The following is a 135,691-nucleotide window of genomic DNA, read 5'->3' as shown; positions in this document are numbered from 1 at the left end:
TCTTACATATGTTAATATGGATGCAGATTACTTATGATCTGGCTGTTGGAAATGGCAACGCTTAGTCGGTGTTGTTGACAGAAATCGATTAGTCGCAGACCAATGCAATTGTGAGTTGCATCGACACACTGCTGAACAACGTCATATTTTGTACGGAGTGAGACATCTCACGTTCTACCTATCTCTGCTGGGAGTCACACGGCGAAGAGTGAAGGTTCTCTAGATGGTTTTCAGCAACATTTAGTCATCTTCTACCGCTTTATCCTCCACATGAGTGTCGTGGGGGGGGGGGGGGGGGGGGACGCTGGTGCCAATCCCAGCTGACGTAGTGCGAAAGGCAAGTTCATTGCTGAATCAAGCACTTTTATTGTCTTAATTGTTGGTTAGCACAGAGCCACTGAGCAATTGTGCGATGTATAATCCGATCAGCCACTGTGCGCACAGAGCGTCCACAGAGGCGTACTATTAATACGTCATATCTTAATACACAAACCAAATGTTTAGACTATAAATGGCTAATTTCTCGCCTCAAATGATCTTAACAGGGACAGAAAAATATTTATTTCAGGGTCACTGTTTCAATGTTATTCAGCTGCAACAACAACAACAACAACAGTCTTTCTCTCTCGGACGCCATTGCTCACTGTAGCCACAAAGCACAACAACCTTGCGTAGCGACCCCTACTGATCGGGCAGGAAAATTGCAGTGCGTATCCGGCACCACGACGGAGAACTATGAAGGCTGGAGGGGTCTTGATGGAAAACATGGATTTTCAAGCATTTTTAGACACACTGCATTAAATATGGCCTCTTTCTCTCTTTAACCAGTCCTTCCTAATCTTGTCTCTCTCTCTCTCACTTTTGTCCCTTGTTCACTCGCAGTGACACATCAGAAAAATTGTTGTGCAGACACTTGATCAGTGGCGAGTGCAAAACTAAGAAATCCTTCCTCTGTGCTCTGTAAAACAGGCTGACGATAGCCTGAGGACAGAAGATGGTTTTTAAAAAAAAAAAAGAAGAAAGATGCTGAGTTCTTTTGTTTTTTTTTCTTAACCAGAGCTGGGAACAAGGGAGGAAATCACACAGGGGGGGGGGGGGAAAGGGAAAAGCAGCAGAGAAAGAAGGAGGGAAGGAATCTAAATTCTTTCCCCAGATGTGGTTTACGAGCTGGTCTGGAAAAACCAGAGTCTGAACTGTTTTACACACGCATGCAGTGGCATCGCTCCACACATGCATGCTCGCTCTGCACATAACTACACACACACGCACGCTTTCTACAAAGAAATGTTGCTGTCACAGAAATTCACTCCTTCACCCCGCGCTGCTAGTCCATCACTCTCTGCAGGAGCGGCAGCCATTTCTCAGAGGATTTCGGGATCTGGAGTTTTGGTTTGACGCAGACCCAGAAGCATATTACACACACATACACACACACACACACACAGACGTAGACATGCACTTACACACAGGTGTACAAGCAGGAAGCAACCAAAACAAACATTGGACTACACTTCTCACTATAGCTCCAGGGAATCCCATCAGTCAATATGACATGAGGCATGACTGAGCTGGAAGTGGGGAATGCTGCCTCACACACTGGGCTCAGACTGACACCACTTACACTGATGTGAACCCAGACTACCCGCACGGGCACATGACTCCAGTGAACACTTACGACTCGCTGCAGACCTATAGTGAACAGTTTAGGGTCTCCTATACCATTTTTTTTGTGTGTTTTTCAAACTTTGCTTTCCTCAAAGAACCAGCAAAACCGTTTTCAGCTGTGCTAACATCATTGCAGAAGGGTTTTCTAATCATCCAATAGCCTTCTTACGCGATTAGCAAACACAATGTACCATTAGAACACTGGAGAGATGGTTGCTGGAAATGGGCTATACACCTATGTATAAGGATGTGAATCTTTGGGTGGCTCACGATTCGATTCAAAATCGATTCTCGCTTCAAAAAAACTGATGCAATGCATAGTGAGTTAAGGCAAATTATGGCATCAAAACAATACCGTTTGTATAAGATAATGTGATCACACAAAGGCAAACTTAAGACAAAAGTAAACATTTATTCATTGAAAAACAAATAAAAACTTACTTACTATACAAAAAAATAACTTGCATAGCATAAATAAAAGCTTAGGCTAGCTGCCTTTTTCTCCCAGAAGTTACAAAAACATAAACTGTACACAAATAACACAAACTGGTGTTTTGTGTGGTTTTTCAACATAGAAACGTAAAAAAAATTGGATTTTTGCATCGATTCAGAATCGCGAAAACCAGACGTTTGCAGCTAGAATAGTCGTATAGAGTGTATTTTTGATTAATTTAATGTTATATCCATTGAAAAAAAAAAGGTGCTTTTCCTTCAAAAGGGCCCCCACACTAGTGTAAGTGAACAAAAGTTAGAAAAGCATACGCTGAATATTACCCACTTCAATCTGACATGGCTACGATATATAAGCACTTTACGCTATCTACAGTGCGTGTTTTCCTCTGTGTGCACTGCTGTACCAGCCCATGCTACTGTACTCACAGCTGATCCCCATCTTAATACCCAGCAGGCCCCGCACCACACATGCTTACAGTGTGATTGAATTATCATAATCCACAGAGGTATTTCAACAAACCTGTCTGTGTAAAGACTGCACACAAACGGTGTTCAACCCCCGAGGTCAGAGTCAATGTTTCCTTTGTTGGATTTATAGATTAAGTAGAAATGAAAATTCTCTATGAATCATAGCGTGTGTTCTAAACCTTTAGTTTTGTTGAAAAAGGAGCTGGTTTTTTTTCAGTCTGGTAGCTTCACTGTGGTAAAGTTGGCGACGAGAAACAAGACTTAAATAACCAGTAATAACTTCTTGATTAATTTCCCCACCTCCCTGGAAGTCATTGATTTTTGTCATTGATTAATTCATTAAGCTCAGGAGGAAAAGAAACCAAACGGAACGGAACAAAAGCTACCCGAGGAAAGTCATTTATTAGTACTCTGAACGTTCTGTGTCATCATTACAATCTACCGCATCTCTGAGGAGGAGCCTGCTTTCAAGAATTATTACAAAGACGATCATTTAGAAATTATCGTCCAGCAGCTACATGCACTCACCCCTCACTTAATTACACCTGTTCAGCTGCTTTTCAACGCTTCTATCTAATCAACCAGACAGACGGCAACAGCTCAATGCATTTAGAGGCATGTAGACGCGGTCAAGGCGACCTGCTGAAATTCACATCGAGTGTTATTGAACGCTGCTTTTGGTGCCAGACAGACTGGTCCAATTCAAAAACTGCTGATGTACAGGGATTCAAACATATAGCCATATCTAAGGTTTGCAGAGGACGGTCCAAATAAGAGAATATATCAGCAGTTTTCTGCCTCATGCTGTGTTTCCATCATGGTACGGATTGGTTTGGTTACAATGCGGTACAGTCTGGAGAATGGTAAAATCCTGCGATATATGACGTCATACCGGTACGACAACAACAAATGACGTGACACAACTGAAACGAACAACAAAGGAGGACATCCAGCAGCTCTATTTTTTCCGTGCTCGCTTAGCAGCTGTTTGTCTCAACAAGCCGTGAAGATTTGTATGAGAATAGACTGCAGGCGTTTACTCTAGTACCCGATTGGTAGCGTACCAAAGACTGGAAAGTTTGGGGCCAGTTTTTAATGGAAATGCAAAAAAAAAATACGTACAGCACAGTACCAAATGGAACTGTTCCACTCGATGGAAACTTTATTGATGCTAGTCTGAGGGGAATGGCCAGACTGGGTTTGAAATGACAGAATGGTAATAATAACTCGTATAACCACTTGTTACAACAAAGGTTTGCACAAGTGCATGTTTAAATCCACAAGACCTTGAATCAGATCACACCAGGTGTCATTCCTGCTACTTTCTTTGGTTTCCAATCCCAACCGTGTGCCTGCAAATTCTAGGCAATCTGACATCTACACAATTAAGCCGTCTTAATTGAATACTTGCAATGAAAAGAGTCCTCACAGCTGATGCTATAAGACAGCGTTGAGAGATATATTGATAAGTACGACTGACACAAAAGCAATTCAGAAACGAGAGAAAGCACCCCGAGAACACAAAACCATCATTCAGTTTCCCCACAATGACAATACATCTCCCCCATATTGCAATTATTTGTAAAATAAATCCTGAATCCAGATATGTATCGCGACCTAACTCTGATAATTTATTTCTTGAGTCGTAAACTTCCACCTCTTGAAGGTTTTATCCAAATCTGTCTGTTACTTTTTGAGTTATACTGCTGACAGACGGACAGACAAACGCAGACAAAAACATCAACCATCCGGGTGAAAGTAAAAATTGATCATCTCAGGAAAGTCTCTGAAAGATGATTTAACACCCCATTAACATGAATAATTCCCCGCGGCTTCCTGGAAGTTAAGAAATCAGTCCAAAAACTTAAGGTATGCTTTGGAAAGTGGTCAGCAGTATTGTACAGCAAAGACAATTTGCATTTAATGGACTGAAACGTGCAGAACCGCCGCTGCATGCAGTCCTTGAATAACTTAAGTTTTATGGGGATAAACGAAGGACTCGCTGTCAGTCTGTACTGTCCACATGACCCTGTTTGGTCCTCCCAGTCTCTAATGTCAGCTTCATGACTCGCCCTGATGGCATGTGTGAAAGCCACCCTGTCTGCCATGTGACTGAGGACAATGACAGGAAAAAGAGGCAGTTGCCAACCACAACATCACACGAACGGCCACATCCAAAAGAAACCTATCCACTTGGGTGGCGCCCTTAAGACTCGCTCTGTAATGACGTTAGAAAGAAAAACGAATTATCGCGTTAGTCCGACTAAAACTGGACTTTTACAGTACATGGAAACATGTTAGTGCAACTGAAATTGTACTAAATCAAATTTCTCAAAGAACACTAACACACCCAGATTGGGAGGCGAATTACTTTTGCATGTATGCGTTCAGTCAAGCTGAAACTGGCCTGGGTGCTATGTACTGTTCCAGTTCCCACCCCCGGACTTTGACCCCAAAACAGTAGCAAGAATAATACAATGGCAAGAAAACCTTTATCAGCTTAATCAATGACATTTTCAACCCAGTTAATGGGTGGTAGAAAGACACAAAATGGCACTGAACAGGATAACAACTACTTGCCGGCTAAAGTTGTTGGTCAGATGATGGGTCAACCAGAAAACACCCAATATTAATGTTGTTTTTCCATCATGGTACAGTTCGGGTTGGGTAAGGTATGGTATGTTTTGGAACGGTAAAGCCCTAGGTCAGGCTATTGCGTTTCGACTGAGTACCTTTACTTGCCCGATGGCCAAGTCAGGTGCAACGACAACTAACGTGACACAGCAGACTACAAAGGAGGACACCCAGCAGCTCTGTTTTTGTGCTCGGTTTGTGGCTCAACAAGATGCAAAGATTTGGATGAGAATAGACAGCGGACGTTGAATAACGCCGTTTTTTCTGTCGCACAATCAGCCAGATTGTACCGTACCGACAGTTGTTTTGCTACTAATCCGAATGGAAACGCGAAAACAAATACATACTGTACCAAAACGAACCATTCCACCAAGTCCCCACTAGTGTTTGTAAGGTGCGGGTGGGGCCAAACAGTCGATTCAACGGCATAGTCGGGCTCCAACCGTAGCTCAACTTAACTGTACACGTACAAACGTCCCGAGTGCCTCCCATAACAACCACTGTACGACCCAGTACGACAACAAAATGGTGTCGTGCATCAGTAGAACCTTCACTGTGGGCTATTGCTGTGTAAACTATTTAGCTGGGTCAAGACTATTCTTCCTCGCTCCCTGCTTGGTGCCATAAGCTGTGTTAGTTCTTCGTTATTGGCAGAGAGGCTGAGAGTTTATGTAAGACTGACCCCTCCTCGGGCCTCTCTTGCCGAGCTAGCCTGAGCCTCGCTGTCCCTCTCTTTTTCTCTTCTATCACACTCTTTACACACACACACACACACACACACACACACACACCTCGAACCAGCCTCAGACAGCAGGGTGATTGTGAGCGGCACAGACTCGCTGCATAAATAGCTTTATTATGTTCTCAAAAAACTGCCAGCTCTAACCAGCTTCCCTCTCGAATAGCATAAGGTGCCTGTGCTGGATGCGAACGAGACACTCCTCCAGCATTCTGCCTCGTCCTTTTGAAAAACAATTACGATAAAGCTTTGATAATGGAGTACAGATGGACAGAAGAGAGATGGTGAGTGATACAGACGCACAGACATAACAGAGGGAGAGAGCGAGTCTGAGCCAGAGAGAGAGAGCGAGATGGCAGCAGAAACACAACCTTTTAAGGCTGCATACCCAGCAGCCCAATGCCTGAGGTGGACTCACAAATAGCACACACACATGCACCAGCACACCAAACACCCATGTGATTACACAAGGTAAAGTCTGTTTTTTTCTCTTTCTTCATTTCTTTGATGTGAGCGAAGTGGAGGCTCAGAACATCCCTGGCTCCAGATAAGTATCTCAGAGGGATGATGAACATTGTCTTGTTTGCCATTTTCAGTTTTCATTTATCTCCTCCTCCTCTTTTATCCCATGCCCCGGAGTGAGGGGGGCAATCGAATAAACCCGTGTTTTTCGGGAAAGATCCAAACTTTTGGGAGGAGGAAAAATCAAAAAACAACGACCCCAGCTTTTTTACCACCTGCAAATCAAGAGGGCACGGGCGTGATTTTTTTTAAAGCTGACATATTATACCCTATTTCTACAAGTGAACCTAGTTCCCTGGTGTCCTAATGAACATGTCTGTGACATGCTTTGGTCAAAATACCTTAAGGATGAAGCACCACAGCAGTTCAATCACCCTGCCAAAACAGCCCTGTTCAGAACGCTCGCTTTTGAGTGCCTGTCTCTTTAAATACAGTCAATATCAGCGTCAATGAGGCTTCCGGAAGCTAACAGCAGTTAGCGTTTGGAAAAGCCATCATTTGCCAACTCTAGCCGGCACATTGCCGTCATATGTGAAATGTAAATCCTCTAAGGCTGGAAGTTTGTGTAGAACTCTGTGCTGCACCGTGCAGCCAAGAATAGAACACTTCACCGACTTCCGCTCTTCCGTATACTATTGCCCTAACCTGAACTCTCGCGTTTTTTTTAGCCACAGAGCAGAGCTCAACGAGACAACTTTCCAGGAATGTCTCATTGTGACGTAGCAAAGAATGCGGAAGTCAACATCGCGTGTTTTATCTCCTGTACTTAGACTGAGACGGACCACAAAAAGAAGTCATATTTTTTCACACTTTGCCTGCTCAAGTCTTAAAATGATTAAAAAGTTGATTTTGCATAATATGTCCTCCTTTAAATATACTGGCGTCTTCTTTCGGTTTGCCGGTTGCAGACAACCTGGAAGTAAGAATCTATTGAATAGCCATCAGGGGGCGACTGCTAGTTAAAAAAAAGATGTCGGATTGAATGGGAAAATGAGCCTACAACTCAAATTATTTATAATATCAGTAAATACTTCCCTGAGAGTTAATAGCCCAAAACGTTGGCTTCAATTGAAAATGTCAGTTTTCAAATTATGTTCCCATTTAGGTGAAAACGGACAATAAAGCACGGCACATATGAGTGAACACCAGTGTGATCGACAGCTGGTATCTTGCAGGTGACGTCTGAATTACCAGTTGCAAAATCTCAAATTCAGATTTTTACGGGGGGGATGTCGCTACCGATTGCCACTTGAATATGAAACGCAAAACACAAGCCCCTTAGTTCAGCAAACCCAGTTGTTTGGCAAAATGGGACGAGAAGTAGTCGAGAAGTACTGCGCGTAAGGCGGCCATAATAGAAAACGATGGCTTTGCAGTCGTAGCTATGTGCAGCCCTGCACGCACACACTCCTCTGGAGGAGCCATATGCCAGGTAGCACTAAAACCATCCTCACCTAACTACTCTGCAGACGCAGATGAATGTTAAACCATTTTAACTGCAGCAGAAGCCACAAAATGGCTGTCAGCAAAAAAAAAAAAAAAAAAAAAAAAACACCTCCCCTACTCCCCAACTATTTTCCTCACCCTCCCACCCAACCTCTGTTTTCTCCCCTCTTCTGTGTGTGTGCGTGCTTCCTCTTTCATTTACCCACCTACCTCTCCCTCCTCTCGTACTCTGTGTGCTCTGCCAAAAGGTACTCCAGAGCTGAATTTCTGCTAAGAGCGGCTGCCAACGGTACGATTTGTCCTTGGATCCCATTTACATTCCCCCCCCACCGTCTCTTGTGATCTTATTTCGACCCGAGGAATCCAGCTGAGAAGGGGGGATACACCTACTCCATTTCTCATGCTTTAATTTGAAAGTGGCATGGGCTTCTCATTACCCCAGGAGGAAGTTTAATAGCCTGATTCATAGTTTTTACGCCGCGAGAACACTAGCCGGAGTTTTAACTCCCCCCCCAAATCCTGTTAAAGAGACAAGATCGATGGTTCCCCATCTCAGTCTGAATCCATCCCTTAACCCCATTTCCCTTCAAGTGCCTCTGCTCTCATGCCATGTTCCTCTTTTTCTGCATATTCCTGAGACCTGACCTCTTTGTTATTTCCATGCTCATCTTGACTCACTGAACTTTCTATCCTCTAGAGAGGTCTCTGGACGCCCTGGTTAAAGCACGGCCATCACTCCTGTCCATGCTAACTCTGACCTAATCTACCTGCGAGCCACAGAAACAGCATTTTTTTTCCCATGTCACCAAATGAGAAAGATGCAAGTCAATAAGATCCAGCCAGGCCAAAACATCTTTTAAATCAAGTGTATACAACCCCACTTTCAAATGACCCGAGCAAGATCTGATAAGATGTATCAGATACCGGTCAATTTCTAACCAAACAACACCGGCATCCGTTTTCTGTAATTGGCAACAAAGGATTTGGGAAGGTTAGCAAACATGCTAGAGCCAAAGTACATAATCCCATCACAGACGTACCTTAAATCCACCCCACACTAGAGGATAATTGGCCAGATTTTGACCCCAATCTGGCCTTTCCAACAATCGTGGGTACCTCCCCAATTTGGGGCTGATTTGAACAGATTATCCGGCCAAATTATCCGACAGTGTGAGGGGTTTACAGATGTCATCAGAGTCTTTCCGATTTCAAATCGTAAGTATTAATCATGTTTGATGTTTACTACTTGAACAGCGATTGGGGGCGTGAGCAGAGCCCCGCATTAACCACTGAGAGAGAGTTGAAGTTGCGTACTTTTGTTGAGAACCATAACTTGTACAAGCCATGTTGATACTGTCGTCTCAGCCAGGATTTCATCCACATTTTTTTGTTTTGGAGGGAGGGAGGGGGGATTTTTCGCAATTCTCAGCATTATCAGATCCCAAATCCATGCAATCTCCACCCTGAAACTGTTTGATTAAACATCAAGTGTGCGGTCCTGTGCTTTCTCGGGATTAAAACATTCGACGTCGGGTTAGGAACGTTTGTTTTGTCTGTGGTCTCCCATGTTTTTTTAAAATCAAGTCGGATCTGAAAAAAAATCCTCTACAGTGTAAGGCGGGCGTTTGAAAACTCAACATACTCGAGAGGTATATTACTATCAAAATGAATACCACACACCGTGGACGCCGCAGTGTTTTCTCCACATTATGTAGCAGCGTGTGCGCCGCTGCGAGACTATTAAACACCGCTGCTGAGATTTTCACACGGTAATTAATAAAAATGCAACTAAATGATTATCACTCAAAAACTGTGCTGTACTTACTCGCGAGCACGCAAAAGCTGCAAATTGAGAGACAAATATAAAACGCCGACTTTGGCGAATGTGGGCCACAACTGCTAAAAATAATACTAGGGGGAAACACTGTAACTATAACAATATCTAGAACAGAATTTGAGCAGTGGGTAGCACTTAACTGTGCACAGGGAGCAAGGCAACCAATCCCCCCCCCCCATTGCTCCCATCACCAGGGGCATCCCAGTCCTTGACCCATCCATCCATTATCTACCGCTTTATCCTCCACCACAGGGTCGCTGGGAGTGCTGTGCCTATCTCAGCTGACATAGGGCGATAGGCGGGGTACACCCCTGGACAGCTCACCAGGGCCACATATAGAGACAATTCACCTAATCCCCAAATCTGCATGTTTGGAGAACCCGGAGAAAACCATCGCACACACGTGGAGAACACGCAAACTCCTTGCAGAAAGGCCCTTGTTCCAACCGGGGCTCGAACCCCGGGAACCCGGGTCTTCTTGCTGCAAAGGCGAGAGCGCTAACCACTACACCAACCACGGGGGCCCCACAGTCCTTGACCCACCATACCAACACAATATTTTAACTACCGCATGGTGGACTTGTCGTATTGTGAGATTTGTGATATCCCCACATCCGTGCAAATGGCTCATCACACTCTTAGAAATAAAAGTGCTAAGTAGAACCATATAAGGTTCTTCGGCTTGTCCTCATAGTAAAACCCTTTTTGACTCCAGGTAGGACCTTTTTTATAAAGGTTCCACCTGGAACCCTTTTAAACCCTTTATTCAGGAAAGGGGTTTTAAAGGGTTCTCTGGCTCAAAATGGTTCTTACTGGTTCTTTCGTGTTACCAAGAACCCTTGAAAAACCCTTTCTTCGAGGAAAGTGTTTTTTAGAAGCAAAAGGTTCCAGGTAGAACCTCAGCCCTTGTAGAAGGACCCTTTTGGAACCCTTATTTCTAAGAGTGTAGTGTTTGCTTCTTCAACTTGAAAGCACAACAGGCTTCACCCAGAACAAGCAGAGAAAGAGAGAGACCACATCCAAAGAGATCTTACAAGACTCCTCACAGATTAAGTGTGTGTGACATTTAAGGGCAAACACCTGTGTGTGTCACACACACACGCACACACTGTGATGCTGTGACAGACTTATCAATGTCAGAGAAGGAGGCAGGAGGTCCAGCACAGCAGCAGCAGCAGAGCAGGAGGAGGAGGAGGAGGAGGAAACATGTGAAGTGAGAGTGTGAACAGGCAGTGCTGAGCTGCTCCTTCATCGCTGTAGTACTGGACACTTCATCCCATTGACCTAATTGGCTGTTTTATCTTACTGCCGCCCAATTACCAGGCATGAAGCAGTCACAGGGAGCTGCGGATGAGTGGGAACAGCATTGCATGAGGTGCTGCGTGCGCGTGTAAGCGTCCACGCATGCATGTGCTTAGACGATTTTTTTTTTTTTTTTTTTTTTTTTTTTGGAATGTGCCCGCAAGCAATTTTCACACATTTAACAAATAAACAAATAAATAATAATATCAAAGGCTAAATGAACAACATGAGAAACAAGAAGCATTATTATCATCACTTTATAATCTATAATAACATCATAATAATAATAATAACATGGGGGTGAATTCAGGTGTGGAATGCGGCCAGTCAGCCCGGCGCGTACTTACCCATGTCCGAATGTTGTCACGGTCTCAGCTCGAACGTGTAAATATTTCATCAAGATCATTTACAATCCATTTGGACACATTTTTACGCAAGCGACGGATGCGATGACAGCCTCCCGGGGAGCTGTCACACGGTGCAGGGGGGGAGGAGAGGGAAAAAAAACCGTGCGGGTGTATTTTTGAAAAGAAAAACCCGGAGGAAAATGGCGTCAACGGTGCTTTGGAGAGAGAGAGAGAGAGAGAGAGAGGGAGAGAGGAAAGGGAAGGAAGGGGGGAAAAAAGGCGAATATTTTTTTTTTTCTTTTGCAGTCGATCTGATGACAGAGGAAGGTAGAAAAACAGGAGGAGGAGAGAGAGAGAGAGAGAGAGGAGGGAGAGAAAAAAAAAACCCAATCGGAAACTTGGCGCTTGTGTCCAATTCCTCAGAGAAATCAGATCTGTCCAGTGCTTCCTGCGGACTGACGCGCGCGCGTGTGTGTGTGTGAGCGGTGCGTCTGCGGAGCCGCGCAGGATCGCTGGAGCTCAGATCCCTCGCAAATCCGCTACTCGGTTAGGCAGGAGGGAAGGAGGAAGAGGTGGTGGTGGTGGGGGGGGTGAGTAGCACTGTTACTGCAGTCAAAACAAGCCCGCATCCGACTACAAGAAAAAAAAATCCAGCGGGGAAATGTCAGCGGCGAGAGCGCGCTTTTTACGCGTCAGCAGCGCGGAGGACAGGACGCGGTGCTGCGGGTCGATGTTTGTCGGATCACCGGTTCCCTCTTCTCCTTCTCCTTCTTCTTCTTTCTCCGTCTTCTTCTCGCGCTCCTTTTCTCTCTCTCTCTGCGTTCCCACTGAATGTCAGGTCCCGGAGCCTCAGCCTGGTTGTCTTGTAATGATCTCACCCCAGCAGACTGAGAGAAAAGCGCCTGAGCGGAGAGGAAAGGAGGAGGAGGAGGAGGAGGAGGAGGAGGAGACGAGAGAGGAGGAGCGACATCGCCTCCACCTGGCAGCAGCAGCACACACACACACACACACACAGAGCGTCTCCTTCTGTAACCTCCCCGCTCTTTTCCACGTCCCCTCCGTGTCCTGTGGGACAAACTCTTACAGGAGAAACATCTGGCTGCAGAGGCCTGTTGTTTTGACTGAGTCTCCTCTTGTGAGGACAAACATGTTTTATAATGACTTTATTCACGCATGAGCGTTCACTGATTTGCATATTTCAAATAGGAACACAGGGGGGGAAAAAAATGTATATAATTATCTTTATATATGTAGAAAAATCTAAGTCAAATTAAGTCGAACGCTACTAACTACACTAAATTGCATGTGTTGTAGTTGTGTGATTAACATACATGGTTCTCAAACTGTGGTGCGCAAGGTCTCAAAAAAAAATCAGAAATACTATTCTACTGCGTATACCAGGGTATGGTATGGTATCAAGTGTGTAGAAAAATAACCCATTATCTAATTTCCATAATAAATAACTTAAAGGTGCATTATGTAATAAATCTAAAGCAACTGGCCATAAAATCCTCCTAATATGTCACAGAGACTCAGGAATAATGTTCATATAACAAACTGAACTCACCAACAACAACAGTACAGACAAAATATTTGCATTAAAAAAATATATTTTGCAGACTGCAAATCATGTTTTTGTTTTGAAAAAATCATGTTTTGGCATGTGGCGCCACCTACCGCCGTCTACCAATCATTGCAGTCAGTAGAGTCTCAGCTGCCGAGCAACCACGGGTTGCCAGTTACTTCAGAAAACGAAAACCGAAAAGACCTCGGTATTTTAAGTTTGAATGTAGTAACAGTTTTTGGCCACATTCTTACATATGGCACCTTTAAGCTGAACACTATTTAGATAGCTAAATATATTAAAATGTTTTTTTTGGGGGGGGGGGGGTTTCTCCACACATATAGTAGTATTTTGCTCAGTGACAGCCCTGATGCAGGCAACGACAACATTGCGCGACTAAAGCGAGCCGTCTACAAACAAACAGGTTAAAGTGTGACGGAAAAGTTTCAGAAGTAAATTCTACTGCGCAAAAAAAACAAAAAACGATGCAATGTTTTTGTTCACAGTAAACAAAAATCAACAACAGCAACAACAAAATACCAAAAGTTACACACTGCGGCTTTACTGGATATAATTCAGTCAATAAATAATCCCATAATAACAATCGTATGCTCTAGAAAGCAGATAAAAAGTTTAAATGTAGTAGAATTAGCACCAGAACTATATAATTAAGATTAAACACTCTTAAGTACACTCTTAAATAAAAGTGCTAAGTAGAACCATATAAGGTTCTTGGGCTTGTCCCCATAGGAGAACCCTTTTTGGCTACAGGTAGAACCTTTTTTATCAAGGTTCCACCTGAAACCCTTTTGGACATTTATTCAGGAAAGGGGTTTTAAAGGGTTCTCTGTGTCAAAATGGTTCTTACTAGAACCAGTAGTGTTACCTAGAACCCTTGAAAAACCCTTTCTTCAGGAAAGGGTTTTTCATGACAAATGGTTCCAGGTAGAACCTCAGCGCTGGTAGAAGGACCCTTTTGGAACCCTTATTTCTAAGAGTGTACGTGGACTCAGAACTCGAACAGCTTAAAAATGCTGATCACCAAAGTTCAAAGTTCTTTGTTATCGTCCAGGTGGATTGCGATTAATACAGTTAAAATGACTGAAAACGTACTGTTCTGTTGGAACCTGGCGGGTTCTTCAGATCTTTCCAGATCTTTCCAGATCTGTCCGTCTGTCTAATATATTATCATATTATCTAATGAGCGATCCATCTGTCTCTCTCTGTCTATCTCATCGATCTGCCCGATTGTTATTGGAGGTCATAAAGACGTCACGTGGACCAGTTAAATTCTAAAAGTGAGCTGATAATCGCGTTATAAGTCCATCCTGTGCCAAATAATCCGAAACAAATCGTCGCAAAGATTGACTCGGACTGGCGCTTCAACGAGATTAGAGAGAGGGACAGAGATTAGATAGAGAGACTATGATCACACGGGTCCACTCTCCTCCTCCTCCTCCTCCTCCTCCTCCTCTGCAACAGACGGTGATGTAAACGTCTGAGTCAGAACTAAACACATGCATAAATCTTATCTGATGTCGTGTAAATGCACGGCGTTTGAAACCCGTGGGCGTGTCTATAAATACACTTTATCACTTCTGTCTTAATAGGAACTGGGTTTGCTCATGAACCGCGAAAAGTACTGGACTGACTTTTCTGTGAAATTAAGAGGAAGACGACTGTGGAAGTGCACAAGTGTCGGTGAATAATGCTCTATTAGGGTATAGGTCAGTGTGTGTGTGTGTGTGTGATGGTGGTTTCCCTTTAATATGTCACTTAACATCAGAGTGGAAAAGCCTCATCTTTTGTCAGAAGTTGTGTTTATTTCGCGTCCCCATGCAAAACTTGACCTTCCTCGTATGGAAAACGCGTTTTTTTTTAGCACAAACAAGTGTAATGCACATGATGTCAGGTGACCTTTTCTCTCTGTGCTGCCCCCACAGTTTACTCATCCCTGGCATGAGTGTGTGTGTGTGTGTGTGTGTGTGTGTGTGTGGGGGTGTGGATCACCTACTGTGAGAGATACGGTGGTTAATTAAGCTCAGTAGGGGTGTAAGAAACTATCGATGCACTAATATTTCATGGTGTATTGAATCTCTAAAACAATTTTATTAATGCATTTTGTCGATTGTTTGTGCATGTAACATTGTAATTTTTTTATTATTTTTTTTAAAAGGCTTTTCTTATAGATCTCATAGATCCGTGGTTCTCAAACTGTGGTACGCGAGCTTCGCCTTGTGGTACTTTTCTTTTCTTGTGTAAAATCAGATATACTGTTCTACGATGATATCAGCCTGATTACAGTCTTGTATAAAGTACATTAAGTGGATACTTGAGTTACCTAGAAAATGACTTTGGTAGAAGTTGAAGTCACTTTTTTTTTTTGTCATATTACTTAAAGGTGCCATATGTAAGAATGTATCCAAAACAAAAAAACGGTTACTACATTCAAATTCATAATACCGAGGTCTTCTAGGTTTCGTTTCTAGACGTAACTGGCAACCCATGGTTGCTCGGCAGCTGAGACTCTACTAGGTGGCGCCAGATGCCAAAACATGATTTGCAGTCTGCAAAATATTTTTTTTTCATGCAAATATTTTGTCTGTACTGTTGTTGTTGGTGAGTTCAGTTTGTTATATGAACATTATTCCTGAGTCTCTGTGACATATTAGGAGGATTTTATGGCCAGTTGTTTTAGATTTATTACATAATGCACCTTTAAGTAAAAGTCTTGTAGTATAGTATATGATATTTACTGTACTTAATTATCAAAAGTCATTTTCTGATAAAAAAAAAACTTTTACTGGAGTAAAAGTAAAAGTTGCTCGAAATATAAATAACAAAGTAATTAAGTACACAGTAACTAAATATGTGTACTTTACATATTACACTACATTCTGTACATATAACAGTCAGCACACTTTGGGTGTTGTTGCCTTTCACTTCCCTTTCTGTGCTGCTTTGACTAAATACACAAAAAGTTATACGTACGGATATGCCAAAGAGTTGCCAGTTTCACTGGGTGTGTTTTTTGAAAACAACACCACGGTGACCTTTTCGTCACCCGTTTGCTGATTTCACCGCTTGTTATACAGTGTTATAGAGTGTGTTTGTGTACATTATTATGCTCCATCTCTGCAGTGTTTTTACTCCACTACATTTCCTCCAACTATCTTTGTTACTCACTACCAAATCAAACCAGAAGAAGAAGAGTTGGTTAGTCTTGATGTTCTATATCCATTCACACGCTTAAACATGGGCTTAAGTGTCTTTGCTCAAGGACACATATACATAAGACTTTTGACACTGAAGTTTACTCGTAGTATCCCTTTAACCCTTTAAGGTACTACTCAACCATTTGGTCGACCACACTTTAAAGGGGAAATAAGTAGTTTATAGTGCCATCTAGAGGAGAGGCTGAAATTTACAACAAAGACCTGCTGCTCTGCTCACCCCCTCCCTTCCCGGAGCGCTACGGTATCCTCAGCAGGTCAAATGTCGTCCTCGCCGTCTTTCTCCGTGTCAGCAGATGAGGTTCGTGAGGTGAGGGAGAGGGCGAGCTACCGCGGCCGTAGCAGACGAAGCAGAGAGAGAGGAGGCGGGACTTCTGCTACAAGTAAAGAGACGCTTGATTTGTTCTCTCGCGTTTGTCCTTACAGGCTCCGGTAGAAACATGGCGTCTCTCTGCTAACAGTGGCTATGCAACCGCGGCCCGCGACCATGTTATTTTACATAACTTTTTGAAACACTACGAAAATGAAACAACAACTATTATACAGCGACTAGACAATGCAGGAGCACATAATATGTATAAAAAAGTGGATTTTGGGTTATATAAACCCATAAATACTACATATTGTCCCTTTAAGTCACTATATCTCATTGAAAAATGCATCAATGCTGAACTCACTAACACTAAAGTAAAGTGACTTGTTCTGAATGTTGTACTTTATGAATTATGTAAACCGGGTTTATTATGAACAGACGTCTCAACCGTTTGGTAGAGGCCTGTATCTGAAATACTGTAAAAAAAATAAAAAAAATAAATAGTGATTGTCGTTATTGTTATCATAAGTAAATAAAATAAAATAACAAAAAAATGCAAAGAAATAATTTTTCCTTTGCTTGTTTCTTGGTGCGTACCTTAAAGACTGATACAGTGACAGTGAGTCTACTTTCTCACTTTGATTTCCATATTGTGTTATTTCAGGACACATGTGGTTGATGTAGTAGTTGGCACTCTTGACCCAGGATTACTCTCCGGTTTCCTCCCACAGGATTAGGCCAATTGGACGCTCTAAATTGACCGTAGGTGTGAGCGTGAATGGTTATTTTGTGATGGACTGGCGACCTGTCGAGGGTGTATGGCCCCCCCCTGCCTTTCGCCCTGTGTCAGCCCGGATTGACGCACATTATGGCCGAAATGAAGGCCTCGTGTTATGAATGGATGCAAGATTACGCAGCAAGTTTAGGGTTTCAGAGAAGACAGAGCTAAACCTGAAATGTCATTTGTAAGACGTCACACACAAATGTAGTGTGTGCGTGTGTGTGTCTGTGTGTGTGTGTGTGTGTGTTCACACATTATTGATTTGGAATGTGTGCAAAAATACAAAGAGACCCCTGAGAGTGAAGGGTCAACAGCTGCTCCCCGACAACCAATCAATTGCAGTGTATCAGTAAACATAACACACACACACACACACACACAGAGAGAGAGGGAGAGACAGGCACGTACAGAAGGCACTCTGTTCACTCTCTTGAATCTGTTGCTATGGATACCAGATACAGGCAGCCAAGAGGGAGCAGTTTTCCAGCTTAAACTGTAAATATTGAATTATGATGGGGAGGAAAAGAGACAGCAGTGCAGGGCAGCGTTCTTCTCGTCTGAATGATCTAAATATCTACATAATCCTTTCATCTCTATTCACTGCTACAGAAGAAGAAAAAAAACTGGAGCATCATTCGTGTTCATCAAGTACAACATAAAAAGATCAATCTGTCGTCCTGATCCAGCCATTTATCTAACTCTGACTGAGAGGCTTCTTCCATTCCTTCATCTCCTTCTGCCTGGTTTTGTTTTTTTTTTTTTTTTGTCTGGTAGATCTCCGCTCTCTCTCTCTCGAGTGACTGCAAAGTTAATAAAGCTCTCCTATGGCAACGTATGAAAGAGGATTTTTTATTCACGCCACTTTAGCAAACACTGGAGGCTCCGTGTGGCAACAGCACATCTGTGGTTTCATCAGTGGTGAGAGAGAAGATTTGGCCAAATGAGACTCTACAGCACATATACGGACATTTAAAGATGTATTGAGTTATAATAGAATATTTACTGTCTATGGTAAAACGCATCTGAATAGTATGAGGGTTTTTTTTTGTGTATAATAAACAGTCAATACAACCTGAGACCGAAGTCTCAAACTCGGGGCTCGTGGACCATATGTGGCCCCCTGATTGATTCTATGTGGCCCGTTATTTAATATCACGTCTCAATAAAAACATTAATGACACAAGAATATAAACAGCTTGTACACAATGTATTATAATATTATATACAAATGTATTACATTTATTATAAAAGTATATATATAAGCATGTTTAGTGTTTGTTTTTGGATTCATTATATATCTTGTGCATCATATATAGGTGTTTTTATTATAACAAAAAGACTTTTACTTTAAAGTTTTGTGAAATATCATTATAATACTACTTAAGTTTATCGCAATATCATGTTGGGATATCATTATCATTTTAACCACCCCCTACTGAACAGGTGTATATATATATATATGTATATATATATATGTGTGTGTATATATATACATATATCTATATGTATATATATACATATATATATAATATGTAATATGTATATGTATATATACACATATATATGTATATGCATATATACATGTATATGTATATATGTTTATGTATATATATGTATATACATATATATTTGTATATGTGTATATATTTATATACATATATATGTATATGTATATATATACATATATACGTATATATGTGTATACATATATGTGTATATGTATATATGTGTATATATGTATATACATATATATGTATATGTATATATACATATACACATATATATCTATATACATATGTATGTGTATATGTATATATGTGTATATATTTATATACATTTATATGTATATATACAGGTATATATGTATATACATATATACGTGTATATGTATATATGTATATACATATATATGTGTATATGTATATATTTGTATATATTTATATACATATATACGTATATGTATATATACGTATATATGTGTATACATATATATAATACGGGCGAATGAGCATCTAGTCTATTTATATATACACATATATACATATATATAGACATATATACATATTATTTTGTAAATCAACTGAAATAAATGAATTACCATGCAGTAGAAGGACTATATAACTACATGGGAGAAGGCGCACAGAGAGAGAGAGTGTGAGGGTGGATGTCAGTACTGTCAGGGGTTTGTCATCTTTATGAATAATATAAGCAGCGGTGGAGTCAGCAGAGCTAAAATAACAATAACACACTGCTGCTGCTGCTGCTGCTGCTTCGTACGCCACTCGCCTGCGTCTGTCTGTGTGTGTGTGTGTGTGTGTGTGTGTGTGTGGGAGAGAGAGAGAGAGAAAAAAGATAGTCAGTGTCCTAACCTTGAGCTGACATTGTGAGCATGAGAGCCTCACATTCAATCAATGAAGGGCTTTTCTCAGGGAGTCCACTAATCTCACAGGAGCAGCAGAGGGTTCATCAGAGCTGAGAGACCCCAGGGACTGACGGAGGTAATGGTGTTAGCTCAGTATGTGTGTGTGTGTCTATGTGTGTGTGTGCTTGTATTTGTTACCTCTTGTTATCTCTCGGTAGCCCCTAATGGAGATCAAAAATCTTGTTCTAATGAGGCAGAACCTCGTTTCTGAGGCACTAGTTAAGTATGGAGCTAAGATTTGAATTGTGGTTAGGGTTAGATCAACTTAGATTAACTAGTTATGCTTAAGGTTAGCGGTAATGCTTATTTAGACCAGGGGTTGTCCAATAATGTGAAGATTCCTGGAGGCCAATGGTCCCGTCAGACCTTTTTGCAAATGCACTGTTTTATAATATCCGCCTTTCTATCACATCTGGAGTCATATAACTGATGGTGATCACATGTGACCGAAGCCCGTTGTCTGTTTTGACTCCGTCCCGGGGCCATAAATAATTCTTTATAAAACCAAATCTGACCAAGGGCCGTGATTGGCCAGCGGGACAGATTTTTGAACATGCCCGATTTGGACTGTTCAAATGATTAAAAGTGAACAAACTGTCTCTGAACAGTAACCTAATTGTAACCCTAACCCCTAAAAACAGAGGAATGTCATAGTCACAATGACCTCAGAAGGTCGATAAGAGGTCCTCACAAACATAGGTTTTTTCCTTATGTTGTGGGGACCTAAATTTGATAACACACTCACGTTATGGGGACCTCTCTTCCTTTTGGGGACAAAACACCCCAAAAGACATGTTGTATGGTTAGGATTAGGGTTAGGGTTGGGCCAGTAGTAGTAGTAGTAGTATTCTGAATGTAAGTCAATGTAATGTCCTCTGAAGTCACGGAAACCAGACTGCGTGTGTGTGTGTGAATACATAACAGTATATTGACATTATACATGTAGCTTTAAAAAAATATTTTGCAGACTGCAAATCATGTTTATGTTTTGAAATCATGTTTTTGCATGTGGCGCCACCTACCGCCGTCTACCAATCATTGCAGTCAGTAGAGTCTCAGCTGCCGAGCAACTACGGGTTGCCAGTTACGTCAGAAAACGAAACCGAAAAGACCTCGGTATTTTGAATTTGAATGTAGTAACTGTTTTTGGCCACATTCTTACATATGGCGCCTTTAATTTAGGGTTAAGGTTAGGCCAGTAGTAGTAGTAGTAGTCTGAATGTAAGTCAGTGTAATGTCCTCTGAAGTCACGGAAACCAGACTGTGTGTGTGTGTGTGTGTGTGAATACATAACAGTATATTGACATTATACATGTAGCTGTGGACGATAGTGTGTGCTGTCGATATATATGTGTCAGCGTGGTAAATGTGTGTGCACGTGCGTGTGCATGTGCGCGTGCACGCCAGGAGGGGAGCAAGAGAGAGTGAGAAGTTAATGGGACGTGTGACAAGGTTGATTACTGAGGCCTCAGTGATCTGGCTGGGTTAATGAAGTAAATGACTCCTTGGAAAACACACCACTGGGTTTATCTTCAGCTCCTGATACCCTCAGATAAAAACACGACGGCCTCCTCTTCTCCCTCATTACCTTTTACAGGCAATTGGCTCGGACACCCTGCTGCCGCCGTCGCACAAGACACAGCGAGCAAACTCGGGGCAAATTGGGCATCGTGGTTTTTCCTTCTCATACGGTCAGTGCCTGCGATCTGTGGGGTTTTCTGTATTACTTAGGCCACATAGAGCAGATGTGGACTGAAATATCCTACTTAAGTTAAAGTACCACTATTTTGATAAAGATTTTACTTAAGAACATATAAAAATACTGCTCTAAAACTCAAAAAGTTACTTTAAAGGTGCATTATGTAATAAATCTAAAGCAACTGGCCATAAAATCCTCCTAATATGTCACAGAGACTCAGGAATAATGTTCATGTAACAAACTGAACTCACCAACAACATCAGTACAGACAAAAATATTTGCATTAAAAAAAATATTTTGCAGACTGCAAATCATCTTTATGTTTTGAAATCATGTTTTGGCATGTGGCGCCACCTACCGCCTTCTAGCAATCATTGCAGTCAGTAGAGTCTCAGCTGCCGAGCAACCACGGGTTGCCAGTTACGTCAGAAAACGAAACCGAAAAGACCTCTGTATTTTGAATTTGAATGTAGTAAATGTTTTTGGCCACATTCTTACATATGGCACCTTTAATTACTTTTTGAGCAAGGTTGGGGTTGTTGTGCAAAAACAAACAAGGGGACACAAATCTCATGTAAAATCTCATGTAAACACATAATGTATCAGTCAAAATGGGGAATATTTCCTGTGTAACTCTTTCATAAATACCTCAACACATCACTTCCCATTGAAAATATTACTAATAATTTACTAATAACTATTTTATTTTAATATAAGATCATTGAATTGAATTGAATTGAAAAACAAATGGGGGTGAATCAGTTGTAAACCAGTTGTATTAATGAAAGAAACACCTTGATGTTGCACTGCTACAGAAAATCGAAAAATCGCTCACAATCGGGGGGGAAAAAAATAACGGTCACATGTTCAAAAAATCATTTCAAACATGATGATAATTTGCACCAAAGAAAAAACACGTCCGGTTTCGCAAGAGGCCTTTTGCGATTGCAACCAATTTCATTCATTCAATGTGAATGTGCACGGACAATGAAGGGCTTTCATTGTATTGTAAAACATGTCAACACATGACATTTCAGCATTAAGGGCAGTATAATGTGTCATTTCGGTGCAGACCATCCTATCCCAGTTTTTTAACAATGAAGCCATTCAAGGTGGCATAAATTAGATTCTGCACGTGTGGACCTTCTTTTCTTCTTCCACCAACAAACACCAACAACAATCAAGGAGGCACTTTCCCCACATTATTGTAATTCTGTGATTTATTTTTATTTTTTGATGCCTTGCATATAGGATAGCCAAGGTTAATTTAAAGGTCTATTGTGTGAGATGTTGGACCCCCAAAAGTATTTTAAAGCAAATTTATACTCGTACAAACATACTTTTGAGTAGTATTTTCAAAATCCACCAAGAAACCCAACTGAATGTTCCACACTGGACCACTAAAATGTAGCCCAGTACAATTATAAACAAAACAGAGTGAAAGTATGGGGCCGTCCACACGGAAACAGGTTTAATACGGTGAAATACGCATATTTTGAAAACACCTCCCAAAATGGGAAAATCTCAAAACGTCGGCCTCGCGTTTCCGTGTAGACGGCGAATACGCTACTTTAGGAAAAAGATGGCATCATCATCAAAATTGCAGTAGGCCGCATTGCGATTTCGATTAATTGTTCAGCCCTATTACCAACTACTGTCAATGAAAAGTAACTTAAGGCCACATTATACTTACTCCGACTGCGTAATGGGTTATCCGACTGCGTAACCACGGCGACTCCTCGAGCCTTCATAATTCTCCGTCATGGTGCCGGATACGCACTGCAATTTTTCCCGCCTGATCAGTAGGGGTCGCTACGCAAGGTTGTTGTGCTTCTGGCTATAGTGAGCAATGGCGTCCGAGAGAGAAAAACTGTTGTTTTTGTTGTTGTTGCAGCTGAATAACATTGAAACAGTGGCCGTTTTTCACCTGAAATAAATATTTTTTCTGTCCCGGAACGCAGTTTTAAGATCATTTGAGGCGAGAAATTAGCCATTTAGAGTCTAAACATGTGGTTTGTGTATTAAAATATGACGTATTTATAGTTCGGTGGTGATCAGCTCCACCTCTGTGGACACTCGGTGCTCACTGTGAGCCGGCACAGAGCAGCGTTATCTCGGCCTGTCCTGAGGACCAATCGCAGCCCTTGCCATCTCCATTGCCCCTTGACGGAGTGACGGACACTTTTTCAATAAAATATATATTTTCTATTATATAATAAATATATATAAATATATAAAATACTTTTTCAATGGAATATTTCATGCAGTCGGAGACGACGCAGAGGCTCTCCGACAGCCTCTCCGTCGACGCAGAGGGCTCTGCGTAACCTACGTAGAGCACTTTACGCATATAAATTTGGCTTAAATGTGTACCTTCTTCTTCTCTGTTTTTGGTGTAGAGTTACAGCGCAACTTACAGTCCTGGCATATGTACTACAGCGTGTTGAATCGTGTCAGGGGGGTTCCGCGTGGACGTAGATATTTCCTGAAACGAAGCCGCATCTTTACGGGCGGAAGAAAAAGTACGTGTTTCCATAAGTGTAAAATTCCAGGTTTTAAAAACTACTTTTTAAAAAGTTAAGTAAAAAAACTACTCCGTCTCGGAAACACACACATTCATTTCGTTCATTACTTTGTTCCTCATCTGGTTAAGAGTGCACCGTCTCTGTTGAAGACACATTTCCACGAGCACACAGAAACAATACTTTGTTCTCCATTTGGGGACCGAGATAGAAATTCTCCCTAATGAGAGCGATAATGATGATGTCGGCGAGAGCGGAACAAAACATCAACAACAAAGACTAACCTTAATGCATTTGACAGCGGACTCCCCGCTGCTTCTGTCTGTGTGAGGAGATGACACCGTGCCCATCCCCCGCTGCTACTTATAGACACATTATCATAATGTTGTCTTCTGTGCGAGCTCGGCTATCAAGTGAGGCTCATCTTGAAGTCCTCCGCGAGGCCCGGTGTCTGCTGGCACCTCACACGCTGAGGGAAGTAAACAACAAATAAATAAAAAAAATATACTCTGCATTTATTCAAACTGACAGCTCTGGTATCTAACGATGCAGCAACAGGACTGACGGCGCCCATCCGACGCATCTCCGCCATTGGTTGTAAACAAACGGCGGCAAGAGCGATAATGGCAGTCCTTCTGTTTGTCCTTCTGCTTATGCAGCGCCTTGTCACCGCAGACATCTGTGAAAAATAAACACGGAGCGGGCAAATGAATCACGTTGTGGACGGACGAGTGTGCGCGTGTGTGTGTGTCTGTGTGTGAGTGTACGTCTGATTTCTTTCAAGTGAGAAAATCGAAATCCAAGTTAAAAAAAACAAGCCACAAGTCACGCCGTATTAGATTATTAAAATTATTTCCCCGAAGAAGATATTGTTTGTCACGACTTGTGTGAACCTTCACACCTCAAACATCCACCCTACAACATCCTGTTGTGTTACAGGGCCTGGTGTGCATGTGGTCAGATACAGCTGCACACACACACACACACACACACACACACACACACACACACACACATTCTTGCACTTGTGGCATACTGAGGACCAGGTTGCTGACAACGTGAGGACCAGCATTTTCCTCTTTATAAATCAATACAATTACAAATATCTACTTCATGAATGAATGAATGAATGAATGAATCTACAAAGAACTACTGGTTGCAGTACCATAAAATGTCTGCAGGAGGAGCCCCAGAGCAAAAAGGGCGGAAAAACTTTTTCTTTTTTTTTATTATTATTTTTGGTCCAAAATTTGACAAAAAAAATGTTGGTCCAAAATTTGACAAAAAAAATGTTGGTCCAAAATTTGACAAAAAAAATGTTGGTCCAAAATTTGACAAAAAAAATGTTGGTCCAAAATTTTACAAAAAAAATGTTGGTCCAAAATTTTACAAAAAAAAATTGGTCCAAAATTTTACAAAAAAGTCATACTATACTATGTCGTCCAAAATTTGATAGAAAAAATGCACCCACAATTTTTGGTCCAAAATTTGACAAAAACGTCATACTATACTATGTCGTCCAAAATTTGAAAACAAATTTGACAAAAAAAATGTTGGTCCAAAATTTTACAAAAAAAATTTGGTCTAAAATTTTACAAAAAAAATTTGGTCTAAAATTTTACAAAAAAAATTTGGTCTAAAATTTTACAAAAAAAATTTGGTCTAAAATTTTACAAAAAAAAGTTGGTCTAAAATTTTACAAATCAAATTTGGTCTAAAATTTTACAAAACAAATTTGGTCCAAAATTTGACAAAAAAAATTTGGTCCAAAATTTGACAAAAAAGTCATACTATACTGTCGTCAAAAATTTGAAAAACAAATTGACGAAACAATTTTGGTCCAAAATTTGACAAAAAAGTCATACTATACTATGTTGTTTTTTTTGACAAATTTAGTATAACATGTTATAGCAACCTAAGGAAGTGATTTCAATGAAAACAAAGTGAGGACCTGCCAAAATGTCCTCACTCCGTAAAAATGACTTGAAATGGTTAAAAACCCTCACTCGTCCTCAGTATGCCGCAAGTACAAGAACACCCCCCCCCACACACACACACACACACACCAGAACATCGCCACTTCCCTTGAGACTCTCTGAGTAAAATGAAGACAAAGGCACAGCCGCAGGTGTGTGTGTGTGATACAGCTCTATCACAGCCTAAGGTAGTGCTGAATCATTCACTCACTCACTGCATCAAAAGTTCCTTTGCTAAAACCTTATCCTTGTGATGTAACGTAAGGTCTAATGGTGGTGGTGGGGACGCGAAAGACGAATGAAATGTCTCACTAAAGCAGGAGCAAGTGTTTATTTGCGACGTGCGCAGTCGTAACTTAACATTCGTGAAGCGAAAGTACAAAGTGCAGATGTCATAGCGGTGGCTTTATGTAAGAGGCGAGGTGATTGTTGTTGTGTGTGTCACACTGAGTGTTGGTGCAAATATTCAACAATATAATGTGAAATGTGTACACGGCAGCAGTCTTGTATAAAGTACATTAAAGGGATACTTGAGTAAAAGTACAAGTATCTGACCAGAAAATGACTTTGGTAGAAGTTGAAGTCACTTTTTCTTATAATATTACTAAAGTAAAAGTCTTAAAGTACATGTCATTTACTGTACTTAAGTATCAAAAGTCATTTTATCTATCTATCTATCTATCTATCTATCTATCTATCTATCTATCTATCTATCTATCTATCTATCTATCTATCTATCTATCTATCTATCTATCTATCCTTTAGCCAGCAAACTTCCATTTTAGCTAGCTAGCTATCATCTATTTATCTTTTAGCTAGCTAGCTATCATCTATCTTTTAGCTTGCAAATTTCCCGTTTATCTATCTATCTGTCTTTCTATCTATCCTTTAGCTAGCAAACTTCCATTTTAGCTAGCTAGCTATCATCTAGGCCTATGTATTTTTTAGCTAGCTAGCTATCATCTATCTATCTATCTATCTATCTATCTATCTATCTATCTATCTATCTATCTATCTATCTATCTATCTATCTATCTATCTATCTATCTATCTATCTATCTATCTATCTATCTATCTATCTATCTATCTATCTATCCTTTAGCCAGCAAACTTCCATTTTAGCTAGCTAGCTATCATCTATTTATCTTTTAGCTAGCTAGCTATCATCTATCTTTTAGCTTGCAAATTTCCCGTTTATCTATCTATCTGTCTTTCTATCTATCCTTTAGCAGCAAACTTCCATTTTAGCTAGCTAGCTATCATCTAGGCCTATGTATTTTTTAGCTATCTATCTATCTATCTATCTATCTATCTATCTATCTATCTATCTATCTATCTATCTATCTATCTATCTATCTATCTATCTATCTATCTATCTATCTATCTATCTATCTATCTATCCTTTAGCCAGCAAACTTCCATTTTAGCTAGCTAGCTATCATCTATTTATCTTTTAGCTAGCTAGCTATCATCTATCTTTTAGCTTGCAAATTTCCCGTTTATCTATCTATCTGTCTTTCTATCTATCCTTTAGCAGCAAACTTCCATTTTAGCTAGCTAGCTATCATCTAGGCCTATGTATTTTTTAGCTAGCTATCTATCTATCTATCTATCTATCTATCTATCTATCTATCTATCTATCTATCTATCTATCTATCTATCTATCTATCTATCTATCTATCTATCTATCTATCTATCTATCTACACAAGGAGTAAGCATATGCATATTATTATTATTATATTATTTATTATAGTTATATGCATAATAACCTCAAATAAAGATGATTTAGTGAGGGTGAGTGGTTGTGGGTAACACAACAGACCGCAACATAAACAAAACCAATACATAAACAGACTTTTATGGCCCTCAAATGAATATTTACATTTTGAATATACTGGCTGCACCATTGTCATCAATAAATGTAACATATTTTCTTCATCTCTGATGACATATCATATATATAATTCAACAAATTTCTACAAACAAAAACCTGCACGTATTATCAAAGGTGTACAATCAGTGTTACAGTGTTTAAAGGGAAGAACAAAGTGGCCGCAAATGCACCACATTTCACACGCGCGCGTCAAACGCACGCACACACACACACACACAGAGAGAAAAGAAAAGACACCTGGTCTGCATTTGTTGTTTACAGTACGTCAAGTAAAAAAAAACGTCAGTCCCAACTTCAGCTCGTCTCCCAGCAGCAGGATGTGGTGATGTGACATGTCCTCGCTCAACAACACCCAAACACCCACTTCCTATGAGCTTGATAAACAGCTCTGTGGTTTCAATCACCTCCTGCCTGTCACACACACACACACACACACACACACACACACACACACACACACACACACACACACACACACACACACACAGCAGCTCAACAGCATCACCATCTGCTCATTTGACATTCAACCTAAAGTGACTTATTGTGCGTGATCATGTGAGCAGAGTCTTTTCTTCTGTTTCAGTGGCAGCTTCACGTCAGACGACGACATCAATAATAATTATGTCACAGTCGACTTCTGAGAGCTTGTGATAGAAGTTATGTCCATCTGTGCAGCCAGGGCCGGCCCAAGGCATAAGTGAACTAAGCGCCCGTGACCACCAGGGGGCCCCCTAGAGCATTTCATTATCTTATCACAATAACAGTGAGTCTTTACATAATTTTCAGACAAATGTTGTTGTTCTTAGACCATTTTATTATCTTTTTACAGTTCTGTGTTATTGTAGTGTTGCTTTAATATTTAACCCTTAAACATACAGTATATACAGAGAATATAAGAATGTGCATTATATTGTCTGATATCCTTTTTTTTTTCAGCACAACCAATACAATATGATGAAAAAAATATAAATTTTTCACCAACTATATAAACACACCCGAGCAAAAAGTACTAAAAAAAAATTTAAATCGGAAAAGAAAAGATTAAACTAAAAATGTGATATAAAAGGAATCATAAGTTTGACTGAACAACACGTAAGAAGATGAAGAAAAATATCATTTTTTTAAAAGCCTGAATGTATGACCTATAAACACACACGCCCAGGATGTCCATATAAGGAGTTGTGTATTATTCCCACAGCAATTTACCATGGGTGCAGTGTGCCGCTTGAGCTCTAAGGGTTAATGATAATATAATATAATTATACATATATACGTATAATGTATATGTATATGTATATATGTGTGTATATTGAGAGGCTTTCTCCATATTTGCCTCGTAGAATTGTAGCCATTTTGAAAACCATTCTTCTTTCTTTATTATTATTATTGTTGTTATTATTATTATTATTATGTAACCATTTTAAGATTAAAGCCAATAAAAGGGTAACAATATGCCGGGTAGCAACAACAGCTACAACTGTGCAGAATTCCCCCAGAAGCCTCCCCTCATGTCATTTACTGCTTTATTATTGGCGTTAAAAAGGACCCCCCAAAATCTAATTCTGCTTAGGGCCTTGTGAAGTTTAGGGCCCTGTGTGCACCATCATACAAAACCAGTACACTTTCTTTTTCTTTCTTTTCTTTTCTTGACTTTTCTCTCCACTGCATGCTTGCATGGGCACATACGATCCTGTCAGTCACATCTGTGAGCTGTCAGGATATGAATGTGCATGTGTCGGAGAGAAGAAGAGGCTGTATTAGGCCTGCTGATCCTTCACACTTCTCTTGTCAAACTTAACATGAAAAACGAAAAACTCTGTCTCTGTGTGTGTGTGTGTGTGTGTGTGTGTGTGTGTCTGTGTGTGTGTGTGTGTGTGTGTGTGTGTGTGTGTGTGTGTGTGTGTGTGTGTGTGTGTGTCTGTGTCTGTGTGAGAGAGAGGCAGGAAGGAGACAGGGAGGGTCAAAGGAGAGGAGCCATGCCTAATCCTGTGGGATGTGAGTGTATCTACTGTGTATGGAGATGGGATGTAGAGATGTGTTCAGTGGTGCATGGATCACAAAACCTTCCTAACTGACAGAAGAGACTCTCGGGGGACCAATGTCAAACTGGTAACTGCAAAAAAAAATACAAAAAAATACCCCAAAAATATAAGCGGCAAACTGTGGACCTTAAAACAGTATAGTTTCATTATCAACATATTTTTCTTTTGCATAATTGTTGAATGACGTCATATGACATGAAAATTATAGCTGTACTGAATTAGTATTATTTTGTAGTGATTGTTCTATTCTATTATTTTTCTGTATATGTTTTAAAAATCATGCACTATGTGAAATAAATTATGTGTTTAACACCTCTGGGACACAGGAATAGAATAGAATATTGATGAATCAATGTGAAATATTGCACATGAACTATTAAATCAAGTGTTTGTCTTGGGAATGATTATATTATATTACTATTTTTTTTTTCATAGAATGACTTTGTGAGAGCGACTTTGTGGAATAGCATGCCATTATTTATGTTTTTATGGTTTGTTTGTCCTTAGTTTCCAGAGCTGTACTACCTTGCCCGCAGCCTGCTGCTATTGTGTCGTGTACCGGCAGGTGGCGGTGTTGGCCTGAAGAAAAAGCTCCTTTGACCCGGAAATAGTCGCCGCGGACCTTTAACTGGGCAGGAAGTGTGTGTTTGTGTGCTTTAATGAAGTGACAGTTGCCGCTGCCGCTGCCATGGCGCTCGATGTGAAGTCCAGAGCCAAACGATATGAGAAGCTGGATTTCCTCGGAGAGGGTCAGGTAGGCAGAGAAACGAGTCCGCGAGTTTGTGTCGTTATTTTGTCGGTCACTCTCCGCTCCGCAGCAGGTTGTTGTGGACACCGTGATGCTAAGCTAACGGTTGTTAGCAGGTTGTCAGTGTCAACAAAGCCCCGGCAGGTCCACAATGTGTCTCCACAGCAGCAGTGTCTTCTGTGTCTCATTGTTTTTATCTCTGTGTGTGTTTCTCTTCTTCAGTTCGCCACAGTTTACAAAGCCAGGGACAAAACGGACGAAACTATAGTCGCTATTAAAAAGGTACAAGGACGTCAACTTCAGGCTGAACCTCTTGTTAGCTTTTGTTAGCTGTGCTCATGTTTAATCTGTGCTGTTTTGTGTGTTTTCTTGTAGATTAAAGTTGGTCACAGAACTGAGGCTAAAGATGGTGAGTGCTACACTTACTTATTTTTTTATTTTTTTATTTATTTAATATCATCTAGTGATGGTCAGAGGAAGCTTCTAGAAACTTTCCAGCCAACCGGTTCATAACAAGTTAATTTCTCGAGGCTTCGTGTGCTCTCAAACCCCCCTGCTGGTCAAACACTGTTTTACAGCCAGATATACAAAATTATGGTTAGTTTTTATTAATTTATCAGTTTTTAATACACTTAAGTCTGTCCTGCAACCGTGCAGCCATGGGGGTGACTGCCAAATAAAATACATTAAATTATCTTAACCCTTTGATCACAACATTTAGGCAGCTTTTTTCCATTATTATGTTAAAACATATGGAGAGGCTATAAGAATGTGCAATATACTGTAGGTGTCTCCTTTTTCCATTTTCCCCAACTATATAAACACACCTGAGCAATGTTGGTTCCCATGTAAACAGGTATAAACAGGACGGCTCTGAGAGAGATCAAGCTGCTGCAGGAGCTTCATCATCCAAATATCATTGGGGTAAGTGAACATTCAGTCTGTCTGCATTTGTTTTTACCTTTGTAGCCATATACTTTATACTTGAATTGACTTTATTGATCTAATTGAGTTCATATGTGTTTTTGTGTAGCTCCTGGATGCCTTTGGACACAAATCTAACATCAGTCTGGTGTTTGACTTCATGGAAACGGATCTAGAGGTGAGACAGTTAAGGTTTTCTGTCCATCTTCATTCATCCATTTGTATATATTTTCTTTTTTTACATTTTGAAAACACTGCATCGTCTTGTTTCTGGGTCAAATGGTCAGAGCCATTGTTGACCATGTCAGTAACATCTGCTTTGCTGCTGTGATGAGTTTTCAGAGTTATCTTTATTATCATAATAATTGAATAATAAACAATTATTATGCTGTTTCATGTTAGCCCACTAATGATCATGGGTTTTCTCTCAGGATAATTAATATGTTGTTTCCTGGGACTCTAAATACGACTAACACTAATTGTGTTTCCTAATTAACAGGCCTGTTTAAGGAAATTTTCAACCAATAACCTGATTTTCCTTTAATTCTATTCATTGTAACATAGTCATATTCTAAATTATACTAGAATTCCTTTCAGTATAGACAAGAATCATTCACTGTTGAGTCGTACTTTACAGATATTTGCGTGTCTGGTCTATGACTGTCTCTGTATGAAGATTTGCTCATTCATTCATGCTAATGAATGAAGTAAATTAAGTTGCATTTCACTGCTGGGCCATTACATCTAGAGCTCAAAGGCAGATCGTTTTAGATTTAATCAAACAGATCCACATCTTTAAAGTATGTGGCAACTATAATTTTTAACACCGTCAGTGATAATTGTCAGGTGAGTGCGTTACGAGCACTTTAAATACGAGCAGGATGATGACGGTGCAGCGTGATTGTTTTCATTGACCACAGTAAGTGGTTCACCAAGGTCACGAAGGCTTTTATGATTTATTCCATCTCCTCCTCTGGATTGTTTTAGCATACAAGGCTCCAGATGGGCGCCTGCCACTGAAATGCAAACAAATAACTATACTTTAAAAATAATCAATATCACTCTGCTCTTGACTTTCACTTTGAATTGATGCCATTAGCCTCTCACAGGCAGCAGATAGGAGGTGAAATATGATGCTCATCTTATTAGCGGTGCTGAAAGCCTATTTAAGGCCACATGTTTGGATATGAATGCATTAATTGTAACTAATGTGTAGACGGGATACTGGAGCTGGTGGAAGAATGGAGGTTTTTCTTCACCAAGATTAATCCCAGTCTTCTTAAATCCTCTCATTTACTGACAGTAATTTGTAAGAACATTAAGCTATGAACAGAGATGATTAGTTACAAAATGTCTGGTTTTACTTAAGCCTCTGTCTTGTTTTCTAAGGTGATCATCAAAGACACCAGCCTGGTCCTCACTCCAGCCAACATCAAGGCCTACATCCTCATGACTTTACAGGGATTAGAGTATATGCACCTGCACTGGGTCCTTCACAGGGTAAGAGCTCTTAAACTTGGTTTATACCTCAGAAATGATACATATACAGATATACATATATGTGTATATATTTATTTATATATATTAATATGTATGTTTATATAACCAGAGAGACAATTACATGCAGGGTTCCCATAGGTCCTTGATATCTTTGAAAGTTTGTAAATCACCCTAAATAGACATGGGTAATTGAAAGTGCTTGAATTTTGTTCAAGAAAGAAGTTAAGTTGATATTTAGGTAAATGTCTCCCTTGTTTGTTACGACGCCACCTACTGTTTCATGCCCTGCATTTTTTTTTTTGCTTCTTTTTACGTCAGGATCTAAAGCCCAATAATCTGCTGTTGGATGGCAACGGGGTGCTGAAGTTGGCCGATTTCGGTTTAGCCAAATCCTTTGGCAGCCCCAACAGAGTCTACACCCACCAAGTCGTTACCAGGTCTGTGCTGACGCAAAGAGACAGAATTTAAACTCCTCACTTCTCCTGTTCTGCACTCAGCAGCTCGGGCTGAATCACATGCGTCAGGAGGAGAGTGAGGAGATGTGACGGTTTGCGTTCTACGAAGTTATTGTGAAGGCCACTGAGTAACAGTGACGTTTATAGGTGTTTTACCCGTTTAATTTACTCGAGCGTCTCGCTCTATTATGGTGTAATTGGCCGACAGCTGTTAAACGCTCTCTTTCATAGGTGGTACCGCTCTCCTGAGCTCCTGTTTGGTGCGAGGATGTACGGAGTGGGAGTGGACATGTGGGCGGTGGGATGCATCCTGGCTGAGTTACTCCTTCGGGTACACACACCTCGCTTCAAAGAGATATTCATACAGTAACAACAGGAACTGTTATTTTATCTAATATGTGTGTGTGTTTATTTATGCTGTAGATACCATTCCTTGCTGGAGACTCAGATCTTGACCAACTGACTAAGATCTTTGAGGCCCTTGGGACGGCAACAGAAGAGACGTGGCCTGTTAGTATCTGTTTTTAATGTCTTTAATTGTATTTGATTCAGTTGAAAATGATTTTATGCACTTATTTTGTTAAATGTCTCCTCAGGGAATGAGTAGTCTTCCAGATTACGTGTCCTTCAAAATCTTCCCCGGCACACCTTTGGAACACATATTCAGTGCAGCGGGAGACGACTTATTAGAGCTTCTTCAAGGCCTCTTCACCTTTAACCCGTCGACCAGACTCACAGCTACACAGGTGATGAGCGCTCTGAAGAGCCGTCCACATGCTGCGTGACACAAAAACATTGTTTTGACACAAAGCAAAAGCACTTTTTTAACAGATCTTTTGATACTCGGGGCCAAATAAGTAGGTCAAACTGGTCTTTGTCCAGTCTGAAATGAGCACTTAACTTGAGTGGTTGCTCCCCTCCCCATGCATTGATGAGGAAAAATCAGTACGTCTTTTTCTTAGTTTAACCTGTTAATCCAACAGAAATTGTTGAAAAATGTCCATCAGTCTTTCCCTAGCCTGGAAATAACAATGTTCTCAAATGTCTTGTTTTGTCCACAAAGCAAAATTACTACATTTTTAATGATTTCTCCGTTAAATGGAACAAAGAAACCAGAAAATATTCACATTTAAGAAGCTGGACAATCAGAAAACTTGTATTAATTATTAAAAATGTATGTAGGATACAGCATATTGGCTTCTTCATGCTTTTAAAGTGTTAAATCGATGCTAAGAACGACCCCTAAAGCATTGTAAGCAATAGAATGGACTATATGAATTATTTATATTGTTGTTTCCTAGAGCTCTTTGCTATTACACTACAATGGTGACACATTGTACTAGATATGAAGTTGTTGACTAAGGTACAACTGCAACATCTGAGGTGATGACACTTAAAGGTGCATTATGTAATAAATATAAAGCAACTGGACATAAACTCCTCTAAATATGTCACAGAGACTCAGGAATAATGTTAATATAACAAACTGAACTCACCAACAACAACAACAGTAAAGAAAAAATATTTGCATTAAAACAAATCTTTTACAGACTGCAAATCATGTTTATGTTTTGAAATCATGTTTTGACATGTGGCGCCACCTACCGCCGTCTACCAATCATTGCAGTCAGTAGAGTCTCAGCTGCCGAGCAACCACGGGTTGCCAGTTACGTCAGAAAACGAAACCTAAAAGACCTCTGTATTTTGAATTTGAATGTAGTAACCGTTTTTGGCCACATTCTTACATATGGCACCTTTAACACCTACGTTACTGTTCCTGTGCAGGCGCTGAAAATGAAGTACTTCAGTAATCGACCTGGTCCCACGCCTGGGCCTCAGCTCCCTCGACCCAACTGCTCAGCTGAGGCTCTGAGGGAGAAGGAACCGTTTGGGCTTAAGAGGAAAATAGAAGGACTGGAGACAAGTGAGGAACACACACACACACAATCCAAGCTTGTATATAGCACTATAAGTATATAGCACTGTGTCACAATATTTTAAGATGTTGAGGATAAACACACATCATAATACATCATTCGCCATGTGAATATACACGGCTCACTTAAAAATAAGACTGTAATATTTAGTGCCTACCAAACAAGTCTGTAGAGATGTGTGTTATGATCTGGAGTTGCCTCAACTTCAGTAATGTTACATGCCTCCAAAATATGAGGTCAGCTCATGATCTAAATATAATGAAAGAGCAGGATTTTCTGGCCACCACAGAGTCCACTGAGAATCTTTGGGATGTGCTGGAGAAGACTTTCACTGGAAAAAACAGCTTCTAAAAGTTAAATTCTACAACTATTTAGTGTGACCTACCTTTCTAAAAACATTTAATTTTACTCCGCTACATATCTTTGTGACTTCTTACTACCAAATAAAATCAGAAGAAGAAGAAGGAACATATCTGTGCATATATGTACTGTTTTTTCTTAGTCTTTATGACCACTCTATTATGCTTTTTGCCATTCACTCACACATTTATATAGCACATTCTCCCTATAAGCTAGTGGAGCTGGGAATCAAACCCACAACTTTCCAGTTGAAAGACAACAGGCTCTACCACTGAGCTACAGTCACTCAATTCTAACTCGTCACTCCTGAAACTTCATTTTCTATCAGAAAATGAGTTTTTAAACTGAAGTTCAGTATATGACAGTATACTTTTAAGGCTTTTTTACGTAATATTGTTAAAGAAGAGACGTCAACATCGTTTTCTGGTAAAATATTTATACTTTTACTCAAGTATCCCACATCATTTGTTCATTCTCACACTGTATTTGCTATTTATAAAATATCTCTTCCAGTATGAGTATGATGGTATAAATGTTAAATTGTGGTTTGAACAGGGAGAGGTGTGTCTGAACAAGTGTTTCAGACCAGTTTTTAAAGCACTAGACATTTCAGAAGGTCTCAGTCAGGCCCAAAGTCATGTGTACAATGTTTGTGGAGTTCAGTAGTCAGTAAAAGTGTTCATGCGTCGGCGACCGAGCTCCATAAATCTGCGCTGAACCTACCAATTCAGAGGGTGTTGGCTGCACATTTTAACTGCAGTGAAATCCTCCGAACACACGTGTCGAGCTCGGTCTTTTAATAACTTTCCTGTTAAAACAGAGGTTGAAAGCGACTAATCGTATGGTTTGTGAAATAACCGGGGCCGACTGTACGCTCCGTGCTCCAGAATATTACAGGGTGAATTTCCAAACACTTGCAGTGGATGGAAACTTCGGTGGTTTCGCAGACTGTTCATTATAGGCTTGTTTTACTCACGTATGTCGTGTAGCTGCACAGTATCTGCCTCTATTGTTCTAAACATAGACTCAAGTATAACATGAATGTCTTTGTTCGTTTTATTTTCAGCTGTGATGAAGAAGAAGCTCATTTTCTGACCTGGGGGTGGTGTCTGATGATGCATCTTCACACGATCTGTGGTTCCTCTCGCCACACACACCCCCCCCCCCCCCCCCACACTCAGGATTGTCCACTGGAAAGGAAATGTAGAGAAACTGGCACAGACGTGGTGGACTTCAGGACATTTTAAAGGTTTACTACAGCTGTTGAGATGTGAGTGGGATGCAGCGCTCTGAGTTTAGCTCCACTTACCCGGACAGAGACTGAGACTGTGAACGCTCGCCACTGATCCACCTCTTATTTATGTGACTGAGAACAACCAAACTAGCAGACTTATTTCATGTAGATGTATTTTTATTTTTTTTGTACGTAAAAAGGCCAATAAATGGTGCATAAGCTTTTGTTTACCAGTTTTGTTTCGCCGTGATTATGATAAATAGAAAGTGTGACTGAATGTATTTGTTCTCTGAGAGTATGCACAATATAGTTAAGATTTTGATTTAATGAAGATGTGTTGACAGAAATGTACTCAGTGTGAGAGTGACCGTCTGTCTGTTGATGAGACATCACTCTGCCTCCAGGGAGACTCCATGCCTGACAGTAAGTCACGCAACAGTGTCGGCCATTAAACGTCTTCCCTCCCTTGTCCCTTTCTCTTCAGTTTTACTGTGATCTAATGCAGTCTGACACGCCACCAGTAGACCGTCTGTTGCCCTTTTTTGCTTCTGCTGTCAGACGGGAGCACATCACAGCCCTCATGTTAACTTAAATCGATTTCTTATTCTGCAACAAAAGCAGACGTTTGTGTTTTCCGTGAAGTGCCTCCTGCTGTTGTTTGCAGCTATTTTGATAATCAATCGATCAGTTTTTGAGTGTTTTTTCTGATATTTCAGCTTCTTATATGTGAATATTTTCTTGTTTCTTTGCTCCATATAACAAAGAAATCATTAAAAACGGATTTAGTTTGTGGACAAAACAAGACATTTGAGAGCATCATTTTCTGACATTTTATAGACCAAACAAGTACGGAAGAAATTAAGGCACAGATTAATCGATAATGTAAATAATCCCTAGTTGTGTCCATTGTTACTAAACACCCAAAACCTGGGAGCTGCTGAGATGACTGAAGTCGCTGCAGTTCCACTGGATTAACACATTCAATTAGATTACCAGCACTGATTTCCCCTCGTTCCCACCTTTGCTGAACAGCATTATCTGACGATTTATTGCGAAAATAGACCGATTATTTCCAAAAATAACCCTAAATTGCAGCGCTAAATTTCTCATGAGCTCGATTAGATGAATGTGTGTCATTCATAAATGACCGCAGTACAACACTGAGCGGCGACACAATGACTTTGTGGCGGTGGTGATGGTGGGTGACGGGGTCATATGACAGGTTTGGTTCATAGCAGCACACTCAGAGAGAGTTACAGTGGCAGCGTTATCAGCTCGAGGTCACACGACCACGACTTCACTGGTCAACATGAGGAAAAAGTGACGCTTACTCATATTGTACGTCACATGGTGATGATTTAAAGGTTACATTTATGAGTAAAGTGACCTTGAATTACATCTCGGTTGATTGATAATAAGGAGCTCATAGTGTTTGTGGTGGATAATAGCGTTCATCGACATTCTTCTTCGTCTCTCAGGGTATTTTCTTCACAAATCAAGTCTCCTTAGTGCAACTAATGGAGCAACAACTGTCTGGTATGTTGATTTAAAAAAAAAAAAAAAACCTCAGGAGAAACAGAAATTAATTGTTAGAGCGTTTGCCTCTCTAATCGCCCACAGATGTCTCCTCCTATTTTGGACGTCACCCAAATCCCCCCAGCAGTTCACTCTTGGCAGACTGATGTGATGTCTTTCCTCCAGCTGGAAAAATTCTCACTAAAAGTTTTTTTTTTCTTACTCAAGGACTCCCTACAAGATAAAAAAAAAAAAAAAAAACATTCCAAGAACCTTTATTCATTCATTATCCACTGCTTATCTTATTTGACGTTAGCGGGGAGCTGAAGCTAATGTAGCTACCCTTCTGTAAATTCTCCTTTCCTAGCTTAATTCAAGTTCATTATCACCACAATTAGTTCTTCACTTTGAGTTAAAGAGTGATAATTAACACTTGAGACATTTTGTGATTTTACTGCCTGCTAAGGTTACAAAAAAACAAGTTAGTAAGCCTTGAGATAGTAACACTTATGGCTGTTAATGATGTACGCTAGCTCTGGTTATAAGAATAATACAGGGTTCTAGCTAGCTCATTTTAGCGCAAAGGCCTGTTTCGGTATAACTTGCTGGTGTTGCGCTAAATGGAAAATGAAAAAAATAGCGTAACAACCTCAATTTTGCTTGTCAGTGTCGATACTAATAGGAGTCGCTTGAATTGTTCATAAACTCAATAACCAAACGTCAATAAACGGGACGAGATGAGTTAAGCGCTTCAGCTAGCCACTGCTTCTTCATTATCAGTGTAGAACAAGAACAGCGTAAGTTATAACAAACGCACGCGTAGTTTTCTCGCACCGAGAAGTGATAGTAATTAAACGTAAAGTTGGCTGAAGATTGGCAGTGTAAAAACACATTCAAACCACATACTTTTGTCTTTTAGCTGTTTGCACAAGCTAAAAAATCAAGCTAGCTACAATATGGATATGCTTTAAACTCAGTGGGAGGGAAAGAAAAAATCTCATATTGTGACTTTATCGCGGTAACGTGAACGTCGTTTGTCGTTGTGTTCAGGCTTTTTTTCTTCCTCCCTCTCGGTGATGTGCAGTGGGAGGAGAGACGAGGAGGAGGAGAGACAGCGGTGGACAAGCTGGCAGGGAGGAGGAAGAGGAGGAGGAGGAGGACAGGGAGGAGGAGGAGGAGGTGGAGGACACACGCGTTTGTTTCCCCGGCCGTGTGGTGGTGATTTCATGCGGAGGTAGAAGAAGAAGAAAGAAAGAAAGAAAGAGACAGAGGAAAAAAGCAGCGAGCTCGTCTTCTCTGGAGGTGGATTTTATTTATTGTCCTCCGGCAGAATGTGTACACCGTGCTGTGTCTCACAGGTGAGCAACAATAACCACACTTAGCAGGCTGTTTTTTTTTGGTTGTTATTACTGCTGTTGTGTTGTTGTTGTTGGTGGTGAAGAGTTGACGGCTTTTGCACGCGACGTCGACCGTTGGCTTGTTTCGGTTGTTCCGTGTGTGTGAGACTCGGCGTCGTCTCTTTCGTTTCTTTTGTCTCGGTTCTTTTTCCCTGTTGTCAGTTTACTTCACTTTGTCAGGACCACGAAGACAAAGAGACAAAAACGAGCCGTAAAAAAAACACAATACGAAGCGGCGGGTTTTTATCTCACTAACCGGTGACGTTTGTCTGAATGTATGGAACATAAACACACACACACACACACTGACCGGATGCGACATTAATATATTTTGTCATTTGCTCTTTTTCTACCAAATATAAAACAACTGCTCAGCTAAAACCACCAAATTATTCTATCAATGTCACCGTTTCATTGTTAAAGACGTTCAGTTGCTGAATTATTTGAATGCTAAAGGCAGCTAATGTCTTAAGGAACTCGACTTTATGTCCAATTTAAACATAGAAACATGTATTATTATGAGTGGGGGTGTGACAAAGACTATTATAGAGCTGCAACCACCAAACAGTTGGTCCATAAAGTGTCACAAATGTCTTGTTTGGTCCACAAACCAAAATGTGATTTAAATAGCAAAAATAACGAAAATAATCGGCCGATTCAGTCGATTAATCGAGTACTTGGTCTATAAAATGTTACAGTAATCACATTTAAGGAGCTGAAGAAAAAAAATCAGAGAACTCGTTTCGATCATTTTAATGGACACTCAGACCAATTAATCGAGATAGTTGTTGAATAATTTATTCGTCAATTATTAATGGTTTGCAGCTGTACACAATTATATGACACAGTAAGCTGATTGTGGTGAATTTCCATTATCGGGGAAACTTATGAATAGAGAAAATCGTTCACGTTTCACACAAATGCATGGAAATACTGGTTAGCTCGCCAAGCTACAGGCCTAGTGATTTATTTTGAAGTGCCACAAGGGGCACTGCATCATTACTGTTAATTCAGGACCGAGTGATTTATGATTTTTCACGTAACAGCATGTTTTGTTTGTTTTTTAGTAGCACAAGTAATTGTTTTTATTTCTAATATCAGTAACATTACACTGTAAAAACACAATTAAACATAATTTGTTTGGGACTTTACAACGTTTTGCAACACTTTTCGTTAACGTCCGCAATATTTTCTGTCACATAATTGAATCTCTTTCCTCTGTAATGGATGCAAACCAGATTATGGTAAAGATAATACATTATAATTGATCATTTAGTTTTGCCTAATGTGGAATTACACCCTGAGAAGTGCCCTCACTTATTCATGGGGTTCTAAACGTCATGAATACAATTTAAACAACTTTATGCAAAACTATTCCAAAGGTTATAAAGGATTTTTGACACAGGATAATACACATTTAACATATTTTTTTAAAGTATTATGACAATATGGTTGTAGGTCATTGTCAAATTTAAAATGAGGATTTCATATGTTTAAGATGGGTCAAAACATGGGGAATCTGTGGCGGCGTGTTTGTAAAGGGATTGTGCTGTGTCTTCTTTTCAGCTCACAGATTGTTTTTGACCCCACGGTCACCAGCACGGAGTCGGTCTGCTCTGGAATTTAATTACTTTGGACACATCCTTCATGAAAGGAGACCTCCCCTCTGTTTCCTGTTCTTTTCAAAGACGGGGAGAAGGATGTAAAATGGGAAGGATTAAGAGGAAATTGAAGGGTATAAAGCAGGCTCGCCGTTGTGTCGGTGTGCCGGTGAAGAGCTAATCATGGTCCATGTCTATTTATGCATTTACTTGTAATTAACTTCTTTGCCAGTGCATATGGGCACGAGGTTTAGAGGGGTCCGGGTTCATGTGTGGTCTGTTATTATTTCCTCTTTGGCGTTGGAGGTGGAAATTAAAGGAGAGCTGAGTGTTGTTTGGGTTAGATTTAGAGAGAAGACCAAGCACAGTGTGGGAGCAGCTCGCATATAATTTCTCCGTGTGAATAGGGATGTATGCCATGTTGTGATGGGACAGGGGGTGGAGGCTCCATCTCAGTGTTGAATGTTGTCCAAAAGCACAGTAAGTGTTGGCTGTAATGAGTATGGGACAGGGCTGAATGTGTGTTGCAGCACAGCAAAGGTACAGGCAATGTTGGCGGGGTATGAGTCAGGACAGAGGATAACTAGCTGTCTTACTGTGCGTGTTGCTTTGAAGACAGATATAGAAACAAACACAGATATCAAACAATGGGCACAACAAATACTGTCATCTACACCAGAGCTGAACAATCATTTTCTCACTTAATTGACAACTTTTTTGTCTAGAAAATATCAGAAAATGTTTATAGTGTTGAAATGATGATATTCGCAAATGTCAAAATTGCTCTTTTTTTCATAATTTCTTTATTATGTAGCAAAGAAACCAGAACATATTCAAATTTAAGATTAATTTAGTAGTTGTTGAGTACATTATACAAGTTAGTAAGTGTATCTCATGTGACAACGCTCCCATCTTGTTTCGTACTAAACAACACAGTAAATATTGAAGTGAAACCCGACTTCCAAGTTAAATATAGAAAATGTCTCAAAAATTCCAATTTTATATTTTTTCTGCACTCACTAGCAATATCTGTCAGGTATGTACGATATTATCGGCATATTGGCTTCAAATGATGATGAATGATAATGATTACAAGCATTCTGCATCTTGACTTAATTATATTTTTTAACGTTTATTTATTCTGCTCAATGAAGAAAATCTGCTGTGACACGACTGCGAGTAGGCAAAATATTTTGGTAATTTCATCATATCTGGTGGTGTTTTGCAGCCTGATATTTTACTTGACAGAACTCAACAAGGGGAAAGAAACAAAAACACAACAGTAAGCACTGAGCAGTTGAGTGATTTTTTTTCACATTAAAAAAAAAAAAAAAACTAAAATAAATATTGTGAAATACCAGATAATCCCTGAACTTTCACCTCAGCTCTGCAACACCCATGTAAACACAGCTGCTGTGGCTGAGGTCTGTAATGTGGGACAGGTGACCCCTTGTCAATGTCTCGAGTGGTAAAAACTACTACAGGCAAAGTGAAAAAGACTGTGAAACCTCTGCTGCAGCGCCCGGGGATCATGTGATGTGGATTTACCGTGGCCAACTGTGTCCATGTGAGACAGACATGTCTGCTATTTTCAGCTTGGTCTCAGGAATTTTGCTTTGGTCAGCAGAAGCAGCAGCAGCAGGAGTTAGTTTTCCCACAGGGACATGATCATTGGCCGTCATCCATCTCCTTTTGTCTCCCTCTTTACTGTCATACAGTCATACAGGGATTATGTTGCAGTCCACCGCATCTCCTCCACATCTTTCCATGTCTTGCCTGTAATTATTTTTTGCCGACGTAAGCGTGTGAAATGCCCGCTAGCTTTTTTCTAAATGCAGCCTGAACTGTCGGTCAAAAATATGGCTGCAGCTAGCGATTATTTTCTCGATTAATCGAGTCCTTGTTTGGCCAATTCAAACCAGGATATTGTGGCACACTGAAACTGATTAATTGATGCGCAAAATCGTAATCATCGATGTTTTCACGCATAAAAGTGCAACTTTCCCAGTGTAAGGTCCTTTTTGTTTGTGTTCTAGGTGTCCACGATGTCTTTGTTGTCATATTAATTTTCCGTTTGCTTTTTTGTCTCGACAATCAAACGAAGACTTGACGAGCAGCTGACACAAAACGGTCAAAAACCACGTTGATTTGACATCAGTTATTTTGTGAAGTCCCATTCAACAGTAACAACTCAGTGAGGAGTTTCAATTCTGTGTAACTGAACTCTTAAATCAACACTAAGTAAACCAGATCTCTGGGTAAATACACACACAATGTGATGTTGGATAAACTTCCACCTGGTGATCTCTGACTCAGACTTTCTTCTATTTTGACTGCTGCCTTCCTGTCCTTGTTTGCTCCGTTTCCTGCTGTTTCTACTGTATTTGTGACACACCCATTGTCTGCATGGAAGTGTTCATGTCCTGCCTTCTGTCATCAGCTCTTCTCCGTCCCCTTGCTGCTTCTTCTTCTTCTTCTTCTTCTTGGTGGTTTCTGTTTCTGTTGACTCAAGTTTCTCTCTTTTGTCAGTTGTATCCAGGGCCTGTATTTGTTGAGAGAGAAGCAAAGGCCTCTCTTCTTTGTGTCGGGTCACCAGAGCAATGATACATTTTTGCTGTGTGTATACAGCTGCCTAGCTGGACTCACAATAGTGGAGCGATCAGTCCTCTGTGTAACTGGAGTAGACCTTGATCTGGATCTTGGCACGACAGAAACTTATGTGCGACTCTGCCTCCAATCTTATCGCTTTCTAACTATTTCGTTTGGCCTTTTTCCCCCCACTTTTTCCTCTGCTGGTTTCTCAACATAAAGCATTGTTGTAATATGAGAAGAGAGGGTGTGTAGTTTCGCCTGAGCTCTTTCGCTGTGGTTAACTTTATCCACTGGCCAATTTATCACTGAGCTCAGACTAACGGGGAGTTCCCTAAAGCAAATAACCAGAGGACAAAAATGATTACCAGAGTATGGTATGCAGATAAATGTATTCATTAAGTCTCTAATGGTCTGAATCAACCTGAAGATTCTCCTACTGATGTAATTGTTCATTATTGTAGATCTTCATTTATTCTTGTTTATACCAACCGTTTAGGCTTGAAACCAATGCCAAAACCATGACACAAATAAACACCAAATAACTGAAATCATTTATATGACTATAAGTGTAATATCCAAATTAAAACACATTATAGTTATTAAACTAGGTGACCAAACGGCGTTATGATAAAACTACTGCTTTTGCCAAAATATCTTGCTTTTCACATAATAATAGTGAGTTTTTTGACTCAATTTTGGTGTCCAGATTTTGTCAGATCATAATATCCTGACTTCCCCGGCTCGTGTGAGTGTCACTGGTTGACTTGTTGCCGTAGGAAATCCCAAAACCTGTCTATGTAACAGTCTTCCCTGTCCTCGTTCTCATTTGCTGTGCTTACTGTGATACAGTGGAATGACCTATTTTCTTTTTGCAAACGATCCTGTTGCGTAAACAGTTGTCTGCGCTGTGTCGTCAGAGTTTACCCCCGGTGCATTTCATGTAGTTTGTTTCCTATTGGTCCAGAATCTCCCACAATTCGTCGCTGATGTTTTGAGGCTAAGGGTAATTAGTTTTAGATTTTTAGGTTTTTAGTATTGTCCTCATAAGAGGCATTTTTGTGCTTAGAGGTGCTATTAGAGGCAGTATTATCTTCTCTCCTGACCCTGTGAACAGCTGGGAGGTGGTAGCATGCTGAGTTCAGGGTAAAGGGCAGCTCAAATAACAAAGGAAGGGTAAACGGAGAGAATACTGGAGGAAAGAGGACAACATATGATGATGGTGGTAACACCAGGGGTGGGGGGAGGATGAAGTGAAATGAAATGTAGAGTGAAACGGCTTCAGGCTTAGTCTCTTTGTGGTTTCCCACACTCTCAGTGGAAGTGTTGGTGCCTTCAGTGGAAAGTTGTGAGGACCAAAGTCTTAACTCACTACTAGCTTTTATCAATCTACAGTAGCCTGATGACCGTTGGAGCGGTGGGGCCCCCCGAGCTGTTAATATTGAAGTAGGGGTGTGATCTGCAGACACGGTTGCCACCTGCTGAGTAGCTGGTGGGCCGGGGCGAGCGGTGGAGGAGGAGGAGGAGGAGGACGACGACGACCCATGAAGTGGGTAGGGTCAGGGTTTGTTACCATGGATATTCTCTTTGTATTGTACGTGCGTGTGGAGGAATTCCTCAAGACATTTTCTCCCTCGTCTCCATCAGTATGCGGCTTAGCCCCCCCCCCACCCCTCCCTCACTGTGTGCTGTCCTCTGGTGAAACACCCCCTAACTAATGAAATCTAAACACCCACTCACCGTTTAAATCGTCTCTGTTTTCTCTTCTTCTCTTGCTTACTTTCAGTCTGCTGTGGTTAATTAATTAATCGCCCATTGAGGAAAGACATGCGGGTGCAGCAGAGACAAAGAGAAACGGCTTATCCTGTTGAGCTGTGTGTCATGAAATAAAGGCACAGGGGTCAAATAAATAACAAAAAAAACTTCAAGATTTGAAGTCTATATGTGAACAAAAGCTGGAATATTCACATGTGGCCTTGGAGCCCGAATGTCAGACCTATTAATACTCCCACAGCTTCTCAAGTGCTAGTAAATTGCGTGCACGTGTTTGAGCTTGAGCCGCATATTCCCACAAATCTCCTCGAGTAGATATTAAACACGCCTCTTTGGATTAGCTCTAAGTCTGTATTTGATCATCCATCAAAGCATCCAAAAAGTCTTTGTACTGCTGCGTAAAATGTTACCCAGAAAGCAGAATGACGTCATATTTGTCTGCTGTCCTTTTTTTTGCATTTCCATGTGGATAAAAGAATTGCATGTATTATCTTAGCCCTTTTACCACAGCTTGCATTAACTAATCGAGTTAGGATTGATTATATGTCTTATGGAGACGACAAAGCAAGACAGATGATGCCTTCAAACTGGGCCTGTGTCATATTTAATGTGTCTGAATCCTGCAGTTTCCTGCTAGCATCACACTTTCCTCTTCAGCTGGTTGCATGAAATTGCTTTGAACAAAGAAGACAATAACCATGCAAACGTGCCTATGCTTATGCGAGGTCATCTGCCTTTATTCACTCATGTAGACGTACAAAAGAGGAGCAATTTCCTGGTGAGGAATCGCAGCTCGTTGAATGGAATCTCAATATGATCTTGAGTTTGAATGCATGCACATTAGACTAAACCAGGCGCATGTGCAACATGCAGAAGTGCAAAGAGGATGTGGGACATGGTAAATGTGATCTGGCCCTTGGCTTTCACATGGTGAAGTCAACGTGTTGCTAGGCAATTGCAATAGAATCTGATCATGAAAGAGAGGATGAAATAGTAAGTGGGGAAACATTTCTGAGACGAATGACTGAAATTACACTGTATGAACATGCCTTCACTGAAGAGTGAACCTCTGAAGTTTCTGAAACTTTCCACTACGCAAATAGCATGACACAAAGTTTTAAGATTTGTATTCTTTGTTGGTCACACAGTGTGGTAAAATGACTCGGTTTCATGATTTCATACCAGCGTTCTTGTTTCACCTTCCTAAATGTGAATATTTGCTGGTTTCCATGAAGGTAAACGACTAATATCACAGGTAACTTGGGCTTTATTTGAGGAAATAATCGATAGATTACTCAAATGTGAAAGTAATCGTTTGTGTGCAGCCTTGGATTTAAGTCATCAATCGGTGTGTGCCCTCTAAGAGATGCTGCATGAAGGAGATGATTGTTGCAGTCATTTCTCTGATTTAATAATTCAGTATCTCACAATTATCCTTTTATGAAATAGGAGCTGCAGGCACAAATGTCCTAGTTACTCTACAGAGAACTCTGTGGCTGGACTAATATGGGAAAACAACACCACAGAGTGTCTGTGAAGGTTCTCAGATGTTCACATCATCTGCAGGAGTTGGTTGTAAGCAGTGGAACAGTCTTCAGCTTTAAGAAAACAAGCAGCCCCTCTTGTTCATACATGGCCAAGGATCCATTCATCCAAGAACTGATTCTGCATCAGTCTAGCTTCATTCATACGCACTTAATCTCACATTTCCTTCCAGCAGCAGCTGGAGTTATTTGTGGTCTTCAAGCTCTGTGTTGCACGAGTGTGAATTGTGGTGGACCTCCTCCAAAACAGGACATTTGAGAAGATCATCATTTTCAAGTATGGCAAACACTGACCAATCGTTTCTCGATAATTGATTATGAAAATAATCATTAGTTGCAGCCCTACTGGAAAGTGTTGTGCTCTGTAGGAATCCAGCTAAGTGGACCATCGAGAAGAGACCGGCCAAGAAGCTGGTGAGGCGTGTGGCCTGGAGAAGCTGCTTGATCCTGACCATGTGTCTGTGTGGGATCCAGTTGTCTGCAGCATACCTCCATATAAGCAGCATCTGGAGCGGAACGCTGCACATCAGACAATGTTGCACGCTGGCTTTACGACTTCACAACGCTCAGATAGTGGCTTAGGACACACACACACACACACACTCAGCCAAGGGATACGATTACTGTTGTGACTGAAAGGTAAATTGAACTGATATTAGCAGAATGAACTCCGGCGGAGCTGCACTATAAAATAGGAAGCTTCCACTCCCACTAAGGCACATAATGATCGGTTTGTTTTGTTATTATTCTTGAATTCTTGATCATTTGTATGCAATATCCTCATTTCAAGTGCAGCACATCATTGTTTCTGTATCTCAGTGCCATTTTACTCTCTGTTGTTAATGTAACCTAGTTAACAAAGGTTACAAACCCCAATGTATAATTTAAGATCATTTAAGTTTAAAGAAGCATACAGGAAATATACAGTAAAGAGAGGATTTTATTTAGCCAGGAAGGTCCCACTGTGATAGAAGATATCTTCAACAATCATGTTGCATGCTCTGGTGTGATTCCAAACTTACATTTGAACACAAAAGACACAAATGTGACCCAGGGCTTTATCGTTCCAAACTGTACCAACCCGTACCGTGATGGAAACACAGCATGAGAGTTCACCCTCACTTCTATGTCCTTTGATCTTTGAATGTCCTTTGAAGGGTGGACTTCCTCGTATAACCCCAATCAAGTTTCCGTGGGTGCCGTGTTCTTTGTTGTCTCTCTTGACCAAAAAGCAAGTGCAGTCAATGTGCTTCGTCTGCAAACTGGTGGAGGTGTGTGTGTGTGTGGATTCATCCATGACACCGTCCAATTATTAGGTCGTCCTCCACACCTAATACGATCATCATGGTAGATAAACTGTTTGTCTGTAGTTTACAATTCAGCCATATCTGTATTGGACCGATACTGATTCTGACCGATACTAACCCAGCACCGTAGTTCGCACTTGCTAAACCTGTATCCCATAATCTTCTTCTGCACACAAAAAGAAAACAAGGCATTTATAGTTGAGTCCAGCAGTGAAGCGTTGATGTAGCCCCATAGTTGCGCCACACCTTTTTACCATAGCAGTGAAGGTCTGCTCAAACAGGGTGGGGAGGCTACAGGGAGATCTTATACCTCATAATTATAGAGCTTCCCCCCTTTTTCCTAAATAGAACAAAGTCTTTATGGGATGGCCTGTCAGGAGAAACAGAGTCGGCCTGTGTGTGAAAGTGTGTGATAGTTCAGACAAGAGACCTCACTGTCCGTTCTGATCAAGACTTGCCTCTGTGGAGCAGTGGGAGGAATTTCTCATGATTGAAACCATGAATGAGCAAATGGACAGACAGTCAAGCCGTTGCTATTTTTTTTTCTTCTTGCTCAAACCTGTGATTTGCTGAGTGAGGGATTGTTGAGACTGAAGCTCAGAAAGAACTAGACACTCCCAAGCAGGAGTAAAGTGCTACAATGGCTTCAACATCCTGATCCTAAATGGTATTGGTGGTCTACGTGCTAACCCTAACCCTAACCACAAGTGCTGTTTACCGTAATTGTAGTTTTTTGAGTATTGGCTATTTGTTATTCACATTATTTGTGTGTGTCGCACGGGGAAAAGCTTAAAAAAAAGACTATAATTCTCATGTTCTTTGCATATTTTCTCGTCCTGTGTCAACTACTCCCATAATCCACCCTTTCACTAATCCAATTAGTGAATCTTGAATTACAACCACAATCATTTTGACCATTCATACTTGGTTAAAGTGTAGGCAGATCTGCAGCTGACTGAGACAGCTGCAAAAAGAACACTTAACCCCCGCCTTAAATACATTATGTCTGTATCAGATGACTTATGATGGTGTGGAAAACTGTGAAACTAATATGATAATACCTTTCTCTCTCTCTCGCTCTCTGTGTGCAGCTGGCCTGCTGCTGTGGATCAGCGGCCTGCTCGTGCTGCTGTAACTGCTGCCCCAAGATAAAGCAGTCCAGAAGCACCCGGGTCATGTACGCTCTTTACTTCCTGTTGGTCACGGTCATCTGCGTCGTCATGATGTCCCCCACTGTGGAGGAAGCGATGAAAGAACACGTGAGTACATCACTTGTACACACATGCAATGCACTACTCTCTAACACTGGGGATATTTAGCTGTCCGTCACGTTGACTGACGGGATTGTAATTCCGTCTTTTTTTATCAGGAGGAAACATACAGAGAGTGCAGGAGTCGGTGACTCAGTACATGCATTCCTTCACGTACAAATATGTGAGGTTTATATGGTACAAACATTGCTCATACAAAGCCTTTCTCCCATCTGTTGTCCCCCCCCCCTTCACATTAAAATGAACAAAATAAGAACAAGTGAAGAAAAGACTACACTACCACATCTCCTCAGTTCTGTAATTGTATGCATTTCAAGTGGTAAAAGTGATAAAAGTCTGGTCTCCATTTCTTAAATTTCACTGAGTCCAGTTGTGGTAAATGTAGATTTCAGCTATGTAGACTGCATCATGGTAGATGACCTCTTAGATTCTTGTGAAATGATACAGAGCACTTTTTCGGCTGATTATAGAATTGATTTAGGCATAAACAAATGGATAAGGGATAAAGAAGTCTTTAAAAGTCTAATTTTTACACTGTTTGACCTTCTGCTGTGCCTCTACTTCACACGAGCTAACAACTGTAAACTACATCACTCTCCAAGCACTGCACAGACACACTTACACATGTGTGAAGCTCTGTTTTCTCTGCCTCGAGACAAGTATTCATGAGCACTGTTAAATCTCACTCAGACAGCATGCTGCGTCCTTATTGGCCTCCTGAAGTATTTTCCTGAGTTTATATTGATGGCTCAATTCTATGTCTCGGTACAATACAGTGTGTAACATACATAAAACACTTTAGTCACCACAGCTGTCCTCTTCTGTTACACCAACTGTCCTCTTTCACAACATCCATGAACCTTCTCTCTTTCCCTTTCTCCTGCCCGGCAACATCCACCTTGAATAGAATCACTTACTCAACCTACGCTGTCCTTCAAATATGCTCATTCAAATCCTGAATTCTGAACCACAGAAAGCACAACAAATAAAAGTATTAGTGCTACTACAATCGGCTGACTGTGTTAGCATGGCAGTGACTGCAGACCCCTCAACTGAAAGCACATCTAATATTTTGTTCCACAGTCTCTGCCAGTGTCTACAGTACAATATTGAAATTACTTCCAACTGTGTCGCTCCTTGAAAGAGCAGAACCCTGTAAACGGAGCCTATCCAGGCACAAAATGGCTTCTGATAGCCCCACGCAGAGCCCGCTGAGTTGCGCACACACATGCGTACACGTCTACACACTCGGTGTCAGTGACACACTGGGCACAGTGGGAAGTCCCAGCTAAGAGAGCAGCCATTGTGCGTACGAGAGTGCCGGGCCTTTTTTTCCGAGAGATTTACATCAGTCTGAACCAGCCGGCCCCTTTCCCTCTTAATCTCACCACCATGGACATGCTAATATGGTCCTCAACGTGAGACAAAAGCTCCAAACTCGAGGCTTTTTACTCCGTGTTGTGATCAGGGTCTAGACTGGGCTACACAGTCAGGAAATGACGACTCAATCCTCCGACATCTCACTCTTTTGTACTACAAACTAAACTTTTAAAGACCAAAGCGTTTGTCCTCTTTAATGCAATAAACAGGATGCTTTAAAATCATCTCTGTTGTCCTTGGCTTTGTTGAGATCATCAGAGTCTCCAGTCTGTGCATGTCATTTCCAGAGTTTGCTCTGTTGGCACTGAGCCTTTGAAAGTCTTCCAATTTTCTGGGCAAGGCCAAAGCAAAGTCCTTATCTAAATAACTCGCTCACTTTTTTCCATTGTAGTTCAAAATAACATTTGAAACTTAACATGAAGACAGATTTCTTACACTTTTTCCTGTCTCACTCATGCCTCTTCCTGCTTTTCCATGCCTCCCCGTTCCTTTGACTTGCTGACAGAAGGTGGTTAATTTATTCATCTGTGTCTTTTGTTTGTGTACACTGACAGTTAGTTGTAAGGCCTCCTCTAACAGCCTGTGGAGGACGAGGGATGAAAGAGGGCTTCATGGAGAGAATGAGGGCTTGTTGTCGCTGCCTGTTCTCTCTTTCTGCTCCTTTAGAGGCATGACGCTCAGAATAGACACTTTTTCTGAGGCCGTGTACTAGACAAACATGAGAAGAGGTTCGGGGTTTTCTCTTCAACACTATAATGACCTAATTTAAGTATTTTCCCCTGTCAATCAGATCCCCTTCTACAGCGAGTTGTGCAAGAAGATGAACGCAGGAGAAAACTGCAAAACTCTGGTGGGCTACTCCGCCGTCTACAAGGTGTGCTTCGGCATGGCCGTCTTCTTCCTGTTCTTCTCTCTCTTCACCATACGAGTCAACAACAGCACCGGCTGCAGGGCGGCCGTGCACAACGGGTAAGACGATCATCATACTGTCTATAAACTCTATGACAGTGGTCAGCAACTGGTTTGGTTATGTTTTACTCATGGCCCCCACAGTCTCACATTTGGTTATGTTTTACTCATGGCCCCCACAGACTCATGTTTGGTTATGTTTTACTCATGGCCCCCACAGACTCATCTTTGGTTATGTTTTACTCATGGCCCCCACAGACTATGTTTTACTCATGGCCCCCACAGACTCTTCTCTATTCTATCTCTGCGTGTTCTCTGAGTCTTTTTTGAGGTTTTATTATGCTGACTGTTTGATGTTTTTTTCACAAACAACCTTTAAAATGATCATTACTTCCCATGACAGGTTCTGGTTATTGAAGTTTATTGTGCTGGTGGCCTGCTGCGCTGGAGGTTTCTTCCTCCCAGAAGAGGAAACCTTTCTGGAAGGTAAAAAAAAAAAGAAAAATTAAAATGAACACATTTTTGGCTGTAAATTAACAACTAGGAAGTCTGCATTGTCTGACTCCAACTCTTATACTGTGTTATTGTTCAAATAATCTCTCTGTCTGAAAGTGCTTACTTTCCCCACTTCTCTACGTCTGTTCTCTGCCACAGTGTGGCGCTACATCGGAGCCACGGGCGGCTTCTTTTTCCTGCTGATCCAGCTCATGCTGCTTGTGGAGTTTGCACACCGATGGAACACAAACTGGTAAAAGCAGCATGTCGCCTCAAAACCCGGCTCACTTAAATATGGATGCACAGTGAATAACATGCACTGCTGTGATGCTTTTTGTTCGCTCTTGAGATACTTGAGTGGGTTGGATGGATTCCACTGGTGTGTCTTTAAAAGTTTGGAAAAAGGGAGTGATGTAGCTTTGTGTTTTGATGGGTGGAGGCAGGAGACTTGGCAGCAGAGAGGATGCATATGGTGTTTATTTAGTTTCACACACATAATCATGGCTCGTTGTTTAAAAAAAGCTTTGCACTGTTCAGTAAAACCAAACTCTTTGTCTTCCTTTTAATTTCCCTTTAGGTCAAACTTACCTGTGTTCGTTCATTTAGTTTATTCCCCCCCATCCTCTCCAATTCAATTGATCTATTTTACTTCTGTAATTTGCTTTTCCCCCGTTCATATTATGTTTTCCCCGTTTTTTCTCCGTCTGTTTTCTCTCCCTCCGTCTTTCTTCCTGTCTGCAGGAGTTCAGGAGTGAAGTATAACCGGCTGTGGTACGGCGCTCTGGCCTTTGCGACTCTGGTGCTGTTCAGTATCGCGGTGGGAGCGGTGGTCTTCATGGGCCTGTTCTACACTCACCCTCACCCTGACGCCTGTGTGCTGAATAAAATCTTCCTGGGCATCAACGGGAGCCTCTGCCTCATCATCTCTCTGCTGGCCATCTCTCCATGCATACAGAAACGTGAGCACATTATCTAATTTTGGCTGCGCTATGCAAATAAGAGCACAGGCATTTGCGTTACAGCTGGTGTTTACAGGAAGCTACTTGGTTTATCACTCGGTGTGTTTACATGCATGTGTCATGGAAAATAACACTTTTTCTCATACACTACCGTTCAAAAGTTTAGTGTCACTTGGAAATGTCCTTATTTTTTAAGGAAAAACACTTTTTTTTCAATGAATATAACATTCAATGAATCAGAAATACACTCTCTACGTTGTTAATGTGGTAAACGACTATTCTAGCTGCAAATGTCTGGTTCTTAATGGAATCTGTACATAGGTCGTCATTTGGCTTTAATAACTAGCTTTTCAACACTCCGTTTTTTATTAGTTTACTTATATTTACTTTTACTCTTGTGTCCGTGCAGTGCAGCCCACGTCGGGCCTGTTGCAGCCTGGAGTCATCAGTGTCTACGTCATGTATCTGACCTTCTCAGCCTTCTCCAGCAAACCCAAAGAACGTGAGTATGAACACACACATATGAGTATCAGCTCGTACCCACAGGTTGTTGACACACAGGTCAGGCGTAAACACATCGATGTGACACATTGGGATCAATAAAAATAGTATACTGTGTATATAGTATGTGGTGATTGCATTTTAATAATACTGTACACTGTTCAAATCCTTCAGTCCCTGCTACATAACTGTACCAAAAATACACGCACATCTCTGGAAATTGTCCTTCTGGTACTCGCTTCCCCACGTCTTTAACCCATATTCATGTGTCTCTGTGCATTCTTTCCATCTAGCGCTGGAGATAGATGGTGTGAACATGACCTTGTGTGGGTCTCCCTTCCACCCCGGGAATGAGAGTGATAAGAAGATAGTCACTGCTGTGGGAACTGTTATCCTGTTTGGATGTGTCCTTTATTCTTGGTGAGACACACACATACAAGGACACCCATTGAATTAATTGTAAATGCCTAATTCTAATCCTTGTTTTATCCTTGCAAAGATATCCCAACAAGAACACACACGCATACACACTCACCCTTTTTCCTCCTTTTTCATAATTGAACTGACCACATTTAAATGCAGACCAAGTTTCCCCCCCGCGTTATGTTCCTTATTAGTGTAACAGCGATAAAATTTATAGGCTCTGCAATTATGCCAGCACTAAAAAATCCAAGCTAATTAACAGCTGTTTTGTTAAAGGCAGTGTGGAATACATATTTTATGACGGGGCCTGTATCGCGGTAGCGACAGAGACAGGGTAGCTCTGATTGGCTGTGACTTTGCCGAGGCATCCCGTGATTGGCTGTGGCTGACCACAGCGTGTGTGTGTGCGAGACGGCAGCAATGTCTTTTTTGTGTGCGTGTGTGTGTTCACATGTGTTTTCCATCAAGTGGAGGCATCGTGTCTCTTGTGGTTGTTCCTCGAGGAAGAAGGAATCGGTGGAAATGCATAGTGATGGAATAATGGACCTTCTCCCCCACTCCTTTTTCTAATCCGTCTCCCTGTTTCTTTCTCTTTCTACCAGCCTGACGTCCACCACCAGGCGAAGCTCTGCCGCGCTCAGAGTGTGCAGGAACAGTGAGCCAGAGACTGAGGTACCTGCACAAAATAGTCACATGTTAAAGAAACATCCTTATGAGGCCCCAGTGATATGAAGTGTGTGTGTCATAAATATTTAATTCCCGCTCAGTGCTAACCTCTGTTTCCTCAACCTTGCAGAGAGCACGCTGCTGTTTCTGTTTTGGCGATGACACAGGTCAGTAAAGCCAAAATCACTCCCCTCCTTCACTAATGTACATCTCCTTTTATTTCTGTGTGTATAAACACTACACACACACACACACACACACACACACACACACACACCGATGCGATGCTCATTGCTATTCCTCAGCCCCGACTGAGGATGGTGAGAAAGCATTGGTCAGCAAAAACGGATGATGTCACTGTTACTAGGAGGTTAGTGTGACACAGTTGAAGCAGGCCCAGTGAGGACTGTGAGAAGGTTCACAGCGCCACCTGCTGGGGGCAAAAAAACCAACACTGTTCTGTGTTTGAAAAATAGAGCTACAAGAAAAAAAAGACATCTGCATATTTGCTTATATTTAGGGCTGCAAATGATTAGTTTGTAATATTTAAAACAGTGTCAGCTCCTTAAATGTGAATATTTTAACAAAGAAATCATATAAACTGAATCATTTTTGGTTTGTGGACAAAATCCCTCCTGATTTGTAATGGTGTCTGTTAAAACAAATGTATTTCATGTGATCTCTTCAGACGACTACGACGAGGAGAAGACCGGAACAGGCCAGAACGTGGTGTACGATGAGAGAGAGGGAACCATCTACAGCTACACCTACTTCCACTTTGTCTTTTTTCTGGGCTCCCTCTATGTCATGATGACCGTCACCAACTGGTTTCAGTGAGTGAAACTCTTCGCTTCACATTTTAAACATTTAAATGATGCAGAAACCAGCAGAGCCTCTTTACTGTATATTTACTGTCAATATTTTTCTTTTCCCTGCTGATATTCGAATGACATTCGCTCACGTCTCTCGTGTGCTTCTTGTTGCAGTTTTAATGACCATAAGATTGAGAAGCTGTTGGACGGCAGCTGGTCAGTGTACTGGGTGAAGATGGCTTCCTGTTGGGTGTGTCTCATCCTCTACACGTGGACCCTCGTCGCTCCGATGGTCTGCCCGAAGCGCTTCGAAGCCTAGCGGCTCGAGGATTCGTGGCTCTTCCTGATTCTCGGGATGTCGGTGGGTGAAAGCGCTCTCACGCTGAGCCAGGGGACCATCACCATCATCACCACCACCACAAATCCCTCCTGTCATTGAAACACAACCCCACACTACACTCAGTGTTTGGAAAAAATGGAGGATTATCTGTTGCCTTTGTTTTATATGCTAGTGTTTTCTTTTACATTGTTTGACGATATTAAGCTGTTAATACCTTGATGGTAATTTCTTTTTTTTTATGTATACATATATATATATCTATTCTTTACTACCACGGACTTCTGGAGTTTTTCTATCACAGGTTTGAAATCACATGGAGAATAATGAGGAGGTGAGTTGTGAATCAGAAATCTCATCCGGTCCTCGTTGACTCCTCGATCATTTCAAACCTGGAAGTCTTATTTTCTACGTGTTTTTACGTGTGACGTGTTTCTAGTTTTCTTTCCATTCATTTCACTTCCGAACAGGTGGACCATAAAGTTGTAGCAGCAAGGTTTTTTTTGTTACGTGAGGAGCTGTATTTATTCAATAATCAGAGAATGATTGATTCAGATTTGGCCCTGACTTTGTTTTAAAAACTCATCTCTCAGGCTCACGTGTAAGCTGTATGTGTTCATGCTTTGTTATGTTGCCCCTCCCCCTCCTTTTGTAGTTTTCTATGCAACAGAACAAGCTTTTTTTCTCCTTTCTTTTTTCCCAGTATTCAGTACCCAATGTTGTGAAGTTTCCACTTAATGTTTTTTATTGTGGATGCTCCCTTTGAGCCTTTTCTTAAGAAAACCACTTCTCTTATGTACAACTCCAGCCGTCTTCATTGTCGTGCAGGTTTTCAGAGATCTACTCTACTGCCTCTCTGGAAGAGCTGCTGCTACTGCTGCAGAGACGCAGACGAGAGGAACTATACGTTTGCCAAAGGTAGAAGTCAGAAAACAATGTTTGGTCTGTCAGCGAGGCTCTGCGTTAAAGGTGAGTCGCTCAAAGTCAGGCGTCCTTAGTGCATTATTCAACACTGGATGTTGAGTTTACTGCCGAATCAAAACTCAAGACAAAGACATTCATCTCTTTTTAACACTTTTATTGTCCTGTAAAGTATAGTTTGTTGCCATCAGCGAGTCTCCCACTCGTCATAAAAGCAGTACGTTTTCGTTTAATCGTATCCCTAATGTTTTATTCTAACTTTAACAAACCTTTTTTGGCTTATGTTCTGCGACCTGTGGATCTGTTGTTTGACATGTTGTTTTTTGTATTTATATTTCTACATTCAGTTGAATGAATGTGAATGTAGAACTCGATTGGTGCTCACAGAAGCTTTGATGTCAAAATAAAACGACAATAAAAAAAAAATCAGACAGCTGATGCGAAGGATCTTTTAAAAAAGGAAAACAAACAAAATTGTATGTGTGGAACATGGATGTGGGTACCATGTTGTTCAAACTTTTAATAAACCATCCGTTTAACGCCATCATGGTGTCTTGACTTCCTTCCCGGAGCTAAATATTACAAAATAAAAGCGCTTGCTTTGTTTTTATTGTACAGCATTTTCCTCTTTGACTATTAAAAGCTGATAAAATTGCATAGATGCACACAGAACCTGCTGATGATTTATACAAGAATATATTGGCTTCACACTGAATTAAAGGTTTGAATATATATAATGCACAAATGTTCCCAGTTTTCTCTGCTCTTCTTCTAATGTGTGATCTCCCTCTCGTTGCCGTCAGCAGAGCAGCTCTGCTCATTTTTTGTCCCAAGTTTTCAGGAGACCTTGCATTGTTTCCCTTGATCGATCACTCCTCGTCTTCACTGTGTGTCCTGGGCGCTATGATCCTCCTGATAGTCAGCAGGAATTGTGTCTAAGGAGAAATAAAAACGTGTAAGTATGCACTGAAAATGTACTATTTTGTGTTAATCGATGAATCGGTTTGAAGCTTTTTTCATCAAAACAAGATTTCTGATTGTTTTAGTTTCTTAAATGTGAAAATTGTCTTTGTTTCATTTCCTCCACGTAACAAAGAAATCATTAAAACTGAATCATTTTGGTAGACATTGGAGAACATCGTCATTTCCAGGTCTGACAGACACTGATCAACGTGGAAAATACCGACGACCCACCGTTGCAGCGATATTTCAAATCGGACCAGATGATGTTTTCCTGGGAGAAGCAGAACACTCCCAGTCGCCCTCCTCTCATACTGGTGTCAATTATCACCCCTGTGTCCGCCACCAGTTCTGAACCCTCAAAGAAGCGAGCCCTGGTCCGCACACACACACACACACACACCCCAGGTGAACTTGACTTCACACAGAATGAGCATGTCATGAATGTCTTGAGCGATGGCCGTCTGGCCCTGATGATGTACCTGATGTATCCGACCTGAGGCCTGTGCTGCAGGAACCAGCGGTAGGACACTCTGTCCTTCCAGCCCACGTTCTTGGGGTCTTTCCACAGGAGACGGACCTGCCCGGGGATGTCTCCCGTGTGCCAGAGGGCGTTCCTCAGATACTCACCTGGACCGGTCTGAGACTTCACCATCTGGAGGTTTTAAAAACAGATGAAGAGCACAGGTGACGACAGTACACACACAAAACACACAGATGGAAAGAAAATAATTTATTTTTCTAATGTTAAAGTGTGTTATTAATAGTGACCTTCCAGAGGCCTTCCAGACTTTACACACCAGACCTTTAAGATACATTTTTGGTGGGGAAATCTGTGAAATGAATTGACTTTCTCACCTTCTGTTATCAGTATGGATTCATTTATTAGTATTTATTTGATGTTTTTATTGTCATTTATCACTGTATTTCATACAACCTTAATTACGATCTTCACCAGAGATGATGGTAGAGAAAGAGTCAAATTTGGGGATAACTTTCCAGTTATAGTAGACTTTATAAGCCCATATTTGAGTAATAATAATAAGCAATCTTAATTTTAATAGAAATGTCTTCAATATGTATTTATTTCAGGTGGTTTAATGTAGTTTATATTTATTTATATTTATATAATTTACCTTTAAATAGTAGTATTAAAACATTGACATATGACTGTTTTGCCTGCTACAATCTAAAAGTCCTATCGAAGTAAGGTTAGTTACCTCTAGATATTATGCATCAACTCTGTTAACATGTAGTTTTATGCCAAAAAACATATATATTGAAACTGAAAAACACACCCACACACACCTTGAGTTGTATTCCCGGTGAGCCCACGGCTCTAAACGGCGCAGACTGCCAGTAGGTTTGTTCCGTCTGTTTCCACATGACGACGTAGAACGACGACGAGTCCTGGAAGCCGAAGATGAAGCCGGCGTAGTCATCGTCGATCACCGTGTTCACGTGGAACGTTCCCTCAAAGTCCACCCCGTTGAACGCTACGTAGCCTGCAGACGTAGAGCGTAGATGTAGATGTAGGAGAAGATCACATCAGGGGAAATGGGAAACAAACTTTGTGACAGCCCTCTGTACGTACCTACAGCAAGGCCGGGGTCAGAGTTCATGGTCTGCACTATCTCCATGCCCTGTCGGTAAATCACACAAAATGTTACTGAAGGATTTAAACATTTGAACTTATCCAGCATAGAACAAGGACAGAAAAATCCTAGTTTCAGTAGTTTGAAGTTTTCAGAGAAACTGATCAAATAAAAAAAAACATACTAATGGAGAGTATCTTCAATTTCTGCCAATAAACCCTCTTAAATGTTACACACTGGACCTTTAAAGAAGTGTTGTACCTGGTTAAGAACCACCCAGTTGGGGTCGATCTGAGACTCCCCGTGTGGGTCCAGCACTACGGTCTGATAGGCTCTGAAGTCGGTCAGGGTGACCTCGGCGTTCTCCGGGCAGTGGTCGATTTTGTCAATGACGCTGTCCATGTCAAAGTCCCCTTCGCACGCGTCCCCAACGTTGTTGTCTGAAACGCAAGGCCACCACGGCTTAGAGACCACACAGCAGGAAACACTGCACACAGAACGCCATGCTCACCGTCAGAGTCGTTTTGGTCTGGGTTTGGAACCATCCTGCAGTTGTCCTCCTGGTCCAGCACGCCGTCGTTATCGTCGTCGTCGTCGCAGTCGTCTCCCTAACAAAATAAAATGAGACAGAGTTGTGTAAACACACATTAGCACACATACTTCACATTCACTATAATGCATTAATAAGAACAAGTTTAAAACCATTCCGTCCTTGTCGGTGTCGAGCTGAGCAGAGTTTATAATTGATGGACAGTTGTCCTTTGTGTCCTGGTGGCCGTCACCATCACTGTCAAAGAGGAAAGAGGTGAAAGGAAATTTGAAGAACATCATGGCCACTTTATTAGGTACACAGGGTCCTCTAATTAAGTGGCAGGAGTGGCACCTGGTGTGGTTTTCTACTGCTGCTGTAGACCTAATAAAGTGGCCAGTTAGTGCACACATATATATATACATATATATATATGTATATATTATAAATGTGTTTATGTATGTGTGTGTATATATGTGTGTATGTGTGTGTATATATGTATGTATGTGTGTGTGTATATATGTATGTGTATATATATATACATATAAATGTGTATATATTCATATATATGTATATATGTGTGTAGAGATACATAGATATGTATATGCGTTTATATGTATATATATATATGTATGTGTGTATACATATATGTGTGTAGAGATACATATATGTATATGTATATGTGTGTATATATACATATATCTGTATATGTGTGTAGATATATATATATATATGTATGTGTAGATATGTATATATGTGTGTGTGTATATATATGTATGTGTGTATACATATATATATATATGTGTATATACACATATATATCATATATATGTATATATGTGTATAGAGATACATAGATATGTATATGCATTTATATGTATATATATATATATGTATGTGTGTATAAATATATACGTGTGTAGAGATACATATATGTGTGTATATATGTATGTGTGTGTATATATATATGTGCATATGTGTATATATACATATATCTGTATATGTGTGTAGAGATATATATATTTATGTGTGTATATATGTATGTGTATATACATATATATGTGTGTAGAGATACATATATATGTATGTGTGTATACATATATGTGCATATATACACAGATACATATATATGTATAAGCGTATATATATGTGTATATATGTTTATATATATATATACACGTATGTATAATGTAGTGTTACCTGTCTATGTTGTCATCACAGGAGTCTCCTATCAGGTCGTTGTCTGAATCGTGCTGCAGGTGAACAGAACAGTCAGATGACAGCAGCTGAATCCATTTAAAAAACAATAATAATTGAACAGTTTGGTTTCATACCTGGTTAGGATTGGCTTTATCAGGACAGCTGTCACACACGTCTCCCACGCCGTCCCCGTCTCTGTCTCTCTGCTCCGGGTTGGAGACTCTCTGGCAGTTGTCCAGATGGTTTGGGATGCCTAAGAACATAAAATGCTTTTAAATTGTATTTAAATACAGACAAAAAAAGAACGCTGAATGAGGTGAGTTCAGTCTGTCAAAGACATCAGCAGCAGATGGCAGTGTTTGTATAAGAGGAAGGGGAAATAGTTTCCAGTGGCCTTTAAAGCCTGGCGAGGCCTCATCGTGGAAAAATGCTTTTTAGAGAGAGAGGAGACAGACATGACCAAGTGCTGAGCAATCCAGCCCCTGAGCGTTAAAGACATAACCAAACGATCAAGAGGTTGGACTGCTGCCAAACAGAGTGAAAACATGCAGCACACACACACACACAGAAGCATATAAAGGTAAACGTGCTGGGTTACAACAGAAATGTTTCCAGTGGAACGAATGAGACGTTCTATTCCGTTCTATTCCAGTTGGAACTTTTTAAACATTTCACTGAGTTTTTAACATTTTTTCATTTAATGACGCTCACATGCTCGAGTTCTTTTCCTGTAAACCAATGATCTAAGTCGCAGTGGATGTGGATGGGAAACAGACGCGCGAGGATGTTTTTAACATTTTTAACAGGCTCACTTATGCACAGTCTGCTCCACACACTTTCTGGATAACCCGGGGTAATAAAAGTAGTTAATGGTCCAGTTATCGAACCTACAAACTTCATTACCATCCAAACCACAGTGACCTCTTACAAAAGTGTCTTTCTAATGACCGACAGTGATGTAAACACACCAAAACAATGACAATGAATCCATACTTAACGTATCCCGGTAATTCCACTAACTTTTCGCGGTTTTTACATCTTTTTCTTTATTTTCTTTCACCCATCTATGCTTCTTCTCCTCGTTCACTTGCTGTTTGTTTACATCCATGGTTTACATTCGCGAAGCCATCAACATGGCCGCCACGTCCCAGAATGCAACGCGGTGCCCGAGTCCTATTAACTCCATGGATCAATGATTAACTCCTGGTAATCCCTTTTAACCCTTATTATGCTAATTTACAACAAACTTTTATGCTTCATTTTATCTCAGATTAAAGTAATTCAGACGAGATTCACGAGGACAGCGAGGGTTAGCTTCATGTTACCCTGCGCTCGTTTTTAGCCTCGGTTATGCTAACGTAGTAGCCGATGCTCACAGTAAGTTATTAACGTTATTAACAGTCACGTGACGCAGATTAACGACTAGTACTTGCATGTAATACTCGTTTGTACTTCCATGTAGTACTGGTGTATACTTGTGTGTAGTATTCGCGTGTACTTGTGTGTAGTATTTGTGTAGTATTCATATTCATACAGTAGTCATAAAGAGACAGTTTTTGACAGGAGATACTACTGTTACTACAGTAATACTAATAAATTGACAATAGTATGGTAATAAATGTGTAATAGAAAGATAAAATTAAAGTAATACTGTCTTCAATCTACTGTAGTTTCCTGTTTGGCAATAGTATAATAATGAGGAGTTAATATCACAGTGACACCACACACATTTATAATTGTTAAATTACTTATTTAAATAAGGATAATAACAACTAATCAACTTCCCTTTTACAAAATGATCATAATCTATTATCCTATCTTTATATGTTGTTTTTTGTGTCTTTAATGCATAATACACTAACCGTCTCCATCCATGTCTCTATCACAGTCGTCTCCCAGTCCGTCCTGGTCGATGTCTCCCTGCGAAGGATTGTCCACTGTCCTGCAGTTGTCACATGCGTCACCGTGGATGTCCTTATCGCTGTTCTTCTGGTTCATATTCGGACTGAACCTGCAGTTATCCTGCAGCACAAAATGTAAGTTTTCAGGCCAATTCTTCATAAAAAAAAAAAAGAAGAAGAAGAAAATGAGGTTAGCATGCGTTACAGGGGAGGCCTACATTTTCGTTAAGGATGCCGTCGTTGTCCGCGTCGTCATCGCAGGCGTCTCCGATGGCGTCGTTGTCTGCGTCCTCCTGACCAGAGTTTGGCACAAACACACAGTTGTCCTGGGGGGGAAACACACACAGTGGAAAAGTGTTAGCGTTAAGTGTTAATACTAAAAAAAAAAAGAAAAGAAGGGGGTTTGAGTGTAAGAGGAGGACGTGGGCTGTAGAAACAAGTACCTGCCTACAGTTGTTGTCTCTGCAGCCGAGCTGAGCGTCAGGATATCCGTCGATGTCTGTGTCCTTCCCACACATGTAACCGTTACCTGCCCAGCCGACACCACACTGAAGCACACACAGACACACAACACAGACACAGACACACACAGACAGACAGAGGGGAACAATGATGTGATTCACAAACGTCCAGGTGTGTGAGGCAGAGAGATGAAAATGTGAAGTATGTATCTGGATTCTTTACCACACAGCCTATGCTGCCGTCTCGCTGCACGACGCAGTCGCCGTGGGCGTCGCAGGGGCTGATCTGACCGTTGGGGCAGAGTCTGGAGCCGAGGCAACCTTTGACCTGGTCGCCTGTGAAACCGCTTCTGCACTCGCCGCAGCGGAACGAACCCTGGTGAGAACAGTGCAGCACAGAGAGTTAGACATGATCTACATCAGTGAGTGGTTCCCAACCCTATTTGTTCCTATTGTCATAGCGAATATGGATAAAAACTTCCATAAAATCAAAGACAAGGTAACTCTTGAGATATTGCCAGTGAGTCTTTGGTACATTTCTTAAACATTATTTTTTTTATTGGACAGATGCTGACATCAAGAGAACGATCAGGTATAGCTGCTAACTGACCTCATGAGACTCATGGTTACAGAGGTGTTGGTAATAAATAGCTCAATAAATTTAAAGGTGGCCCAAAAATATGGGTTTTAATTTGGGTGATCCAATATCCAATACACTCTTAGAAATAAGGGTTCCAAATGGGTCCTTCTAAAAGGGCTACAAGAGGTTCTACCTGGAACCATGTGCTTCTGAAAAACCCTTTCCTGAATAAAGGGTTTTTCTAGTGTTCTTGGTAACACTAATAGTTTCAGTAAGAACCATTTTGATCCAGAGAACCCTTTAAAACCCCTTTCCTGAATAAAGGGTTTTAAAAGGGTTCCTACCTGGAGCCAAAAAGGGTTCTCCTATGAGGACAAGCTGAAGAACCTTACATGGTTCTACTTAGCACTTTTATTTCTCAGAGTATAGAGTGTGTGATTGGGATTTTCTAAAATTAAAATGCAAAAATATCATTTTAATAACCTCAGAGCAAAGCTCTGCGTCCCCTCTCTGGCGCCCCCCTGAGGGCCCCAGGTTGGGAACCAAGGATCTAGAAGAGCACAAAACTCCACTAAGGCTGCTCAGTTTCCCATCATAGGATGTTAAAACATGAAAAAAGAAAATGACCACATTATGGAGTGTATTCCAGTGATCTTACGATAGTGTTGTAGCAGTGAGAGTTGGCCGTGCAGCCTCCGTTGTCAGGTGGTCCCTGACACTCGTCTATGTCCTTGCACACCTGACGGGGGAAACATTATCATATGAAATGTGGGTTTAATGATGATTTCTAAACAAAAAAACAAACAATCAAACAGCGTTTTCATTTTCATGTACCTGTTTGTTTGTCTTAGCGTAGGACACGCCCACTCCCCTGATTTCAGGCCCGTCGTAGCCGAGCGGGCATTTCCCACAGCGGAAACCGGGAGCGGTGTTCACGCACGGGACGCCGGGGAAACACGGCTTTAGCTGGCACTAAAACGAGACAATAAATTTGTGCTGATGCACTTTCTTTTAAACAAAAAAAACAAAAAGTATCTCGGAATGACTTGAAATGTTCTATAATAACAGTCAGCATCACCCTGAACAAGTTTATCTTTAAGTTGTTTTATTGTAAATTTCATATACTGTAACTGAGCTATTATATAGTTATAGTTTTTCAAATTTGTGAAAGTTAGCTTGTTAATCTTTAGTTGTTTTTGTTTCCTTGTTTTCCTTTTATTACTTTGTTTTTTCCTGCAGCTTCTTGCCCGCTCCTATCTTTTTTATCTTCTGGATTTTATACTATTTTAGCGCTTTTCCACGACACAGTTCCAGCACGGCTCGGCTCAGCTTGACTCTGGTTTATTTTTGCTTTTCCATCAGCGATAGTTCCTGGTATCTGGTGCTTTCGTACCTGCTCTTGAGAGGTTCCAAGCTAACTGAGCCGATACTAAAATGCGACTGAGAGTGTCGTCACTGGAAGAGTCATGAGCGCGGCATCTGACAAGAGAATCAAACCAAACAATGCCTGTCATTGTTTGGTTTGACAGTCTTTTTTAACTGTCAATCAGTTAAAAAAGACTTCAAAATCCTAAAATGTGTGTTAATCTCCAACATTTAGTAAATGAAATGTCTAAAATCTCAGTATTATGTAGAGGAGTCTGGTGTATAAAGCGACAGCACGAATCAGAGCCCAATCCGTCGTACTTCAGTTCAGTGACGGAGTCCTGAAACTGAACTGATTCTAATGATTCTAATGATTCAGTTACACCGACAACAACTGCTCTGACTGCCACTAGTTTGTGAGTTTGTGTCACAAATAAAACAACTTAACTGCACTTTCATTCACTGCCCGCGTTGAGGAGGTACCGAGCCGCACCGAGCCGAGTCGCGCTGGAACTGTATCGTGGAAAAGCACCTAAACTGAACTCATAATAACTGTATAACAACGTCCGCACCTCGTCGACGTCGTCGCAGTGCACGCCGTCTCCCGTGTAGCCGTCGGGACACGGCGCGCAGTGGATGTCACCTGACTCTGAGAGGATGCACATGTCCTGCCTGAAGCACGTTCCAGGACGACACTGAGTCTGCGGTTGACTCCGCATGACAAACTGAGCCGGAGCTGACGCTGGACGTGGGCCGGTCGGGCTTCCCCCGAGACCTGTGGACACACACACACATCTGTTAGGGACTTTGTTGAAAAGTCAGTAGAGTCTAAAGCGTGTGTTTTTTAAACCGCTTACCACATGCGAGGCACTCTGCGATGGTGTTCCTCAGGAAAGTGATTTCTTTAATCTGAACCAGAAAAGATAGGGTGAAGAGCTGTTAGCCACAGTAAACTGTGACGGTAAGAAGCAAAGAAGTGAAAGTGACGGCATCTAACGACATTGTATTTATTTTACAAAAGTATTTAAGATTTCCCTGCTGCTCTGACCTGCTGTAAACTGCTATTTACATAGTTAGTGTTGGATTTTTGTCTACTGCTGTTTTTGTTGTGTCGTGAGGAAAACGACGATTAGTCCTAATTTACTCTAATGATGCGTCTCTTACATCCAACTTCCTTCTTCTTCTTTTTTTTTTACACATGTTAATGTACTGACTTTGGAAAAACTGACTCGTGGAGCAAACTACAACATGCACTTAAATCACGTACGTCATCATCGTCGTCTTTATATCATCATTATTGTCTTTATTTTTAGGTTTTAATGTCACATTTTACCGTCTAGACGTTCAGATCTGCCAAAAATACCTTTTTTTGTCTTAATACGGCTCTCCATCCAATTTAACCAATTTTCTAATACGTGTGATCAATTCCATTACTTTTTGTGTGTTTCTCTACAGCACAGGTGCCAAACTCGAGGTCCACGGGCCAGATCCGGCCCGCCCTGCAGTTGTTTACGGCCCAAGAGTAAACATGTCAGTAACACTTTATTCACCATTAACTAGGTGCTTACTAACATGCATATAAGTCGCATACTAGCCCTTTAATAGTAAATATTAAGCACGTATTAACACCTTATGTAGGAAGAATCTTAATTCATGTCATAATAGAGGTAGAATAAGGTGTTAATACATGCTTAATGATTACTAATGAAGGGCCGGTATGCTACTTATATATGTCAGTAAGCATTTTCTACTGACTTCAGGTAAGACGGATGGAAATTCTGAGAAATTCATTCAAAGTCATTTTTTTCTGAACTTTTGACCTGATCTGGCTCTCTCTCTCTCTACAGGACACACACACACACACACACAGTTACCTGCTGGTTCAGCAGCTCCTTCATCTCAGTCACCATGTTCCTCAGCTCCTGCATGGTGGCCTCGTTCTTTGCCATCCGCGCCTCCTGCTGGGAATCTGAGGCCCGGTCGCGCGCCACGATGACAGAATCTGATGATGAAGTATGAAGTATAAGTGTGAATTAATGAAAGTGAGACAAAAACACTTTGGGTTGAAGCGGAAACATCGTCCTTTTTTCCTCACCCAGCAGCTGCACAGATTCACCCTGACCGGCACTGCAGTCCTGCAGCGTGGCCACGTTGTCGATCGTGTCCCCGGTCACCAGCTTAAAGTCTGTGAGTTCGTCCTGACAGAAGAATGAAGGTAAAATGAGCTTCACGACGTGCATTTTTGTCCGTGCAGGAAATTTGATTTTGCTATAAAAGTTTAAAGATAATGATAAATCACTTTAACCCTTTAAGGTCCTACTCAACCATTTGGTCGACCACACTTTAAGTCACTATATCTCATTGAAAAATGCATCAAGCTGAACTCACTAACACTTGATGTCACTTGTTCTGAATGTTGTACTTTATGAATTATGCAAACCAGGTTTATTATGAACCGACGTCTCAACCGTTTGGTAGAGGCCTGTATCTGTGATACTGTAGGGTCTAATTAAAAAATTTATAAATATTGATTATTGTTATTGTTATCATAAGTAAATTAAAAAAAAATGCAAAGAAATAATTTAAATACCTTAAACGGTTAAGACAGTTTATTGGATGGATTACATGGAATTCTATTGTTGGACTTATTCTTATTTTACCTGTTTATCTTCAGAAATACTGCATATTTTAAGCATATATGTTCATTCACTGTTGTGTTAGCTTTATTTATACTGTTTACATGTGTGTGACTGAAGGAAAAGCTTTACTATTATGACTATAGGGATGTCACAATACCACTTTTTCATGTCCAAAATCACATATATATCATTTTCCAACTGTGTAACAGATATTTTTCTCCCATAAAGAAGACATGAACAGCATAAAATGTACTTTCTGCACTATTATTATTCTGTATAAACACTGATCCTTCTCACCTGTTCTCTGGACTGCAGGGTCCTAAGGGCCACCTTGTTGGGTCCAGGCGGGATCGAGCCGAACACGGCGGGCAGGTCGTTCAGAGAGTGCGCCAGTCTGCAGTCTACGTAGACGTTGAGGCGTGGCGAACCGCGCGCCAGGCCGCTGGCGTGCAGCATCACGTGGTGGCTGTGGCCGTTCGCCAGGGGGGCGTGGGCGAAATTGGTCGTGGCGAATCGGCCGTCGGTCCTCAGGTAACGGATGCTTACTGAAGATGGACAGAGGTACGAATTAGTGAGATAATATAATAAAATATGTGATATTGTGTGTGTGTGTGTGTGACAGAGACACCTTTGCTGGGTTTGCCCTGCACGCTGAGGTCCAGGTACTTGCTGTTGTCTTTGGGGTTGATGACGCTGAACAGAGACGTGGGGCCTTTGTTGTGGAGCCTGAACGAAGACAGGAGGAACGCCTCGTTCTGACCTTTGGCCTTGATTTTGCCCTGCAGTAAGTCTGGCAGGCAGTCTGGAGAGTCCAACAGGTCGTAGACTAACACGGGGAGAGGGGAGACAAACGCACAGTAAGTCATGATCTCAAAGGTGCGTTTTGTAATAAATCTAAAGCAACAGGCCATAAAATAACATATTATATCCTAATATGTCACAGAGACTCGGGAATAATGTTCATATAACAAACTGAACTCACCAACAACAACAGCACAGACAAAATATTTGCATTAAAAGAAATATTTTGCAGACTGCAAATCATGTTTATGTTTTAAAATCCATGTGGCGCCATCTACCGCAATCATTGCAGTCAGTAGAGTCTCAGCTGCCACGCAACCACGGGTTGCCAGTTACGTCAGAAAACGAAACCTAAATGACCTCTGTATTTTGAATTTGAATGTAGTAACCGTTTTTGGCCACATTCTCACATATGTCTTTTATTTCAAGTGTGTGTTCATTTCCTGTTTTATTTTGACACGTCCTGTGTTCAATTTCACCTGTGTCTCGTTATCTCTGTCTTCCTTGTGTTTATATTTAAAACTCACCCTTTCTTTGTTGTCTGTCAGACTGTGTGTGTTGTTGCTCTCGGGTGCTTTCGCTTTAATGATTCTCGTGTGTTCCTCATGTCCTGTTCCTTTGTGGTTTTTGGTCTACATTTTGGTAGTTTTTCCTTAACCCCTGTGCTACTTTGTCTTTACTTCACTTGTCTTAGTTGTTTTTATTTTTGTTTAAATCTGCCTTTGTGCCTACAGTATGATATCCACTTAACCCTCCAATCAACTTCCTGTGGCCCTCCAAGACAAAAGTAATTTGTATGTTTTTTTTTTATTATTATTTAGATTATTTAAAAGTGGACCACAGTGTTGTACAGAGTAATAAACAAAATGCGGAGTAAATAGAAGACATAAAAAGCTCAAATTAGGGAAAAAATTAATTTAAAAAAGGAATATAATTAATTAAAGGACAAAATAAAGACCTGTGTTCAACTCAACAGTTGCTTTTTCCCCCCAAAAAAGTTGGACTTTTGACTCTTAATGATCAACCTAGACACTAAATTTGACTCATGTACGCTCAACAGCCACATATTAGGTACACAGGACACTGAATTAAGTGGTGTGTGGACCCGGTGTAGTCGTATAACCTTAAAGGTCTGATGTGTTTTCCTCAGAGGACAGGATGTTCTCTTTTTCAGCTCAGTTCCCTGTGAACCCTCACATAAAAACCCCAGTATGGGTCAGCACTTTCTGAAATATTTATACCAGCCGTTCTGGCAGCAGCAACCGTGCCACGTTTAAAAAAAAAAAAAAAAAAGTCACTTAAATCACCTTTTTGATGCTCAGACCGTTCTCTCACGTCGTTGCTGCTGTGACCCATGTGTTCAGCTTCCTAACCTGTGATTGGCTAATTAACGTAATGTAGTTGAGCATGTGTACCTAATAAAGTGGATGTCCGTGTTTGTACCCTGCTGTGATTCACTCACACACACACACACACACACACACACACACACACACACACACACACACAGTGGTAGAGTGAAGTTGCAGACATGAGCCGCAGTAAACTCTTTTCCACTGGATCAATCCCAACACTTTCACGCTCTGACACACTTTTACACATTTTTTGCACATTTAGCGCGCTTCAATTAAGTGGTTTTTGAAATTGGACAATGGAAAGTTGTGCGTGTATTTTCCAGACTAATTCACTCAGAAGTTAGTGTTAGCCTCATATGTAGGTCAACGTGACAGAATTGTCTTAAAGAATGTGTGAATGAAATACAGCAGGTGCTAAACAAGTTTTATGGAGTTTTTTTTTTACTCCAGATAATGTCTTCCAGAGAGAAGAGGAGATGAGGCATGGATGGTGAGGAGCCAGGACTTACCAGTGCCTTCAGCTGTGACTGTGAGCACCAGCTGTTGCAGCAGCAGCAGAGACAGAGCTGCAGCTCTGGTCCACAGAGACATCATATGTGGTGCGGAACGGGAGGGACACACCTCAAGAAGAAGAAGAAGACGCCGTCTCTCTCTCTCTCTTTGAAGAAAGAATTCAATTTCCTTCTGTGGATCAATAAACGTGTCCCAGGCTGATCACAAGCAGAGTGATGGACAAGTCCCAGGTCTTGAAATATCAGCAGAGGTGAGTGTTTCTTTTTTTGTTTTTTTATGTCCAGAGGCAAAAGTGGGAGGGGAGCGTTCTCCTACGCTACTGTTGTGAGAGTGGCAAAGTGTGGGAGTGTCCTTTCAAACCGCTCATGTGTGATTAAATGATGAGTTGTATTTTTGTAAAAGTGAGTTAACCCTTGAAAAAAAGGCATTTTTTTATTTATTTATTTACTTATAATAACAATAACGACAATCAATATTTATTTTTAATTAGACGCTTCACTATTACAGGTACAGGCCTCTACCAAACGGTTGAGACGTCTGTTCATAATAAACCTGGTTTGCATAAGTCATAAAGTACAACAGTCACAACAAGTGACATTAAAGGTGCCATATGTAAGAATGTGGCCAAAAACGGTTACAACATTCAAATTCAAAAATACCGAGGTCTTTTAGGTTTTCATTTTCTGACGTAACCGGCAACCCGTGGTTGCTCGGCACCTGAGACTCTACTGACTGCAACGATTGGTAGACGGCGGTAGGTGGCGCCACATGCCGAAACATGATTTCAAAACATAAACATGATTTGCAGTCTGCGAAAAAATTTTTTTTAATTCAAGTATTTTGTCTGTACTGTTGTTGTTGGTGAGTTCAGTTTGTTATATGAACATTATTCCTGAGTCTCTGTGACATATTAGGAGGATTTTATGGCCAGTTGCTTCAGATTTATTACATAATGCACCTTTAAGTGTTAGTGAGTTCAGCTTGATGCATTTTTCAATGAGATATAGTGACTTTAAGTGTGGTCGACCAAATGTTTGAGCAGTACCTTAAAGGTTTTTAAAGAAAGCATAAATATTGTGTTGTATTCTACAAAAGAGTCACTGTAACGTGAGGTGTTTTTTAATGCGTCCGACAATTTGATTCATGATAAAGCCTCTTTTTTTGTCTTCCCCTCTTTAGTGTTTACAGTCTTCTGGAAATATAATGTAATATAATAGTATAACACGTACTCTAAATCAGCCTCTGTGTCCTCAGCCAAACGCTGAAAAAATGTCTGAAATGGACCCAGCCCGTCTCAGAGGAGCAAAGACCTGCTTCCAGCTGGCGAGCGTCTCCTCACAAACATCATGGACCTGTGTCACAGACGTGGATTTCGCTCCTGTTTTATGACTTATTCGTCAATCGGTTTTATTACATTTTCAATGGATTTGAATGAATTTGCTCTTTAAAAAATACTAACAAATAAATAAATAATGCCTCCTGGAACCCCGCAGTTCTGAATTCCGACAGTTGGAGAATGTGGGAAAGAATGAGGGCTAGTCCTGGGACAATATTTAGCCCTGGAACGCTTTCATGATGGATGTCTGGTACTCGTCTTTCCTCTGCTCGCCTCAAGTGCATTTCAACATCTCAGCTGTGGGCCGGGCCTGATCATCCAGACAGAAACCTTTGCCCTTATCCCTTTGTGCACGATCACCGTGTTTCGTCTGAGTCTGAGCCGTCTGCTCTCTGACCAAACACCTGGCAGGCCTGACCGCCATCATCATCATCATCATCATCATCGTACTCTGGCCCAAAAGACGTAAACACACTAAAAGAAACACTAAAAAAGAGGAAGTTAAGTGTGTGTTCATTTCACTCTTGACACAAGAGACAGTTATTATTGTGATTAAATAAGATTCATAGAGCATTAATAATAATTATTTCACTTTTAGAAATAAGGCTTCCAAAAAGGCTACCTGAAACCAGTAAGAACCATTTTGATTCAGAGAACCCTTTAAAACCCCTTTCCTGAATAAAGTTTTTTTTTTTAAAGGGTTCTTGGTGGAACCTTTATAAAAAAAGATTTTTATGTGTGGATGTGTTATATTTAGTACATTCCCCTTGTAATGAAGTTGTTTTACCTCATTAGTTCACCATTAGCTCACCATGACTCAGCACTTTTTACGACCTCGACGCCGTCTACGGTGATGCTAACAAAACAACAGGAGACTAACAACAACCGACTGGGAATTTAAGTCGTTTATTGACACGAGAGACGAATAAACACAAGAAACGCAACAGTTCATTTTCAACACACACACATATGAGTTTATTTTTAATCTAGATAGTTTTACCTGCTTATTTTTTTGTATAGATTTTTGGTACCTGATTATTTTCAGTCAGATTATTCTTAATGTGATTATTATTCACTTCATTACTTTCAATTTGATCTTCTTCTTTTTAACCCAAATTATTTCCATCTATTTTTTTTACCTGATTTTCTTCAATCTCACATTTTTACCTGGTTATTTTCACCTTTAATTTCAGTTAGATTATTCTGAATTTGATTAGTTTTCCCTTCATTATTTTCAATTTGATCTTCTTTTTTAACCCAAATTATTTCCATCTTTTTTTCCCACCTGATTATTTCCAATCTGGTCGTTTTTTCCACAGATTATTTCCAGTCAGATTACTCTTAATTTGATTAGTTTTCAACACATTATTTTCTCTTAGATTATTCTCAAACACATTATTTTTCTGTGGAAATGTTTTGTCTGGATTATTTTTCACTCTATGTTTTACAATCTGGTTATTCTCAATCCGCTTCCATCTGTTGTATCTGTTTATTTTTCACCTGTAACTTTTTTAATCTGATAATTCTTTCATGGGGTTATACTTCACATGTTCATTCTCTCTTTTTAACCGGATTATTTTCACCTGAAGTCTTTTTAATCTGATCAATATTCAAATGCATTGTCTTGTTAGTTTGCATGTGATTATTTTCCCATTATACTATATATTAAATGTGATTGTTATTTGATCGGATTATCTCTCTCCCTCATCTGCAGGCTCTGGTGCGACAGGTACGTCGTGACGTCACACGCGCGTCCTCCTCACCCCTCCCCTCCCCTCCTCTCCTCTCCTCTCCTCTCCTCTCCTCTGTGAATCACTGACATGGCGGCTGCCATGGAGCTGAGATGCTGGGGAGGAGACTGGGGTTTACCGTCTGTCCACACGGAGTCCCTCATAGTCCTGGTAGTTACCGTTACTGTTCACTTTGTACAGAGAAGTTTTCACCGTTTTCACGTCTTCGTTAGCAGACGACACGCTTGTTCGTCCCGTCGGCTTTGCCTTGTTTTCGTGTTAGCTTCCATGCTAACTTGTCTTGCGCTGCAGTTGGCGGCGTCTCTGCGCTGCTGGACACTGGCGTAAATGTTGTTCTGTGGTGTTGTTATTGTTGTCGGCCATTAATCAGTTAAAATGACAGTTCAGGGGTTTATTTTCTTTGAAAGTGTGGTTGTAGGACGATGCAACCGACACGGATGTCAGGTGTCAAAAGTCACTGCTAACAGAGGTTTGAAGGTCAGATTTCACAGGTTTACTAAAGTCGAGTCCGCTGTAGTTTGTTTGTTTACGTCACTCTTTAACGTTTTAAACTGACGACAGTGGTCACTGTGAACAAAGTCGACTTATTTCGTTGCTTATTTTCGTGTTGTCACTCAGTGAATTCATGCAGTTACAACTCTCGCCACCAGGTGACACCAGTCAAGCTAACATCCACCTGTGTCAGGGATAGTTTAAAGAAGATAAAACTGTTTTTTAAGTCATTCCTGCTGTACACAATACACGTTTATTTTAAAACTAACACGTGTTTTGAGAGATGGAAATTGAAAATGATGATTATTTTGTCCACAAACCAAAAATAGTTCAGTTTTAATGATTTCTTTGTCAAATGGAGCAAAGAAAGTATAAAATATTCACATGTAAGAAGCTGAAAAATCAGTTTAATTCTTTTAAAAAACACTCAAACTGATATCAAAATTGGTGAACATCAATTTTTCCTTCTTTTATATTAGTTTTAATGGAGAAGTGTGTAATCTCATTAGTCCCCTGTGCGTATTCCACTGAAAATGGGAAGTGCGTATGTTTGTGTTTGGATTAAACCATGAATTCACTCACTGACTGTGGTCCCTTTTATCGTCTTTTCTGATCTTTACTGTTTTTTTTTTCCCCAGGCGTATGCCAAGTTTTCCGGTGCCAAAGTCACAGTTTCTCCCATAGACTGGACATGGAAAACTCTAACAGGTGGGAAGGAAACTAGAAACTCATATCAGTGTGATATTGTTGTGGGAGCTGTTCAGTTATCCTGTGGACAATCCTTTGACTGATATAAGAATATGTCAAGTATAATCCTCTATTTTCCATACATTACAATTGTAACATGTTATACTTACGCACCACCATTGCTCAATAGCATTACCTTTACCTTGAATGTCCTCGCTTTTCTTAAACCTGCAGCCACCGTCCCAGAGCTGCTCTGTGGAGACTCTGCAGTGCAAGAACCAACACAAATACTTAATTTCCTGAGGAAACAGGTGAGAGTCTGTTCACTGTCCATCATCATCATCATCCGGTCTTTTCTAATCCACTTCGCTGATCACCACAGGTTTATGATTTCCTCTTTATTTCCAGAGGTTTAACGCAGACTATGATTTGACAGCCAGACAAGGAGCAGACACCATGGCCTACATCGCCCTGCTCGAAGAGAAACTGCGTCCAGCTCTGGTAACACCATCTCTCCTCCTCTGCTTGTTTCCTGGCACAATAAGTGAGTAATGTTCCTCTGTCTTTTGTGTTTTCCGCAGCTGCACACGTTCTGGGTGGATGCAGAAAACTACGCCAATCTGACACGGCCATGGTTTGCCTCGCGCTCGCCGTTCCCTCTTAACTTTCTGGTTCCTTGTCGCCATGCCAACACCGCCCTCTCCCGCATTCTTTTAATGAAAGGAGAAGCACCGCTGCACAGAATCTCTGAGGTGGAGGGGAAGGTAAATACTCATCTGATTCATTTAGATATGTGGGCTGTAACTAATAAATCTGTTGATTACTTTTTTGATTAATCGAGTACTTGTTTGGTCCTTAAAATGTCAGAAAATGTGGAAAAAGTTTACCACACCTGGAAATGATGAGGTTCTCCAAAGTCTTGTTTTGTCCACAAACTAAATCTTTTTTTAAATTTTAATGCTTTCTTTTGTTATATGGAGCAAAGAAACCAGAAAATATTAACATTCAACAAGCTGGAAAATCAAAAAACATTCAGATTAATCAATTATCAAAATAGTTGACAATAGGTTTAGTAATCTAATAATCTCTCTCTCTCTTTATTTCTCTCTCTCTGTCTCTTCTTTGCAACTGAAAATGCTTTTTATTCTCTGCCTCAGATCTACAGTGACGCTAAAGAGTGCCTCAACCTCCTCTCCTTCAGACTGGGGACTGCAAACTACTTCTTTGGCAGCTTGTACGTTCGTACCTCAAACTAAGGCCCTTTTGTGATTGTTTTGATTGATTAGAAGTGACACACTGTGTTTTTAAATGTATATTTATGTGTGTGTGTGTGTTTGTGATTGCAGGCCGACCAGTCTGGATGCCTTTGTGTTCGGCTTCGTTGCTCCTCTCTACAAAGCCAATCTACCCAGCAGCCCTTTGCAGAGCCACGTCAGGCAGCTGGAAAACCTCACGCGCTTCTGTGACACCATCCTTGACGTGTACTTCAGCTCAGATCACCCCTGTAAGATCACACACACACTTTGACACACAAATATGTGGGTGCTTATTTGCATTCGCCAGCACACAAATAACTAACCTCTTCAGAGTTTTCCCTTCTTCACACGTCTTTGTTTCCCTGCATGCGTTCTCTTTGTATCCTCTTTATTTCGGGGTGTGCACTGCAGTGGTTTGACCCTCTTCCCGTTTACACTAATTCTCTTTGATCTGCCTTATTTTTCTGCCGGTGTGGCCTCGCTCCCATCTCTCTCTCTCCAGGTCCTCCTCCACCTGTTCAGGACACAAAGGATGCAAACCTGCAGAAACTAACTCAGCTTGTAAACAAAGAGTCCAACTTGATAGAGAAGGTGCTTCTGCTTTTTTTTTTTTTCCTCTTTTCCTCTTCTTTGCATGACTTCATAGGCCCGATGTGTTCTCGCTTATAGTTACATAAACAGTGTGTCTTACAGAATGCAGTAGCTGTGTTTACATTGAAATCATCCTAATTAGAAATGACAACTTCCTTTTGACGCATTTAAACAGAATAAAGTGCAGTGCCTCAGATATTTCCAGGGTTCCCATGGGTCCTTGAAATCCTTGAAAGTTTTTAAAGGCCTGAAAATTTCCTCAGCATATTTGGTCCTTGAGTTTAAGGGAATTGGTCCTCGAAAGCCCTCGAGTTCTGCTCATCCCCACACTGTGCACCACTGATTTAACACTTACTTTAACAACTATGACTTTTATATCTGTGTGTTAGTCTCTTTTTTTAAATTTTGACCTACAAATTGTTCTTCAAACCATCTATTTGTTTCTTTGGATCTGCATCATGAAGCTACAGGAGAGTAGGACGGCATTTCCATCAATAAAAGCACATTTTATTTAGTCTCTAAAAATAAAACAGTGTCAGTTCCAGACCCATTTTTTTTGCTTTTTTACACAATATCAAAACAAGGCAATCAGAGATGGCAGATTTCACACCATTCATGCAAAACAAGCCTCTGGCGGCCTCTGTTGGTCATATTGGCAAGTGCAAGTGTGGAAACACAGACAGAAAAACACACAGAGCCACTAAAAACAATACTTCACTCCCACTCCGTGGGGGTCATGATTGGAACAGCTGTTTTTGGAATGATATTTCCTACCAAATGGGGAATATTGGATCAGAATATCAATGTAAACATAGCTACTGTCATCTTCTGTAGTTGGCCGTATGTGACTGGACTACAGACGACTCAGAACCTTCACAGACGCACATGTAGCTCCTGTCATAATGTGTTCTAACTGAACCGTACGTCCTGTGCTGCAGATGGATGATAACCTCCGCAGCAGCCCTCAGCACAAACCCCACAGACCAGAACCCAAGCCCAGTCTGGTCAGTGACAAGAACTCTACCCCTCTACTCTAACGTCCTCATCCAGCCTCCACGTATGAACCAGCTCTGGATCTGACTCATCCCTGAGATCCTTTAAAAAAAAAAGAAAAGAAAAGAAAAAGAATTCCTAAAGAGCTGAACTGCAACTTCAATGGAAAAATGACACTAATTAACGAGAGAATATGATTATAAAAAAGACTTTTACAGCATGAAAATGATGATAGATTTCAAAGATGATGGGTTTTTTTCTGAAAGAGATGGAAAAGAGCTCGAGTGAGAGGTCTTTAAAAAGGTTTGCACACATGTATGTGGTGAAAGGAGGAGAGACGCTGTGAAGTGGTGCCCGATGAGAAAGACACGGTACGCTCAAAGAAAAGGGAAAAACCTGTTATACAGCCTTATAGAGAAGTTACATAAGGAGTTAAAGCATCTTATGGTGAGATAAGTTAGTCCAGTTTATGCATCTATGCAGTGTAAACTTCCACTGTAAAATCATACACACTGTAAACATTTAATTTAGTTAATGTACAGTATATATATATAAATATAAATATATATATATGCAGTCATGACTTTAGGAATGGCCAGTTGCTTGTATAGCTGTAAATAATTAGCTGGAATTTGTGCAATTTTACTTTTTGTTGACATGCAGAATATTTGTTTGTTAGAGAGAGTTTTTTTTTTTTTTTTTTTTTTTAATAGCCATTTTCTTGGGATTTAGGTCAAAATAAATGATGACATTTTTGGTGGAGAAAAGTTAACTTGATGAAATAGGGAATTTTTCAACATCTGTGTTCATAACTTTAGGTAAAAAGTGAACTCTTGGAGTTCTTTCTCTAGTTTATTTTGTGTCAATTTCTGTTGCTGCCATATTTTTTATATTATATTATCCTTTGATTTCTTTTTGCAGTGCCTGTTTATCGGCCGTCCTGGTTCAAGGGTCTCATGTGTGGCCTTCTGTGTTACTTCACTGTCACGGTGTGTTTATCTTGTACAGAACCTGGGCCATGAAATGATCTGCCTTTTGTTTTTATTTACTCTTCATGTTACACATTTCTTTTCCAGACTTCTGTGTCCCAGTTGTTCTCAGCCTTCAAAAACCCCTATTATCTTCATGGATCCATTCCCTTTCAGGCACCACACGCTCAAACTAAAGAGTCGGTGCGTGAGAGCATGCGTGTTGTCGGGCAGACTGGCGAGGACCATATGGTGCCTGTGTGCCTTCATCGCAGTGTCCTTCATCATTTTGACACATTGTCGTTTTGTCATTTTTTTTTAGCTGCTGTTGTCCATAATCTGTCCATATTTGGAAACTGAAATATAATATAAAGTATAGAATCAGACGTGTGCACTGGACTCTTGTCTTTTCAAAAGAAGGGACATATTTGACCTTCCTCTTTCACTAAGCCAGTCACTTTTGAGTTTTTTTTCCGGTAATAATTGCAGATTGATTTCACTGTTGCCTTTTAGATGTAGAGAGGATAGAGAGCTCTTTGTCTGCTTTTGGACTCGGTCGTGGAAAAGAAAAAAAAAAAAGACGAGTGATTAAGCCGAGAGGAAATGTTGGGATACTTGAGATCAGATCAAGTCCACGTCATCGGTCACATGTGGAGAGAAGAGAGGAGACTCCAGCTGAAACATCACTTCACTGTGCTGCATCAGAAAATATACATTTTTATCACTGTAAGGAAAACAAACGAATACAATATGATGTAAAACGCTCAATGTTTTCCACTGCAGGATGGCAGAGAGGATTCCAGTTAGACGATGAGGCTTTCCTTCTGATTCCAGCACAGCACATGGAAACCAGCAGCTGTTCCCTGATGGTCTGCATGTGTTTGCTGTCTTCTTCTCTCTCTGTTTGCCCCCCCAAAAAACAGGAAAAGGTGTCCGAGATGATGGAAAAAAAGATTTGAGTGCCTGGAAAAAATAGTAGCATAATGTCTTCAGTAGCTGTCGGTCATAAAAAGGGGATTTGGACGTCAACAAGTAGGAGCAGACGCCACGGATTTGTAGGATCTGTGGCAGATGGTGAATTTATCATCTTTTTTTTTTTTATTTGTGTGTCAAATGTTTTATGTTGATAATATTCATCATATTACTCTGTGATGACAGAGGGGAAAAGTGAAAACATCACAAACTTCATTCATAGAAATAAATGTCTTTTGTCATCATCAACAACAAAAAAAAAAAAAGTAAATGCTTCAGTGTTTTTGGGAGCATTTTGAGGCGTGTCCATTCAGACTCTGACCAATCTGCGGATACCTGGCGCCCCCTGGTGGTGAACATGCGTTGGTGAACCGGCGAGCTGAGTCATTACAATCAGTCCAGTTGTGTGTGAGTAGAAAAAAAACAAATATTCACGTTCATTCAAGGAAAATCATCAGTGGATCTGTGTCCTCACATCAGTCTGACCTGTTTACAAAGGTTATTTACACAAACACAGACGCACTATTCACATTATTCAACACGATTTCAAAGTGCTACAGTAGGTTTCTTTGGGAGGAGACTAGAACTATCACTGGTTTGTCTAAGGCAGAGGTCTCAAACCCATGGTCCGTGGGCCCCCAAACAATTTCATGTGTAAACATCAAGTTATAATGAGTTATTTTAGTATTTTATTTTAATTTGCAGACTTATTTTTGCTCCGGAAATATATCTTGTGATGCAAACTTTGTTTCATTTCAATTTAACACTTTTATTTTGAAATTCTGTCGAATATCATCACGAATAATCGTGCTATAATTTCTGGAGAACAGTTGCTTTTTCCCCCCAAAAGTCTGATGTTTTTTCACATTATTGACCACACTGGACACAAAGTGGCCCCCAGGTCTTTTGAGTTTGAGACCCCTGATGTAAGGGATGATGATGATAAAGTATCAGGTCAGAAAACAAAACATTTACAAAACATTTAAAACGAAACAAAAAAACAAACTGTCACATCAGTTAAAATTACAAAATAATTGACAGCAAAACCCAATACAGGACGTTCACCAGTGAAGGGAATCGGATTTGAAATCTAAATGTATTGCACACCTTCGTCATTCATTTGCATTACCTTTGTTTTTGCTATTTACAAAACATGTTGAATTTTTTGTGCCTTTTAGCTTAAAATGCTAGATTTAAAGTGGCTATATGTAAAAAATGTTTTATACCAAGTCATAAAATGACCTTCCTGTGTCACCAGAGACTAAAGAAACCTGTGACAATGGTGCAGCCAGTATATGCACAATGTAAAACATTCATTTGCAAATTCTGTTTAAGTTTTGGTCTGTTGCACTTTTGCCAGAAGAGTCAGCTGAACCTATGTGTTTCCAAGCCTAAAAAGCCTCAGTACCCCTCTCAAAAACATCTCAACCACAGGAAAAGAAAAATAGGGTGAGATTAAAAAATATATAGTTTTTTTTACACTCGTTACAGTCGACTTGTTGTCTCCTCTCATCGTGTGATAGATTTCCGCTGCTGTAACTCTTTCACATTACTTTTTTTAAACATCCAACTCTCATTGACAAGCAAAAATCAGGTCAAAAAGCTGCGGTAACACATAACCCCTTTAAGCACATTTTGTATCCTATTAAATCAGTAGTGAAACAGTGGTCATAAAGAAAAACTGTTTAAATCAACAAAAGTCCCACATGAACTGTAAACTCCTCTGTGTGTGTGTGTGTGTGTGTGTGTGTGTGTGTGTGTGTGTGTGTGTGTGTGTGTGTGTGTGTGTGTGTGTGTGTGTGTGTGTGTGTTCTTGTACTTGCAGCATACTGAGGACCAGTGAGGGTTTTAAACCAACAAGCTGAGGTAATTTTTACGGAGTGAGGACATTTTGGCCGGTCCTCACTTTGTTTTCATTAAAATCACTTCCTTAGGTTGCTATAACATGCTATACTCAATTTGTCAAACATTTTAATTTTGGACGACTTTTTCTCAAATTTTGGACCAATTTTTTTTTTCAAATTTTGGACCAAATTTTTTTTCCAAATCTTGGACCAAATTTCTTTTCTAAATCTTGGACCAATTTTTTTTTTCAAATTTTGGACCAAATTTTTTTTCCATATCTTGGACCATATTTTTTTTTCAAATTTTGGACCAAATTTTTTTTCAAATTTCGGACCAAATGTTTTTTTTTCAAATTCTGGACCAAATTTTTATTTTTCAAATTTTGGACCAAAAATGTTGGGTAATTTTTTTTTTTTAAATTTTGGACGACATTGTATAAAATGACGTTTTTGTCAAATTTTGGACCAAAAATTTTGGCTCAAATTTATTTTTCAAATTTTTTCTAAATTTGGGTCAACATTTCTGTTCAAATTTTGGGTCAATTTTTTTTTTCAAATTTTGGAAGACGTAGTATAGTATGACGTTTTTGTCAAATTTTGGACCAAATTTTTTTTGTCAAATTCTATTTTAACATTTTGGTCGCCATAGTATAGTATGACGTTTTTGTAAAATGTTGGACCAAAAATTAAAAAATAAAATAAAATCGAAAAAGTTTTCCAGCCCTTTTTGCTCTGGGGCTCCACCTGCAGACATTTTATGGTACTGCAACCAGTAGTTCTTTGTAGATGTCATTCATGAAGTAGATATTTGTAATTGTGTTGATTTATAAAGTGGAAATGCTGATCCTCAGTATGCAGCAAGTACAAGAATGTGTGTGTGTGTGTGTGTGTGTGTGTGTGTGTGTGTGTGTGTGTGTGTGTGTGTGTGTGTGTGTGTGTGTGTGTGTGTGTGTGTGTGTGGCAGGCTGTAGAGCTAGCTGTTCCTGGTAAACTCTGGCACCTCCTGGACCATGCAGACCTCCAGGCTGCCCGGCATTTCCAGGGCCACAGCAGGGTGACACGGCTGCGTGAAGTGCTGGCTGAAGGAACCTAACAACTGACCGCTTTGGGCGTTGAAGAAAGACAAGTGGCCGAGCTGGTAATCCAGGAGGGTTCCTACTCGCTCGGGCATCTCGATCGCAAACACGCTGGTCTGCACGTCGTTGTGGAGCAACTGGTAGCTGCAACTGTGAAGAGGTGAAAGATTTAGACTCAGGAAAGTGTCTTTTTAAACATATACAGTAGTGAGGGAGTGTACATACCCTGATGGCGTCGGAATACACTGCAAACACCACGACTGGCTGTTTCCCCCCAGAGAGCGGTCCCTGGTGGCTGCACTGCTGTAGGTCACTCCGAGTCTGTAGGCCGCACGCCCTGAGACAATCGTCTCCCAGTAGTGACGTCCTCGTGCTGGTAGCAGCTCACCCAGGATAGACGGACACCTCGTAAAACACACAAACACAGGTTTACACGTGTTTCTGAAGTGTTTCTTTGATGCAGCAGATGCTGGAAACCAAGGGGCCAAAGGGCTCAGGGGGCCCTGAAGCCCAATCCTCTGCACTACTGTCTTTGCTACTACATTATTCATCCTGATATTTTAATAGTGCCCTGAAGCCAAATAACACTGGTTATGTTATGTGATATACAGCTTCCCACTTCCCACACCTTGGTTGACATCAAATTTGAGGACTTTTTAAGGACTTTCCAGGACCAATTTCCTCAAATTCAAGGATAGGGGTGAAAATTATTCAACATTTCATAGAAAAAATACTGTACTGTTGCATTGTCTTCATTTGAAATCCTCTATATAATATATACAGCACATCACCTCCTCTTCTTGGTGTTTTTACATGATGGAAACGTTGGTAAACTCACTGTTTGTCTGCGACCGACGTCTTTTCATGAGCGTCCTGGTGAAAGTGCAGAGTGGTGTGGTCCACGGAGAGCTCCAACGCAGGGTGAGCTGAATCCTTCAGCAGGTGGAACCTGGTTCCTGCAAACAAGGACCAGCAGCAGCAGGTATGATCATAAAACAACAGCAACAAAAACAAACACACAGATAAAGTGATTTTTTTTTGTACCTTTTGTGGAAATGAGCGCGGCCTCGCTCTGTTCACTGGCTCCAGCCTCATTCACAGCTTTGATGTAAAACAGATAGTTCTCGTTGGGCTGCAGCAGAACCTTCTGCTCACAGCCTTCGATGCCTGAGATGGATCTGGAAGCATTTCATAATAATAATAATCATCACACACACAGTGTTAAACTGGTTTCTACAAAACAAAAGTAATGGACCGACTACATACTACACCTTCAGGAAGTTAAATTATATCACATTTTAGATCTATATGCATTAATATGAACAGCTTCAACATTTCAAAAGACTTTCTACAAGACTTTGGAGTGCTACTTTTGGGAATTGATGCCCATTAAATTCCCCCAGAGCACATTTCTGGTGTTCTTTACTTCACTTCCCTCTACAGTACCGCACTCACATATAGCAAGCTCTTTAGAATGACCAGGTTAGAATCTTCAATTTGAGTATTAACACTCATGCTTTTTGTATTTGTGAATAATGTTATTTTTTTGCTTTAATGATGGAGGATCCAGTTGTGACTCACCTGAGCCCCTCGCCCTCCAGCTCGTACTGACGACAGTACTCCAGGGTGAAGGTCAGTCCAGGGACCTGCCTCTGCCACCTCAGTGTGGCTGAATCCCACAGGACGGTGCAGCGCTCTGTGTCGATCACTGGCACTGATGGAGCTGCCACAAGGAAAACAAAGGTACTGTAGACAATAATGGAAATAAAATGATGCTTTTTGTTGTTGTTGTTGTTCCGTGTGTGGACTGACCAGTCCTGAAGGCGAGCCTCTCGCTGGGCAGAGAACAGCCCGTGTAGTTGACGGCCATCACCCACACCTTGTACGTCTTGTCGGGTTCGAGCTCCTCTAAGACGCAGTAACTCTCCTTCACGGTCACGCGGTATTCTTCTGACACAGCTGTGGAGAGCAACAGTGTTAGCAACACACAAAACATGCAACATCCTGTTGCAAAATCTAATCCAAATCAGCAAATCCTTGATAATAACATAATTAGTACAACAGTACAATCATAAAAACACCTGTGATAAATAGACTTTTTTTTGAACCATGATGCCAAATTTTACGCACTACACCTTTAATTTGAATGAAGCTCTACAGCTTTGAGAGTGAAAATGTTCATTTCAAAGCACCCTGAAGTTGTTTTACCTCCTTGTGGATCCTCCATGCAGTAGACCTGGAAGCAGTCTATGATGTCTCCCGCGTTGACGTTCCAGTAGACGGTGACGCTGGTGCTGGAGGCCGATCCTGGTTCCTGAGGCTGCAGCGTGGGCCTCTGAGGAACTGAGGCACAACAAGATTCACAAGATCAGTGCCACAACAGCTTTAACGGATGTCACACGCACAGTCTCAGGTGTGTATGTATGTTCCTATCAGACCTTACAGTACCTGGGATCCCCTTGCGCTGTGCGAGGTGTGAGCCGGACGCGTTGCCCTTGGCGTAGTCCTCGAACACCAGCAGTCCCTTGGGACCCAGCTCCAGTGACATGGCTGAGTCCAGAGCTGCTTTGAGTCTAAACACACAACCACAACATCTACTGTGGTACTATATATGGATTTTCTGGCCAGAAAAGTCAATGTTTAAGCTTAATCATCCACAATTCACTCACTCTTATCTACAAGTTGGCAGGTTTGAACTCAGAGAGTGATTCATGCAGATAGATAGATAGATAGATAGATAGATAGATAGATAGATAGATAGATAGATAGATAGATAGATAGATAGATAGATAGATAGATAGATAGATAGATAGATAGATAGATAGATAGATAGATAGATCCTCCTCTTGTATTGTCCACCAAAATGATTCAGTTCTAATGATTTCTTTGTTATATGGAGCAAAAAAACAACAACAAGAAAATTTAGGAAGCTGCAAAATCAGAAAACTGAAAAGAGTTGATGATTAATTTAGTAATTAGTGCGCAGTGACAGACTGTGGAAACTTGTTATACGTTAGTAAGTTAGAAAATCACACCAGCTCACTCTCCATTCTCTGAAAGCACATTACCGTGTGTGAATATCCTCAGGTGACTGGTAAAATAACAGATTGAAAAGGGATTTTTTTAGAAACGTTGACACAAACCCTGATCAACAAATGACTGATACACACACACACACACACACACACACTCACCCGTGCGTCAGTCTCTGCCTCTCTGGCCGTGGTCTCTAAAGTGGTCTTGGTGGTGTCGATGCTCTCCTGGAAGGAGACGATCTGGTCGTACAGTCGCTCCAGCTTGGACTTCTTCTCCTCCTCCATGCTGATGGACATGTTGTTGTACTGCTCCATCACCAGCGTCACCATCTCCTCGTTCTGAGCCTGGATCACGGCCTCGCTCTCCATAAACTGGTCCTGGTGGCACAGCCAGCAGAGACAGACATGCTGAAAATGCTCCTGATGATATTAGACGGAAACTGAGTTCAGGGAGCGTGGATTTACCTCCACAGTGTTGTAGGCCAACTCCAGCTCAGACACCAAGTCCTCAATGTTCTCTGATCTTCCCTGAAGCTCTGAGATCCAGTCACTCAGCTTCTCCTGTTACACAAACACATCAATGATCACATGGAGATCTGAAGGTTTGACATGACAACTTCACTAGTCTTTCTCTTAACTCTTTACTTTGACGACTCATGAGTCAACTCATTTCATGTTTGGTGTCGAGAAGAATTTCTGAAGGAAATCTGATTGATCTGATTTAGATGGAGGTTCCATTTCTTTTGTTCCTGAAGTCAATCTTTAGCCAGGACCAGTTCAAGCCTATATGGGGCCTGAAGCAGAATTTGATTTTCCCACAAAAAAAACAGCTTCAGCTCAACATTATTTAGATTTTAATATATCTGAAGATATTTTTATATCTCCCTAAAACACTTTTTTGCATAAAAACACAAAAATATAATATATGATCATGTTTTTTTTTACATTATTATTTTTTTGTATAATGTCATTTTATAAAAAGAACTACCTTCTTGGCATTTAAAGTACAAAAATGTCCCATCCATATAAACTGATGTTGAACAATAATAAAATATGTTTGCACTTTAAATTACCTTTTTAAAAACAACAACAAAAATAACATTAGTCCTGTATTTTTAGTGTTGGGCTTCTATTGGCCATTTATGATACAACACTGCCATCTGCTGGATTAGAGGGACAATTATCTAGGGTATGACGCTGAATAGTAAATTATATATATATATATTATATATTTAGCATAGATAATTATGCTTTTATTTTGAAGCCCGGACTTCAAAATAAATGAAATGCATGGTTTAATGTTCTAATGAAAGGGAGATTGTTTGCGTTTTTTGCACTTAAGGTTCAGATTTTTTTTTATTCAAAATTTTTGAAAATATGAAAAGTAGAAAACTGGCAAATTTCATAGCATATGCATAAACAAGGCAAAAATCATGTTAAAAAAGATTTAAAAGCATTAAACAGAATGTTAAGGTTGCATGGGAACAGGGGAATCATCAGGGAGGATAAAGCTCATCTCTTCCTGATTCTCCATCTCTACTGTTGTGTGTGTGTGTGAGAAGCTGGACACAGGTTTGCTCGGTTGTTTTGCTAAAGTTGTCGTCGTGATGGATTTTCTGTTCCGAGCAGCGTCTGAATTCTTGCGTCACAGCTTTTGGTCGTATTTACATTCCATCTGTGAACATCTCGCACGAATACAACAGCGCACTCGACTTCACATTCACCAGACGTGGCTCAAATATCATCTGGATCATCTGTGACATTTGATCTTCTCTCTCAGTTTGTTCCAGAGCTCCTTTGATTTACGCGACGCATAAAATTCTCCTGTGAATGTTTATCAAACGCACGGCAAAGTTATCTCACGCAGGTCCATGCTAGTCCCATGGTTCTCAAACTGTGGTACGTGTACCGCCAGTGGTACGCAAGCTTCCTCTGGTGGTACATCCATCTTAATATAGTGTCTGAAGTATACATGTGAGGAAGAGGAGAATACTATTGAAGCCCACTTGAAAATAAGAATATCTAACAGGAAGTATCTCGTGATTATGACTTGCTATTAGTGCTGGGCACGTTAATGGCGTTAACGTTAACGCATGACACGTTTCCATGACGACTGACCAGAAAATGACGTGCGTGACATCATGTTTACGTGCCGTGGCACCGGAGTCCAGGGCACAGCTTACCAGTTAGCTCCGTTAGCTGCGTTAGCTCCTTTAGCGCCGGCTAGCATGCCTACAGTCGAATTGGAGCAGTCTGTTTGAAAAGAGCAGCGGTACAAATAACCAGCGTACCTGTGTAACTGCGTATGTGTGCCTCTGTTTTTAAAGTTTAGCGTTACTTTAGAGACTCATTTTAACAATCAGGAGTCACGTAAACATGTTGACGCCGTAAATGCTGTTAACCACCGTTAACGTGCCCAGCGTTACTTGCTATTATATAGTTACATTTATAAAAAAGGGTGTCCATAGAACAAGGCAACCAAAACCTGCAAGTTAAATATTTGATTTTGGGGAATAAAGTTCTACATCATTTAAAAAGAAGATGGCTGACCCTGTGTTGACCCCAGAGAGAGACAGCAGCGGAAAACTGTGTGAACGGATCGCATCTCAATTATGACACACGGGACCTTTCCACCGATCAAAGCAGAACATTACATCACAACAAGTGAATGCGCTTGGCCTCGTCCTGCGGGCGGCAGCATGAATGGAAAAGTCCCGAGCTGAGGTGACTAATTTAGGAGCAGTTCATTATACGATGACCCAAACTAATTCCAGTAAATCCCCGTGTTGTAACGATGCTCGGAAAGCGTATGCGACGACGGTGATCCGATTACAGTGCACAAGACCGTAAGTCATCGGACGCGCTGCTGAGAGGTTTTGAGGCGGTGACCCGGTAAAGCGATCAAACATCTGGGAGACGCTGTGAAATCTGTGAGGCCACAGACGGGAAAGACTGCACAGGAAAAACATGTTTTCTTGTCTGAGAGAAACATGTGCTCCTCTGTACTGCCTTTATCTTCTCATATTTTGACTGTGGTGTTTCAAAGAATATAATGAGGAACCCTAACCCAACCCTAACCCTAATGAGGAATGAGGCTTAACCTTAAAGGTGCATTATGTAATAAATCTAAAGCAACTGGCCATAAAATCCTCCTAATATGTCACAGAGACTCAGGAATAATGTTCATATAACAAACTGAACTCACCAACAACAACAGTACAGACAAAATATTTGCATTAAAAATGTTTTTTGCAGACTGCAAATCATGTTTATGTTTTGAAATCATGTTTTGGCATGTGGCGCCACCTACCGCCTTCTACCAATCATTGCAGTCAGTAGAGTCTCAGCTGCCGAGCAACCACGGGTTGCCAGTTACGTCAGAATACAAAACCTAAAAGACCTCGGTATTTTGAATTTGCATGTAGTAACATTCTTACATATGGCACCTTTAACGTGTCTTTGAGGACAGAATACACAACATTCTTCTTACCTTGATGTCCTCATAGGCTTTGTCCACCGTGGTCAGCTCGTGGTCGCGATGCTTCCCAGATCCGCGGTCGTCCTCTGACAGCAGACATCCACAGGTGAGACAAAACCAGTCCATCCCCTGCAACTCAGCAGCCAGTCGCGCCTGACTCTCCTCCTCTGCATCTATGATGTCATAGTCGGCCTCAATGAGCTCTTCTTCTTCTGGGGACAGATCAAACGCTTTCTCCTCCATCTCCGTCTCCACGTCCAACCCCTCTCTTCTCTCCTGACCAGACTCAGGCTTTGATTCGTCTTCGTCTCTCTGTAATCCTGATTCTGGCGTCTCCTCTGCATCCTGTTTAGATATCACCTCGTAACCAAGCTCCTCGACAGGTGTTTCCGAAACCTCTGCGACCATCTCATGTTGCTCTGTCTTTTTCCCAACATCCACCGTGTGCAGATCGATACCTGGACCTACGTCCTCTGCAATAACAACTGCTTCTGAAGCATCTTCCACCTTCTTCATCTCCACCTTTTCACCTACACCTGCATCCTCTGAGAGTTCTTCCTTTCCGTGGAGCCCAGACAAATCCTCCAGGGGAGTAAAGCTCCTCAGACGAGAAACGACCCCCACGCCTTCTTCTTCCTCCTCCATCTTCCTCTCCTCTGTTTCTGGTTCCTCCACAGGTGCAGGTGGGATGTACTTCCTGTCTAAGTCATTTCTGATCAGTTCATCCACCTTTACTGCAACTTCTGGTTGTATTTCCAGCAGACTCTCCTGAGGAGTAAAGCTCTTCAGAGGAGAAACGACACCTACACCTTCTTTTAAGTCCTCCTCTGTCTTCTTCTGCTTTGTATCTTGTTTGTCCAGAGATGTGGGTGGTGTAGGTGGGGTGTACTTCCTATCAAAGTCCTTTCTGATTGGTTCATCCACCTTTACAGCAACTTCTGGTTGTATTTCCAGCCGACTCTGCTGAGGAGTAAGGACACCCACGCCTTCTTGTAAGTCATCTGTCTTCTTCTCCTTTGTGTCTGGTTCCTCTAGAGGGACAGGTGGTGCAGGTGGGATGTACTTCCTGTCTAGGTCAGTTCTGATTCGTTCATCCACCTTTACAGCAACTTCGGGTTGTATTTCCAGTGGACTCTCCTGAGGAGTGAAGCTCTTCATAGGAGGAAGAACACCCACATCTTTTAAGTCCTCTGTCTTCTCTGTTTCTGGTTCCTCCAGAGGTGCAGGTGGGATGTACTTCCTGTCAAAGTCATTTCTGATTGGTTCATCCACCTTTGCAGCAACTTCTGGTTGTATTTCTAGCTGACTCTCCTGAGGAGTGAAGCTCTTCAGAGGAGGATAGACACCCACATCTTCTTTTAAACCCTCCGTCTTCTTCTCCACTGTTTCTGGTTCCTCCAGAGGGACAGGTGGGGTGGACTTCCTGTCTATGTCATTTCTGATTAGTTCATCCACAGCAGCTTCTGGTTGTATTTCCCGCGGACTCTCTGTCTTTGTCTCTTCCGTTGGTGCCGTTGCGTCTTCGGTTTCAGGTTTAGGAACAACCTCTGCATCATCTGTGGTCTTCTCTGGCAACTGGCAAACACCGATGTCCATCTCTACAGCTTGTCCACTGGGGACAAGAACGACTAACTCATCGCTCGTTTGAGCTTCACTCATCGGCTTTGTTTTGTCGAGTTCTCTGCCGGTTACTGACTCTTCTGGCCGTCGCTGTGGGGATTCAAGGATGTCATGACATGTCTTATCTGAATCTGTTTTGACTTCCCCTCTCATCAACCCGGGTTCCGTCGCTTCACCTGAGCTGTCGGGTGTAACCTCGGACTCCTCATTGGCAGTTTCCTCTGCTGTTGTCTCAGTACTTGTTAAATCCTGGAGATCAATCTGAACCTGGGTTTGACTCTCTTTTTTATTCGCTGCATTTTTAGTGACCTCCATTATGGCTCGTACCACACAATCAAAGTCTGTGATCACCTCAACAGTGGGATCTTCCTCTGCTGCTATTGTGTCCTTACTCACAGATATTTCAGCTGAAGGTTCAGCCAAAGTGAACACTTCTTCTTCTTCTTCTTGAGTTAAAGCTGCTGCTTTGACCAAAGCAGATTTTTCTATTCCACTTTTCTTTTCAAATGACGCTGATGGTATATTGTTGCTCCTGTCTCCATCTTTGGCCTCCTGGGTCTTTGGTTTCTCTGCTTTTGCCTTGTCGTCTTCTTCTACTCCTTCCGTCCTTGTTAGACATCCTGTCATTTCAAACCTACTCTGCGACCACATCATCCTCCCCTCCCTCTTGTCCTCCACTGATTGCGGTCGAACCTCCACTGCGGGAGTTTCGTCCTTCAAAGTGAACTTCTCCAGGTACCCGTCTGCCTCGTCTGAATCCGACAGTCGTCTCTTGTAAGACTTCTCCGATGTGACGCTCTCTGCCTCGGAGTGTTCCTCGTCGCTCTTTGCTCTCTGACCTACAGCGTCCTCGTAGAGGTCAGTGTACATGAAGGACATGGCGGTGGGCTCCTCCAGCAGGATGAGATCGATGATCTTTGGGGGTCCAGCGGAGATGTAGATAGGTGTGAGGGTGGTCTCTTCGCTCCCAAACAACACGGAACCGCTTTCCTTCGTCGACCTCTGGCTCTCTCGTCTCGTTCTCATCCTGGCTCCGCCATCCGCCTCCTCGTTGTCCTTCCGCTGCTGCGCGTCAGCAGGAGTGCCTCCATAGAAGACCTGATCGAGGTGTTCGCCGATGATCTCCTCGTCTGTTACAAAGACAAACGATTCTTCTGGTGCAGGGGGCGCGTCTGTGGTCGTCTTCTTAGCAGGCTTTTGCTCCTCTGCTTTAGGTTCCACATGAGGCTGTGGTGCCTCTTCCTCCTGCAGCTCAGTTTGTTCTCCAGGAGCTGCAACATCCAAAAGTGTAAACTTCTCAAAGTAGTCGATGTCACCGGCGCTTTCTCTCTGTGTGGATGTGGATCCTGGCTCTGGGACTGCTGAGGCCTGAGAGAGAGCGAGATATTAAAATGAGCAAATCAATCCACAGGATTAGAGCTATTAAACTTTATGGGAAATAATTAAACAAGAATTAGAAAGCGTTATAAATGACAGATAATCATAAATGATACATACTTCTTGGTTGTCCGGTGTTTCCTCCTCTTCCAGCTGGACATGATCCTGTAGCAGTGTCCACTCCTGATGGTTCCGGGACCTGATCTTTGGAGTCTGGTCTAAATAAGACAAATTGTCCTGCAGGTCCGTGCTCTCCTCCTCGTCCACAGTCGGGAGTTTGGAGGGCACTCTGATGTTGAGAATCTCGTAACCCTCTGAAATCAAACTGAACAACTGCTGATCTTTGTTTCTGATTTCCTCCAAGTCTGCCACCGTTTCGGTTTTCTCCTGTTTGACATTGGGAAGCGACACCTCAAACATCTCTGGTCTCTCCACCCCCAGAGCTGAAGCAGACCTTGAGCTGCCCGGTCGGCTCAGCCTGTCCCCCAACCTGCTGCTCCGTCCAGACCTTGTCCTCCGGCGGATGACTTTGTCCTCATCAAAGACGATTGTGATCTTCCCTGCGGCTCCAGAGCCCTCCATGCTGTAGCCTTCAGAGATGGAGCTCGTCTCAGAGGCCCAGGGAGTGGAGCAGCGGCTGGAGGCCGTCTCCCAAACGATACCGCTGTCCTCACTCTGCACCGTGACCATGGAGAACGATGGATCAACCATCAGGCACTGGAGTTTGGGCTTCACGGACGGGTCCTGCACCACCTCTCGCAGACTGAGGGGAAGAGGAACGGCGCAGAGTTAGAAGGAAGAGAGCAGGCTGTTTAGAAGAGGAAAGGCATGACCTGACGCTCTCGAGTGCAAGAGGAGATCCTTTTGGCACGGTTCGTGGAAACGCAAGCGGAGAACAAACCAATGAATCAAATTAAAACGCATCTGAGTGACATGCAGAAACCGAAGGTAAAACACAGTAACATCTGCTGATATTTTCTCAAGATGCCTGCTCGACGTGTAAATCTCCAGTAAGTGATGAGCTGGAAAAATTCAAATGTGCCGTGAGCCGCTCGGTCCCTTACACCAAGGTGACATCTCAGCGCGTCATTCTTGTAATATTAGAGACGAGAGGCCTGGCCATCTTAGACACATCCAACATATCGGTGTCTTCTACTATTTATGCCATGGTAGGGAAAGCTCTGAAACTTGATAAATGAGATGTAAAATATGGGCTGGTGAATAATGGCCACTCTGACAGGTCCTTGTATGAGCTGAAGAGCAGATGACTATGTCAAGTGTTAAATGACGATCGATCGGTCAAAGATAAAACAAGGCACAATGTAAATGTGTTTCTCACATGCTCTATTTACTGCACACAGTCCAGACACACGAGCAAAAGCACCTGTTTCGCAGCTCCTCCACCTCGTCTTCATCGTCCTGACTGATGGTCTCCGAAAACTCCTGCAGATCCGTCATCTCTGGGTCCAGACTCTCGCACTCCTCCATCTCGATTGTATCCTCCACTTATTTCCCCGTCGTAGCTCCCGGTTGACGTTTCTCCCTGTTGTTGTTTTTTTTCACAGTCTCCTTGATTTTTTCAGCCCCTCTGAATTGGGACGAGTTGCTCTGCCTGTTTGTGTCATTCTAAGTTGGGAGCTGTCCATCTGACTCAGCGAGGGACACAAATAGACCGAGTGGGGAATGAAGAGAGGGGAGTGGAGACAGAGAGTGGGTAAGTTTCAGTGATAGCTAAAGAAACTCACTCACATCTAACTCCACAATATTAGATTTATTATAAAAGATTGTTATATTGGAGTTGGGACCAGTGTATTACTGGTGGTGTTTGGAAGTGTCTTGACAACTATTACTTAGGGTAATATGGCTTTAAGATGAAAATCCCCCTTTACTAAGTTAAATATAGATCGTGTGCTGAAACAGAACGCCCACCCGAGCCCCCTGCAACACTGAACACGTCTGCGCACACGCTTCCACTCAAACATCCACCCACTTGCAGCGTTGACACAGCGCAGAATTCATAAACTTGCCTGTTGTATAAAGAATTGTTAGATGAGGCTGTAGGACACACCTGGACAAAAGGTGCGTTTGTTTTACGCTTTACAAGGCCTGTAAATTGACCATTCAAATAAATTTGGAAAGGCATCATATGATAGTAAAAGACATAACATAAACACTATGGACAAAATAGAGACAAAAGAACGAATAAATAATAAATAAAAAAGAATCCATAATAAATATAAAATCATATCAGATCCAAGGGGTAAAACAAAGATTCATGAGCCGTGCTTCTCGTGGAGCTCAAAATCATCAATCGAAACAAATATATGTATGCTTAGAGGTTTAATTTTTTTAAACAAACATTTAAAAGTAATAATGTACAAATGTACAAAAAGGCTGAGGAAAAAATATAAACCCAAGAAAAGAGGAAAAAAAAAATCTGATCTTGAAAGCCAGAGTTCTGATAACATGTATTAACACATGAGTATTTGTTTGAATGAAACAGGTGAACAATTAGATCTAAACTGAACTAAATGGAAACTTAATTTGTGAACCAGTCGAGCAACAATAATTGTTACAGTTATTGTTGCTCCTTCTGTCCAAATTCAATCTCTTCCCGTTACTGACACCCAAAAATTAACCCGATAGGTTCAGTGTTTATAAAAACTAAAACACAGACAGCAGAACAGTCATGCAGGTGGAAGTGCAGCAACTACTAACTACTGTGTTTTGACTAACAGTCACTATTTTAAACCCTCAGGTGAAAACCCCCAAAAAAACTACATTTAATGCAGTGGTAGAAAAAGAAAAGTGTTTTAGTCAAACTTCCACTGCTGACCCAGGAAAAACAGAAACGAGACTTTGATGTAACACATGAACCAGACAGCCAATACTGTCTCATTATATTGTATAAATGGAAGAAAAACACGTTTTCCAGTACGACCATGTGCATTCAGGCTCAAACAACATGGATGCATCTAAAAGCTGAGCTCAGAGGAGAAGCTTCAGACATGCATCATCTCCACGGTTTGTTTTTAAAGTGAACTGTGCACTGGGACAGAGAGCAGCTATAACCAGCCCTGATAACACGGATCATTGTTATCCTGCTTCAGTGCAGTGATTTCACAGTACCTTGCACTCTTGCTTGTTGGAATTTTTACGTGGCTTAATTTAAGGAAAGGCAGCTTAGTACACGACACACAGATTTCAGAGTCCCTTAAACTCTCGGGGCTCCTCTTCTCGTCTTTCAGCACATCTACAAGTCTTTTTTTTTTTGGCTTCTGGGCACGTGGTTGTTTTGAGGTAGAGGAATACGGTCAGTTCTCCTCATCGGAGAAATCCTTTTATCGACCGGACGACTCCTTGTTGATGATGGCTCTGACAGGGATGATGGAGTTCAGGTCCTTTGACTTGTGCAGTATCTGACACGCCTGCACAGAAGGAAAAACAGGAATATGAATAACTTAAGCTCCACCGTGATTCATCGAAAGAGTTTCCTGAAATGACATGTACCTCTGCAAACCGAGTTTTGATGGCCTCAAACTTGTCCCGCTCGTGGACTGCTCTGGCGACGTTGTTTCTTTCAAATGGCTCTGAAACACAAACACCAAGCATGCCATTTTACCCTGGGACATTTCCTGTAGTGGTGCAAAAGTTACTCAATCAGCAGCAGCTGGACTTGTAGGCTCCTTGAAGATGTTTGACCTCTCAAATCAAGAGGCTTCTGTGAAGAAACATCTACCCAAAAATCTTCAAGTGCAGCTCCTGGAAGAATGACGATCAACACAGACAAGTAGCACGTGATGTCCACTGAACTGTTTACCTTCCACACATATGAATTTGTTTCTCCACTCTTTGGAGTTGTTCTTGGGGAAAGCTCTGGCCTCTCGAATAGAAATTACCTGCTGATCCCACCTGTAAGACACAGGAAAAAAGAAAACGTTCACGCTTATTAGCATGAAAAATAATCACAGAGAGAAAGGGCATCAAGAGATGTGTCATTAACTCTGCAGGTTGTTGTGAATCAACTAAAAAACATGCACACTTTCTCTTATAATATTCTAATTCAGAATGTGTTGAGTTTGGTTCAGTCCAATATACTAGAAACTTCACAAGAAACAGTAGTTATATATATATATATATATAAGTAACACGATTTTCATGTGATTATGCCAACTGCAAAAATTCTAGTTCTAGTTTATTTGCACCTGAATGGCTACAATGAGGGCTGCAACCAACGATTATTTTCATAACTGATTAATATATGTGTATGTTTTATCTTACAGAATGTCATCAGATGCACCTCGTTTGGAAATATTCCAAGTGTCTTCCAATGTCCAAGCTAACGCAGGTTGGTTCAAATATTTTACAAATAATTGCAACAAAGAGTGTACTAAAAGGTGAGTTTAAAGTCTGCAAAATCAGCCAACATAGGATCAGTGCATATTTCTGTGGCTAGTTTCAGTGTGGCGTGACACATTAACAAACATGCTGCAGACACAGTGATCATGGCATGTCATGTTAGTGCGGTCTAAGGCTAAAGGTCACACCTGCTCCTGCCTCTCACCCCGAGAAACATGAGACCAGAGAAGAGGATGCAGGAGAGAGGAATGGGAGGAGGAGGAGGAGGAGGAGAGGAAAGGGGAACCAGGGAGGCAGGAGACGCTGAGCCAAGGGAGAATGAAAACGAGCAGGCCGCGAAAGCGCCATTGAAACGCGACACTCAGTAATGCGATGTCCGCGGGAGGTACCTGAAGTCTCGGGCGTAGTATTTCAGAAAACCCAGGAGGAGTTCTCCCAGAGAGGACTGGTTTTTGGAGATGTAGGGCGGGATGTGTTTGGGTCCGTCTGGAACCATGTCGATCTCCATGAAGGGATTAAAACACTCCTGTAAAAACACACAAGAGAACTTTAACTGTGATGGTGGAGGTTAAATTTGTTTTTAGAAGCATGTTTTTTTTATAACATATTTATAATGTTATTTGTTAAACATTATAAAACAGTTTCCATCAACATTCAATGACTCAACATCTCTCTAATTGTCCCAGTGCGGGGAATTGATTTATTGAATGAAGGCTGTCCGACTGCTTTCCTTCCCTTTCAGCTTGTTAGTACAGGCAGTTTCAGGTTTAGCGCACAGCGAGTTATCAGCCATTAACTTAAAAATATCCAAGCTGACAGAGCATAAAATTGGCGTCCTCTGGAGATGAAATTTACATGTGAACACACTTACTGGGTGGTCCCTCTGCAGAGACGGGATCACAGGTGCTTTAAGAGCTGAAATGAAAACGACACGTGAAAATCACTCCCAAAAAAGTAGCATAAAAAGAAAATGACAAATATTTGTTTGTGTGTTTGTGCTGACTTTGCAGGTAGTGCAGGACCATCAGCACCAGCGTGTAGCTGCTCAGCGTTCCTCTGCTGGCATCGTTGATCAGCATGTGTCGTGCCCACTTCTTGATGACGAGTATCAGGGGTCGTATCCTGAGATCGGCTGAGAGAAAGCGAAAACACAAAACACCCGACAGCTCAAAACAAGACTCCTTTTGCCTTTCTCTCAAGAGCGGACTTCGCTGAAGTGATAACCAGAATCCAGAGTCGCTGGAATTAAAAGGTACACTTTAAATTTAGCAGCGTTTACTGGCGAGTTTGCATGTTGCAGCTGAATATCGTTCACCTCACTCTTCCCTTCAAAGTGTGTTAGAAGAACACGTGTAGCCTTAAGCGTTTATAAAAACTCAAATGATTCGATGATAGAAATTAGTTTGTCCATTGTGGGCTATTGTAAAACAAAAAAATTCATCCAATCAAGTGATTGTGCACAAAATTTAGTGAAGCGTTATTGTGACCTACCATAAGCGTAACTCCTCAGGAGGAACGTGTTTCTGATTCCCACTGTGTTGTTGATATTCAGATCAAACTCCAGATCACTAGAGAACAGAGAGGCATAGTAGAAGAAGTTTTATCTGATGTTGAAATCAAAAGCTTCAAATCTTTTTGACTCTCACCTGTTTTTCTCTCTGAACTTGAGGATGGGCACTTTGGCTCTGATCAGCTGAGCCCTGTCTATGTAGGCTATAAATCAAAACAAGCATTTTTGAGATTAAAATGAGTTGCAGTTTAATTTCCCCGTAGACATGAATAACTCTTTTAAAGCTGGGTGAAAAGCTCCACCTAGTGGAGGTTTTGGAAAGCATGAACACAGCTATTAGTAGGACTAATAAAAAGGAAAACAGATAAATGGTTATAAGAAAAACTGTGTTTAGCAAGTTCAAAACAAGAAAATAGACCAAAAAAAATACATATTGTATTGGTAACATTGTTTCATTACTCACAGAGTTTATTAAACAACCTTTGGAGGGCAGAGAGTGTATGAATGGTATCAGCTCTTTTCTGAAACAACCAAAAAAGTGTAGATGTTCAAAGTGAAGTGGGCATCTGTTTTATCCGATTATGTACAACAAACACACACACATACACAGATACTTACTTTTGACTGGACGACCAGACACAGATCGGCGTCACTGCTCCGGCAGCCAAGTCCATTCATAGAGGACCCGGTCAAGTACAGCCGAGCCGCTGTAGGACACAAATATTTAGTCGGAGCCACAGAAAGACAATCGGAGCAGAGAGCGGCTGTTAATCGTCGTAAACACCTGTGAAGATGCATCGTATGTCTTGCAGCAGTCGTGTTCTGCATGATTCCTTCTTGGTCAAGTCAGAAATCTGCTGCTGACAAGCCTCAAACAGCTCCAACATCTGAGCGCTCAGCTGAGAGCACAAACACATGAACACAAATACAATCAGACGTGTTGTACTGTGTGTTAGCAGCAGAGTGGGACCAACTAAACACAGTACCTTGTCCTTAGCGTAGTTCATCAAGAAGTCGGGTCTCTGCGGGACAGTTACCGCCTCTGGAAGAGGATGGGAGCGTATGGTGGGCCGAGGGCGGTCGAAACCGTCAAAGGTCGGTCTCGAGGGCCGGGCAACAACTTCATCGCGATACCGAGGCAACGGCGGGGGTGTTCTTGGCCGGGGTGGGGAAAGACGTTGCCGTTTCACAACATGAGGACTGTATTCCTCATTCTGTCTCCTGAGAGAATGGTGACACATAAAAAAAAAGCAACGTGTGGTGTGTTTAATGAAACAAAGGAAAAATGACTCAACAGGGAACGATTTAGAGAACGACATACTTGCGTCTGTTGATCATAGTTACTGCGTTAGGAGGGGGTAATGGTGGGGGCAATGGTGGAGGCTGCCATTCATATTGCGATAATCTGTCTCGAATGGGAGCCTTGAAGCTGCGAAAACACAAGTTCATGTTACGCCACAGGATTAAAGAGTAAAGAAAAACGATTATGTGACGAATCTTTGTCAAACCGAGGCTTAGAAAGGTTATACAGAGATTTTAATTTAAACAGAAATTGCATCTACAAACTGACAAACACACCACAGACAACAGCGGCTTTCTCTGGTCCTTTGATGGGAAATTTTCAAAGGACAAATGTCTTACTACATAACATGCTTAATAGTGTCTAAATGAGCAAACTTGATTTTTTTTCTACCTTGTTTCCTAGTTCAAAGCTACGAGGGATGGGATTTTTTATTTGTGTATTCTAAAGCAGCAGTCTGTAATGAAGCCTGGACTGTGGTGTGCAGATTGCTAACAGTTAACTTTGACTAAATCACGCTATCTACCATTTCGCCGAAGAACTATTGTGAAACAATTTCACCTTGAGACACTGAGACGAGACACGACTGTTGTGGCTGTATAACCCCTGCACAGCCACCTTGGGTCTGTTCCATGACCTTGGTTTCTATGGCAACTGCCACTGGCGATTAGGCCAGATGGGTGCTATCAGTGTCTTTTAGGGATGTAACTGCATTATCAATGTCAAATGTTAGGATACTGCAAAAACAAAACCGGATTTGGGTCCATAACAATATTAAAGAATAACATCTTAGTTTCTGCTGCAGTTGAGTGAGAGTGGAGGGAAGTGAGAACTACAGAGACCATCATCCCATGCATGCATACCCATAACTCTTTTCACTATGCTTGCTGTCTGCACATTAGTTGGTTTTTCCTTACTGTTTTATTGTGTATTTTACTCCTACTAATTTATGGGGTGCTTTTACTCTTTCTTCCCTTTAATGTGGCAGATATTGTTAAGTGCTATAAAACAAACATCAATTGATTGGTAAATTATTAAGGTTATTTTGTCAACACATAAGCAGACTGATGTGTGATGATCACAATCAAATATTGATCCCATTTATCATTTTTCTTCCTTGTTTTTCTTTATAGTAGGACGCAAAAATCGCTATAGACTGAGAGAATAAATAAAAGTGAGGTTAGTGAAGCTGCTGCTGATGGTGCTGATGGTGCTGCAGTGTCTTGGTCAGGCTCACCTGCTGACAGCAGCCATGTTCTGGTAGTTGTGAGGGTAAAACCGGACCACCGGGGCGGAGGGCGTGTACGGGCCCTGCGTGTGCGAGCCCTGCGTGTACGAGCCCTGCGTGTACGGTGTCCGGTCTCTCGGAGTAGCATTCCGGTGAAACATGCTGGGGGTCCTCGCGGAGATACGTCATCAACTCCGCTAAATGAAAACAAAAGTACGGCATTAGCAACTAAACAGCACGGGAACAATGAAAGGTCAGACTCACACAAGCTCCCGTTTTTCCACAAACAGCGAGTGACCACGAAAAGTTTTGTCGAGGAAAAAACAGCAACAGCTGCGCGTGAAACAGGTTGTGTAGCTAATTAGCAAAGTAAGCTCGTGTTAACTTAGCAACCTTTTCAAACCTATTTCTAACTCTCGGTATGACGTGGGATGTTCTGTTGGGTTTGTATGTGAGGATTATATCTGTGGAAAAGTGTCGCTAAACGCTGTTCGCACACAAAATTAACCCACACTCTGTCACTTACCAAATTTCATGTCACATGTAAACAAAACTGAAGCCGCTGCCAGTAAGCTAACAACTTCCTGCTGCGTGCGCGCTTCCGCCTGGACGCCGTGACGTAATGGACTTTTCTTAAAGGCGCCGTAGCTGCGCGTTTATTAAAGGGATAATCTACCCAAAAAAGTCACAACAGTGATTTAGCCAAACACAATTGGATATAGTAGACTGGATATAGTAGACTAGAAAATAAAACATAAGTTAAACACCACTGCTTTGTTTTAGTCCTTAGAATAATTTCTTAACCCCTGTCATACATATTTTACAGCAATTTAAAAGTTAATTACAAAGCTTTAAAAGTAAATACATATTTATTTATGTTTAATGGCCCACCTGCAGTACCGTCACGGCCCCTCACACTTTGCGAATCGCTGCACGAAGCCGTTATCTTTTGGATATTGTGGAACACTCGTGATTGTGTGCACACACTCTTTGTTTGAGGCAATGTTGTGGATACCCAAATGAGATTAATTTGAATGATATCTTACAGCTGTAAATCTGATAAGGACTTTTAGCAGTAAAATCGCCACGGCAGCTTCAGGATTTGTCACACGAGTCTATCGTGACTGTTCAGCTGAGAGCCTAAACTGTCGAACAGACCTTTTCTTTGTTATAAATGAAACAGACGAGTTATATTTCATGTTTTTTCGCTCTTGTCCACACTTTTTTTTTTTTAAATTTCCTGACAGTTTCTATGTTACCATGGTAGCTTTGTGAGTTCTGTGGTGTAGGCTGTGTGATGCAACAGTAGGCTGCAAATAAAGATGCAACATTATCAAGAGACATTCAGCTCATATCTTCAATTCCTGTGTCCTCTGAACAGATTGTTGTTGTTTTTGGTCTTAAACGGTCTTAATCCATTAAACGGAACCATATTATATATTAGATACTTTCCTTTAATAGATTCTTACAACAATAAGGTTCAGAATTGTTATATATATTATCCCCAAATCCCTTTTGCTGAGCTCATAAGACACTGAAACAAACAAAACAGGCACAAGGAGACTCATAATAACAATATCATACAAGGGTGGGTTACTGAACGGGCCCAGGGGCCCAAGGGCTCGGGGGGGCCCTGAATGTTTCATTGTGCATGTCACAGGAGAGCTTATAATGATGAATATCATGTATCTGTCGTAGGATACAGGGCCAGAAGATGACCAGAAATCATGTTTGTTCTTTTTTGCACAATGGCTGCCAAAATTATACATATAATATGACACATAATGGAAGAAATAATTCCGACTATAATAAAAGACACCAGTTACTTGCTCACTCCACATAATAACAGAGTGCCAACTTCTCCAATAAAATAAAAAAAGTTCCTGTAAGTAAGCACCAAACATCAGCTGGTCCCCTGAGCCCCCGAGTGACGTCACTGCGGAGGACGCGCTTGTCGTGACGTAGGCAGTTCGATACTGTCACTGATCTGAGTGGGAGGGAAAAAGCGGATGCATTTGCCAGATGTGGAGTACACAGGAATCTGTGTGGATCGATAAAGCGCATACACACACGCACACACACACACACACACGGCTACAGAAGCGTTAGAAGCTGCAGAAGAACTGAATATAGAGTGTCACGTGATTTATTTCAAAAATAAAATGCATTAACTCATTTTGTAGAGGATTTTAATCCAAGCGCGTGGTTGTTGCGGAGATGATGTGAAATAGACCGGGCGAGAGTGGGGGTGTATCCTGTGTGAACCCACGGTAATGAGAGAGAGAGAGAGAGAGAGAGAGAGAGAGAGGTGGACACTGTGATGCTGTGCATAATCTGCTCCCTAAATGAGGCTTTTTCTTCTTCCCCACTCCAGGCAGCAGGACTTCTCCACCCCTCCAGTCGGGACCTGTCATTGTGCGCGACCAAAACAGGGCGCGCGTCAAATCCTCCATTGGACTCGGCGCTGGATCTCCCCACAGAGCCGCTGCTCCATCACCACCACCAAACGCCCAACACCAGCGCAGCAGAGGAGGAGACGGAGGAGCAGCAGCAGCAGCAGCAGCAGCAGGAGGAGGCAGGAGGAGGAGGAGGAGGCTCAGCGATCAGCCGTGTGCCATGTGCACCGCGACATATATGTGTGAATTCATGCGGTGACAGACAGCAGCAGCAGCAGCAGCAGCAGGGAGGAATGGAGCAGTGGTCATCATCATCATCATCATCACCACCATCGCATTCCTGAAGACGCACCACCGTGACGGCGATATAACGCGGAGAAGACCTTCAGAAGATCTGTCCACGCAGCAGCAGCCGCCAATCCGAGAGACAGAGACATTGCATTATTTTTTTTTAATTAACCGAGAAAAAAAAATCAGTGGGGATCAGCGGTCAATTAAGAGTCGCCTCCATGTCAGCCACAACGATGGGGTAAGTGTGACTATTATTATTATTATTATTACATCACGTAAAAAGGCTCATGACTGAGCTCCATCCTCTTCATCTCTGTATTCATGTCAGCTGCTACTGCCTCAGCATATGAACTTCTCTGCCATGGAAGCCGCAAAAATGATGGAGCCATAATGTGTCTGTGTCCAACCATGAGGACATAGAGTTGCTATTATTTAACAAATATTAAAAAATAGAAACAACCCAGACGTCAATAAACCACAGGTACGGACATAATCCTGCTGTAATCTACAAAGGAAACGACCACAGGATGAATTAAATCATGGATAAATGTGATTATTATTTCTTATTTTTTTGCAGGAATGTTGCAATATTAAATGTAGTTGTGCCAGAGTTAGCTTGCTGTAGATGAGATTACAACTTATACAGTCTAGAAGCAACACTTAATAAGATGAGATATACTGAAATAGCACAAAAAAAGGACTGCACTAGTGAGGCTCAGAGCTAATACTAGTGATTAACTGGCTGTTTCACGTGTGGCTGAGTAGTGATCTTTCCAAGGCCATCGACGGGTTCACACATAAAAAACAACACATTCTAAAGGCTCTTATATGAACTAACTGATGCTAAAACAGTTAGGGGGGGGGGGGGTTGTGCGGCCAGAGAAAGTTTAAATTCAAATTCTAGTGTCACTGTTATCACTAACGTTAACATACAGCTACAAACTTTTCACTTTTAAGGAGGCAGATTTATTCTCAGTAAGCTAATTCGCTCTCTCATCGCCCTCCTCTTCCTCACATATACTTCACACACTAGTACAGTGACATTAGACCAAGACGGAGCCTAAATTTCGTTCGATTCCTCCTCCACGTACCGCCAGAGGAATCCGGCGTCCCACCGGTGGCCCCGCGTACCACACTTTGACAACCACCGGTGACACTTAGACAGTTATGCAATTCAGAAAGAAGCTGCGTCTCCTCTCAAGTGTTGCACTGTGTGCTCTGGTCTTTCCGGTCCCAACCGCGTCTTGTTTTAGAAGAAGCTTTCCGGAAAGTGCAAAGACGAGGATAATGACAACAATTAGGACGGGGCTTAGGTTCGACAGTAAGTGGCGGCTGTCTCTATGGCAGCAAAGTGACCGATGCCGTGCACGTCCTCAACAACAGACAGCCATCAGTGAAATCTCTCTCTCTCTCTCTATACTGCGCCGCGCTGCTCATTTGCATGTCGCCTAACCCTGAGCTCAGCGGTCCGTTTCCCCCCCCACCAAAGCCTGGCGTTCATTATCAGCTGTCTCCTGCAGTTCATTGTGATTAATTGCACAGCGGGAGGTTAACAATATGGCACGGGCATGGCGTGATTCCCGAGGCATCGGCCAAAACTCCTGCATTAAGTATTTACAGTGCACTAGAGGCTTTTCCAGGCGCCCGCTCTGCCCCCCCACAGCGTGGGCAGCACATATCATTCAGCAGGCTCCCACTCAGCCTCGGCTCTCCACTGGGCTCGGGCCACGCCGGTGACTAACTCGCTGTTATGCAACTCACTCAGTGACTCAATAAAAAATGTAAACTGTGAGTGGAAGCACAATGCTAAAGTATGTGTGCGTCCAGATGCACACACACACACACTGCAGGTGTGGATCTACACACTGATAGAGTCATATTTCACTTCCGGGCCTCGTGGCTCAATATCGAGCCGCCGAACGCTCTGATGGTAATGACACGGAGGAGAGCATTAGTGTTGGATGAGAACTGGAGATGCCTCTGGTGTGCTCTCACTTCCCTGGGCAAATGCAATCAATGCTCACACAGACTCGGTTTCTTTTCTCGTGTGTGTGTGTGTGAGAGACAGAGAGTGTGAGAGAATGGGTTTATAGGAACATCTCAGGTCATCCAAAAGCCACTCCCAGTAGACTGGGGCAACAGGGAACTCTCTCGTTTTAATGACTTCTGATGTACTTGCCGTCAGGCTTTTCGTCTGTTTAATTAACGGAGATCTGTGGAAACAAAAGGAAGGACAACTTCAGTGGAGGTGGAGGTGGAGGTGGAGGTGGTACGGCGAAGGAGGAGCTCACGAAACCGTGGACGGTTTCATTATGCTTCAGTTTCACTGTCAGTGTTTGCAGCGAGAGGAGCAGCTGTGTGGTTAGAGGCGACACACTCAAGTAGAAAATAGTGGGAAACAGTGTGTGTTCTTGTATGAGTATCTTTGTGAGGGCCAGGAAACTTCTTGTCACCCTTTAAAAGGACTTTTTGAGGGTTAAGACCTGGTTTTAGGTTAAGGGTTAGGCTTAGACACTTATTTGTGTGTGCGTTACCTCTTTACTAGCTTTTCTTGCATACAACACTGACCTTGTCAGGACCCTTAGTCCTCCTGGAGACCAAAACCTGGTCTTAATGAGGCAAAACCTCATTTCTGAGAAAGTGGTTAAAGCTTAGATTTAAATTGTTAAATGCTCAGCACTTTAATACACACCTGAACTAGTCAGTCCACCTGTAGTGGCACCATTTTCTAAAATAAAACCACAACTTTTAAGTTTAAGTTATATTATATTATATTACATACTTACGCAGTGTCTCATTCTTTTCTATAAAACCAGCCATAGTTTGTGCCTGTGCAGCACAGACTTTACTGGTCCCCACCGGCTCCATCTTCTGCAGTAGGAGAGATGGGCGGATTCATCAGCGCTCCATCGTCTCCAACATTCATCACCTCCTCCACATTCTCTCCTCCTCCTCCTCCTCCTCTTCCTCTTCTCACTTCACTCTCTCTCTCTCTCTCTCTCTGATGCTGCCTGCTCTTACTCCCTGCTTTAACATTCACGTTCCATCACCTGCCCTTGTGTCCTCTGAATACTCAGCATCTCCTCCCCCAGTCTCCTCCTCTTCCTCCTCCACTTTTTTTCCCCTCCTTAACCACTATAATTGTCACTTTGCTTACATTCTTACGTTTTAGTTTTCCCCTCATCCGTTTCCTCTGATGATATTCCTCGTACAATGGGGCGATCAGCACATTCACACGCTTCTTTCTGTCTTGGTGGGTCAACATATTTGGACTTGGTCTCAGTAAGTGTGGAAAAGTATTATGGCACCACCAGCTTTGCTGTTTTTATGTCTGTTTGTATGTCAGGTTTAAGAGAGCCATCGTCATGCTACTTTTGCTAATGCTAATGATAAGGGAAGGTCACACAACCCATATTTGTTCCAATAAAGTGATTGAGAAGCAGTTTGACTGTATGGTTATTGTAGCATTGCTAAAACATCCAATATATAATGGTGGTCTGAGACTTTTGCACATTACTTGATTGTTTAAAAAGAGTCTAATACGTGTCATAACTTTCGTGTAGTACTTTAAGTTGAGGAAATGTACGTGATAATAATAAGAATTAACAGTATCGGGAACACCAGGAACAACGACTGGCTCTGTAGTGGAACTGAAGAACAGAGATTTGACGTCTGGGTCGCTCCGCTACACCCAAACGAGAAGTCTAGCATCTTAGCATTTTTTCTATTTTCCTGCCTAGTCTGCTATGACGTGCTCCTGGACGTTGACCAATAGGATAACAGAGTGCTATGACGTGGCATAACATACAGACATAAACATGGCGAAGAGGAAGAGGGATGCTGCTGCTGTTGGTTGGAATAGTGACGCGTAAAAGAACGTTACTTTGAGCTTTAGCAACAGAACCTCTTTGGCGTCTCTTTCACGAGCATCGCCCACAACACTTCAGTCGCCACGATTGACAACTCCTTACCCCACCAGTGCTAAGTAGAACCATACAAGGTTCTTCGGCTTGTCCTCATAGGAGAACCCTTTTTTAGAGGGTTCCACCAAGAACCCTTTTAAAACCCTTTATTCAGGAAAGGGGTTTTAAAGGGTCCTCTGGATGAAAATGGTTCTTACTGGAACCATTAAGGCCACATTATACTTCTCCGACTGCGTAATGCGTTATCCGACTGCGTCACCATGGAGACCCCTCGAGCCTTCATACGTCATGGACGGATACGCGTAACCTACGCAGAGCACTTTACACAGGAGTATAAATTGGGCTTTAGTGTTACCAATAACCCTTGAAAAACCCTTTCTTCGGGAAAGGGTTTTTCAGAAGCAAATGGTTCCAGGTAGAACCTCAGCCCTTGTAGAAGATCACTTTTGGAACCCTTATTTCTAAAAGTGTATGAACTCACATAGTCATAGGTCATTGTTGTAGTGTTTGCCAGTCCCCTGAACAAGACACGGCAAGAATCCGCTGTCTCTGATTTGATAATCTGACATGTTGACCATCGTGAAAGACAAAAATATTGCGTAGTCTGATCTCAGCATTCATAGTTTACTTGTAGGAGTAGATACAGATAGATTTTTTTTTTTGGTGCAAGTGGTGGGAGTCATTTCTGGATCGCACTTCTTGGCACAGGCCTTCGTGTAAAAAAATCAAAGCGCCAAAAAGTTGCTGTTGCTTTTTTTTTTTTTTTTAACACAATCGCACGAATCAAAGCGCTCCAAAAATGTGCCACCGCTCCGTCATATTATGTAATGCATAAAGAGACGCCGGTTGCCAAGAGGCTATTGCACAGATCATGGAGACAGAGGCCATGCTTGTGTGTGTGATGTGTCCTCAAAAATGACTCACAGTTCTGCCACTTACACTGCTGTCGATGATTATGATAACTCACACACACACACACACACACACACAAAACACTCCACAAGCGGCTTTGTGGAATTGCGTTAATCATCCCAGATTCATCCTCTCCGACTTCCCAAACTCGTCACATTCCCTGTCATTCTTCCTTGCCAAACTTCTCCCTCTGTCTTCCTATTTTACTTTCTTTCTTTTCTCTTTCTTTCCCAGTCTCGGCTAATCACACTCAGGAGCGGTGCCGCTGCTGAATTTTAATATTAATTTATACAGCAGGCCTTTGATGTACCCCATCACCCCCTCAGTGCAGTGTAAGCACTTCTCTATCTCCTGCTCTGCCAGCACTGCCAGCCCAGAATATCTCCCTCTGCACCCTGTGCTTTCAGTGTGTGTGTGTGTGTGTGTGTGTGTGTGTGTGTGTACTGACTGTAGATATTACTCAAGACGCTCCAACAATGCTGGCACTGAAAGAGCAAAGTGAGCAGTGAGGGATAAATGGAAGATGAGTGAAGGTTACACGTGAGTGACAGGTGAAATGCAGGTCAAAAACAGCAACTCCAAAATGAGCTTGAATCTAAATCCTAGTTTGAGTCTCGGCGAGTAATCTCAAGGTGAGCGACCCCATCCCCGTCGTGGGGGTTCTGATCATCTTCTGGTCCAGGCTGCACAGCCCAACATCATATATTAATAGTTCCATTACATGTGCGTGGAAAGTGCAGCTCTGTGGGGTGTGTCTGTGGTAGTTAACCATGGCCTACTGTCTATATTTAGCCTTAAACCCTCTCCTTCCACCCCCCCTGTGCTCCCGTGTGTGACCCTCTGCTCAAAGCTGCAGGCATTCCCATATCAGAGCATAGAGAGACCAGGCAAGAAAGACTGGAGAGACTTTCTGCTGCACACTACTGTGCGCTGTGTGCATTAGAGATGGATTTGGAGAGCGCTTCTCTCGCTTGTTGTGCACGCTCGCAAGACTATGAGCGTACGCAGTGATACTCTGACGGCCTCTCTTCCTGTGGCGTAACTATGGAGGATGGCGAGTTGGAAATTCGGTTGCCAGGGCGATCTGACTCCCCCGCGGGCAACCGGAGATTCAGCGCGGGCGGCGGCGGCGGCGGCTGCGGCGGGTTAGGTGAGACGCTGGTGCTGCGGCACAAAGAGGTTCACCACTTCTTCTTCGTCCCCTTCAGGGAGCAGCCCATCTACAGCACGAGGGCGCACGTCTTCCAGATCGACCCCAACACCAAGAAGAACTGGCTGCCGACCAGCAAGCACGCCGTCACCGTCTCGTACTTCTACGACAGCACGCGCAACGTCTACCGCATCATCAGCCTGGATGGCACCAAGGTGAGCGGGTTTTTTTTTTCCACTGTTCCCACTCTGCCAGGAGTGTTAGATTCTAATTTTCCACCAGCTGGATGTGTCCAGATGTTTCTGTATAATGACCTCATCACACATTCAACAACCTTCCAGGACATTTAAGTGGTCACTCGGTACATTTACGTGACATTAGTTTGTTGGTCTGACTAAAACTGGACTTGTTGACATGTTAGTCTGACTAACCCAGATAATCAGACTTAGCTTAGGTGCTTTTGCACATTTCCCAGCCTCAAAATGAAAGAACAGACTGGTTAACAGAAGACGCCAACAGAATTAACACCGTGACCAAATATAATATGTTTAACGTAAAGGTACATTGTGAAAAAATTTCCAAAATGGCAGTTTCCATAGAGCTAGAGCATAAATATTTGATCTACAATTTCTGCCAATTCACTTCATTTTTTACGGACTGTACCTTTAATGGATGGCAGGAGGACCTGGAATGGTGCTAGCCGCTAGCTCAAGCTGTTTTGGTCTGTGACATAATAGGTCAAAACGGAAGCTGCCTAATATTAAAAAGCTGAGAGGGGGGGGGGGGCGAGTATATCGCCACCTAGGGTAGCGGAGTCAAACATACTTTATTTGTCCATTTGCAGAGAAAATTGTCTTGCACCACTATTGTGACAGTCATAAATAACTGTCCATTAGTCCATAAAATACATTACATTACACACCTAACCTTCCTAGGGGTAAAGGAAGGTAGGGTTGGGGTTAGGGTTAGGGTTAGGGTTAGGGTTACCCCAACCCTTAATTTTGGAATAAGTTTTAAACTAATTCCTGGCTCGTGTTTGGACACTGAGACAAAGACAGTAGTCTGAGTGTTGGTGTCCATGAGCTCTAACATACAAACACTGCGTGAAATCAGGTCAGTGTCGCGGCCTGTCCCAAGTCCGACGACTCATGTTTCACCGTGTGTGTACGCATGCAATTACTGTATTCATGAGTGTGTGTCTGTGTGCGTGCGTGTGTGTGTGTCTGCACTCCAGAGTTCACACTTCACGTCTCAGGTTATTCTTGTTAGAAAATCCCGGGTGGGATATTTATGCTGGGCATAGTGCGACGGACCAGGGCGCACATATTCACACTCACCCGGCTGTCAGTTATGGAGACAGAGAGGGAGAAACAGGTGACGGGGTGAGAAGAAGGATGTGTGTGTGTGTGTGTGTGTGTGGTGATAGGACAGGAGGGAAAACGACCAGGTGAGCGAGTGAAGTCAGAGAACTGTGAAGGACCCGAGGGAAGCGAAGCACGGTCAAGGACGAGTGCAGCAACTGCCCTACATCAGGCAGAGCTCGATAGGAAATCAGTAAATCCAATGCTCAGTCACTGGCTGACTAATTGTTGTGTGTTAATCCAAGCAGAATGTCAGCCATTCCATAACACGACTAATTGATCAGCTTTTAATTTGTTTTCTATTAGTGTTACTTAACAAAGGACGTTTACAGGCAGATTTCCATCATGTCTAATGGACGTAAATATTGTACGTTTAAGAGCTGCAACTAACATGCATTTTCATAATCGCTTAATCTGTCAATCTCTTACGTACTTCTTTTAGATTTTTTTTTAAACTCAGCCATGACATGGCATAATAAAATAATACTGCACTCACCGGTCTCTTGAAGTTCTCGTGTGACACCAGATTGTTGGAGAGTTCGCTTTCATCAAGGTTTTGAAGAGCAGTGAAGGTTCTGGAGTCTGCGATGAGTGATGTTTGATGAATTTCTCCAAATGAAAACATCAATACAAGCATGTACACAACCTGATGTCATCACATCATCTCAACAATAGTAATATACAACAGTATATTCATCTGTGTGACGACCTTTAAGTGTCAGGAAGACGGGAGTTCTCTGTGGAACAATCCTCTCCATTCGTTCCATCGTTATCTGTGTTTATGGACGTACCCAGGCTCTGATTGGCTCCTCACAGGAAAGGAATGAACACAAGATCTTACCCTTGGCGTTGACCTTGGATTAGGTCATGTGTAGTAGTCTAATCACAGACTTGACTGAGAGCAACTTTTAACCTTTAACCTCAGCTCCAGTGTATTCACATCCTTGAACAACAACAACACACATGTATATTATACAAACTGCAGTATTAAAGGAAGTGTAATACATAATAACACTCTCTGTCTCTGTGTTGCAGGCAATAATCAACAGCACCATCAGCCCCAACATGACGTTCACCAAGACCTCGCAGAAGTTTGGCCAGTGGGCGGACAGTCGAGCGAACACTGTCTACGGCCTGGGATTCTCCACTGAGCATCACCTGTCCAAGGTACTACACACACACACACACACCTCAACCTAACCTAAAAACATTTCTTAACCTTAAAATGTAGTCATATACATTATGGGGACTTCCTTTTTGTCCCCACAAGGAAGACAAGTCCCCATAATGTGACTGTTAAAACAAGTTTAGGTCCCCACAGCATTAGTAATACATGGACACACACACACACACACACCCCAACATTGGTTTCCAACATTACATTGACTGACATTCATTTCCAAAAAATTACAAAAATCAAATGCTTTTACAAATTCAGAAATAAATCAATATCTTATATTGTACCACTTCCTTTCAACCCGGCTTTCAAAATAAGAGCCACTGACTTTGGCTTTTTACTACTTCTTATATCCAACTTTTTCCATAACATTCACTGTATTACTTAATTCTATAAAAGAAAATAAACGTTTAATTGTCATGACACGAGTCTCTTGGTCTCTTAGTAGGTTATATATTATGTGTCTCACTGTCGCTTTCAGCATTTATTTGCACTTCCTTGCACATCATGGTTCAAATGTAACTTCCCGGTTGGATTTAAAAGTTACACACTACAGAGAGTCTAGAGTTTAGTTTGTTACCGAAACACTTACACTGAAAACTACTGTATTTAATTTACATCCCTGAACCACAGCTATTATATTGCACCAAAGTGAAATGGTATCGAGTTATTCATTTCAAACACACTCACAAACACACTCACATACACACACACACAGCACTGGCTCCAGCAGAGTTGTCAATTTGATTTCCTCACCACTCGACTGTATATGTACTCGATTACTCTGTAAAAGTGTGGGAGTACAGTGTCGGCGATGAACCACGACGCCCTAAAGGGACATCAGCCAGGGTGATGTGAGTGAGCGAGCCTGTGTGTGTGTGTGTGTGTGTGTGTTTATATTTGCTCAGTCGAGCTCACCTTACCTCAGGCTCATATGATGAGCCACAAAAATAACCTGCGCTCAACTTCAGCCACTGACCACCTTCTGATTTAAGGCAAACATTCCACCAGAGAAAAAACCACAGTGGTACAGTCCACTTTGTTCAATGTGTGCGTGTGTGTGTGTGTGCGTTAGAAACGTTATTAACAGTGACCTTGTGAGCTCACATGTCTGCTTAGGCATTATGGGGTGGAAGCTTCATTTCTAGGTTGAACCGTTGGTTGTTATTGGCAACTGTGTGTGTGTGTGTGTACTCGTATTTATGAATGGTAAGCACTGACCTTGTCAGGACCAGTAGTCTTCATGGAGACCAAAACCTGGTCCTAATGAGTTATAAACATGGTTAAGTTTAGGGCTAATATTTTAATTGCTGTTAAGGTTATGGCTAGCCCTTAGCTTTGTTTCAAATGAATGGAAGTCGATGCAGTGTCCTCACAAGATGAGCTGGACAAACCTGTGTGTGTGTGTTTGTGCACATATGGCTTCACTGATCAGATTATGTGCTGTATGGATTATAATCTGACGTGGCTCTCTCTCCTCTGTGTCCAGTTTGCAGAGAAGTTTGCAGAGTACAAAGAAGCGGCGCGGCTCGCTAAAGAGAAGAGTCAAGAAAAGATGGAGATGGCCACGTCTCCCTCTCAGGTACGGTCACCGTTACACCGCTGCTGCACTAATCCCAAAAAAGTCAGTTAATTCTTGCCTTTCATTCAAACACTCACTCATTTATTCTATTTTTTCCATGTTAAATGTAGGTTTAACTGTTAACTCTTAGCAGTGTTTGTAGGGGGAAGCCTGAGCAATGTGTACGCAGATTTAAACCCAAATCCAATCATATTTGTACAGCGCCAAATCACAACATAGACAAGCTGACGTCTCAGTGTGTCAGAGAAGGGAAGAAACTGGGTTAAGTGACCGTTTCTAAGATTCTCAGATTTTTTCAGCGTAGATACACATAAAAATCAAGGTTTTTCAACAAAGACGGATGATGAACCTAGTAATGTATATGTTTTACACGGTGAATATGAACTATTACCATCAAACTACAGATATTGGGTGCTTCTCATCCATCATGCTTAATGAGAAATTAAATCAGTAAATGAGGGGTGAATGGATTTTCCTCTTCTTTTTTTTTTTTGTTAATCTTGTCCGCTGTGATTGTTTTAATGTGGGTAATTGTATTAAGTGGTCACTTGTAATGTGTCTAATTATATTATGCCGTTAACTGTATCTATACTGTCGTTACGTTTATAAATGGAGCCGCTGCTGTACGACAAAATGGAACAAAGACGGTTTCGCCGTAGACTTAACAGCAAAAATAAAAAGTCATTTAATAAAAACAAAAGAGGCAGGATAACAATAAAAAAACACAAGGAGCAAGAACAGGGACACAGGAACACACTGAAAACAAACACTGGGGAGCACACAGACTTTTTTATTTTGTTATGTATCAGCTTTTTATGCACACAGCACCGGCGTGTTGGGAGCCCTAAAATGTTATTTTTGGAAAACGGGTCCCAGAGTGATAAGATCTCAAAACAGTACCCTTGAATTTTTATCTCTGGAACCAATGGCGTTGAAGCCACACCCCTCTCTTGCTCTCGCTGTCCCCCGTCTTTGTCGTCTTCTTCTGCGAGCTCGATGCTCCACGTCTCCTCCTTTTTTGCTGTATGTTTTTGTGGCAGTTGTTATGAAGACATTTCTCAAAACAAAAGTTGTGTTCTCGGAAAACTTTTTAAGACCGGGAAAAAGAAAAAGATCGTACAATGAAAAGTTCTGTTTCTGTGTGGATGAGGTCTTAACATACTCGATAAATGAACACCGGGAAAACAGGACAGGAAGTAGAACCAAAGAAGGTACATACACTAGGAAGAACTACAAAATAAAACAGGAAATTACACTAAGACACAAAGAAAATTGAAAAATAGTTTAAGTAAAGAGAATGAACAACAAAACGATTGCAAATATAACGATTATTTTCATTCCTGATTAATCTGTTGATTATTTTCTCAATTAATTGAGTATTTGTTTGGTCCATGTTTCCCAAACCTGGAAATGATGACGCTCTTAAATGTCTTGTTTTGTCCACAAACTAAAAATGATTCAGTTTTAATGATTTCTTTGTTATACGGAGCAAAAGAAACAAAGAAAATATTCACATTTAAGAAGCTGAAAAATCAAAAAAACTAAGTATTTTATTATCAAAATAGTTGACGATTAATTTAATTAATACGCCTTATTTACTATAATGATATTTTTCTTTGTGCATAGCCTCCCTATATATGTAAAATAAAAAAATACTGCATGTGTGAGGTATGTGTTGGACATCTAATAATATGTGGCACGTGTTGCTGTGTCTGAGAGTAAATTAGCTTGTTTTAGAGGAGAATCCCCAGAGAAATCTCTTCTTTAATTTAAAGGCTGCTAACAGGCTTTGCATCCTGGTCTGTTCATTACGGAGGCAACAGAAGCAACAAACACCCACACAACCCCCCGCTGTACTGTGCTCTATTACTTGCGCTATCCATGCAAAGGCACACATTGGCTGCAAAACCATGTTCCTCTCATGGGAGGATGTTTCTTTAATGAAGCCAAGTGGACAGCTTCTCTCCCATCAGGGGTTGAAGGCTACATGTACTATGTCCATGCTGCACCACACTACACTATTACACTGTGTGTTGTGTTGTGTTGTGTTGGTGGCACAGAAGGAATCTGACTGTACAACCTAAAGCCTTCCTGCTACGGAAAATGAATCTGCTCTGCTTTTACCATCATGTCAGTGAAAATATCCAGGAAAATATGTAACACAATACATTTCTCTCACGCGTGCTTTATGGTGCTTTATAGTCAGCCTCGATGACATCATGACATCAATGGTGAGAACTGACCAACAACAAGAAAATGATAAGCCTTCAAGTTATGGTGGCACTTCCTGTTTGGTGGCGAATTGTCAAAATTTGCCAAACTTTCATGGCCACACGCGTTTGAATCCACAAAAACAGTTTGTTCATTTATGAAGCAAGTTACAGAGCACTTCCGGGTTTCCAAAGACCTACTTCCTGTGTGCAGGTCATGGCGCGCATCAATGCTCAGGACGGGCTCCTGGTCTCACAGATGAAGTTTTGAGCAGATCGGTCGATGTACGGCCAAGTTACAGGGCACTTCCTGTCAAAATGGCCGACTTCCTGTTGGGTGAAGTTGGTGTCCGTAGACGCTAAACCAAATCCGTCAGTGTCTTGTGTTGCGTATGAAGTTTCAAGTCAATTGAGAAGAAAGACCGTGTATACAAACTGTTTTGGTATGAAGTTAATTTCTTTAGTAAATCAAGTATGGTTGACAGAATGTTTTCTGCTGTATTTTATGCACTCAGTGGGTGTTTATATGATTTGTATACATGAATAAAAAAATGGAGGGAAAAACTGAACTCCAGGCTTTCTCTCTCCTAAAAAAGAAAAATGGAAGAAGAATTGTCGAGCTAAATGCTACACGCTGGTCCCAGTCGTCCAGACTCCAGTGAAAACGTGTCAGGGAGCAGATATTTAATTGTATATTAATGAACGACTCGTGCAAAATGCAGCGGCGGCCATTATCCTCGTCTTATCGCTGACTTCCTGCTTGTCCATTAGAGACGTACAGGCACAGAGTCACAGTGTCGCTCCATTGTGCCCGAGCTGCAGAGTGTTAACAGTGTTGTTTTATGTACACGCAGCAGCTTAATGATTTGTCTCTGCTTTAATACCAGGGTTTGTATGGGATATAAAGATAAGCATTAATCTGTAATTCTGCAATTCCCCACTGTTATAGTGAGCTACTTAATGGCCTATAGGCATGTGGAACTGTTCACATTTATGTTATCACCACAGCAATGACAGCTTTATCATTATGTGACACACACACATACACACACACTTCCATTCCATGTCCAATCTTATGTGGAGAAATATTTACTGATGAGATTCTTCGTTTTTATCTACAGTTGTCGGCGTAATTGCTTTACGTTTGGTATAATTATGTGAACGATAATCATAATTTAGCTGCTAATTTTAAACACGTTCCCTCAGTGGCACCGGGCTGAAACTATTATTTGACAGAAAATCTGCATGAATGTCGATTATCCTGGCTTCGCTACGGCTTCAGGATTTGGTCTCATCCGTCTTCTACCACTTTATCCTCCACATGATGATCTATCTAGCTAGCTAGCGCACTTTCTATCTATCTATCTATCTATCTATCTATCTATCTATCTATCTATCTATCTATCTATCTATCTATCTATCTATCTATCTATCTATCTATCTATCTATCTATCTATCTATCTATCTATCTATCTATCTATCTATCTATCTATCTATCTATCTAGCTAACAAGCTAAGATCCATCCATCCATCCATCCATCCATCCATCCATCCATCTATCTATCTATCTATCTATCTATCTATCTATCTATCTATCTATCTATCTATCTATCTATCTATCTATCTATCTATCTATCTATCTATCTATCTATCTATCTATCTATCTATCTATCTATCTATCTATCTAGCTAACAAGCTAACTAGCTAACCAGCTAGCGTTCCTATTACCTGCAGAATAGGTAATAGGAAAGCTAGCTAGTTTTTCCTATTGTATGTATATATTTTTTTAAAGATCGTTATTTTTATGATTTTTAAATTATCTTAATCGATTTTATGTTATTTTATTCAAATTTCGTGTTTAACTTTTTTCTCATTATGTGTTTTATTTACCATGTACAGCACTTTGGTCTACTGTGGTTTGTTTAAAGTGCTTAACAAATAAAGTTGGAGGAGCTAGCTACCTAGCTACCTAGCTACCCTAATTGTGACTGACAGTAACGTCTGAACACCTTTGTGTCACCCGTAGGAGTCTCCAGCGGGTGAGCTCGCATCACCTTTGACCCCAGTGACTCCGCCCATGGAAAGCATGAACGGCACAGACGAAATGTGCGACTCCACCCCCAACTCGGACGTTCGCCCGGAGCCGTCGCAGAACGCGCTCGCTTTCTCGCACAGGTACAGTAACACAGAACCACACTGTGAAGGCGTCACTGTCTGACGATGTCATGTTTTGCTACAGCACTAAAGTCACAGTCCTGACATTGTTTTTTTTTACACTCGCTGTCACAAACCTGTGTCACACCTAAACTGTTCCCTGTTCCCACTGGTCAAAACAAAACAAAAACTCACTTAATCACAGTTTTAATGGGATTCTCACCAGCGTGAATGTGTTTAATTGGAATTCAGGTTTTATTTTTTATCTTTGGCTCCAAATGTCATCAGTGGAAACGTAAGATCACGCTTAATTCTCCTTTGTCTTTATTTTATTTTTTATCAAATAAATATGTTTTTGATATTTTGTATTATACAGTAGTCTTAGAAAAGAGTATTTTGAATTAAATAATGTTATATTTAATACTGAATAGTTATTTTCATTAAATAAATATATTTTGACTTTTCTTTTATATTGTAGTCTTAGAAAGTGTTATCTTTTAATAAAACAATGTTATATTACGTTTTCATCAGTGATTTTTTTCAAATAAATATACATTTTGACATTTTTTAATACAGCAGTCTTAGAAAACACGGTATTATATTATCCAACTGTCGATAGCAGTAACAGGAAGTAGTTACACATTCGTACATGTGCAGAACCAATCGGTTTAGGAACAGCTTTGCAATAATAAAAAAAACTTCCAGTCAGTTTTTCTTATAAATTATAATACGTTTTAATTAAATCTTTCATTGTATTAGTTAATTGCCATTTCACAACTGTAGTAATACATTAGCAGTAACAGGAAGTCGTTAGGTTTTTGGTATAAATCAAGTAATGACACATTCTCACAGGTGAAACCCCTATTTAAACCTTGGATTAAGCAGTTTTTTGTTGTTTTGTTCCCGTTGTGAATGACGGTAACAGTGTCACTCATGTCACACACAAACAACTCTTTTCTTGTTTGTTTAGTTTTTTTTTGTCCGAGCCTCAGAAAACAGAGGTCTTTCTCCATCTCTGTGGTGTTTAATGCATGTCAGTGAACATGGCAGTGAATTCACCGCTGCTCTCTCGTGTTTTTTTTTTCCTCCGTAGGGAGCAGTTAAAGACTTGTCGGGTCTGCTCTTTCTGATAGGGAGGTCCCGACCACTGAGGCATCACAAAAAAAACACTTTTAGGCACAAACAGTCCTAAAAATAAATAATAAAAAATAGGGGAGTTTGATTGTAGATGGAGCAGATTTTTACAAAAAAACTATGGCTGTTTACTCACACATCAGCAACATCAACAGTGAGGAGGAACATGAGTGCGATGATGAAATATTACAGAGTGACATCAGTGACGTTCACAGCCCCTGTCACGTTCGCGTGGACCAGCAGAATATGTAACTGATTGTTTCTCAGGAAGGAGGAAGTCTTTACTTCATTAATTTACTTCAGTCTGAGCATGCTCAAGAACTCACATAACAGTACTGTGCAAAAGTGTCAGGTCACCACCGCCAGTTATTCATCCTCCTCTTCCTCACATATACTTCACACACTGGTATAGAGACATTAGACTAAGATGGAGAGAGAAATTAGGTGACTTATTTATTAATGAATTTATTATTTTTTGTGCTTCCTCAGCTCCACTCTGATCACATACCCTGGTTTATACAGTAGAACAGCATTCAAGAGTTTCCTCCACGTACATGTACCTATGGCAAGCCATTTTAACTGGATATGTACTACAGATATCTGCAATTCAATTCTTCCTATCCACAATGACGTTCTTCCTATCCACGATGTCATTCTTCCTAAGACAAATTATGTCACTTTTGCCATTCATGTGTATTGGGCTCTCAATTTCAGTTATCCAAAAGGACATTCTTCCTATCCACAATGTCATTCTTCCTATCCACAATGACATTCTTCCTATCCACAATGTCATTCTTCCTAAGACAAATTATGTCACTTTTGCCATTCATGTGTATTGGGCTTTCAATTTCAGATATCCAAAAGGACATTCTTCCTATCCACAATGTCATTCTTCCTATCCACAATGACATTCTTCCTATCCACAATATCATTCTTCCAAGGACAAATGACGTCACCTTTTCCGTTCATGTGTATTGGGCTTTCAATTTCAGATATCCACAATGTCAATTTTCCTATCCACAATGACATTCTTCCTATCCGCAATGTCAATTTTCCTATCCACAATTTCATTCTTCCTAGGACAAATGACGTCTCTTCAGAGCGGTTGTTTATGTTATTATGACTAGTAACAAGATATCTGAAATGAGGAGTTTCTCCTAGTAAGAATTCTATTGCAGATATCCAGAATTTTTATTCTGGATATCTGAAATTGAAAGCCCAATACACATGAATGGCAAAAGTGACGTCATTTGTCCGAGGAAGAATGTCATTGTGGATATCTGAAATCTTCTTTTTCACTAGGTAGACCTGAATTACAGATGTCTGTTATACATATCCAGTCTAGCTACGGCTTGCCGTACGTACCACAGTTTGAGAACCACGGGCTTAACCGACTAATCGTTGCGACACTATATGTAACGTTCAAAGTGAATTAGTAGAAGACATAAACACACTTAAACATGTTATTTTATGTACATTTTCTCATATGTTCTGTGAAGGAGAAATAATTACACCTGGACGGTCATTACAGCGTTGTCAAAACAACAGATCCAACGGCGGACTATGTGACTTTTACACAGTACTGTATATTTAATGTCTAATGCCTATGCTGCAATGCAATAATATCACTTTAAAATGCAAATTTTAACCTTTTTGACTATGAGTATGTGACATCTATGCATGCCACACTGTTGTTGTTGTACACTTTATTGTCCTTTTAGCACACAGATATAACTATTATTACCAATGGATGATATGTATTTCTTGTGATGATTCATGTACGGCACATTATGTAAGATAAAGAGGTGAAATGTAAATATATATATATACATTTTTGGCCGGTGTTTCTGAAGAGGTGTGGCTGTGTGGCTCATCGCTGAGAAGGATGCAATGAGGAGTTTATGTAAGGCTTATATAACGTATAACTGTGGGTATGTGGGAGGCACAGAGAGAGAGAGGGAGACCGACACCAGTCACACACAGTCTGTGAGTGTGTGTGTGTGTGTGTCTTCTTGTATTTATGCCTTTGAGAGGTCCCAAAATGTACTAAACTATCTTTGTGAGGACAATTTGTCTGGACTTTTAATGTCTTTTTGGGGTGGTTAAGACCTGGTTTTAGGGTTAGGGTACAGGGCTCGGGAAGGTATTATGTCTAAGTAACTGGTTAGGATTGGAGCTAAGGTTTAGGTAAGATGTGTAAGTGGTTATTGTTACGGTCAAATATGAATGGAAGTCAATGCAGTGTCCTTACAAGGATGGCTGAGCAAACGTTTGTGTGTGTGTTCTTGTTTTTGTGTCTTTGTGAGGACCCAAAAAACATTGTACAAACCATACAGGAGGACATGTTGGCTGGTCCTCACATCTTTAAAGTGCTTTTCCAGAGGATTAAGACCTGGTTTTAGGGTTGGAATTGGGTTTGTGAACTTGTACACTGACCTCGTCAGGACCAGTCGTCCTCATCGAGACCGGAAACCTGGTCCTAATGAGGCAAAGCCTCCTCTTTGAGTAACTGGTTAAGTTTCGGGCCCAGATTTGAATTGTTAGGTTAAGGTTTTAGGTTAAGTATGTAACTGGTTATGGTTAAGATGAGGGATAATGCCTGTCCAAATGAATGGAAGTCAATGCAGTGTCCTTACAAGGATGGTTGTGCAACCACACGTGTGTGTGTTCTTGTATTTGTATCTGTGTGAGGACCAAAAACATCGTATGGAGTAAGTAAGCACATTTTGGCTGATCCTCACATCTTTAAAGTGCTTTTTTGAGAGTTTAAGACCTGGTTTTAGGGTTGGAAGTGGGTTTAGGGAATGCATTATGTCTACGAGGGTCCTCACTATGAATCAAGCACAAACGTGTGTGAGTGTGTGTGTTTGTGTCAGGAACTGGGAAAAGAGAGAACAGGGGAAAGAGAGGTGGATTATTTTATTAAGTTTGCACCTATAAGTCACTGAGTCTCTATTACACACACACACACACACACACACACACACACACACTGAGGAGGCCTGGACAATCAAGAGTAATTAACATAAAATCAAATAAGTGTTGTTTTTGTTAGGAAAGAAAATGTGTATCTTGTAGTTGATCGTGTGCACATTTCAATTTGACTTTTTTTTTTTTCCTCTTCCTCTTTTTTCCTGTTTCTTTTTTTAACAAACCTTTGTTTGTAAAACTCTCTGTAAGTTCATTTCTGGCTGCGATTCTTAATAATTAAAGATGTCAATCAATCGTTAAATGCATTATCTTTCTTTTTCTTTTGCTCACGTCTTGGTGTTTGAGTGGAGAACCCTTTCCCTTATTTTATAAGATAAAGATATATAATCATTGGAGAATGAGAACTGCTGTAGCGTTATTGCACGTATAAGGAATTTGACTCTTTTGCCATTTAAAACAGAAAAAGAAAGGACAATAAAGTGGCTGAGAAATGATAAGAATAGGAAAGGTTTTCAGATGCTTTTATTGAAGAGCAAACACCACTACATGGTGATCTCGCTGCAGTGAGAGCGGGTTGCAGAGCGGACTCCCACCGCCTGCTGCAGCTCTGCTGCTCAAACGTCTATTAATGCTGCATGCGTGGGAGACGGGGTTGACGCTCTGCATTCGCGTGGACGTGAAAAAACGCAAGCGAACCTCAGCCTCTCGATTATTTTGTGAGAGGCATATGCAGAGTAGGTCGATAATATCTTACCCACGCCAGCCTCTCTTCTTTCTTTCTTTTTTTTTATTCTTTTCTTTGTCTTTTTTTCCCTCTCTTGTGTGATTCATGTGTTTGTGGACGTGGCGTTGACTCACAGTCATAGGGGAAAAGAATGCAAAATGTGTCATGGAGACTCACACACACACACACACACACACACACACACACACACACACAGGTGTTTTCTGCCCGTTCTTGACCTCTGTGATGGTCTTTTCCTCGTTGACATGAGACTGTGTAGGCAGGTGTGTGTGTGTGTGTGTGTGTGTGTGTGTGAAGAGGAGGAGGAGGAGGATGAGACACACAGCTGTGTGCAGTGCTGCGTTTGCATGGCAGGATGTAGGCGTGTTTGGCAGCGTGTCTGCAGTGGACCTGCTTTTTCCTGTCGTATAAGGAGCTTTAGTTTGGAAGTGGCTTGGCTCTGTGTGAATGTGGTGGAGGACGGAGGCGCGGTTGAGTTTCAGTTTGAGGCTCGTGTGTGTGTGTGTGAGCGGTGCCGATCGCCGTATACGTCAGGATGCCACGAGCGCCTCCGTTCCGTTCCTCCGTTGCTGCCATGGCAACTGCTCTGCCTCTCTCTCTCTCGCTCTCTCTCTCGCTCTGCTTCTTGAGGAGAAAGAACCTAACCTGACAATGTGTAGTAATTTTTTTTTGCATTTTTTTTTTATTGTGAACATTCTCAAAACTCCGTTATGTTGTTTTGGATGCAGAGTTAAAATGTGTTACACAAACAGAATGAATATTCTCATAGTTCCTTTTCACCTGTTGGAGCATGGGCTTAATTTTAAAAAGTGCAGATCCTGCACACAACTTATCTTAAAGCTGCTAAAAATGCACAGGACAAAAAAAAAATAGAAAAAGTGTAGAAAAACCTTCTGTGTGCTTTGTGTTTGGAGTGGAATAAATAATAATAATAATAATACACGAAACAAACTTGTAGATGCTTTATTCATCAGAGTTATAAGCAGAATTAGTTCAGTTAAATAAAAAAAAATGTCTTGAAACACATAAAAATACTTTTAAATATTACATTTATGCAATATTCATTTGTCAAATACAGTACAGGAGATTTTATCCAGAAATGGCTCAACTATATACTGTATAATAATCATAATAAATAATAATTTAACCTGGTACAAATGGTACAAACTGTGAAATTAATTGGAAAATCACTCAGTTTCCTCTTACTCGATCGGAATTAAAACGGAAATGATCTTAATTACTATTTAAATAACACACAGAAGTTCAGCAGCAGCAGCAGCAGCAAACTTACCCTCAGAGTCTCTCACACACCTGCTCCAGCTCTGCTCAGGTGCCATCCTTCCTTCCTTCCTTCCTTCCTTCCTTCCTTCCTTCCTTCCTTCCTTCCTTCCTTCCTTCCTTCCTTCCTTCCTTCCTTCCTTCCTTCCTTCCTGAAACCTTTCTCCTTCGGCCTTCTTTAATGAATCGAACACCGGCGTCTGCACACTCTCCTCTCACTCTGTCTCCATCGCTCTCTCTCTACCGTCTCGTCTCCATGTCCACGTCCCGCCTGCTCTCCCGCTCTCTGAGCTGCTGCTGCTGCTGTGTGTGTTTGTGTGTGTGTGTGTGTGTGTGTGTGTGTGTGTGTGTGGGGTATATACATCGGCGGGGCTGTGCAAAGCCTCGGTGACAGCATCGCTCCATGTATGTGTGTGAGAGTGAGTTAGTAATGTGCATGTGTAGGATGAAGTGTCGTTTCCCCTCCTATGCGTCACACACACACACACACACACACACACACACAGAGGGGGGGGCGGCTGTTGTGTAAGAACTGAAGGCGCCGTGGGAGTCCTGAGTGAATCAGATCTGGGCTTTCTCTCCTTTCTCCTTCACACATCCAGCGTGGGAGTTGTGGCAGAGTGGTGGAGTATTGCTGCTGCTGCTGCTGCTGCTGATGCTGCTGCTGCTGCTGCAGTGTGAGAGCAGCACGAGTGCAGGGCCTGTGAGGGGGTGGAACACAAACACCCGCCGTGGGTCACACACACACACAATACACACACACACACAATACACAGACCGAGCTGGCGAAGATTCCACGGAAGAGAGTGCAAATGAGAAGATAAACACCTGAGAGTCGAGTAATTCCAGCTGCTGTAAAACACCAAAGAAGAAGATGAATACGTGACGTGTGTAAAGAAGACGCATCGTCGTTACTGCTGTAAAAACAACAAGAAGGTGAAGAAGAGGAGGAGAGAATGAAGCGCAGGCACATAGCTAATGTCCATTTTAAAGGAGGCAGTAAAACACACAAAGAAGATTCAGGAGTCAAACATTCAAAGAGCTTTTATTGTCATTCAAATTGAACCAAATTGAAGGAAAGGCAGGAGGAAGAAAGAAGTGCACCATTAATGCCGTAAAACACCACAGAAGAAGAAGAAGTAGAACAAGTGAAATACAGATACACAAAAATAAAGAGTCCAACTGCGATAAAACACAGACGAAGAAGAAGTAGACCCAGGGAAATGCTCTCCTCACTTTGAGCTCACACACAGAGGTGTGCAAAAGAAAGAGAGGAGGAAGAAGGAAAACAACAAAAAGAAGAAGAAGAAGAAGGGGAATGAACACATAACTAAGATGTGCAAAGGAAAAGTTGATGTCAACTGTCATAAGACAAGAAAGGATAAAGAAGAAGAAGAAGAAGACACACGACAAGAGGAAGATGAATGCTGCGTACCTGTTGTAGTCAGAGTGTGTATTATATAAATTAAAGCTCGATTGCTCATGTCTGACAGGAAGGTGCAGAGCGGAAGCTCCCCCCCCCCCCCCCCCTTCAGACACAGCTAATATTACACTTAAACTCCACATTATCCACCACGCAGCCCATATGTTCTCCCCCTCCCACACAGACTGTACCACTCCATCATGAAATTCAATCACATTGAGTCACTTATCTCTCATCTGCCTTTCTCATCTGTGTAGTCGCCGGATCAGATTAGGCTCCAGCCAGTCGGGGGTATAATCTCAGATTACGATAAGTGATAATAGAAAAATAATAATAATATATATAACTGTAGATATATGCAAAGAATGTATGAGGAGTGACGTTTCAAAACATCAAACACAGAGATAAAAAGCAACATATACTATACAACTAAATCCCTAAATGACTTTTTTTTTAAGTGAAAGCCAGTGTACATGTGTATCTAGTAATAGTAATGTTCTTTTTGTCATTGGCTATTTTAGTCCACGCTTGCATCACTCTCTTGTCCAATCAGCGCAAAGGCTCATTGTCCCAAGCTCCTCCCCCTTTTTGTGTGAGCAGCGCCTCGTTGGACAGCTTAAACGTCAGTGTCTCAGATTTCACGACCAGACCACGCCCCCTAACCACTCTTTCTCCCTCACTCTGGCCTCAGCCCGCTTCTTTGGCATTTTCACATCAGGGCATTGGGCCGGAGTTAATTACAGATGATGGGATTTAGTTATATAGAGTCTCTCAATGACAACATGAGGACATGGACGTATGGGGATGACTGAGGTCTCAGAGGTTTTTGAAAGTCTGTGTCAGGCTTGATTGAAAGCACATTTGTACAACAAACAAAGTGACATGTTTGTGTGTTTTTGTGTGTTGTTCAGCCCCGCCATGACAAAACACTGGGAGGCAGAGCTGGAGGCACTAAAGGGGAACAACGCCAAACTAACAGCAGCTCTGCTGGAGTCCACGGCCAACGTCAAACAGTGGAAACAACAACTGGCCGCGTACCAGGAGGAGGCTGAGAGACTACACAAACGGGTGAGCGAATTAAGGTTCATTGTTTTTTTTTTTTACGTGCGATTAATTCATTCATTCAAAGTGAACAGGAGTGATTATTATTACCTTTTCCATCCTTTTTTTTTAGGTGACAGAACTCGAGTGTCAGAGTATCCAGACCCCAGTGATCAAATCCCAGAAGACTGAGCTCAACCAAACCATAGAGGAACTGGAGAATACGCTAAGGGATAGAGAAGAGGTGTGTGTTTGTGTGTGTTTGTGTGTCTGCACGTGGTACGTGGTAATACGTGTGACACAGACTTTAATTCTGTTTTATTCCGTTCCAGGAAATGGAAAAGATGAAAGAAGAACTGGAAAACATGAACGACCTGATGGAGCAAAAAGACACTCTCACCCAGAAGCTTGAGGTGAGTGAAAGAACTTCTCGTATCACTTTGTTTTGTTTAAAATTGAAAAAAGTTGAATAATTTCAGGTGTGTCATGAATGCCTCCACGACTTTCACGATGGTCGCCGTGTCAGATTATCAATCCCAGTGGCACGGATCATCTCTACAAATATGAGCAATCGTCGTTCACAACACTGCGCGAGTTCATAGGTCATCGTGGGGGAGGCGGGGCAAGGAGTTGTCAATCATTTCTCGCCAGGTTTCTGAAGTGCCTCCACTATTTCCTGTCAACGTTCTTGTTGTTTTAAATTTTGTACATGGTTGTCCATTGAAGAGACGTCCAGGAGGGAAAGGTTTTCCATGGGTCCTTGAAATCCTTGAAAGTTTGCAAATTTGTAAAAAAAAAAAAAAAAAAAATCAAGGCCCTTTAAAGTTTTGTAAGTCGCCGTAAATAGACACAGGTCATTGAAAGTGCTTGAATTTTGTGCAAGAGAACCAGGTCAGAACCAAATCGCTTGAAAATCGTCCTGAATTCATGACTTTGATCGCTGTTACCAAAAGGCACCGGCTGTCAATCACACTGGCGTCCACTCATATGTGCAATATGTGGGAATATAAGTCACTAAATTGACTTCACATGTGTTGAAACTAGCAAGTGAGACAACTAACTCTTTAGGATAATGTTTACTTTCAATATAAATCAAGTAAAAAAAGTAAATCCCATAGACTTTCATTCATCAGAGTCAACCCCCCCTCCTCACCCCCCCGGTGGCTAACGTTGCTATGTCCACCTGAGTTTCTGAGCTTTCAAACTTAAAAAAGCACTATTCATACGGGATTACTTTCACATGGTAATCTGGTCATTTAATATTTAAATATGGTAATTTCAGTGTTTTTTTAGTCCGTTTGAAGAAGCGTTCAGTTTCGCGCTAGGCGCTCGGACAAGTCTGCGGCAAACGACGAACAACATTCTGGACCAATAAGAAGGGATTGCTTTAGGTAAGTGTGCTAGCAACTCGCTATGTAGTAGGTCGAGGCTATGTGGCTAGTAAAATGTCAATAAAGACAACGAATAGGCTCGTCAGTAATTAGCATAAATTCGTCTGTAGCTAACTGTTGACGGCGGTGCGTAAAATCGATTGAAAAATCACCCCAGGTGATGCTAATCCCGTGCGAATATACCGGCAGTAAATATGTGCGTAAACATTCCGCCGTGTCATGTTTACAAGTCGTTTTCCCGCGGATTTTCAAGCATGGAGGCGTTTGAAGAAGCGTTCAGTTTCGCGCTAGGCGCTCGGACAAGTCTGCGGCAAACGACGAAACAACATTCTCAACCAATAAGAAGGCTGAAAACACTCGTCAGAGGCAACGGGACTTGTGATTGCTTCAGGTAAGTGTGCTAGCAACTCGCTGTGAAGTAGGTCGAGGCTATGTGGCTAGTAAAATGTCAATAAAGACAACGAGTAGGCTCGTCAGTAATTAGCATACATTCGTCTGTAGCTAACTGTTGACGGCGGTGCGTAAAATCGATTGACTCCTCCCACTTGTGTTACTCCACCTACACATGTAAAGCTAATCATCATCTCATCTGGATGCAGATTTTCATCTGAAAATGCCATTTTCGACACAAATGTCGCGGCAATAACTTAATAAAAGAGTTCTATCCCATTTACTAATGTAAGAATTTCAAACACGTGTCTCCAGGAGACGGAGCTGCGCAGCCGGGTGCTGGAGGAGCAGCTGTCGGGCGCCGAGCAGCGGCTGGAGGAGAACCAGGAGGAGCAGGAGAATTTCAGGAAGAGTCTGCGGACGCTGCTGGAGCTGCTGGACGGCAAGATCTTTGAGCTGACGGAGCTCAGAGACACCTTAGCTCGGCTCATCGAGGAGGCCAGCTAGAGACGCAGCTGCCTTCGCCTTCCACAGACACAGAGCCATAAGATAACTTATACCCTCCAGTCACATCGATCTTACCCACAATGCCCCACTCTCACCTGGATCCCCTCTGTAAACTGAGACACTGCACTGCCCCCCCCACCCCCCCCCCCCCCCACCAGTTCTAAATTTGCTCAAAACAAAAAAACAACAACAAAAAAAAAGGGCAGCTAATTCCTGGTTTTTACCTTGCAGGCATCGAGCTCCAACCAACCGCAAGCACTCCTGTTACTTCAAAGACGTGGCAGGGACTACCTCATCTTTGCCTTCTGATTGGCTGGTGTAGGCATGGTTGAATTGAACCAGTCGTCCACATGCCCACACACACACACACACACACACACGCACACACGCACACACACGAGAACTGTGCCTCAGTGTCATCTGCTGTTTGAACGGGAGAACTGCAGCACGGAGTGCAGCATCATCTCCTTCACGCACACACACACACACACACACACACTAAACCACCACCACCACCAGGGGAATGTTGAAAGTCATGTGGAAATAATCGTCTGTAAGACTCTTGAGTGAACTGCGCCAAAGCTGCCAAATCCTGCCCCCCCCACCCACTCCCACCCCTGAAATATGGCCCCTCTATTTAGCAGATGCTTGGATCCAAAGTGACTTACTGTACAGAGAAGTGTTGAACTGAGACTCTCTCCCGGCGTTCGAGCTCGGCTTTGCCAAAGGGAGCGACAACGGAGAACTTAAAAGGGACGAGACGACGATTCTCTGTTTTTTTCTGACGCGGCCCCATAGACTCTCGAAGCTTCCCCCCTCCCCCCTCCCCCCCTGCTGTTACAAAGTCTCTGCGGCTCCACGACTTATTGAAACAAAGAGAAACACCAGGTGACGAGCGTTGAATCTTCCAGAGACGATTGTGCGTGTGTGTGCGCGTGTGTGTGTGTGTGTGTGTGTGTGTGTGTGTGTGTTCTCTCGCCCGTTAGAGTTCCTGTGTATCCAGACTGCTTCCACCGTCTCAGAACAAGTGACCTGTCTTCCTGCCAAGCTCGGTGTGGCGTGTGTTTTCTGAACAAAAGGCCTGAACAAAGCGCACATAAGTGGACACGTGTTTATGTGTGTGTGTGTATATATATATATATATATATATATATATGCCTCTGTGTGTGTGTGTGTGTGTGTGTGTGTGAGAGAGTGAGAGAAAGACCTGGACTCTTAAGGCCCGACATGCACACACTGAGCAATACCAGACAGGCTCTGTACGACACCTCTATCTAACTCTATCAGGGACTCCACTCAGTGCTGGACTCGTGCAGATCAAAGGTCAAATGCAGCTCAGTCGACCCCCCCCCCACCTCCCCCTCCACCCTCCACTTCCCCACCGCGTCCCACAGAGAGCGTACAACTGTCGACCGCAAACCTGTGTGGCAGCCCGTCTAAATCGAAGTTAGTGCACGGCGAAGGGCTTTCACCTCCACGTTTCCATGAATCTGCTCCATCCTCGGCCACAGATTTCCTCCTCCTCTTCCTCCTCCTCCTCCTCCTCCTCCTCACGGGTTGTTACGAGAAACTATTACTCAAAAACAAAAAAGTTTTTATTCCTTTTTTTTCTACATAGAATATAAATAAATAACACTGACAATATATATAATTATAGAACTATATATATATATATATATATATATATGAAATACAGGAGGGATTTCTTACTCAGACGTTGTAAATGGACGGATGACTCGCTCGGTAACGCAGTAACACACACACACACACACACACACACACACACCCCCCTGCAGTGGCTTATTGTCGTGTATTAACCCCACGGAGAACGTGTGGCGTAGTTTATCTCGTAGAGTATCTTTAGTCTGTAAGTAAAACCATGTACAGAACGATTCGCCCTCGTAAAAAAAAAGAAAAAAAAGAAAAGGGAATTCAAAAAGTAAATAAATCGATTTCGAAGATAAACAAAAACGCTGTACACTCGCCTTTCAATTGAGCTCCTGATTGCACTGCGTTATTATTATTATTATTATTATTATTCCTACACTGTCGTAACTCCCATCATATAGTACTTATACTGTAGTTCAGTTACACAGGTTAATACACTGGAATAAGACCCATGTAAAGGGAAATGTTGCCCAGTTTTATTTTTCTGTTCTTCTTCTTCTTCCTGGTTTAAACGTTGGACAGTGGAGAGACGACGTGAGATGGAATCACCTTAAATATTAATGCTGTTGTTTAAATGAATGCCTTTGTACAGTAGTGGATTACCAAGCTTTTCATTCTCCTGTTTTGTAAACTTATGGTATTTAAATGTAGGTATAATTATTGTATTTAGAGGTATGAGAAGACTGGCAATATTTTTGACTATTTAAAAAAAAAAAAAAGAAAAAAGGAATTTTGAACTCATGATATTAAAGAGGTACCTCAGGCTCAAGACGTCCGTATTGCTGATGTAATTCATAAAAACAGTATATATGTATATATACATATATATGTATGTATGTATATATATATATACATATACATGTGTATATGTATATATATATGTATGTATGTATATATATATATACATATACATGTGTATATGTATATATACATATATGTATGTATATATGTGTGTATATGTATGTATATGTATATATATATATACATGTGTATATGTATATATATATATATATATGTGTGTATATATATATGTGTGTGTTGGGGATGGCCAAATACCAATATCACAAACTCGAGTATCTGCCGATATCAGTCCAATACAGTCATTTTAGACCTTTTACTTTAAAGACATAATTGTGTAAATAGTCTTCTCCTATAAAGAAGAAATAAAAAGCTCATCAACAACATGACAATTTAATATATTTTTTTTTACAGTGCATAATGAAGTATGGGATATTTAGGATTTTTGGATTTCCGAAAATATCCGATCCTGTGATTTTTGACCAGTATCGGACTGATACTGATAAGAAGTCTTGTATTGGCTCGTCCCTAATATATGTATATAATATATATATGTACATATATATATATATATATGTAATACACTGTACACACTTGTTTTTGAAAGCTCCTTCTAAACTAAATTGGACGACAGTGAAAAAACACATGGTTCACAAGGTTTTATTCAAATGCAGAGTGAGCAGAACGCTGTAAAAACCAAGACGTGAATAAAAGGTGGTAGGTCTTAAAGGCAGAGGGAGTAGTTTTCTTTATACACCATGATGTAAAAACAACTGTTTTTTCTTCTTTATTATTTTTTTTTTTTTTGATATTGCACTTCTCAGAGGCTCATACATGTTTGGAAAAACACAGGAGTTTGGCTGGAAAAACTTTGGAGAAACAAACAAAAAGGTGATGGAATTCAATGAAATGACAGTAACTAGGTTATGGTCCGAAGAAAAAAGTCGACAGTTGTACATTGTTGGCTGTGAGTCCAGGATTATGGTTCTGGAGGAGGCTTAAAGCTGCACTGTGCAACTTTGTGAACAGAAAAAAACCAAGGTTTATTGTTCGTCTTGTCAAGCAAAACTATCAGACCTGACTGAGGGAGCATTGTGTGTGTATACACCAGCAGCTTTTCAACTTTTCTAAAAAAAAGAAGATACAGATAAAGTGATTCACAGAGTTCCCGCGGATCCTTGAAATCTGAAAGTTCCTTGAAAAAAATCCTTGAATAGACATGGGTCATTGAAAGTGCTTGGATTGATATTGAGGTAAACGTCTCCCCTTGTTTGTTTTACGACGCCACCTAGTGTTTCACGCCCCTGCGTTGCTTGATGTACGTAGAGGTGTCTCCGCGAGATTCCGTGCAGAACAACGAGCGAGTAAAGTTGAGCAAGAGAGAGGGAAAAAATGATGAAGTTGCCCTCCCATCTTTAGCTTTGTCAGCACATTCAGTCCTTGAATTTGAGTCCTGGAAAGTCCTGGAAAAGTCCTTGTATTTTGATGTCAACCAAGGACGTGGGAACCCTGGATTCAGAACTTTTACGTATCAAGAAAGTAAGAAGAATCCACGACTCCATGAGTGTGTGAGCATGTTTTCACCGCCACACTGTGTGTGTGTGTGTGTGTGTGTCGGCCCACTGCCGAGTGCAGAGGAAGGAATTAGGAGAAGATGCGAAATTGTCGAGAGAAAAGAAAGTGAATAAGACGTCAGGAGGCGCCGCATCAGTCATGACTGCCTGCTCCTCCACGGCCCACGGTGGCTCCCCACAGCTCAGAGAGAATCTCACCTCCCACACGGCCGTCCATCATTCAAACAAGCGTGACTGCTCCATCCCACACACACACACACACACACACACACACATATTTCAGGCGGGGGAATCACCAACACAAACCAAGTCTGCCACACACACACACTTTAGAAAAGACAACTCTCTTCATCTTCTGAGCAGAGAAGTTGTCAGACGTGGCTTCACAGAGTGACTCTGCGGCCGCACACCCCTCAGTCGAGCAGATGGTTCGTTCCTCACTCACTCACTCACTCACTCAGAGAAGGTCGGAGGTGGTGAAGAGTGGGCAGAGTGGCACGAATCTGCGGTGACAAACTGACGGATTTGCACGTGTTTTGTTCAGCATTAATGTCTAATCCATACCCCTACAAAAGAGGTTTTGTTTTTGTCTGACTAACTAAAAAAAAAGTGAAGGACAGATTAGGATTAAACTGTAAACTGTAAATGTGGTCTACAGGAAAATTAAACTATAGTCATTTCTCATTTGATGGAATTAATCACTAATTTCTTCTTCTTTCATAGAACGTGATGTCAGCTTTGTAAATAACGTTCCCATTTAGGGTCCACGCGGTGGAGGAGTGGCGAGCGATGTTGCCGTGCAACAAAAAGACCGAGGTTTGTGGGTGAACAAGGGGCAGACTATACATGTTTGTGGATTTCTTTCTTTATTTCTTTTGTTGTTCGCCTGCTTTGGTACCCACTAAAGCGTGAACATGTGTGTGTTCTTGTATGGGTAGTCGGGTACATTTGTGAGGACCAAAGTTTTTGGATTAAATCTGTAGATGTGCAGGTCATAGCCATAGACTGTATATAAAACTGTAAATGTGGTCTACAGGAAAATCAAGCTACAGACATTTCTCATTTGATGGAATGAATCACTAGTTTCACGTCTTCTTTCATAGAACGTGATGTGAACATTGTAAATTACGTTCCCATTTAGGGTCCACGCGATGGGGGAGTGGCGAGCGCTGTTGCCTTGCAACAAAAAGACCCAGGTTTGTGACTGAACAAGGGCCGTTCTATACGTGTTTGTGGGTTTTCTACAGTTTTCTGATCTTTTGTTGTTCGCCTGCTTTGGTACCCACTAAAGCGTGAACATGTGTGTTTGTGTTCATGTTTGGGTACCTTTGTGAGGACCAAAAAAACTTGGGAATTTGGGAAGTGAGGACATTTCTCATTTTTGGGGTTAAGTTTTTGGATTAAATCTGTTGGTGTGCTGCAGGTTATAGCCATAGACTGTATATAAAACTGTAAATGTGGTCTACAGGAAAATTAAACTACAGTCATTTCTCATTTGATGGAATTGATCACGAGTTTCACTTTCTTCTTTCAGAAGAACGTGATGTCAACTTTGTGATTGTAGGGTCCACGCGGCGGGGGAGTGGCTAGCACTGTTGCCTTGCTACAAAAAGACCCAGGTTTGTGACTGAACAAGGGCCGTTCGTGTTTGTGGGTTTTCTCCAGGTTCTACAGTTTTCTGATCTTTTGTTGTTCGCCTGCTTTGGTACCCACTAAAGCGTGAACGTGTGTGTGTGTATCCGTATGGGTACCTTTGTGAGGACCAAAAAAACTTATATATGAGTGGGAGAGAGGACAATTTGGGAAAGTGAGGACATTTTGGCTGGTCTTCATGTTCTGTCATCCGTAAATGGCTTTTTTGGGGTTAAGTTTTTAGATTAAATCTGTTGGTGTGCTGCAGGTTATAGCCATAGACTGTATATAAAACTGTAGATGTGGTCTACAGGAATATTAATTTCTCATTTGATGGAATTAATCACTAATTTCTGGACTTCTTTCATAGAACGTGATGTCAACTTTGTGAATGTAGGGTCCACGCGGCGGGGGAGTGGCTAGCACTGTTGCCTTGCTACAAAAAGACCCAGGTTTGTGACTGAACAAGGGCCGTTCTACGTGTGTGTGTGGGTTTTCCCTCATATAGAGGATAAAGCAGTAGATTAATGAATGAATGGATGGATTTGAAGGTGACGTCTGTGAATTTGCGGTCAAATCACAAATTCTGAAGACTTTTTATATAACTCTCTCTCTCTCTCAGCAGGAAAAGACCTGTGTTCGTATATGTGTCAGCATCCATGATGGTGCACTACTGCCCTCTTGTGGTTTCTCCCTCCTATCATCCTCTGCCTGTGTGATTTCACATGTTTTAGCACTACTTTCCATTGTTTCACCTTCAGACCTTCAGTACAGTGTGTTCAGTACATGGTGGAAAACCACATCAGAGTTTTTTCGACAGTACAAACGACAAA

General features: G+C 41.5%; 7 protein-coding genes across 9 annotated transcripts; 4 read left to right on the top strand and 3 right to left on the bottom strand.

Annotated features, from left to right (window-relative positions):
- Positions 1 to 30,523: 30,523 nt before the first annotated feature.
- On the top strand, positions 30,524 to 37,450 carry cdk7 (cyclin-dependent kinase 7). Its single transcript, XM_083904741.1, has 12 exons — positions 30,524 to 30,614; positions 30,831 to 30,890; positions 30,984 to 31,017; positions 31,465 to 31,532; positions 31,642 to 31,710; positions 32,922 to 33,032; positions 33,351 to 33,469; positions 33,719 to 33,818; positions 33,911 to 33,997; positions 34,084 to 34,233; positions 35,273 to 35,411; positions 36,851 to 37,450. The coding sequence occupies exons 1-12, from the start codon at positions 30,549 to 30,551 to the stop codon at positions 36,877 to 36,879; spliced, it is 1,032 nt and encodes a 343-aa protein (XP_083760867.1). The 5' UTR covers positions 30,524 to 30,548; the 3' UTR covers positions 36,880 to 37,450.
- A 2,300-nt stretch (positions 37,451 to 39,750) lies between these two features.
- Positions 39,751 to 56,479, top strand: serinc5 (serine incorporator 5; the record flags this gene model as incomplete). Its single annotated transcript, XM_083904743.1, has 12 exons — positions 39,751 to 39,891; positions 49,836 to 50,003; positions 52,186 to 52,364; positions 52,708 to 52,790; positions 52,959 to 53,052; positions 53,541 to 53,758; positions 54,168 to 54,260; positions 54,553 to 54,679; positions 55,285 to 55,354; positions 55,479 to 55,515; positions 56,037 to 56,181; positions 56,335 to 56,479. The coding sequence occupies exons 1-12, from the start codon at positions 39,865 to 39,867 to the stop codon at positions 56,477 to 56,479; spliced, it is 1,386 nt and encodes a 461-aa protein (XP_083760869.1). The 5' UTR covers positions 39,751 to 39,864.
- Positions 56,480 to 56,991: 512 nt separating this feature from the next.
- On the bottom strand, positions 56,992 to 71,535 carry thbs4a (thrombospondin 4a). 2 transcript variants are annotated; one of them, XM_083904890.1, is made up of 23 exons: positions 71,314 to 71,535; positions 69,277 to 69,474; positions 68,946 to 69,193; positions 68,105 to 68,207; positions 67,884 to 68,011; positions 66,867 to 66,918; positions 66,582 to 66,784; positions 65,479 to 65,616; positions 65,303 to 65,383; positions 64,288 to 64,440; positions 64,047 to 64,151; positions 63,822 to 63,929; positions 63,565 to 63,724; positions 61,837 to 61,955; positions 61,703 to 61,755; positions 60,676 to 60,760; positions 60,485 to 60,581; positions 60,235 to 60,413; positions 59,973 to 60,021; positions 59,687 to 59,883; positions 58,861 to 59,033; positions 58,613 to 58,752; positions 56,994 to 58,353 (listed from the first exon to the last, which is right to left on the bottom strand). In XM_083904890.1, the coding sequence occupies exons 1-23, from the start codon at positions 71,396 to 71,398 to the stop codon at positions 58,301 to 58,303; spliced, it is 2,907 nt and encodes a 968-aa protein (XP_083761016.1). In that variant the 5' UTR covers positions 71,399 to 71,535; the 3' UTR covers positions 56,994 to 58,300. The 2 variants fall into 2 exon arrangements, with proteins under 2 accessions (XP_083761015.1, XP_083761016.1); XM_083904889.1 differs by having other exon boundaries at positions 56,992 to 58,353; positions 63,822 to 64,151.
- Positions 71,536 to 74,470: 2,935 nt separating this feature from the next.
- On the top strand, positions 74,471 to 82,893 carry mtx3 (metaxin 3). The gene is given in 10 exon segments (XM_083904744.1): positions 74,471 to 74,554; positions 75,535 to 75,604; positions 75,818 to 75,894; positions 75,992 to 76,084; positions 76,165 to 76,347; positions 76,741 to 76,817; positions 76,930 to 77,107; positions 77,112 to 77,121; positions 77,342 to 77,430; positions 78,369 to 82,893. Coding segments are annotated over 10 exon segments (957 nt in total). The 5' UTR covers positions 74,471 to 74,473; the 3' UTR covers positions 78,468 to 82,893.
- Positions 82,894 to 83,030: 137 nt separating this feature from the next.
- cmya5 (cardiomyopathy associated 5) lies at positions 83,031 to 94,424 on the bottom strand. Its single transcript, XM_083904742.1, has 14 exons — positions 94,178 to 94,424; positions 92,914 to 93,556; positions 89,809 to 92,784; positions 86,784 to 86,879; positions 86,478 to 86,696; positions 86,352 to 86,374; positions 85,732 to 85,856; positions 85,492 to 85,626; positions 85,096 to 85,242; positions 84,865 to 85,006; positions 84,328 to 84,461; positions 84,122 to 84,239; positions 83,509 to 83,688; positions 83,031 to 83,433 (listed from the first exon to the last, which is right to left on the bottom strand). Exons 1-14 carry the CDS (start codon positions 94,279 to 94,281, stop codon positions 83,181 to 83,183), a joined length of 5,295 nt encoding a protein of 1,764 aa, XP_083760868.1. The 5' UTR covers positions 94,282 to 94,424; the 3' UTR covers positions 83,031 to 83,180.
- An 810-nt stretch (positions 94,425 to 95,234) lies between these two features.
- On the bottom strand, positions 95,235 to 101,351 carry tent2 (terminal nucleotidyltransferase 2; the record flags this gene model as incomplete). Its single annotated transcript, XM_083905121.1, has 14 exons — positions 95,235 to 96,221; positions 96,304 to 96,383; positions 96,614 to 96,705; positions 97,542 to 97,678; positions 98,024 to 98,067; positions 98,156 to 98,284; positions 98,644 to 98,720; positions 98,799 to 98,865; positions 99,126 to 99,183; positions 99,281 to 99,369; positions 99,447 to 99,561; positions 99,649 to 99,883; positions 99,984 to 100,091; positions 101,200 to 101,351. The coding sequence occupies 14 exons, from the start codon at positions 101,349 to 101,351 to the stop codon at positions 96,135 to 96,137; spliced, it is 1,470 nt and encodes a 489-aa protein (XP_083761247.1). The 3' UTR covers positions 95,235 to 96,134.
- A 2,637-nt stretch (positions 101,352 to 103,988) lies between these two features.
- On the top strand, positions 103,989 to 129,572 carry homer1b (homer scaffold protein 1b). 2 transcript variants are annotated; one of them, XM_083904397.1, is made up of 9 exons: positions 103,989 to 104,115; positions 109,921 to 110,077; positions 112,259 to 112,390; positions 113,890 to 113,982; positions 118,219 to 118,367; positions 126,769 to 126,925; positions 127,032 to 127,142; positions 127,231 to 127,311; positions 128,995 to 129,572. In XM_083904397.1, exons 1-9 carry the CDS (start codon positions 104,096 to 104,098, stop codon positions 129,184 to 129,186), a joined length of 1,092 nt encoding a protein of 363 aa, XP_083760523.1. In that variant the 5' UTR covers positions 103,989 to 104,095; the 3' UTR covers positions 129,187 to 129,572. The 2 variants fall into 2 exon arrangements, with proteins under 2 accessions (XP_083760523.1, XP_083760524.1); XM_083904398.1 differs by lacking the exon at positions 103,989 to 104,115 and having other exon boundaries at positions 109,742 to 110,077.
- Positions 129,573 to 135,691: the final 6,119 nt, after the last annotated feature.

Source organism: Microchirus variegatus (genome assembly GCF_963457635.1).
Source record: "Microchirus variegatus genome assembly, chromosome: 18".
In the NCBI taxonomy this organism is placed as follows: domain Eukaryota; kingdom Metazoa; phylum Chordata; class Actinopteri; order Pleuronectiformes; family Soleidae; genus Microchirus; species Microchirus variegatus.
The sequence above is the reverse complement of the archived record's forward strand: the minus strand, read 5'-3'. Positions and strand labels throughout refer to the sequence as shown.

Coding starts and splice junctions, on each gene's coding strand:
- cdk7 (XM_083904741.1), top strand. CDS start 30,549: ATGGCGCTCGATGTGAAGTCCAGAGCCAAACGATATGAGAAGCTGGAT. Junction 33,998..34,083: donor CAACAGAAGAGACGTGGCCT/GTTAGTATCTGT, acceptor ATGTCTCCTCAG/GGAATGAGTAGTCTTCCAGA. Junction 35,412..36,850: donor AATAGAAGGACTGGAGACAA/GTGAGGAACACA, acceptor TTTTATTTTCAG/CTGTGATGAAGAAGAAGCTC.
- thbs4a (XM_083904889.1), bottom strand. CDS start 71,398: ATGATGTCTCTGTGGACCAGAGCTGCAGCTCTGTCTCTGCTGCTGCTG. Junction 61,956..63,564: donor TAGAGACATGGATGGAGACG/GTTAGTGTATTA, acceptor TTATGTTCTTAG/GCATCCCAAACCATCTGGAC. Junction 60,022..60,234: donor ACTGGGTGGTTCTTAACCAG/GTACAACACTTC, acceptor ATTTACCGACAG/GGCATGGAGATAGTGCAGAC.
- cmya5 (XM_083904742.1), bottom strand. CDS start 94,281: ATGGAGGAGTGCGAGAGTCTGGACCCAGAGATGACGGATCTGCAGGAG. Junction 86,375..86,477: donor AGGCAGAGACTGACGCACGG/GTGAGTGTGTGT, acceptor TTATTTTACCAG/TCACCTGAGGATATTCACAC. Junction 84,240..84,327: donor CGCGCTCATTTCCACAAAAG/GTACAAAAAAAA, acceptor CCTTGTTTGCAG/GAACCAGGTTCCACCTGCTG.
- homer1b (XM_083904398.1), top strand. CDS start 109,757: ATGGAGGATGGCGAGTTGGAAATTCGGTTGCCAGGGCGATCTGACTCC. Junction 110,078..112,258: donor TCAGCCTGGATGGCACCAAG/GTGAGCGGGTTT, acceptor TCTGTGTTGCAG/GCAATAATCAACAGCACCAT. Junction 118,368..126,768: donor GCGCTCGCTTTCTCGCACAG/GTACAGTAACAC, acceptor TGTGTTGTTCAG/CCCCGCCATGACAAAACACT.